This window comes from Jaculus jaculus, chromosome 6 (genome assembly GCF_020740685.1).
Source record: "Jaculus jaculus isolate mJacJac1 chromosome 6, mJacJac1.mat.Y.cur, whole genome shotgun sequence".
NCBI classification, from domain to species: domain Eukaryota; kingdom Metazoa; phylum Chordata; class Mammalia; order Rodentia; family Dipodidae; genus Jaculus; species Jaculus jaculus.
In genome coordinates this window covers 18,155,062-18,299,240 of record NC_059107.1, presented here as the reverse complement: position 1 = coordinate 18,299,240, position 144,179 = coordinate 18,155,062, and the positions used below count along the sequence as shown (strand labels likewise).

Here is a 144,179-nt window from a genome sequence, read left to right as displayed (position 1 = left end):
TCATCACTACTGAGGAGAAACTCTCCTTTGTCCTGTTATCCCAAAGTACAATTCTTAGCCTCTTTTAAGAGTTTTCCAAACGTATGGTAGAGATATAGTTGACCAAACAGGAGGAAATCTAAGACACACCATTGAACATTTTGGTACAAAATTCAAGCATTTTTTTTAATCTCTCAGTAACCTTTTTTAATCTTTTAAAATTTTTTATTAAGAACGTGACTTGTATGGACACATCATGTGTTGATACCGTATTTTCCCTCCTTCTTGTCCCCTTTCTGCTGAGGGGTCTTCTCAGTGGAGTTGATGGCACTCCCCATGGGATTGTGGGTTATGCATTGTCAGAGCAGCAATCAATTATTGGGGGGTTGGCAGTGCCTCTGGGCTTAAAGACTTAGCTTTTATCTATTACAATCTTTCTACCTCCTCTTCCACAAATTCCCTGAACCTTTGTGTGTATTAAGTCAGCATCAGTGATGAGCTCTTAGGAACCACTGGATCTCTGCTTTCTTATATGATGAGTATCCTCAGCATCTGTCTCCTTCACCCTGGCACTGATTTTTAGGTTCACCATGGAAGCTGTGCTCTTCCTCATCTCCACAATCCCTCTGAGGTTTTCCCTGTGTGTGCCTTGGATGAAGTGTAAAGGATGATTTATCTCCTTGGGTCTCACTACCTTATGAAAGAGAAGAACAGACTCTTCAATGTAGAATGATGACAGCATAGGTTAAATGGGATAAGCATTGTTAATTTAGAGAGACTTTGATGGATGTCATCCCTCTTTTAGCCAAAGACTAGTTGGAGCTTATCAGTGGAGAGCATAATCTTTGTATCCATAGGATTCTGACTTGGTTCCCAATACCAGATATGGGTTCCTTTCCACTGAACTGATCTCTCAGCCAATCAGAATGCTATTGGTTACACACCATGGCTGTGTGCCAACATTTCACTAATGTGCATTCACTTCTTGTCAGGCTGATTGCTTCTGAGGAGCTTAGACCTCTGCTAGCTCACATCATTTTTGGCCACTTTCCCCCATAGCTCATGGAGCACTTTCCAGTACTAGATGGGCTGTCTGGGGACTGGCTCTCTTCCAGATTCCAGCCTTTTCTACCCATGTTCTGTGTCAGCAGCATATGTTGTCTTCAGCAATAGGTCTTACCTTTTACCTCATGCAGGTAATCAAGTGCTTTAACAGAAACCTGTCTGGTTTAGGGGTTGTCATAGGTCTCTAAGATCATCATCTCAGTGTAGGTAGCAACTGATTTCTGGTATTGGGAATTACAGGTCAGAGCCATATCTTTTACAGTTAGATTTCATCCCACCCTTTTCAGGGACCTTTCCAGATGATTCCCCTATATTCATGTTGAGGGTTAAATCATATACACTACCATTATGGACAAAGGTTTCTATGGTGCCAGTTCAATTTGGGTTTAGTTTTGTGTTTATTGTCCCAACACAAGACCCCTTTTCTCTCCTTCAACTATATTTTCCCTATTGTCTGGGTCTTGAGTTACCTGTCAGGTATGCCAACAACTGATGAGTAAGAACATGCATCATTTGGCTTTCTGTGATTAGATGTGTTCACTGAGTGTGATATGTACAGGTCATTTTCCTATATTTTCACTGTATCCTCTTTTTGTTTTTTTCTTACTGTTGAGTAGAATTTCATTGCATAAATGTACCATAATATCATTATCCACTCATCCACTGATGGGCACCTGGGTTGATTCCAGTTCTTAGCTATTATGAATTGAGTACTTATAAACATGATTGAGCAAATGTCTCTGTAGTAAAGCATGGGATATTTAGAGTAAATGCCCAGTAGTGGAATAACCGGGTCAGTTGGCAGTTCTATTTTCTTCTTTTCAGGACTTTTCATATTGATTTGCATACTGGTTTAACAAGTTTTCCTTCTGACCAATAGTGAATGAGGATGCCTCTTTCTCCACATCCTCACCAACACTTATTTTCATTTGATTTTTTAAAAATATTTTTTGTTCATTTTTTAAATTTATTTACTTGAGATTGACAGAGAGAGGGGGAGAGAGGCAGATAGAGAGAGAACAGGCATGCCAGGGCCTCCAGTCACTGCAAAAAAACTCCAGACATGTGTGTCCCCTTGTGCATCTGGCTAACGTGGGTCCTGGAGAATCGAGCATTGAACCGGGGTCCTTAGGCTTCACAGGCAAGCGCTTAACCACTAAGCCATTTCTCCAGCCCTTCATTTGATTATTTAATGATTGTCATCCTGACTGGAGTAAGGTAGAATCTCATAGTTCTTTTAATTTGCATTTCCCTGATGGTTAAGGATGTTGAACATTTCCTTAAAGTGTGTTTTAGCCATTGTATACCTTCCTCAAAGAATTCCATATTTAGTTCTCTGCCCTATTTTTTTTTTTTGAGCCGGTTGTTTGTGTTTTTATTATTTAGGTCATTCACAGAACACAGGCTTTCTTCTCTATATTCTCTTCAACATTTATTAACTTTTTTTTTTTTGGCAATAACCATACTGAACCTTGAAAGCATTTCTCATGATTATTTTCAATTGCAGTTTCAGAATTCTGTTCTTGCTAATTAATTCATTCATTTAGCATGCGCTACTTCTAAAGTAATGGACATTCACATCCTTAATGTGTCACCAGATACATCAAATTTGCCTCTATAAAGCACACTTAAGACCAATTTAAAAATGGTGAAGGAAAGTTTCCTGTTGTTTTTGTCTTTTTAAAATATTTTTACTTATTTATTTGACAGAGAAAGAGTAGAGAGAGAGAGAAAATGGATGTGCCAGGGCCTTCAGTGACTGCAAATGAACTCCAGACACCTTTGCCCCCTTGTGCATTTGGATAACGTGGGTCCTACGGAATCAAACCTGGGCCTTTGGTTTGGAGGCAAATGCCTTAACTGCTAAGCCATCCCTCTAGCCCTTTTGTGTTATTTTTCAATTTCCAAAGAAGGTGTCCTCCTTTTCTTCTCCCTTCCCATTTTCAGTAATGAAGCAGTATTTCCATGGTTTTCACTCTAGAAATTTTATACTGCAAAACCTTCAATAAAATATTGTTCAGAGGGGAATGAGGAATGTGGGGTTTGTAAAGGTACATTCAATATCAAAAGTGCTTTCATTTGCTTTTGGATATAATATTATATAATATTAAAAGTGTGAGGTTTCAGGCTGGAGAGATGGCTTAGCAATTAAGTGCTTGCCTGTGAAGCCTAAGGACCACAGTTTGAAGCTCGGTTCCCCAGGACCCACGTTAGCCAGATGCACAAGAGGGCGCACACGTCTGGAGTTCATTTGCAGTGGCTGGAGGCCCTGTTGCACCCATTCTCTGTCTCTGTCTATCTGCCTCTTTCTCTCTTTGTCTGTCACTCTCAAGTAAATAAATAAAAATAAACAAAAAAAATTTTTAAGTATGAGGTTTCCATAATTCCAAAGAATCCAAGGTAGGCAGGCAGTGTATAATTTTTTAAAAGAAATCAGTTAAGTAGAGCATGTTGACATATGGCTGAAACACACAGGAATGATACAGATTAGGGGAAAGAGAGCTTTTTTTGTTTGTTTGTTTGTTTGTTTTCCCTGGGAAGTAGTTAGCTAGGGACTGGCCCATGAAAATGTTCATGTAACCTTGCCTACTCTGGCAAGACTAGAACCTACCTCTGATCTAGTCTCTTCCAAGATGGCTGCAAGCACCAATTCTATCAGCAGCTTCTTATTTCTTTCCCAATTTTTCCTGGACTTGGCACACGTGTGACCTGGCCCTGCTAGCCTCTTGAACACATTAACTAATCACTCTTTGCTTTCCCTCCTAACTTTCCCTGATATAAGTCTCCTAATTCATAATTTATCTTTCTCTGAGTCCACATTTTAAATTCTTTAATAACTTTGACAAAGTTGGGATTCCTGAGCCTGGATACCTCCTTCATCTTTGTGTAGATCTAATACTTCTCAGGACTCCAATCCTGTATCAAGTGGGTCATGGGGTGAAGCCAGCTTTGAGTACATGTCAAGACTCTATCTTAAAGAAAAAAAAAAAAAACATGAAAAAAAGAACAACTTAAAAGCAAAAGAAAACAACACAAAAAACAAGACTAACCAGTGGAATCATGACAAGAAATACAAATGCTCAACCATTCTCCACTGCACTGGTCAAGAGTAAATTTGTACAAGGAGTCATTTAATTTCACTAAGTCATTCTTTTTTCTCACCCTCCAGCAACAAACACCTCTGAGAAGTGACTAAAGATACAGGTGGGGAAACTGCTATTCAGACATTGATTTCAATATTATCCCTCAGGAAATCCTTCTATGGATGCAATTCTAGAACAGACCTCTCTACTGTTCTTTCTTTTTTGAAATTTGTTTCTCTCTTTTTTTTTTTTCTGAGAAGGTACCTTTTATTATAGGAAATAGCTATGAACTGAGTGTGACATCAATTACAAGAACAATACAAACTTAGATGCTAAAGATGTGTGAAAAATGTCAGAAACAATGCATACTGACCTATTGGCTCCTGTCTCACACTAGTTATCACTGCTCTGCAACGGGATTTCTCTCCTGGGCAGGTAATGTTAGGGAGTTATGACTTTCCATGTGAGGAAAGTGTGTTCCCTTCCTGTCTCTGCTTATGATTATGAAAATCCCTGCCTCATGTTAGTACACTTCCTTCCATCTATTAAGACTTAATTTAAGACTTTATATTCTGTAGAAGAAATGCACTTTCTGTCAAGTTCTTATTTGTCTTTGAATGTACTTTGTTTCGTAAACACACATATTTTGCCAGCACCAAAAGACTACCAGCCCCTCGTAGAGAACAAGGGATGAGCTGGGTGAAGAGAGATGCTTGCAGAAGAGTGGGGACATGTGCCATGCAATGAAATCAGAAACAGTAGTTTAAACTCGCATATTTCATAGGTAGACACATGCAAATGTGTGTCTGTGTTTGGACAGGGAAGTAAGCAGGTGGATACATCCTCTCATTATAGAATCAATGCTTTTCTGGTTACCAGAGCCACAAATACATTACAAATACAATTGTTCATTAAAAGCAACCATTCATCTATAGAGAAATATCAATTTGTGAACTTAGAGTTAGGAAAACTAAAATGATCCCTGACTTTCCTACAACTAAAATTATTAATGTTTTTTACTATATTAACAATGTATTTTACTGTGTTAGCATATTGGGCATGGCAATCATATTTATACTGGGTTATACTCTTTTGTTGTTTTGTTCTCAGTGTATACAGTTAAGTTGGTAGATCATTAGCCTCCTCCTGTCCTCCCCCCTCCACAGGGACCCTCCTCATTGAGGAATATGGGTCATGCACTGTGGGGTTAGCCATAAGTTATGGGTAGGAGGTGATGTCTCTGTGTATCATGACCCAACGTGTGGCTCTGACATTCTTTCCATGCTCTCTTCAGCAAATTTCCCTGAGCCATGTAGTGTTCATTTTAGGTATGCTTCAGTGATGAGGTCTTGGGAGCCTCTTTGTCTCTAGATATCTGGTTTGATAGCAGTTGAGTGTTCAGAGTGTCTATCTCCTTCACCCTTGTGCTGGTACCAAGAAAGCAGCAGTCTTACTCATTTCTCCAATTATTTTTAGTTTCAGCTGGGGCCCTTTGGAAGTGTGATGGGCTTGTTCTCTCCTCAGAATCTGCATCCACCTGAAAAAGAGAAGCAAATTCTACAACAGATAGTGAAGTTAGATTCAGGTTAGGAGCTATAGATGAGTGAGATCATATGGTGATTCTCTTCCTGTGACTGTTTTGTTTTTAGCATTTTCATTTATTTATTTATTTGAGAGACAGAAATAGAGGCAGATAGAGAATGGGCACACTAGGGCCTGCAGCTGCTGCAAACGAACTTCAGATGCATGTGACACCTTGTGTTTCTGGCTTATGTGGGTCTTTTGGCTTTGCAGGTGTGTGCCTTAACCACTAAGCTATCTCTCCAGTCCTCTCCTAGTCTTCAATATTATTCTCTGTCTTCCTACACAAGAGTGCCTTTGTTTACCTTTTTTTTTTGCAGCTACTTCTTCCATCAACCCATTGTGTGTTGGAAACATGTCAAACATGAATATCATATGTTTACATGTACTACATGTGTATACTTTGTATTAAAATATTTCTAATGTCATCAAAATCAAAATAAAAGTTACATATGAGAAAAATAAAGTATGTGTGATAAAACTAAGCTAACTGAGCAACATAGCTGAGACATTACACTCAGTTTCGTATGTCACTCTGCAACATAGCTGAGACATTACACTCAGTTTCGTATGTCACTCTGCAGCATTGGGCTCACAGCAGAACACCACACTCTCGTACCATGTATTTCTTTCCCCGAAAAAGATGAAACTTCATAATTTGAAGTGTGGTTTCCTCTAAATGTGTATCATTTTTAAACACCCTCAAAAGGTCAAAATACACTTATATCAATCCATCTTACTTCACAAGTCAATGGCTATATTTATTTTCTGGTTGTTCATGTAATGTGCACCTTCCTTACCTAACTGTGGACTCCTTTAAAGCCTAACACACTGCAGGAAACAAAGTATGCATTTAAAAGCTGATGCTAAATGATGAGGTGGGACCATGGCACCAGGCTTACCAGTAGTGCTATTTAGAAGAGAGATTATCATTAGAATATTGATGCATTCCTACATCGTTTTTCCTTAACACCTATACAATTGTTTCCAACTTGGATGCAATTTTGCCTGTCTTCAGAATGCAGTTTCAAATCTCTTAGAATTTTTTTTTTTTTTTTTTTTTTTTTTTTTTTTTGCTGTCATAACTCAGATAGTGGGAGAAGAATGCTGCTAAATCCATGTAGTGGACAGCATGTCCCCTTAAAACACAAACTCTCAGTGCAAAGGTTCAAAATCCTGATCTGTGGGTGCCACTTCTGTTTGATATGATTTTCCTTTTCCTTCCTCCCCTAGTGCCCTTCATTGTACTCCCAGTCAGCTCTCTTCTGTGAGTTTTAATTAAGTTATTGAATATTTTTTGCATTCATACAAGAGTAAAATTTGGGTAGTGATTTTCTTTTTCTCATTTTTATTTGTATTTTTTATTATTAACAATACATTTTATATGGATACATCATATGTTGGTACCCTCTTTTCCCTCATCTCTACCCCATTCTGATGGGGACCTTTCCTTGTGGGGTTGCAGGTATTCCCCGTGGCATTGTGGGTCATACGTTGTGGGTGCAGCAGATGATTTTTGTTGGGAGGTAATGCCTCTGTGCTCATGTCTCAGCCTTTGCTTACTACATTCTTTCTGGCCCCTCTTCTGCAAGATTCCCTGAGCCATGGTGTGTTTTAAGCCTGCTTCAGTGATGAGCTCACAGGAGCCTCTGGATCTCTGCTTTGGTAAGTGTTAAGTGTCCTCTGTGTTCTTCACCATGGCACTGATTGTCAAGTTCACCATAGAAGCAGTACATCACCCAAGTTGCTCTATGGTTTCAGCTGAGATTTGTCTGAAGTGATTTTCTTAACCCCAATTGGAGTTCATTGTTTTCTTCTTCTTTTTTTTTTTCCTCTCAAAATCTGTTAGAAAGCATGTAATAGGAGCAGGTAGCTATGGGGCAAAACCTTTACCCATAGTTCCAAGGTATTTGGAGTCCATGGAGGTGGTTAAAATAAGAGAGCTGGAAACTGCATGCAAAAGAAAGCTTACTATGCCAATGATTAAGTAATTCTTTTCAGCTTGATCTTAAGTCAGTTCCAAGCAATATAAAGGATTCTCACAGAGTGAGGCTCCTGTTAACATTCTATTGACAGCACACTTTGTGTCCTCTGTGGCTAACTCAGATCACCTTCAACCCATCATTATGACTCTTCCACACTGAAAGTTGTTTGATAGAGAAAGCTCAAAGTACATGTGTTTGCTTCATTAAACACTGAAAGTCGCTCAACATCAGACTCCCTCAGCATATGCCTGCATGCATCTATGCCCTCACACCCACACTGAAATCCATGATGAATACCCAAACTCCCACTGGGGGTGATAACAATATATATCTCTAGGCATTCTAGTGTTAATCAAATGTGCTCTACGTACAGCAACATTATTTACCAGCCATGCCCTTGCAGTGATTGCTACCACACAGACCTAGCCTCCTGATGAGAACAAGCTTTGATTACCTTCCAAGGCAAAGCACTCATCACGATTTACCAAGAATAAAGTTACTATACACTCTGCCAAGGCTGGTAATTTAGCTGGAGGATTTTCAGTGTAATTTCAAGCACTTCCATAGGCCAGGTAGAAGATTCCAGGTAACTATGAGCAAGGGAGCTGCTGGCATGGGAAGTTAATGAGAGAAAATAGCACTTGTATTCATCACAATAATTGTAGCAGCAACTCGCCTCACTGAATCTTAACATATATGCCACAGGTTGGGGTCCAGGATCAGCAGCTATGAGGTGGACATTGGTGTGGAGGGCATCTTTTGGGATTGTGTTTTCTTCCCCTTCCATAAACATTAATCCTGACAGATGTCCTTCAGAAAGAAAGAGAGAGAGAGAGAGAGAGATACAGCTGGGATGGGCTCTGTGTATGCCTCCATCAAACCCAGGACCTACTGGAGCTGGGATGGCTGTCCAGGGTTACACAGGTTAGGGCCCAGGAATTAGGATTTATATCACTTGCTATCAGTCACTGGTGAAGGTAGCATTTGGAGAGAATTTGACTTTGGAGAGGTTGCCTTGCTTCAGTCTCCTAAGAGGGCTGAAATCACTGTCATCTGACTTCAGTTAGACTGGGACAGAAATCCATCCTGTCATCTTCAAGAGACTCCTCAGAGAAGTCGTCATGATGTGGCAGAAACTGGATTTAATGGCAAATGAGCATTTTTTATATTAACATTTTTTTCCAGTATACTATTATGTAGGTGTTTTTATTTATGTGAGAGACACAGATAGGGATAGGAAAGTAGGAAGAATGAATGGTCATGCAGGTTCCTCTGCAAACAAACTATAGATGCATGTGCTACCATGTTTATCTGGACTACATGGGTTCTGGAGAGTTGAGCCTCAGTCCTTGGCCTTCAATGGCAAGTGCCTTAACCACTAAGCTACCTCTCCAGACCACTGTAGATATTGTCATTTCAATTTTATTGTTGAAATAATCAGGATCGAAGAGGTTCAACAATTTTTTGTGTGTTTTGTTGTTGTTGTTTTGTTTTGTTTTTTTGAAGTAGGGTTTCACTCTAGTCCAGGCTGACCTGGAATTCACTATGTACTCTGAGGGTGTCCTCAAACTCATGTTAATCCTCTTACCTCTGCCTCCTGAGTGCTGAGATTAAATGCATGTGCCACCATGGCCAGCTAACTTCAATAATTTTTTACAGAAAAAAATATTAAACTATACTATATGTATGTCACTTATAAAACCAACACACTTATTTGCATAATCATTAGTTATGGAAATGGAGAGAAATTTGTGATGCCACAGATTAGATATTTACTCCTTATTTCTTGTTCAATCCCAATGTCCTTGTTACTAGTTCTTCCTTACCCCCACCTTTCAGCTTCAAAACCAAAAATAAACCCAACATGGCTCAGGGAAATTTTACGAAAGAGGAGGTGGAAAGAACATCAGAGCTACATGTTCAGTCATGATATGCAGAGACATTTATCCCACCCATAACTGTGGCTAACTCCAGAATGCATGAATGACCCATTTACCTCAACAAGGAGGGGCCAAGGGGTGGGGGTAGGACATGGATGAGCCTAACAATGGTACCAAATTGACTGTATTTGCTGAGTACAAAACTAATTAATAAAAAAAAGTAAATAAAAAAGTCCCCCAGCATAGAAGATAAAAGGCCATTATTGAGGCCCCTGGGGTACTACGCACAGCTACATATGGAGACAGTGTGGGGGACCAAGGCCAGAAGGATTCCTTGGAGAAGCAACATCTGCATCGTCTTAGAACTTGTCAGATATAAGACTATACAGTAAGAAGCTACCACTAGCTGGGCATGGTGGTGCACATCTTTAATCCCAGCACTAAGGAGGCAGAGGTAGGAGGATCACTGTGAGTTAGAGGCCACCCTGAGACTACAGAGTGAATTCCATGTCAGCCTGGGTTAGAGTGAGACCCTACCTTTAAAAACCAAAAAAAAAAAAAAAAAAAAAAGAAAAGAAAAGGAAGGAAGAAGCTACCACTAGTTTTTGGTCAAAATAGAGGCTATACACATCAAAGGCTACACACATCAAAATCTCTTAATTAACTATGTCCATGCTGCTGTCACTCTTCCTTGGAGAAACTCACTTTTACAGAACTCAGTGAAGACCAGGGAGAGTCAAATCTATCAGCATGACAAGATAGCTGACTCCCTATTGCTCCCTATTGTGAGATAAGCTTCCTCTTGCACATTAGTCAGGTCCCAGGCAAACTCACAGAGGAATTGTTGAGTTAACTCTAAGTGCTGCTCCCACAGAGACCCTGACAACCTGAACCAAGGTGATGGCAATAGACATTAAGGACACTCAAAATATATCAAAGCAGAAATACAGAAGTTGCTGATAACACACTGGCCACGGTTCAGGGAACATTGCAGAAGAAAGAATGGAAACATTGTAAAATCCACAGGAGGATACAAAGTTATCCCCCTACCACAATGACTGACTGTTGCTCTCATACCTCATAATCTATAATCCCATGTTGGATACCATTAACCCCACTGAGGAAGGCCTTAATTGTAATGAAGATGGTGAAGAAGGGTATGAGACCAACATATGATTTCTCCAAACAACAAAGTTCCTAATAAAAATATAAAAGAACTTGTCAGAAACACAGTTTATTGAACATTGTTTTAGATATAGTTATTTTAAATCACACAACCTGAAAAGGGTCGGGATTATGCTTCATGGTTTAGGGAAGATTCCGTTCATGTGATGTTTTCTCAACTTTTGTTTATTGCCTTGATCTTGCTTTGTTTTGCAATGCTTTTCACTATAGTTAAGAAGGACTGTCTTTATAGTACATGAAGTGGGAATTCAAGATAAAATGAAAGTTTTAGTTTTCCACAGTGCTGTGACTCACCTAATAAAACGTCTTCATGATTCCTTCCTACTTGTTTTGATTAGCTTCTAAGTCAGCTCTGTGGTATGGAAAGCCAGGTTTCTGGTGTAAGCTCCATCAGGGACCTGCTGTGTGACATAATATCATACACTTTTAATCCCAGTTCCCTATTTTGTATCTGTCTCTGTCTTCCTTCCAACATCTCTCCCCTACACCACATTTTAAATCTTATTTTATATGCTTAGATATTAGATTTTAATTGAAATACAATATCTTTGCCTGTTCTTTTTCAGATATACAATGGGAAGATTAATAATTTCCCTATCTTACAGTTTCTTTATCAAATCAAATAAAATCATATATTCAAAGTTATTTATAAGCTGTGAAGTACTGTGAAATCATAAAGTAGGAATAATAATAGCATATTTCTAATATAAGCTGCTTTAGCTCCCAGGAAGCAAAAAATTATATTTGGTTAATTCACAGGTAGTTTTGATAATTCGATCTTATTAAAATAATACTTTTCCTATGACTATTTTCACATACTGAGAGAAGAGGAAAGTAAGAGAATAACATATTTACAAAAACCAATCATATCTTATCTAAAAAATCTAATTTTCCTCTAGCTGTGAAGAGAGGAGCTAAAAGTTTAAACATATAACCTGGAAAGATATGTGCTGGTCCCTGCTTCTTCTTGAATTCAGTATAGGTTTCCTCAGGGGAATTCACAGCACATTAATGTGAGGAGGCAATGATGGACAAATTTAGGGTAGAAAACAACCTGATCATGTTTATGAATCCCATGAAGGTTTGAGAAGGCATCCACTGAAATAGAAACTTCTCTGTGGACCCTTAAGCCCATATTGGTACTCAACAGGGCCAAGGCAACTCTTAATAGACTGACAGTGAGATGTTCCATTGAAACACTGGGGATACTTTTGGGTCTCTCTCTCTCTCTCTCTTCCTTTCTCATAAGCTGTCATGTGGTAAGCATTTTTACAAGACTCATCTGTCAATGAACTGTGACTTATACGTCACAGCCACATTTGAGCCTCAGAGGTCCTAATAACATTGCTTCAGCAAAGGTGTGCTGGGAACCTGCTGTAAGGTGTGCATGCCTCCAAGCACCTGGGCTCAGGCTTCACTGATGGTGAATGGTGTCAGCCATTGGGGCTGACTGTTCCTACTTGCTCACTGAATTCCCACATTTCAAAACTGATAAAAGCATAACCTCATAGGAATATTGCCAACTTTCAATATGTGGATCCTAGCTACAAGTACATAGACTTGTATGTGAACTGGAAGCAAAAACTGCTAGCAAAGGCCAGTAGTCTAGGAAAAGGCTATAAGGGAGGGAAGGACTTTAGGGGATAATATGACATACATCCAAGCAGAAGAACAGATTACAGAGAGTGGAATGGCCTAAGTGAGGCCAGGAGAAGATATTGAATAAGAGAAGTGTTGGGGGAGGGTCAATCAAAATTCAAGGTATCTTCAATATGACATATGGCAGCCTACTTTTTTGGATAATGGAACATTCAGAAGCCATAAATTGCTACTAGAAAACTTTCAGTGCCAGGGATGGGATACCTTCCAGTGAATTGTTGGCCAGGGTGATACCTGTTACCTCCAAAACATTACAGGCTATTGCCAAGTCCCTTGGTTTCCCACAAGTAACAGATGGTAAAACCCTGTTTCTCAAGACTTCACATGCCTGGGCAGCAAGGTCACTGAGAAATCAAGCTGGTACTGAGCTGAAAAACTTCTCCTTGTAGACCAGCCAACTGAAAGCTTGACAAAGCTGCACTGCATTTAGCCCTATGGGAAACAGAAGACATCAGTGGTGAAAACAGTGAGCACTGGAAGCCTCAAGTGTGGATAGGGCAAATGACTGAATGGGTGCAATAATGGCTGTCTGCTCTGGGGGAAACCAACTGCTCTCGAACTGGACCAGAGGCCTACTCTTTGGGAGGGAATACATTCCTAGAACCCTAATCAAAAGCATGTTTATTGCAGGGAGGTCATGAGCCTTAGGGGTTTAAACCTGCTCTTATATGAAAAATGCATACATTATTCTCATAACACTACCTTAATGTAGATATTCATATTTTAATGCTATTCCCACTTTTGTTTAAAGAAGCTTCTCTTTTCAGATGGTGATGGCCACTGGATGACACAAAAGGCAACATGTGCTGAGAAGAAGTGGCACAAGATTGTCCAATACTGAAACATCTCTATCACACCCTCCAAAGCTCAGTGTCCATTGGGGAATAGGTGGCAGAAAGCATGTAACAGCCAAAGGAAGGATACCACGCCTTACAATGCAACTGTCCAGACAGAAATTGCCCTTGATATCCATGACTGTTGCAGTCAGGTTTTGATTGCTGGTAGAAATCACCCAACCAAGAGTAGCTTGTAGGAGAAAGAGGTTGATTTTGGCTTACATGCTCAAGGAGAAGCTCCACGATGGCAAGGGAAAATGATGGCATGAGCAGAAGGTGAATATCACCCCCTGGCCCACATAGGTAGATAACAGGAACAAGAGAGTGTGCCAAACAATGGAAAGGGGAAGCTGGTTATAACACCCATAAGCCTGCCCCAAACAATACACTCCCTTAGGAGACATTGATTCCCAAATCTCTATCAGCTGGGAACCTATCTTCAGTTTATGAGGTACACCTGAATCAAATCACCACAGTGACCTCACAGTGCCTAGCAATACCTTCACAAGACCCTCATAATAGGATAAAAAGATGATGACATCAAAGTAAAAGAGACTAATGCAGAGAAGGAGGGGATATGGTGGAGAGTAAAGTAGTGAAATATAAAGCAGGGAAGAGGAGGTAATTATCATGATTTATTAAAAGTATAGAAGTTGTCAATAAAAAAGTATAATATTCTTCTCAGAAGCCCATGTAACCTCTCCAAAATAATTATATTAGGCAATAAAGTGTGTCTATATAAAGTCAGAAAAATTGAAGTACCTTACTGCACCATGTCTAATCACAATGCTTTAAAGCTAGAAATAAAGAGAGAGAGGGGGGTGGGCGTATCAAGAATTCTACCGGCCCCTGGAGACTAGACAACATACTTTTAAACGATGAATGAGCTGTGGCGGAAATCAAAAAAGCAATTTCTAGAACTGAATGATAATGAAAATACAACCTACCAAAACTCAATCAAAGCAGTCATAAGTAGAAAATTAATAGCCATAAATGCCTTCATTATAATGACAGAGAGATCCCAAGTTAATAACCTGACTGTCTACCTAAAAGCATTGGAAAAAAAAAAAAAGAAGAAGAAGAATCCAACCCAACAAGCTCCCGTTGGAAAGAAATAATCAAGATTAGAACAGACATTAATGAATTAGAAACTAAGAAAACAATTTTAAAAATTGATGAAATAAAGAGCTGGTTCTTTCAAACAACTAAAACAAGACTGGCAAGCCACGGCCAATTTCATCAAGCAAAAAAAAAAAAAAAAAAAAAAAAGCAAAGTCTCAAGTTAACAAACTCAGAAATGAAAAAGGACAGATCACACACAGAACAGTGAAATTGAAATTGGAAGAATCATAAAATGCATACTTCCAAAACCTCTACTCCACAAAATTGAATGATCTGGAAGAAATGGATGAATTCCTGGACACATATGACTTACTAAAACTAAACTCAGAGTAGATTAGTCTCCTAACAAACCTATCAGAAAACTGAAAAGGTACTCAGAAATCTCTCCCAAAAGAAAAGTCCAGGACTGGATGGCTTCTCAGCTGAATTCTATCAAACCTTCATTGGAGAACTGAAACCAATTTTATCAAACTATTTTGCAACAACAGAGACTAGGGAATCCCCTGAATCCTTTTATGAAGCAAGAATCACTCTAATACCAAAACCAGACAGAGATGCAGCAAGGAAAGAAAACTAGGCCTATATCCCTAATGAATTTAGATTCAAAGATCCTTAAAAAAAAAACCTTGCAAACCGAATTCAACAATACATCAAAACATTATCTACCTTGATAAGTAGGCTTCATCCCAGGAATTCAGGGATGGTTTAACACAATCATAGAATCTATATCCTGTAAGTTAGCCTAAAAATTGGAACCTTCAAGAGGACCTTAGGGGGAACACCTTTATAGAAGGGCCCTCAAGAGGGTGAGATGAAGCCTACCTTAAATTTGTTCTGTTTTTCTTCTTTTTCTATCTTTTTTTTTTCCTTTTCCCTTGGTGCTAGCCTATAATTCACTGTACCAGCATGCATTTTACATCAACAATGAAGTGTTGATCAGAGAGACCTACTAGATCTCCCAAAAGAAACAAGACAGACTTCTGTCAGAGCACTTCTTTACCCCCCAGAGGTTAATTGTAAGACCGTGCTCTGAAGACACCATATGTTATTGGCACCGACCATGGAGTTAAATGGTTGGAATATGTAAGAGAGCCAGTCCCCAAACAATTAGTCCATCTAGTTCTGGAAGGCACTACATGAGCTACCATGGGAAAATGGCTAACATCTGCCTAAGCAATGCAAAGTTTAAGTGACTTAGAAGCAAACAACCTGAAAAAAAATGCTCACACAAGTGCAATAGTGGCACACAGCCATGGCTCATAACCACACCTGCTCTTGGATTGGCTAACAGATCTGCTCAGTGGAAAGTTAACCATATCTAGAACTGGGAAATAAGTCATTATCATATCCAGATAATGATTCTGGTTTCCATTGCCAAGCTCTCACTAATCTTGGGCTATTAGAGGGTCTATACCTTTTATTCTCTCTAAATTAATAATTGTTATCCTATTTGACTGCTGTTGACTTTAATATCTGTTGGATAATCTGTCTTTCTTTTTTAGATAGGAGCTGGTCTTGAGGAGATAAATGACCCTGTGCACTCCATCCCAGCTCCAGCACCAGCTGAAACCACAGAGGAATTGGGTAAAAGAACAAGTGTGCTGCTTTCTTAGGGAATTTGATATTAGCACAATGGTGATGGAGATAGACACTGAAGACACTCAACACCTATCAAACCAGAGGGCCAGAGGCTCCTAAGGGCCCATCACTGAAGTAGACTTAAAATGCTCCCAGCATGGCTCAGGGAATTTTGCAGAAGAGGGAGTAGAAAGATTGTTAGAGCCACAAGTTGGGACATTTTGCACAGGGGCCTTGCCTCTCCCCCATAAATGACTGCTGTCCCCATAATGCATGACCCACATACTCCATGGTATTGGTCTGTATCCCCAACAAGGAAAGCCTCTTCAGAAAAGGGGCAAGGAGATGGTACCCATATGTGGTGTTTACATAATAAATATGCCCATAGCTAATAAAAATAAATTTTAAAAAGAAAGGGTCTTTTATTGAATAAAAATGAAATAATTGACATTTCCTTATTTTATTACAAAACAAGTCATATTTTCTTAAAAAATGTCTAAAATAAAATATCATGTGTTGTAAGAAAAAGGGTAATGTTTATAATTTTGTTTCATTCAGTTCTTCTATCCCTTGTCACCATGCATCTGTATATAGACATGGAAAAGAAGAAAGGAGTGAGAGAAAGAGAAAGTGGAAGAAAAAGAGAGAATCTCGCTATTTAGACATAATCACTCTTGTTAAAATATTCTGATGAGTTCTAGTATTGGTACAATGCTCCAAGTTTTAACATTTTAATCAATCTTCACAAGTAACTCAGTGAATAGAAGGGCCAAGAAGATTTTAGAGCCTGAAAGATCATTCTGTATATCTCCATGTCTATGAGAGTCCCCAACATCCAGCATTTAGAATATATTTCTTGGGGCTGGAGAGATGGCTTAGCGGTTAAGCGCTTGCCTGTGAAGCCTAAGGACCCCGGTTCGAGGCTCGGTTCCCCAGGTCCCACGCTAGCCAGATGCACAAGGGGGCGCACGCGTCTGGAGTTCGTTTGCAGAGGCTGGAGGCCCTGGCGCGCCCATTCTCTCTCTCTCCCTCTATCTGTCTTTCTCTCTGTGTCTGTCGCTCTCAAATAAATAAATAAAAATTAAAAAAAAAGAATATATTTCTAGTTTATAGGGAATAACATAATTTGACACAAAAGAAAATGGTTCTCAATAGCCATGAGGTCAAGAATCACTGTAGTCCTATGACAGCTTCCTCTTTCATTAGAAGGCACATAACACCTTTGAAAATTCACACTGCCCTCCAGAGAAGTGGACAGGTGGAGAGAGCATTTGTTCTGTGGAGACCAGAGTGAGATTTCACCCTGAGTCTGGCTTTCCCTTATGTATTGGTTTGAATAAGGTGTTCCCTATAAACTCATGTTTTGAATGCTTGATTCCCCAGCTGGTGATAGTTTGAGAAGTGGGGCCTAGCTGGAGACAATGGCTGTATTATTGGTGCTTTAGCCTACTCCCCCTTGCCAGAAATAGGCTAACTTTCCCATTGCTATTTTCCACCTCTCCTTTTCCTGCTGCTTTGCTTTTTTCTATCTGCTGCAGCAAAGGGGTTATGCCCAGCCTTTGCTTGTCCCACACTATCCCTTGTCATCTTGAAGCTTCCCTGTGAGTCTCTGTAAGCCAATGAAAGTCCTTGCTTACATCATCTGCTTCTTGTCCCATGTTTTTCTCATCAATGAGAAAGTAACCGTAACACCTTGAAATAACGAGTATGAAATAGTCATTATACTTAGGTCCATCCTAGTGGAAAACAGTGAGAGACATGCTGCATCTTGAGAACCTGCAGATGTTTGGTTTCTGGAATCTCACTGAGATATTTTTCTTCCCAGGCTACTGACGGGAGATGGTGCAGAAGGTACTGTCTGCAGATGGCATACAAGGTACTATATACAGATGGTGTACAACAGAAAAATTTGACTCTTCAGTGTTTATTTGACAAAATGGCTATTTTGGAAAACATCTCAAAGCTGCTTGCATACTCACTCAACCACAACACAGCTTCTGTCAGAACTTGTCATGTTTATTTAAGCAAGACTTTGACAAAGAACAACTTTACTCTAATCATGCTCACATATTATTTAACAGTTAAAAATACCTCATGTGCCCATCATACATTCTCAGATAGATAATTTATCACCATAGATTACTCTTTTGGCAACTCTGATTTCTCTTTTGGCAACTCACTTTTTCCTAGGCCAATTTCTAGAGATCTGAAAAGCCTATATTAAGATTAGCACAACTTTCAATTTCTCTGGGCATTGTGGGTGAAATATATTAACAAAACAAATACAATTGTTTTTGTTAGAGAAGAAAGTCACTGGAAAGTAGTGCAAAAAGATGTAGAACCCACAGAGAAGTGAATCCTGGACTTTTAATTTATTTTCTTTAAATTCTATATTCATTGAGTTATTTAAAAGTTTGGAAATCACCCTAAAAAAGTAATTTAAAGGTTATTTGAGTTTAAGCATTAAAAAATCTTATCATATCTATTATACTAACCTTGCTTAATTAAAGTGCATGTAATATTTTTAACTAATTTGTTTCTTAGTTGTGATAGTTGATTTTGGCATGTGATTAGATATTGAATTACCTGTGAGACAAATCTCTGGAGATGCCTATTTCAGGAGTTTCTACATGAGGTTAATTGAGGTAGAAAGACCCACCCTCACTCTGGCTGGCACCATTCCATGGGTCAGGGTCTCAGACTGATTAAAAAGGAGAAAGCTGAGCATCAGTACTTCTCTCTCTCTCTCTCTCTCTCTCTCTCTCTCTCTCTCTTTGCTTCCTGGCTATTGATGTAGTTGAGTAGCTATTTCAAGCTTCTGACACCATGACTTTCCCATCATAATGTACTGTGCTGGAACTTTGAATCAAAATAAACCCTTCCTTCCTTCTTTAATCTGATTTTCTTAGCCATTGGTTGCAGCAACAAGAACAGTAACCAACATATTATTGATGCTGGAAAACATGGTCCTAATCATACTATTTCTCATGTGTTAAATAGCTCAAACATCCTACTCATTTTATTTGCATTATTTCATATAAGGCTCACATGTGCTATGTGTTATGTTAGCTCTATTCTGCAGAAGTGAAGATGAAAATCAGAGCAGCCATCAGCTACAGAACACATTCACAGATATTTTAAGGAAAATTAAACTCAGGTAAACTATACCCATAATTAGGTAACTTGAGATCCACTTGTACATTTGTAGCAACATAAATATGTGCCTCATTATAGTGCAGACTAATGTCCAAAGTAAACAACACAAATGGACTTTGGTTTGCCATCATTTTACAAAGTCTCTAGGAGCCATACATTCAAAGGACAGGGAGAAGTCATGTGGCTGATTCCCGGGGGTGCAGCAGCACATGCTTTGCACAGACTCTTCAAATAGGGCTCTTGGACTCTGGAGAAGTGAATTTTATTTAGTCATTAGACTGTCTTAAAATTATTGGCAGTTGTTCACAGCAAACATTCATGGTCTTACCTAATTTCCTGTTCTCCCTTGAAGTTGTTCAAGATTATGTTATGAGTTCTGGTCAATGGTTTTGATTCATGTCCCTTTGAGGTAAAAGAAATTATAGAAAAGGGCATTGGTGAACAAATTGGTGAGGTTCAAAGAACCCTGTAATTTAGTTGATAATATTGTACTAATGTAATTTCTTGATGTTGGTAATTATACAAAGCTGTCAGATAAAAAGACCTCTGTGTAATTTTTCTAACTTTTTAAAATATTTTTTTAAAAGTTGGTTGAATACCAAAAGTTCAAAAGCAAATAGAGTGTTGACCTTCTTCTATTTTCAGACTGGCAAAACTATAAGACATGTAAAGGTCACATTGCCCACAGAAGACTTCGGGTGAAAGGAAAATAGCACTTTCATGGTGTTAAGCCCTTGATTTCAGGGTTTGTCTACTGTGGGGGCAAATGTCAACTCCTCTAATATACATGGTAGGTGGAAGATTATTAGTTTCTTATTACAAGGTTCTTCCTAAAAGACTGCAGTCATGTTCTTTTCCATCCCCAATACTCACATGACTATAGGACATCCTAGTTTGTCTCATCCATATGTGATCCAATTCTTCCCTTAGAGCATGAGCAAATGATTCATATAGAATCTCTGGGTAAAGAAGTGTTTCTTTTCTCTTCCTTGACATCAATGGTGCTCAGTTGGGGGTATATTTTTATAATTGCCCAGCCCGAGGCCATTCATCAATGCCTGGAGACCTTTCAAGTTTAATAACTAAAGGAATAACTGGGGGAGTGTGGGGTGAATGGTACTGAAAAGTACACTGCAGTGCACAGAATGGCCTCACAACACAGACCATCCAGCCTAAAATATTGGTAGCACAGAGGCTGAGAACCCTTGCATGAGATGGTTATATTCAGATATGAAATCTTCATTTTCCATATCCTAGGGTGAAGAGTCCAGAAAATGCATCAAGCCTCACTATGGCAGATAAACAAGACAGAAAATGGGATCGTGAAGACAAAACCAACCAGGAATCTATTTATTGCTCAAAGTTTAGGGCAGAGACTTTCATATATATAGCCAGAAAGAAACAATCTTTTATCAGTATTTATGTAACTAAACCTCAACATCTCATGATAAGTGTCAGAGATCACACTTTATCCCTTATATAACTTGTGACAATTATAAAGTTAGTAAGTCAAGAAGCTAAAAGCCTTTCCACATAGCACCATGCCACCATTTTATTTTACATTTGAATAGACAATACTTAATAGTACCAGAATAATTGTGATTAGTGGTAGTTGAGTTGGTAAAATGCTTGTGGTGCAACTGTAAGGACCTCAGTTTGATCCACTGAACCAACACTAAAAAATGGAAAATGTATTTCTTGCTTATATTTCCAGCACAGGACAGAAAGAGATGAGTGGATCCCTGGGTCAGTCTGGCTAGACAGTCTAGCCTACTTCGCAACTTTGAGACCAATGAAAAGACCTTATCTCACAAGTTATCTGACATGTTAAGGTATTGGTATATAATAGCTTCACATTGTAATCTATATATTTGTACAACTAGTATCTGTCTATTAACAAAATAAAATAACAACAAAAAAAGATGAATTGTGCCTGAGGAATGACATCTGAAGGTGTCCTCTGTTCTTCACACGCAACTGTATCTTGAGAAAATTATTGTATACAGGTAAATTATACAATGTTCTTAAACAGTTATTATTTTGAAGTCATTTGCTAACACTGAAAGACAAGCACACTTGAATTAGTAAGAAAATCCACAGTAGTCTATTTTGAAAGTGGGCAGCATGCATTATGATTTTACAAGGAAAATTTTAATGTTCTTTAAATTTTTCCAGTTGATCAACCAATTATTGCATAATTCATGATGTCACATAAAATATTATAGGAATATAGGGATAAACATGAGAAAACCGGTAAGTAAGCCAACATATCCTCATAGTTACTTGTGCAGTACTGTTAATATACTTGAGTTCATTTATAAGAAATAAAAAATTGTACATACTGTTAAGTTAACATCCAATAATTTTAACTGTGATATAACCAGTCAAAATATAATTTTCTTTCCTGAACTCGGTTCTTAAATTGTTTTTCTCAATGGAATTACATATAATCAACAGTCTGGAGACTTGGGCCAGCTGGTGTTGCACTATTAGTATTGAAATGAATGCAATCATCTTCCAGCCAGTTCATCTTTGGTCCTGCATTTTTAGAACTAAGGCATTCCTTCCCTTAAGAAGGTCATTCACACACCTACACAAAATTCCCATTTACTCACCCTATATCTTCCCAGAAGTTTCAATGTCATTTAAGCAGTTGAAAAAAGATATTAAACCAAGTACAATGAAACTCATATACCTAAATTATGGAGGGCTACAGAAATGGGAGCAAGTGTTTCATAGATGTGGAACAACTAGAATAATTATACTTTGCTGGTGTGGCTCCAAAGTATTTGGCAAATGTTGTGGTGCTTCTTATAAAGTCATAAATATATTTATAATGTGATCTACTAATCTTTTAAAGTAATTTATTATTTATTAATTAATTTATTTATTTGAGAGAAAGAATAAGATAGATATATATATAGAGAGAGAGCAAATGGGTGTGCCAGGGCCTCTAGTCACTGTAAACAAGCTTCAGATGCATGTGCCACCTTGTACATCTAGCTTTATGTGGGTACTGGGGAATCGAACCTAGGTCCTTAGGCTTTGCAGACAAGAACTTTAACTGCTAAGCTACTTCTGCAACCCATGATCTATTAATTCTATTGCTAGATATTCATCTAATATACATAGAAATATTATGCTCAAAGGAGCTTTGAAAGTCATCCTATAGCTTCATTGGCAATAGCCTTGAGATAGAATAGAATAAAGTAGTTAAATGACTAACATAGGTGCATAGAAAAGAAATTTTATTTTATTTACATAGGAATAATTTATTCTGAATATAAAAAGAAAACTACTCATATATACAATAAGATGGATAAGTCTTAAAAAACCATAGTCCTTGTAAAAGAAGCCTTGTAATGATGAGTTCACATGGTGTGTTTCCATTTATGTGGTATTCTAAAATAGGTAAAACTTGCCTGTACTTAAAAAAAAAAAAAACAGAACAGTGATTTTCTTTTGTGAGGTAATGGCAAGATGTTTCTAGGAAACGAGAGGATGGGACTCTGTGAAGGTAGTTATATTTTATATTCGATACTGGTTTGTATTACTCATAGATGTCCACATAATGGTAGAAGTGTGACATTAAGATTTGCATGTTTCACTTCATTGGCACTTTGCCCCTTAAAGTACAAAAATCTGGATGTTCCAGAATTACAGAAGAAATGAGAGAGAGAGAGAGAGGGAGAGAGAGAGAGGGAGAGAAGAGAAAGAATTGAACAAGTATAATGAAATATAAATTGTGCTAATATATTGCACATTCGTGGAAAAAACAGCAAATATACTGCAACATGGAGTTAATTAAAATGTTACTACTAATAATGTTCTCTATGTTGCATTTTATGACTAAGCATCATTTTTCAAATTAAAAATTAAAGTGTGGACTGGAGGGATGGCTTAGCAGTTAAGCGCTTGCCTGTGAAGCCTAAGGGTCCCGGTTGGAGGCTCAATTCTCTAGGACCCACATTAGTCAGATGCACGGGGAGTGCGGGTGGCGCATGCGTCTGAAGTTTGTTTGCAGTGGCTGGAAGCCCTGGTGTGCCCATTCTCTCTCTCTCTCTCTACCCCTATCTGCCTGTTTCTCTCCCTGTCACTTTCAAAAAAATAAATAAAAATGAACAACAAAAAAAAATAAAAACAATTAAAGTATGCTAGAAGCCAGGCATGGTGGTGCACACCTTTAATCCAAGCATTTGGGAGGCAGAGGTAGGAGGATTGTCATGAGTTCAAAGTCACCCTGAAACTACATTGTGAATTCCAGGTCAGCCTGAGCTAGAGTGATACCCTACCTTCAAAAACAAAGCAAAAAAAAAAAAAAAAAATTAAATGTGCTTTTTGATTTGAAAGTAAACAAATAAACAAGCAAAAATTGTTTTCAAATAACAATTTAGAAACAGTGGCTTTAAACCAGGCCTTCTCCTGCCTCCCCAAATTAAAAATCAGTAAATAAACATGGTAGGCAAAACAAATAATTTTAGGAATTTTGATGAGAATCAACACTCATTAGGAAAAGTTGCAAATGCAGGACACCATAGAAATATTGTACCAATCACAGGATAATTTTTATTTTCATTACCAGGATAGTTTAAGTCAGTAAAGTGCTTATTTACAATTTCATCTTAATGTTATACAACTCCAAATGAGCTCACATTTTTACATCACTTGTGTGTAAAAACACGGCATTCTTCAACAATTGAAACTCATTACCCTTTTGTTTTGGCATAATTCTAGTTGAAAATATCTTGGAATATTGGGTAGTTAAATCAAATGTGAGCTCAAATTAACATAAATTCAGAGAACTTATAGAATCCTTGAGATCAGTCTGCAAATACTGTAGGCTGCCCATGGATTTCTGAACCAGTGATTCTTGGTACACAACTTAGGGTTAGTAAACTAAAAGCATTATGTAATTCATATCTAGTAACTAGCAGAGCTCTCATGATGAATTGTACAATTCAAGGATGTCTGGAGTGCCATAAATGCACTGTTATTATTGCCTTGGTATACTTTATTGTCTTGACAAAATATCTGAGGGAAGCTACTTAAGAAAGAAGAGTTCGTTTTAGCTCATGGTTGGCTATTCTAGCCCATGGGATCCCACTTATATTTAAGGTAGGTAATTTTTTCACAGTTAAACTTGTCACATGTGTCTCCGAGCTGATTCTAAATCCAGGTATGTTGACAATGTAGGTTAACCATCACAGTCAAGATGGTTGATCTTGGTGGGATTCTGAGGAACACATCATTAACATTAGAGTCTCTAGTCCTTTTGTTGATCTGACTTTATGAATGTATTGATTGAATGCTCTACTGGAAAGTTGATTCCGACCTTCTTCAAGAAAATTCTAGAGTGTCATTTGGAAGAATTCAAGTGTTCAGTGAATTGGGATGGTGTTGAAAAGCATGTGCTATATCAGGTATAATATAAAATTTCAATTTTAATTTCCTTTCTTCTTTCTTCTGCATTTGGTGACAGTTATCTAGGTTATTGGTTCATGGACATGAATACTTACTAAACAACACTTCAAAAGTTATTTTTAGCCTTCTGAAATTGGCTTAAAAGGCATTTAATAGATTGATTGCTGCCCCTGACAATATATCTACTCCTAATACCCATGGATTTCAAGGCATTAAAAGAGTGGTATTTTTAGGTGTAATTATATTAAAGATATGATGACAAGGTTATCTTTGATTGCCCAGAATGAACCTTAATCCAATGACAAGTATTCATTTATGAGGCACTTAGAGGAGAGCACTGTATGAGTAGGAAGAGATGAGGTCATGTAAAGACAGAAGCAGCAAGCATCCTCTGCAAACACAAAGGCAAGAAAGTCTATCCTGGGCTAGTAAGATTGCTTAGTGGCTAAGACACTTGCCTGAAAAACCAAAAGAGCCAGGTAAGCCAGATGCCCAAGGTGATGTATGCATCTGGAGTTTGTCTAGAGTTCATTTGCAGCTCCTGGAGGCCCTGGTGTACCCATTCTCTCTCTCCCTGTCTCTCTCTCCCTCCCTCTTTCTCTCAAATAAATAAATAAAAATATTTTTTAAACTTAAAAAAAGAAAGTGTACCCCAGAGCCACCAAAACCTGGGAAAGAAAATGAATAATCAAGTTCTACTGCTTTAGATGAGAGCAGTGTTTTACAGACATATTACATTTGGACTTCTGGCTGTTTGAACTGTGAGAAAATAAGTTTTCATCTACCACATTTTATATAGTTTCTTATAGTTTCCTGGGTGTATTAGATTATTGTAGAAACATTGTACCTTGCCTAGGAATAGGATCTACCAGGCAATGATATTTATAGGCCATCTATTTCCTAGATATTGATCAATTGCCTCAATCGACATTAACTGATCCCAAGAAACTCTAGTCAATTTCTCAGACAAATTTAATTACCATATATGAACTCAGTCATCATCAGAGAAAATGGCATTTGAGAAATTATGTATAAATAAGTTAGGTATTTTGCCAAAATCATTTGATGCTTATGTTTTAAATCATAATTTGCAAATGAGAATATTTGTAATGTCAATGTTGCTCATTAGTATTTACAAGAGAATTCAGCCTGCTTTTCCCCAAAATCTTATAATGAATATCAGTATATCCAACATTTTTTAAATCTCAAAACATAGTCTGCATGGTCTCACTATTTCAACTCCAATGAAATCCAATAGGTCACTCACAGAAATTGTCCTCTGACTTTCTGTTTGCAGTGATTATGCAATTCCTCACAAATTTACACACTTCCAACCAGAACGCTCTCCTTTCCAAAGCCTCTGTGATAAATCACAAGTGATGAGGTTTCTACCTTCTTAGTACCTGAAGAATACAGTACTTGTTTCCCACCCCTGACTTTCAATGGATTTCAGCTCTCCTCACAGTGCCTGCAGCTGTTCACTAACCGGTGCCCTGTTTCAGGTCGTGCCCTCTCCAATCCATTTTTCACAATTTAGTCTGAGTGATTTTCTGAAGTCAAATCTGATCACGTCACTTTCTGACTTCCTTAAAACTTGTCAATGTCATTGCTTTGCCTTCAGGATAAAGTCCTACTCTCTAGCAGGGCACACAAGGTCTTCTGTGAGCTGGCATCTGCTTACATCCACAGCTTTTATCAGAACTATTGCACTTCATTCTAAGCTCCAACCAAAGGACACTATTTACAGGTCCTTGAGCATGCTGAATTTAATTTCATTTCTAAGAATTTTTAAAAGGTTATTTTCTCCTACCTAGCAATTTTACCTTCTTCCCTTAGCAGGCTGTCTGCATCTGATCATTCACAATTTGTCTCAGATGTAGCTTCTTCCTGTCATCTTCTCTCTCCCACTGTGTCCCTCCTCCTTTCTCCTAAAGAATATGGGTGGTACCTGGATCACATAATTCATTACACTACAGTGGCATTAGCTTCTTCCTTGCCTGATCATGTCCCTGTAGATTATATGTTGCTAAACATAGGCATCCTGACTTTCTCTTAATATAGTATTCTCAGAAAATGAAGTTCAAGAGAAATAGTCAAATGCTAATGATTGTGAAGGTGGTCATAGGAAACACTAAGAAAAAGAGAAGGGAGGGGGGGAGGCCAATGAGGAATTATTTTGATATTTTACCATCATAGATAAGTGAAATATGGAGTTTTCATGTAAAATTTGTACCCCCACCATAGAAGAGAACATATTCACACACTATCTTCTTTGGCCATCTGTCCTGGAAGCACCTAAACATGAACTTCCATCAGTTACTGATTGAAGGGAGCCATGAGCCGGGCAGGTGACTGTAGAAATAGATGATGGTTATTAACTCCTTGATACTATTATTTTGCTGTGCAGATAACACACTGAATTTCAAAACAGATCAGACTAAGAATATAGGTGCCAGCAACTAAAGTCTAGGGCATATTGCAGCAGATGTGTTTGGTAGATATTGGATTCAACAGCAACGGCCACAGGCTTTGTTCATTATCTTAGCCTACCACTTTACAGATGCTCAAAACCACTTACTAAATAACTGAATTTTCAACAAAAAGAAGTAGTAAGATTTGATGACTTATTCATTTTATGCTATTCTCACCATCAAGGCTCATTCTAAGTACGTGGTGCTTACTAGATGTGTTTGAATGAATGAATAATTGATTAAAGGCCTCACTGAGCAAACCAGATGATCTTAAAGGTTCAGATGAGCTATGAGATTCTAATGTATGTATACTTTTAAAAAATCACTGTGTACCTTCCAGAGAGTTCTCGTGAAACACGTCTCTTTATGATTGCTGCGTGGGCACTGTGGAGAGCAAAACACACTACTTAATCATCCTTAACCAGTCCACATGCAGGAAGAGAAGGTTGGAAGCCTTCTCCCATCAGGCTCAGAGCACAGCAGTTGTGACTAATTGCAGGAAGGCCACTGTGACCCAGTTTTAGGTTCCTGTCACTTCAGAAACATTTAAAATCACACTGGGGGGGGGGGGCGTGATGGAACATAGATTAACTATTGCCACCTGAGCTCTGCTAATGACAGAAATGAAAGAAAGAAAAAAAAAAAAAAACTCCACACTCCCCAGCCAGTGCTCTCTCTCTTTTTATGAGCACTTTATGTATATATATATTTTTTTTTATGAAGAAAAGGAACTAAAAGTAGAGGTGTGGGTGTGAGAGGGGCTGAGTCTTCAAATAGCTCCCTGAAATGTCATATGCACAGGAAGGGCTCCAGGGACAGGACAATGGGAATGCGTTTTAAACCTCTGTGGAAAGTGAATGCACTCAATATTGGGCTTTTAGAACATTTGGCGTAAAAAGAAATTGATGATTCCATAGAAAGTATTCTACTCTACATGGCTGAATAAGGTTTTTGAGTGTAGAATTTTTTAATATCTGTAACAAATTCTTTCCTAAATTGGCGTGTGTGTGTGTGTGTGTGTGTGTGTGTGTGTAATTATATGTATATACATCAATATTTTATAATAAAATTTTCTGATTTAGTAGCATATGCCTTTGCTGATTATGAAGTTAATTTGTGACCAGGTATAGTGATGCACTCTTATAAATCCCAGTTGTAAGGCTGAGGCAGCATGGGTTACAAGGTGAGATCTACTATCAAATAAAAATAAGCATACCATTAATACTACTAATGTTTCTATGTACATGAAAACATTTAAGAAAGACAGAGTTTTTTTTAAGCAGTGTAAGGCACCAAACAACGGAAACATTATTAGCATATTTTTGTTCTATTACCTCACACATTTGGAAGTTACCTTATGCTTTTCTGAATTAAAATATACCCAGTGGTCTACTCAAAATGTACTTTGGGAGGTAAATGGTGAGGATCATACTTTGAAAACTGTGTGGACATTTTGTAGTGCACATTCAGATGAATGATTGGCAGAAGGTTACTAGAATTTTCTTTGGGAGCTGCGCTAAGCATCTAAAACGTAGGCACAGCTAGAAGGTTATGATGCCTGAAGAGTGGGCTCCATTTTACAGATCCTGAGGATACAGATAGAATAGCAGATTCTTATTTGCTGTGCTAAGGTCAGTCAGCTATATGTGCCTAATTTTTAATTGGCCAAGAGAATAAATAGCACTAAGTTTTTCCTCATTTTGTGAGGTTATGTTATTTTCTCAAAGAAACACATGAAGGTTACTATATGGATAGGAATATACATAGAGAGTTTTTCATCAATATTTAGGTTATTCTGTTAATGCTTTTTTCTGATTACTAAGGTTAGTTTTAGACTTATATATAATTCTAAATGAAAATTGTGGACAACCACTGTACACATTTTGTAAAGTGAATCAGCACAGTCAAAATGAATATACATAGTTCTATTGATGCTCTAAAACCAAAGTTAACAAGTGATATGAAAGTAGAGGACAGATCCTGGGGAAAGTCATGTAAATGATCATGGGAAAACTCAAATCCAAATATGAAGGATTTTGAACCTTGGTTAAATTAGTCCTTGCCTTAGTGAAGTTAAGACCAGAGAGTGAACATACCTACATCTTTCCTCATTATGAATTTATTTATAGCTCTCAGTCTTGATTGCAACCTTCATATTTACATTTATTTTTATTCACTCTGAGAGCATGGAGATGACCCTTTACTTGCTTCTTATAAAAAGTGCATAAAAGTGCTGGAGGGATTGCTTAGTGGTAAACGTGAAGGTGTTTGTTTGCAAAGCCAAAGGACTCTGGTTCATTTCCCCAGGACCCATGTAAGCCAGATGCACACAGTGACACACGCATCTGGAGTTTGTTTGCAGTGGCTGGAAGCTATGATGTGCCCATTTTCTCTCTCTCCCTCCCTCTTTTTCTGTCAAATAAATACATAAATAAAATATTTTATAAAAATAAAATAAATATAAAAAGTGCATAAAATAATCATTTGAAGGATATTTGCACTATACAGAACATCCAAAGCTGTCTAGTTGCTTGATTATGATTAGTATGTTTATCAAATGCACAATAAGAAGCTCTCCAAATTGGTTTTGGTGAGACTTATAGAAGTTGGTACAGTGTTTGCCTCACATGCAGTTATCCCCTGGTTCAAACCCAGATCCATATAAAAACCAGATGTGGTGACACACATCTGTCATCCCAGCAGTTATAAGGCAGACACAGGGGATGAGAAATTGAAGGTCACCCTTTAGTACATATCTAGGTTGAAACTAGCCTGGGTAACATGAAAGCTTGTCTCAAAAAAAAAAAAAACAAAAAAAACAAAAAAACACAATCATAAATACTTGTCAACTTATCAAAAAAGGATTTTTCTGTAGCTGTACTCATTTTTGGACTGATTCTACCTTGATTTGTAAAATCTCACTTAAGAAAATGCTTGTTTCTCCCCAAAGCTAATTCTGTCTATTGACTGCCATTCATGGATAACTGTTAAATAACAAACTTCATTAATTCTCCTGCAATTTCATTATATTTTTCAGAGATAATGTCTTTGATAATGATGGTCTTATATTAACATTGTAATACTACTTTTGCCTTTATTAACTCATTGTACTCCTCTAAGGAAGACATTTTAAGTGTAGGCCTTGAAAACTGTGTGTGTGTGTGTGTGTGTGTGTGTGTGTGTGTGTGTGTGTGTGTGTATACAGATAGATATACCAATACAGGTAAAATATATACACATATATATCTATAAAATCTATATCTCACTATATAAAGAGAGAGCATAGAGAATTGATAGATATACCGATTATATTTTAAAAAAATCGAAGACATCCCAGGTGGGCTGGGGAGAAAGTTCAGTGGATGAAGTGGCTGCTGCTCAAGCAGGAGTAGTTATTTTGGGTTCCAGAACCCATGTCAAGCCAGATGCAATAGCACTGGCATTGAAATGGTAGCATGGCTGTAGCAAAAATGGAAGTAAAGAAGGAGAAAGGCCCAGAAGGACATGGCCTAGCTTGAATGTATAACACAGTACTGCGATTGAGAGACCCTGACTGAAAACAAGGCAGAAGGTGAGCACTGAAAACGAAGGCTGTCGTCTGATCTCCACACATGATATTTGGCATGCATCTCCACACTCACATATATAAAAATATTCCCCCCACACACATACTACACAAACATATACATGCACACATACACAAAATAAAACCACAGATATTTTAAATGCAAGTTTCCTAAACAATAGCACAGTGACACCAGATTTTCAGATTTTGTTTTGAGACTTCGTTCACTGATTTATTATGGGCCAGGTGATGTTCTAGAAAATAAAGATTGACCAGTGGCCTTACTTTTAAGCTTCATAGGAATGGCTGAACTTGGCACACACTTTGCAAAAGCATGGACACGTACGTTGCAAGAGTCCTGGGCCAGATTCTCATAGTCAACTTCACCCTGACAGTATTGATGGAAGACACAAGCCAAGCTGTTCACTGTTTCAAATCCTTCAGCTGCTGTCACTTTAGGTTAAGTTGGGCCAATTAAATTTTAATTGTCCTTACAGTCATTGAATTTATAGAAAGGGGACGGATTTTGCTATTTTTAGCCATGGACCATTATAGAATTGCTCCCTTAGGCTTTCTGTGACTGGAAAGCTCTGTCTTTTCTTTAGTTTTGCAATAACAGATGAGAAATGTTCACTCAGAATGTCCACTCTTGAGTAAAAGAGCTTAAGTTTACCTTGGCATGGAAACTGGCATGTAACCCTTACCATGGAACGCACCTGAGGGACATCACTATTAACCCACATTAACTCCTGGAAGGTAGCTTGATAAAGACTTGTAGTTGGATCTTATGAATCCAATTGGCAGTATTTTCATGTGGAAGAGATTTCCCAAAATAAGACATATGGGATTCTGACCTTCTAATTTAAAACTTTTTAAGGGAAATTTATATATACTTCAGAAGAAAAAAAAAATAGAAAACCTAAATTTCTCTTTTCTGTTAACAAATTCATGATGACCAGAGTGCGAATAAAGAAGGTTTTGGTTGGAGAGAAGGCTCAATGGATAAGACCCTTGCCTGCACATCCTAAGAGCCTGAGTTCAATTCCCAAATACCTTCCTAAAACCAGTTGCACAAAGTGGTGCATGAATCTGGAGTTCATTTTTAGTGGCTAGAGGCCCTGACATGCACATTCTCTCTCGGCCTCTCTCACTTTCTCCTTCCAAATGAATAAAACAGACTTTAAAAACAAGTTTTATTTTGTTCTACATATTCTAAATTTTGGAGAATCATAAAGACTTCCATTTATTTCCCTGAATCAATTTCCACCATCCTTCTCCACTTAGTGGTGAGAATACTGATGTCTCTGATCCACAGTATTTGAGTTTCTTTTCCTTCCAGTTGTACTTTATGTAGAAATAAGGTTTGGTGTAGGAAAAAGAGAGAATTATGGACACTTATTCCTTACTGGTCACATTTTGGCAGTCACTGAAGCTCCTGTTTACTACTTTTGTTCTACTGACCTTTCCAGGTCCCATAAGCAAGTCATGCACTTAGCTTCCCTGGTTAGGTGTTAGAGAAGGCAGAAAAATAGTCCCTTCCAAATGCCTACATTATGATCCCTAAAAATGGTATCTATGATGTTTTATATGCTAAAACCAACTTTTCAGGCACAAATAAGGACGTGGAGAAATTATATTGGATCATGTAGCTGGGCACAATGCAATTTCAAGGTGCGTGTAAGTAGGAAGTAGGAGAGGAGTAATGCACCTGCTAGTTTTGAAACTGGAAAGTGACTGATGAAGCAGAGGCACAGGAGGCCTCCTGAGACATGAAAAAAGCAATACAGAGCCTCCATAAGACACGCACCTATGCTCATACCTTGACTGTAGCCAATGCCAACCCTCATATGTAATGACTTGTGTTGGTCTAAGTCACTAAATTTATGGTAATTTGAGAGTATAGTGGTTTTCCAATATTGGACTCATGGTATTATGCCATTTCTTTATTGATGGACCTTAATTCAGGAAATAACCTTGGGCATTAAAGATCTGCTTTTACTCAGGATTCTAATTTATACATACTTATACATTTTATCAGCAAAGCTAGGTCTTATGATACATTTTATAAAATATACCCCATGGAAGGTAACACAATATCTGACAATTTTTTTTTTCTGTAGTATTATTTATAAGAGGAAAATAATAAATAATTTAAGTTTCCAAAATTATTGACTGAGCAGATAAATTATGGCACAACTGTATAATAGAATATTAGGATGCTAGATAAAGTTTATGTTATATGTACTCATTTGTAAATTGTGTAAAATTATGAGTCTACCATACAGGTATGAATCCATATTAATATAATTTTATCTATCTCTTTATATGTGCATATAACTATAGCATTAAGAGTAAGAATAAGGTGAAGGGCTGGAGAGATGGCTTAGCAGTTAAGCGCTTGCCTGTGAAGCCTAAGGACCGTAGTTCAAGGCTTGATTCCCCAGGACCCATGTTAGCCAGATGCACAAGGGGGCATATGCATCTGGAGTTCGTTTGCAGTGGCTGGAGGCCCTGGCATGCCCATTCTCTCCCTCTCTCTCTCTCTCTCTGCCTCTTTCTTCTGTCTGTCACCTTCAAATAAATAAATAAACATAAAACAAAAAAATTTTAAAAAAAGAATAAGGTGAAAAGCCATGATTGTTTAGTAGCCATCCCTTGCAAATCAAATAATAAGTTTTTGTTCTTTTCCAGCTTTTGTCAACTTTCTCTAGCAACCCCATCATTCATCATAAAGGAAACTTTAAAACAGTGATAAGATCTCACATGTTATAGAATGCTTTGTAGAACATAACAAACCCTATCATGGTTTGCATGTAAAATGGCCCTCCATACACCCAAGTGTTAGAGATCAAGTTTCCTACTTAGCTGCCAGCTCATCAGGCTTGGGGGAGTGGAATTTTGCTAGAGGAATTGTGTAACTAGGGACAGACCTATGGGTTGATTAGTCCAGCCTACTGGATGTTGAGTACTAGCTCTCTCTTGTCTCTCCAGCTCCTGAAGATGGAATCTGGTTGCCATGTTTTCTCCAATGTAACACTTCTCCTCAAATCTGTAAGCTTCACATAAACCCTTCCCTTCCATAAGATGATTCTGGTTGGGTGTTTGGTCCCAAAAACAAGAGCAGAATGCTATAAACCCTTTCCTGTTTCTAATCACAGGTGGAACAATGTTTTCTACTAAAACTATTGTGTGCAGCTCCATTACAGTGATTTGCATTCTTTTTTGTCTGTTCTGCTATATTTAGACATTTCCAGGGTAGGGAATGCCTGGAACTTTTTTCTTCCTGGTCTCGTGGTTATTTATACAGAGCCTGTGATTATGTGTTTACTGAATGCTCTCTTCTGAATTAACTTTATAGGTGCTTAATCAAAAATGCCTTGAAAAAAACTTCATTATAGACCCATAAGACATACAAGTAACAGAAAGAAAAGAGGCAAGTTAATATAGCAAGTAGATAGACATGAAGATAAACAGCCTGATTTAAGATGCAAATGAAGAGTGACTTGTTAATTTAAAATTTGTTTGCTAGGAGAATTGGACGAATATGTACTTAGATGAAATAAATAAGAGTTCACCCTGAACTCATCAAAAACTGGAAAAGATAAAAGAAAATAGCCCATTGTATTTAAATAAAAACAAAATTTAACAGATAAGGTAGAACACAAGCTGTTGTCTGCTTAAAAGAGAGTAAAATTGTAAGAATTGGGCACTTTTAGTCACCATAGTAATATGGAAATAATGAAATGAATTAATAGAATCTGCGTGCTCAATGGTAATCAATAAAATTGGTTGCTCAACATCAGGAAATACATAAAATAAAACCTGTTGAAAGAAGAAAGATTCTAATTCCCTGTTTTATCTATGAGAAATGAGTTCCTTCATGATAGTGTTATTTAGGAAAATTTCCTTGTTATCTATTGCCTGGTCATCTTCCTCTCTCTTTTTAATAAGAGAAGAGAATTCTCATAAATGATAATCATTAATACTAAAAAAGATAGGAATGTTTTTATTCCCATTATCTTGTGAAATTTCTATGCTAAGTAAAATAATTAACATTCAATCACTTTTATATTGACTTGGTTACTCCTACTAATGAAAGCATATATGTGCCAGTATTATCTCCATTTTTTTCAGAAGAGGGAAACTGAGCTATATAATAATTATATAATAATAAACAGGATGTGGTGGCATATGTCTATCTTCTCAGCATTTGGGAAGCTGAGGCTGAGATTTTGAGGCCAGCCTGCTTGGTGTAGTGAATTCTAAGCCAGTCTATACTACATAGGAAGACCCTGTCCCAAACCATAATTATAAAACACATACTGACCTTGCAAGGCTTTGAACTTTGAATTCATGAAGCAAGAGCCTTTGATTCTCCATTTTGTTATTAAAACAGTAGTAGGGGAACTTTTTATTATCCAGTACAAATCAAAAGAAACATAATGGATTCTCTAATCACATTATAATCTCTATTTCTGGGGAAAAAAAAAAAAAGTATAGTTAGACACTCCACACTGTGCCACTGGGCTAAAAATGTAGAAACCCTGATTCTGCAGAGAATAGTGACAAGGAAAACTTTAGTCATCCCAGTACTGTAACAACAAAGCCCACTCTGTCTTGTTCTGATACATTTCACATAGTTGATGTTGCATTCCCACCCATTTGAAAGAGAATTCTGGAAGCAGTAGAGAAAATATAGCATAGTGTCTTGTCATGATACATGACAGAGAACAAAGAATTATCAAATCCATTGACATAACTCTATTACTAGGTATTTTAATGTCTATAACATTGCATTTAAAAGAATTGAAATGAGGCCAAGGGAAATAAATCGCAAATTTGACAAATTGTATAGAATTAACATAAAAGAAATCTGTAAACTAGGATTTTACATCCGAATACTGAAACAAAGTGAGGAAAAAAAAAAAAAAAGGAAAGTACAATGATTAGATAATTCTGTATCTGCCCCTAACCAGCAGTGGACTTTTGGCAGTTCACTGAGTTATAGTAGTGCCATTGGTCTAGGTCAGGAACCCTCTTCATACCTTTGACAAAAATCTACAGTGACAAAGCATAAAGATAGCAATTTTTGACTGAATCCCTGAAGACCACATCATCTGGTTAATTTAATTTGACCTTCATCACAGAAAAACATTGCTATTACTAGTCAGAATGGCATCAAGACAAAATCTATCTATATCTATCTATCTATCTATCTATCTATCTGTCTGTCTGTCTGTCTGTCTGTCTGTCTGTCGGTCTGTCTCTCTTTCTGTCTGTCTGTCTGTCTGTCTGTCTGTCTGTCTGTCTGTCTATCTATCTATCTATCATCTATCTATCTATCTACCTACCTATGAAGGATATACAAAGAACATACATTCAGCTAACGATAAGACACAGGGACAAACAGCAGATCGTGCTTAAGTGCAAACTATCATCCTCTGTGTAGAAGGTGGGGAAAAGACGCTAAAACTAGATGAGGAAAACATGAAGGAGCAGGAGAATGGTGAGCCTAGGAGGGCTGACACAGCTAGGTCAGTGAAGGGTTATACGATTTGATTCCTTGGAGAATTTGAAGACCTTGCAAGAAAACTGAAATGGGATGAATCAGCTCCCTGTGTTTTTGTGTTGGGTAGTACAATTTTGGTCATGGAGAATTACTAAAGATTACAGAAAGTAGGGCTAGAGAGATGGCTTAGCAGTTAAGGTGCTTGCTTACAAAACCCGATGACCCAGGTTTGATTTCCCAGTACCCACATAAGCCAAATTCACCAAGTGGTGCATGAATCTGGAGTTTGTGTGCAGTGGTTGGAGGCCCGGTTGCAGCCATTTTCTCTCTCCTTTTTTTTTTTCTCTCCAATAAAGAAATAAAATAAAAATTTTTAAAAGATTTTAAAAGTAGTTTGATCTGCAAGACTTTTTTTTTCAACAAGAGAACTGAACTTTTAACTTAAAAGAAAGTTTGCAATGTAAATACTTTTTGAAAATATCCATAGCTATGCTAGAAAGATGGCTTGGTGAATTAAAATATTTGCCACACAAACATAAGAACCCATACTTCACATCCACAACAACTGTGTAAATGCCTTGTGGACATGGCAGTGACCTGTAATCTCAGTGGTAGTGTCAGAGAATCTCCCAGTTAGGCTGGCTAGCTAGACTAGCTGAATTGGTGAGTTCCAGGCCCACATGAGAGACCCTGTATCAAGAAAACAAAAAGTAGGGAGATTGAGGAATATGCCAACAGTAACCTTCTAGTCTCCATATGCAGCACATGTGAATACATATACCAAATCACATGCACCTGCAAATGCAAACACACACACACACACACACACCATAAACACCTGTGCAAAAACAAGCCAAGAAAAAAGTGTCATAGATATGTATTATCACCTTAAGGAAGACGTGCCAACTACTGTCTTCTTTTAGGAGGGCTGATTTAATTGGCATGAGGATCAGTTGTACATGGGAATAAGGTAGAGAAGCTTTGGCTGCATGTCAGATGTCATTAAGTGGGCTATAATTGTTAGATCTCATTAGTAGCTGCAAAAAATGGAGGCTCCCAAAAGCAACATTGTCAACTGGATAAATCTAGGATCCCAACTCTGGCCCCTGAGTCCATATTTTCAATATTAAAGGTTCCGAGGTGGAGAAAACTTGATTTTCAGTAACTTAATTACTACTCTGCCTTCCTTGATTCTAACCCCAAATGTTTATCCTGTTCTTTTGAGGTGAAAGGTATCAGCAGGCAACTCGTAGAGAGTTAACAAATAAATCTCATGGAAGTAGAATCCGGGAGAATTGAAAGGGAGGAAGGATTATAACTCTTAAGGCAAATACAGTTCAACCAGACCATTGACATGCCACCAGGCATTAGAATGCAGCATTTTTATTGTGAAAGTCCACATGTTAGGCAAGTCCCTTTGTGAAAAGGCTTTCAAATACACAAACAGGGAGCAGCTGATAATTAAGAATTAGATAATATATAATATAGATTCATATTGGCAATACTATGCACACATTGGAAAGCTAACTTTTTTTAGTGTCCCCATTACAGAACACATTTTGGGTTGACAATAATAACATTTCTCATCATTAAAATTTGCCAACAACTCTCCTATTAAGTCAACAAATGAATATTTGGACCATTTAAAACAAGTAAATAATTCATTCTATTTACATTTGAGTTTAAATGCTAGAGCTCAGAGAGATTAAAGACTGGTAAAATTAGCAGCTAAATGTTTTCAAGATTCATCCAGATGAATTGATGAAGACTACATGGCTGACCATTAAAAAATGCCATTCTGTTTTACTTATTGTTGATCATCTATAAAGTTATGCTAGATATGAATAGATTCTGCCTCACAGCAGTGATTGTCTTAAGAAGAGCTGACAGTGAGGGTCTTAGTTTAGAAAAAATAAGGATTCAGGATGAGCACACAAATATAAGATTCAACCCATCAAGTTCAAAGTCAGGCCATCGCTTCATTTGATTAGTATGAATTCTAATGGGGTCATAGTCTATAGGTTCCATCACCTTCATGTAAAACATTCATATGCTCATTAAAGTTTTAATTTAATTTTAATTAATTTTTTATTTCTGAACTTAGAATACTACCTACTGAAGGCTTATTGTCATACGTTCACAAGCACAGTTTTTGATAGGGCAAACTGACACATAACCAAGTCTGCAAGAAGAATAAACTATATGTCCAAGTCATCAATTATATATACAAACACAGGACACAGATTCTATTCTTAAAGAAAAACAGACTTGGCCTAAAACACCCTCTTGAAGATGGACAGAATAGCAAAAGTTCTGCAGATCCTCTGTTTGCTTTTTCCCTCTGCAGGACCAAACATCACTTTACAATGTAGATGTAAAATTATGAGCCACTCTTTTTTTTTTTTTTTTCTTTCAGTGAAATTCACCATAACACAAGAGGGCAATTGACTTCAATCCATATGGACTGAGCAATGACTAGGTGCCTGGAACCATGTAAGGGGATGAAGACCCAAAGAAGAAATAACAAGGACTCTGCCCACAAGGCACTCACAGTTGCTAGAAGCAGATCTTGAGATGGGGAGTAAGTTCTGCTAAGAACTATCATCATAAAAGGAAGGGAAGTAGCAGCAAGCATATGTAATTACTGTGCACTCTACTTATGAAATTGGGCACGTTTTGAGTTGACAAATATCAGTTAATTCAGTCTATACTCAAAGTGCTTTAATATGTCATACAAGATAAAAGACTGAATCTTCATGCATGAGGGAGAAGGGACTGAAACCTTATCCCTCAAATTCCAAACCCCAAATCCTTTAAAGACATTCATGTATTATTTTATAGCCCAAAGACACAAAATAAAGACAGTATTTTTATAAGGATAACTTCAATCCATTTATTTTGGCTCTAAAGAGATGCATGCATTAAACTTGAAGCATTCTACATTACTGAAACATTTACATCATTGTACATGTGATGTGCAGGAAATTTTCTTCCTACCTTAGGATAAAGGTATGGTAGATTTCTAATCTAAGTTTTTATATTCAAGGTGAGTTGTGACTCTTCACAAATGAGGGAGGTATTCTATTGTCTTCAAATTTACCACAACTTGAACCCAAGTGAATAGAGAATAGAGCTTCACAACTTTTGTACCAAACTGTATCATGAATCAAGTAAGATCTCACTGATATAAACACTCAAGGCTTTTACTAGTCTAGTTTCTGCAGCTGGGAGATGTTATTCTTGATATCACAGTTCCTGCTCTAATTTTACTTTGCCTTGCAGGTTCGAAAGACAGAACACATAAAAGTGCAAATTACATTTTCCAAAGGAGAGTTGGGCACAAACAATATGACATTATAGAAACAAAGTCAGATTACTACTGACCACATTGGGGATGATTTCAGTGGACTTAGGATATATTCTTTCCATGAGATTCAGTGAGTAAGACCCCAGCCAGTTAAACCCACACTTCTCTTCACAGGTAAAGATAGGAGACCCAGTAAACCAGATTGAACAAGCAGAAAGCCGTGGGAAAGAAGATCCGAGCATAGGAGTCCATCTTTGCAATGCGGATGTGTATCCGCCCATGTCTCCAGGCTCCTGTCCGGCAGTCCTCAAAGCAGCAGAAGAAACTGGCACAGTCTTTGCCATCCAGACACTCATATCCATATTCCTCATCTCTCTCTTGCAGGTGTGTGGCATTGTTCATTTGGATGGTTGCTGATCTTGGGCGAATATCAATGGTAGGAGCCTAGAATGAGGTAAGGAAGGAGAGGGATCCAAGTTAGTTACACTGGAACAATCCTACACTGTCTCCACAATGTCACTCATGTGATGATGAATCTGAAAATGAGGACTCAGGAAATTGCTATGACATCGTGATCTACGATGGTAAAATTGAACTCAGAAAGAGAGCAGAGTTGCAAGTTTCAAATTTTGAGCTTAAGCAGTGCAGCTGAAAATAATATGAAGCTCATAGCTATAGCAGGGAAATTGAACGCCAAAAGAACTCAAAGTTTATAAAGAGTTAAATCAAACCACATGGAATCTTAGTCTACTATTATTCAATGTGAAGTTGGTTACATGAGGCTATTTAATGGTACTAGATGTGAGTAAGACAGAGAAATAAAGATGCACTGATTTTGAATTCAGGTATGTCATGCTTATTTATAGGCAAATAGAAAACTCCAGGACATTGATCAAATGTTAAATGATTTTAATAGAAACTGCAAATAAAATAGATTTGTAAAAGAAAGTTCCTGGTTTTATGCCACAGAGTTACAGTTTATGCTTAAAGAGTATATGATGCTAGCATTCACTGATGTGAAGCTTAAACATGTCAGCATTGTTCACATACATGTGAAAGAGAATTCAAAAAGCATATACACACTTGCCAAATTCCTTTAAGCTTTGACGAGAAGTTCCAATTGACCACATGCTGGTCCAATCATTGCTGCTCAACCAATAATTAAATTACTGGAAAACTAAAGGATTTATGTTCAGTTGGCTGAATTAGCTTTAAGATAATATAAACACTAACCCTAGTAATCTAATCAGCTCTGAGAGATGAATAGAAATCTCATTTCAATATTTCATGAAGCCAACAGTATTAATAATAAGCATGGTAGGAAAGGATGTTTTAAGTTAAAGTCTTTTATGCAGCATTATTCTTATGAAGTTCACAAGTATAGTTCAAGATATATAGAGGTTATATTTATAGAACAATAGGGATTGGAACTGGGATTTACAGAATTAAATAGTAGGTTTTTTTTTTTTTTTTTTTTTTTTTTCAAGGTAGGGTCTTGCTCTAGCCCAGGTTTACCTGGAATTCACTCTGTATTCTCAAGGTGGCCTCAAACTCACAGCAGTCCTGCTTCCTCTGCCCCCCAAGGGCTGGTATTAAAAGTGTGAACCACCATGCCCAGCTTTAAATAGTATTTTTAAGCAGCATAGGTTTATGGCAGTTACAGGCAGTGAAACTGGTTCTTGTTTGCATATGAGGAGAGCAGGTCAGTTTTGGATTGGAGCATAATAAGGGCTTGCTACTTGTGGAGTCTTATTGGCCTAATAGATGGAGGTTGGTATAGGATCAAAGTCTGTGCAAATAGTATGTAGTTGCTGAGTCAATGCTAGAGATCTATAGGATTTTCTCCAACTTGACTGAGTTACCTCTGGTAAAATGGTTAACTATCTACTCATAAAAATAAAATAAAAGACCATGTAAAGCATTACTAGTTAAGTTCAGCAATTGCATGCAGTGAATTTCCATTCCAAAAACATTATACCTTGAAGGAAAACATCCGGAGAAGCTTTGGATTTGTGGACAGAAAAGAGAATTGCATTTTTTTAATTAAAAGAAGGAAAAAGAAAACAAGAGAGAAACAAAATAAGATAAATTAAAAATATATCTTTGAAAACACAGTAAGCAAAATGAACTGAAATTATAAACACAGAAGGTGAGATTTAAGCTTGGAATCAATTACAATGCCTAAATCTGTAAAATGAGATCTTGTGGTTACTAGTGAAATCAGCGATGAATTTACCAAGTTTTCTGACTGCAAAGGCAGTGCTGTTCAATAGTGAAGACCTTTGCTATTTCACATTTTCCCTGTAGAGAAAAAGTTGAACTTTTTTTTCAGTCTCATTAAGGAGTGTGTAATATGTGAGTCTAACAAAGGAGTCAAGAACATATTACACAGCCAAAGGAAAAATTTCTCATCTCCCACTTAAGCGGCTACATTTTTTCATAAATAAATTTGCTTAAAATGGAAATGTATTAAATTCTCCAGTAATTCCATTTTGTTTTCTTTAATCCTAATTCCTTTCTGGTTGCTCCCTCTCCCTCCCTACCCCCACTGCTATTTCCATAGCCTTGTATCATGCAAGAAATTTCATGCTGGAGTAACATGGCTGATAGGGAAGGTCGAAAGCTGTTTGCTTGCTTGCTTGTCTTTGTCTTCTAACGTGCTCTAGAAGTTGCCTGCAAACCTTCCCTCTCATCCTTGTCACTGCAGGCAGGTAATAATGTTGAGTGTCAAAACAGTCATCTTCCTGAAGGAGAATGAAGCACAGCGAAGGATAAGGTGCGAGCAAACTAACAAAATAAAATAGCACAGCAAGAGAAATGAAATAAGAGTAGAAAAAAAAATGGACAAGAAAAGAGAGAGGCTGGAAACAGACAGGGAAAGGCAGGGCTGCACAAAGCACAGTTAAGTATTTGGGAAATTAAAATATAAGGATTTTATCAACTAATAAGAATAATGTTGCTTCTTTCTTTATCTGCTGCAAAGTCTTACATTCAAAGAAATCTGTGTCATGGTAGAATTTCTCCAGGGTTTCTAGAGCTGCATCAGCAACAGCTAAGAGAGCCTACCATCAGCCACACCATCCACAAACATATAGGTAGCCATTGTTGTGCCCTTGTGCCTCTGAGAGCAAAAAATCAGGGGAGGATGTGGATCCAGGAGGGAGGGACCTTTTGTTTGCCTCTCCTTTGGGAGACATGGGACTTTAACTTTCATGAGGGCTCCTACCAGCCAGATACTTTGCCAAATTAAGGGTATCACTGCATGATCTCCTCAATACCCCCAATAAGATACAATAACTACAGCCATTTATATTTATGTTTCAACTTCTAATTCTGAGGTTTAGTGCAAGAAGAAGTCATCCTACCTGTTTCTACATCATGTAGACACTGAAAAGAAATTGAGCCTGGCAACTATAAATGGACAACCTCTATCCATGCTCATTGCATTCTACTCAGGGTAAGGTCTGTTGTGTGACCTTTGTGTAATATTTTATATTTTGTTTGTTTACCTCTATGAGCACATTTACTTCCATGGGTGCTCCATTAACATTGATTTTTAATAATAATCATTTGTATCCAAGAAAACAAAGAGACAGGAAGGCTAAGTAACCTGCACAAACAACAATAAGTTATTTTTTTAAAAAAAGAAAAAAATACACATTATATATACAATCAGTAGAAGTATTCTGGGGGTTAATATACATAGGCCTAAACACACACACACACATACACACACACACACACACACACACACACACACACACAGTTATTTGCAAAAGTGTTATTATTCTAAAAATTTCAAGAACCTGTGGCTTCTTAGTGAGATGTTTTGGGTAAAAGTTTTACTAAATATTTAGTAATGCAAAAATATTATAAGCTGGAGAGAAAAACCAAAGACAATAACATGCAGCACAACAGCAGTAACATGGAAGAAATTCTTCAGCCCTACTTGAATTCCCAGAAAATGAAGACAGCAGGGAGTTCCATTTCCATAAAGAACCTGACTTAGGAATCAGGATTCTCTCAAATATCTGTTGGGCATAAGGGTACATTTTTGTCTTTGTCACAAAATTATATATCCTGTTTCCATCTTGGAGCTCAAAATCCTGAGACTCAGGATGGGGACAGGCTAACAGAAACCACCCAAGCCAGGGTCAAATCACCCTTCAGGATAGAAATTTCAATGGTCTTGGTGGGAAATAATACATACAGGGTTTTTCTTCTTTTTGTCTTTATCCTTGCTTGGTTTCCGATTGCTGACAAAGTAGTGCAGCGTGCCATACTCCACCAATGCAGAGAAGACAAAGATGAAGCAGACTGATACAAAGAGATCCATCGCTGTGACGTAAGAGACCTTGGGGAGAGACTTCCGGGCAATGGTGCTGAGGGTGGTCATTGTCAGGACAGTGGTGATACCTAAAGAAAGGCACACTAATATAGAACATGTGGGCTGGAAAGATAGCTCTACAGTTAAAGGGGGCTAAAAATGCATGCTTGATAAGCCTGCTGGCCCAGGATCCAGTACCCAGGAAAAGCCACTGGTATAAACTTGCACAATCATCTTGAGGAGTTTGTTTGCAGCACCAGAAGACCGGGAAAGTTTGAGCTCTATGTGTGTGCTCACAAGTAAAATAATAATAATAATAATAATAATAATAATAATAACTAGAACATATATATGTATAAAATGTCATATGATAGCATAAGCAAGTAGAACAATTGAGTCACTACTGAGATCATGTGTTTTGAGTCATCTGATAATTATGGGAAAGCTAGAATTAGTTTGTGCTATTCAAAATATTATCTGTGTACTGTTTATCAATCATTGTGATAAAAAACTGACTATATACCTGGAAATGTAATGAACACAGATTTCAATAATATGTTAGAGTTAATATTTTATTGATGGAGAATAATATGAATCAGGTAAGCAAAATAAGCATGATTTATGTTTGTGGCATATACTATGGAAAATATCAGCAATGAAGGAAACCTCATTAGGTGGAGTACTTGGGAAGGCTCACTTGAGGAATAAACATAATTTAAAGTCAAGTGAAGCTTCAAAAGTAAGAAACTAGTTTTTTGGCTTAATAAACTAAGGGAAGGCTCTGGGGACAGGAAATTTTGTCTATTATTGATTGAATACATTGATGTCTACTATTGGTGGAGGAGCATGAGATCAAGATGATGTTGCTCAAACAGAATTATTTATTATTATTATTATTATTATTTGGTAAAAGCATAGGACATTGTTTTACTTAAATAGCATAAAGTAATCATTTACTGTTGTTGAACACTGGAAGTGAGATACATCTGACAATCTGAGAAGACCTATGCAATGAATATAAGGGACATAATCACTAATATTTATGGGAAATTTCCTTGTGTGACAATATCATAAGCAGATGAAATACATTGTTTCATTGAATTTCTATGAAATGTTTTCATTCTGATTTGGAGGCAAAGAAAATGGGGCTAAATGATCATATCCCACAGCCTGTAAAGTAGCAGAAGAAAAAGAAATGACCACAGGATTGAAATAGTGAATTTCAAAGAACCCAAACAACTTATCCCTCCCTGTAGTTATTTTATAACATGAAAGGAATTTAAAACATGCAAACAATTAAAACCTTGCAGACCACCAAGGAAAGGTCTTAAGTTCTCCCACAAAAGCTGTGTTATGTATCAAGGGGTCAACCTGCATTTAGAATCACACTAGGTTCTAGTCCTTGAGATAGGCTTTTAGTTATCTTAATCATCTGAGACATGGCATCTCCATGTTTAGAACCAAGTTTCAAGGAGTTAGGCTTTTATGATTCTCATTCTTCATTTCCTATGATGACTGGACATGTCTTTCAGTACTATAAAAACCGTTGATCCAGGCCATAATCATCTGTAGTTTGGAAACACCATCTTTCATGGAGAATAAATAAACCCAGGAATAGTTCATGATGTAATGTTTGTCAACTTAAAAAGAATCTGACATAGTGATTTGGGAACTTGGGACTCACGGGGGTAGAGGGATGGACAAGGAAATATGAGAATGATATGGAAAATAGAAAGAAGCATTTTTCATATCAGGCATGTGCTATTTTAAGATGAATGAGCAGTGATAACACTTGAAGGGTTAAGAAAGATGAATTCTGACATATTTATTTCTGACCCCTCAAGTTTGTATTCATCAGAGGAAATCTAAAGTGCTAAGTGATGTTTCTAAGAATATGCGACTTCCTTGGGTCACTTCATTTTAACATAACATTAATGTTCCCCAAGTACATATGGTGCTAGGAAATCCACAGCAGGTAAAATCAGTAGTGATGTAAACAACTCCAAAGGCAATAGAAGACTTCAGTGTAGGGGAAGATTAGTTAAGGAACTGGAGCATATACCTTCTACTGTGCTGTACTAACCTTCTCCCTTTCTAGTCTCTGTTTTCTGGAACAAGTCATCTGCCTTATTCACAGTTGAGCATAATTCTGGGAGTCAGTAAATATTTGTTAATTGATGATGTGAACTAATGAATGAATAAATGCATCATGAATATGGAAATATCAAAGGGGCTCAATATACATTTGAGTATACTAGCAAATATGTATGATTTGTAGCAGCTAGTTTAATTATGTTGGCCAGATTGTATATTATCCAATAAAATCCTAACAATGAATCTGTTGCATCTTGAATGATTGTGGAACCATGCCCACTAAATACTTTTTTTTTTTTTTTAAATTACAAGTTGGAAAAGCACTGGCAACAGGAGGAACAAAACCTGGCCAGTCTAGTAAGTGGTATAATGAAATGAAAATATAGGCATCAATTACTTTACTGTGAGCCACAATGTCTTATTTCCAGGATTACATGAAAATTAATAAATATAAAGCAGAAAACACCAAACAAGTGGGAAAAATATAGGTTCCTGTTTGGGGAAGTGATCTGGATTCAAGGACTCACCTTCATTGTTCTGGAGAATCTTAAGAAGGCTTAAGATCCTAATCTACTCAACTGCAGCATAAATCAGTCATGGGAAACACTATAAAGGATGTGTAGATAACACCATGTATAAGGTACTCAAGGGGTCTGGAATATCCCTGACTGCTCCATGTGATAGCATTTAAGTATTAAGCTTGAAACTGTTTGGAGATGGTAGAGTATTTCTTCACAAGGCAAGGGAGCTGGGACATTGGTGATCTACTCTGAAGAGGATATAGGTAACCCAGACCCTTCCTGTATCTTGCTCTTCATTTCGTAGCTTCTGTGAAGTATACAGGTCTCCTCCCTACACCCTCACCACGATGCCCATCACACAGACCGAACACACAGGATCAACTGAACAATAACTGAAAACTTTAAAACTTTGAGCCAAAATAAGTCGTTTTTTTCATTTTCAGTTGGTTTGTTTTAGGTATTTGTTAGAGTGACAGAAACTAACACAGAATACTAATAAGTATTAAAATCTCAATAAATGTTAGAGGTTGACATCATTTATTTTAGAGAAGAAAAGATCTGCTTTCTAAACTAAAACCAAAAATAAAAAAGAAATTAAGTAGGTTGTGTACACATTAATTCACAGTGAACTTCTTGATTATTTCTAATTATAGCTCATAGTTTTTGCAGAGAACTTAAATAAACTGAATTGCAAACTTGACCTTCATTTTCACAATCAGGTTTCAAGTTATACTTGACCTATGAAAATGTCAGTATTTTTGTACATACCACAGATGAGCTCCTTTTAGAACACCTGGCATGTGACAGTTTAAGCAAAACAAATCTGACACGAAACAAAAATACTAAACTTGCAAGTAGGGATGATGTTATTTAGACCACATGAGAGTTTATTTCAAACCCACCTATATCGGGGATAACTGCTTTATATTTCTGGATGCTTCATATTGTCATGGAGGAAATAAATGTGATGGTGAGAAAAGAAGCAGGGAAGTGGCAATTTTACTTGATTCACTAGCCAAGACACCTTTGAGCCCAGTTTTGTTAAAGAATGAAATTAGATATCACCTGCCTTAATGAAATGAAAACTATGTATAGCTTTTACCTGTTCTTCCAGTTTTGACATGGGGTAAGCTTTTCAAGGATGCTATCTTACCTCAGATTACTTGGGTGAAATATACATATTGTTATTTTTGTCTTTCCACACACCCCAACTGCAGCATGATTAAGTCTCACAATGACCGGCTGTGCTTCAAGCTACATTGAGTGCTATAAGATCTGGAAATACCCATAAAATCGATAGTATCTCTGAGTGGGGTTGGTATCCCTGTCTTCATCCAGCTCAACTCTAGCTAAGCTCTGTGGGAAGAAGCTTACAGAATAAGGTCAAAAGTATTCAAGGACATCTCATTTCAATCTTGATTGTAGACACTGGCAATGATAGTGGATCTCAATGAAATACTTAGTGCTGTTCTAAGACGTGACTGAACTAATGCAGTCTACCTGGGATATATGTTTCTATTAAGTCCTAATATCAAAGCTAGAATCTTGGAAAATTAAATAAGTATCTTTTATGGTCACAATACGTCATATGTACTTTCAAAAGTGTTGGTCACAATATAAATATGCAGTTCAAATTAAGGCCCCCTGATTTGAGAAAAAAAACTTAAGATAGAAACACTTGTTCAGGTTGGATTCTCACCTTTACTCACACTTGGGCTTCAGCAAGGTCTCACATTCAGAACAAACCTATGTCTCATTAGCCAAGGTGTGAGTCCATTCCTACTGGCTGTGAGACTTTGTGTATGTTATTTAACTTTGCAGCATATTTACCTATTTAGCTCATCTCTAAAGCATGTGGTGGGTATTTGTGTGATTGCAACTTCTACTTGTACTTGCTGCAAAGAGTTAGAACTGTCACAGGGAACACACTGAGAATTTCTGGTGTATAAGTATTCATCATGGGAGGACATTTCTACTACGTGGAGGGAGCCTCTCCCTCAACTGGCTCACATGATTCCTTCTATCCCAGTGGTCTGTTGCTAGAACACACATTCAAAGAGTGGTTGACATGAGTTACTCAAGTGGTTATCAAAGGGTTTCAATCACCAGGACTCCAGAATTCAACAAGAGATACTGATTGAAATATTCTCTTTATAATAATTTTTGGGAAGAGGGTAGATTAGATCATATCTGTACATTTGTTCCATACAGTCATAATATATGCATTTATTGACAAATTGTTGAGGGAGTAGTTGTGTAACAGGTGCTATACTGGAAATGAATGATGGCATTTACTTTTTTTTTTTTTTTCCTTTTGACGGACATACAAGCTTGCAAAGAAGCACATTGACTAGAAACAGGCTAAATATATTTCTGGTTTGTTTTAGTATGTAGCATTAGACAAGATATTTGGATTGCTGAATTGGATTTGTAACACAAAGTACTGCATGTAACAGGAAAAATCAAAATAACTCCATTTTGAAACAGATGGGAAACCAAATTAGGTTTGGAAGAGGACAGATATGCAAATGATGTGGGTTTTTATCTCCCCTCAGTAATCCCTTGTGCCCTCAGTTTAATAACCTGGTGCAGAGCATTTCGTTAGAAAATGATGATAATCACTACCATTTCTCAGGCTCCTCTCTGTTCGGTGGGCTTTGATTAAGGTGCCTTACTTTACCCTAACAGAATCCTATGAGTGAGGTACAGGAAATGGTATGTGATTGACATTTGAGAAAAGACTGATTTGGAAACAACAAAGCGCATTGCACAGTCCTATTGTATGTGTAGCTGCAAATAAAGACGACCTGCACATCACAACTGAACTTCTGAGCTGTCACTGACACTGCCTGACGAGCCAGGGCATTTGTAATGCCTGTGATTCTATGTGTCGCAAAGCTAGTGAAAGCAAACTGAGATTTTTTTTTATCATTTATTTTGCTTTGTTTCATACTTGCTTAAACATTCAAATACCTTCATGTAGTAGGAATGTTTCATTTGTCCCTGTGTGCCCTTGGTATTACTTTGTCTAAGTAGGTCTATGTAGTCTTCTACCTCAGATGTAGAAAACATGTGAAAATCTAAACTATTGAACACATTCTGAAAATCCTAAAAGTAATTTTGCTTTTGAGATCTAACAGATACATTTTTTTCAAAATATAATCTCTTGATGGCTCTTCTGTAAAAGTCAATTACTCTAAATATAATCACTCTAACTATGCATGTTGGAATTAAGTGTCAGTGGTATGTGGGAACTGGGTAACAAGTCCAAGTGTTATAATACTTGCATTTGCCACGTTCTTATTCTTAATACTTTTACCTGGGCTGATTTCAAACTACCCATGTGACATCACTATCCACCACTTTGGGAAAGGATAAATTAAGTCAGTTTGTATGAGCTGGTATGGGTATGCTTCAGGGCACAGCAGTTCCTTGAGTGGGATAAAATTCTGACAAAATTAAGTTTTGTGGGTGTTTGTGTTTTTAGTAAATTTATTTTTAAAAAAGAAAATCTATGGAGGTAATTAAGGAAAATTAAACTATAGAACTAGGACACACATACACAACCCATGTTGGTTATCTTTAATATATATATATATATATATATATATATATATATATATATATATATATATATGCATTTGGGTAAAATCATCTCAGGTATGTCATTGCTTGTATGAGGTATTTATCTTGAAACAGCACAACATAAAGTAACAGTTCTCACCTAAAGATGTTCTGGCTGGAACAGCGTCCTTATTGATCCAGAAAGACACCCATGAGAGGACCACGATGAGTGTACAGGGGATGTAAGTCTGGATGGTGAAGTATCCCATTCTCCTGCTCAGGTCAAAGTAGACAGACATGACAACATAGTCCCCTGGAAGAGGAAGACAATTACCTATAAGTGCTTGATATTGTGAACAGAGGACCACATAGTGCCCCGTAACACAAAGATAACACCCCAGAAGCTCTCATGAAAAACACCCTGAAGCATTCAAAAGTAATGATTTATTCAACTCTTGTGCACATATTAAATGATAGTTAAATATAAGAAAACTCTTCTCTACCCTTTTAGGTTAAAAACAAAAGCACAAAACATAACCCAGTATGAAATGAATATCTAAATTTTAAAAGCAACTGAAGCACCACCCTAACCTTACTGGGAATTTTTTTTGTTTTTCATCAGGAGTTTGGATAACTCCTGGCAATACCTTTTGGCAGATCCACCAATTTCTTCTTACCAAAGTTAACCATGGCTGAGGCAGCAATCATGCCCTGAAAGCAAGTGGTCTATTAGGCTTCCAATGTGACATTAATAACCACATGGAGATGTGTGTGAAAATTATGTAGCAATTGCACTCAAAGACTCATGGGTAGAAATTTTAAACTAATAATGACCTTTTAGTGTATTTATTTTCATAGTATACAATTCTGAATATACATCTATGGAAAGTAGTTGGTTTTCTTCTTTTGTCGTAACTTCAAATATAACACATACAGCCAATGAGGGAGGAGATAAATTTTACTTGATAGTATCTTTATCAATTCCATATTTTGCTTTTTATTTCTTTTATTGTAATACCAAAGAAACATATAAGCTACTTTATTGGATATAGAAGAAAGCTTCAAGAAAGAGAGAAAGAGCAGAAAAGGTCTTCAACAGAATACAGTATCACTTCATGATCGAAAAGTTGGAGAGAATAGTCATGAACAGTTTATATCTCAACATAGTAAAGGCTATATATAAAGCACCAAAAGCCTACATAACACTTAATGGGGAAAGACATACAGGATTTCCATTGAGATCAGGAAGAAGACAGGGGTGCCCACTCTCACCTCTGCTCGTCAACATAGTAATAGAAGTCCTAGCCCCAGCAATAACATAGGAGAAATAAATAAAAAGGATACAAATTAGAAAGGAAGAAATTAACTTAGCCCTGTTTGCAGATGAAATGATTCCATAAGAAGTGACTGAAAGCCTCCATCTCAAAACTCCTAAAGGTGATTAATTCCCCCAACAAAGTGTCAGGATAAAAAAATCAATGCAGGGCCAAGATGGCGACTGCCTAGCTGTGCTGCAAATCCCAGGGAAAGAAAGATAGATGTAGATCCTAAGGAGAGAGCCACCCCATCATACCTCAAAATGGCCCTGGGTGAAACTAAGAAAAATTGGCGAAACAAGCAAGGGTGCTGTTTTCCTGATGAACCGGATACCAGCACAAGGGGAAAGTAGACCAACACAGAGAAAAATCAACGCCTACCAAATCAGAGAACCAGAGCCGCAGATGCCCCAACACCTCAGCACTGAAGCAGACCAAAAATGAACCCAACATGGCTCAGGGAAATTTTGCGGAAAGAATGTCAGAGCTACATGTTGGGTCATGACATGCAGACACATTTATCGTACCAATAACTGTGGGCTAACTTCACAATGCATGACCCATATACCTCAACAAGGAGGGGCCAATGAGGAGGGGTTAGGTCACGGATGACCCTAATAATGGTACCAAACTGCCTGTATTTGCTGAATACAAAACTAATAAAAAAAATCAATGCACAAAAATCAATACCCTTTCTGTATGCAAAGGACAAAGAGAAAGAGAAAGAAATTAGCTACATTGTCCAATTTTCAATAGTAACAAAAAACTACCTTGGAATAACACTAACCAAGGACATGAAAGACTTATATAATGAAAACATAATATAAAAAACTCATAAAAGAAATTGAGGAAGCCTGGAGAAGGTGGAAAGACCTCCCATGATACTATATATATAGAACTAACATTGTGAAAATGCCAATCTTATCAAAAGCAATATACAGATTTAATACAATGCCAATAAAAATCCCAGCATTATTATTCACAGAGATAGAAAAAGATAATTTCAAAATTCATATGGAAAGGCAGCAGGCCTTAGATATCCAAGCTTATCCTCAGCAAAAGAAACAACTCTGGAGGCATTACCATATCTTATCTAAAACTATATTACAAATGAATAGTAATAAAAACAGCATGGTACTGTCATAAAAACAGGACTATAGAACAATGGAACAGAACCCAGGACCTGGACTTTGGCTCAATTAACTACAGCTACTTGATATGTGGCAAAGGCCCTAACAATATATGCTGGAAAAAAAGACAGCATCTTCAACAAATGGTGCTAGACAAACTGGATAACCATGTGCAGGAAAATGAAACTAGACCCACACATCTCAGCTTGCACAAAAATAAGTCCAGGGATGGAGAAATAGCTTAGCAGTAAGGCTTTTGACTGCAAAGCCAAAAGACCTCAGTTCAATTTCCCATGACCCATGTAAGCCAGATGCACAAGGGAATGGATGCATCTGGAGTTCGTTTACAGTGTCTGGAAGCCCTGGCAGGCCCATTCACACACACAGTCTCCCCCCATAAACTTAAGTATTCTGAATGCTAGGTTCCTAGCTGATGGATATTTGGGAATTAATGCCTCCTGGAGGGACTGTGTTGGGGGAAGGCTTATGGGAGTTAAAGCCAGTTTCCCCATGCCAGTGTTTGGTATACTCCCTGTTGCTATTGTCCACCTAATGTTGGCCAGGGCGTGATGTCCACCCTCTGCTCTTGCCATCATTTCCCCCTGACATTGTGGAGCTTCCCCTCGAGCGTATAAGCCAAAATAAATCTCCCTCCCCCCCCCCCAGAATTTGCTCTTGGTTGGGTGATTTCTACCAGCAGTGTGAACCGGACTGCAGCACACACTCTCTCTGCCTCTTTCTTGCTCTCTCAAATAAATAAATTAAATTTAAAATATCAAGTCTAAATGTATAAAGACCTCAAAATAAGACCAGAAACTTTGCTACTACTGGAAGAAAAATACATATTAGGTACTTTCCTTGATATAGGAGTGGGAAAAGCCTTCCTTAACAAAACCCCAGTAGCACAGGAACTTAAATAATCACTCTACCATTGTGCTCTCATGAAGCTGAAAAGTTTTTTTCACAGACAAACATGCAATAAGTAGAGCCAACAGATGACCCACAGAATGAGAGAAAATTTTTGCAGGTTATACAAATAATGGAGGGGTAATTTCTAGAGTCTACAAAGAACTCAAAAACCTAAAGAATAAAAAAATAAAAAAAGCAACCTAGCTATTACAAATTGAACAGCTATAAACATGGTTGAGCAAATCTCTTTGAACTGAGACACGGAGTTTTTAGGATAAATGCCCAGTAAGGGAATAACTGGGTCTGTTGGTAACGCTATAGTCAACCTTTAAGGAAGGAAAGAAGGAAGGAATGAAGGAAGGAAGTAGAAAGGAGCACACTTGGGAAGATGAATCACTTTGTAAAGTGTTCTATACAAGCACAAGGACCTGAGTTCAGATCCATGTACCAATATGAAAACAGGGAATGTGGTGACGCTTACTTGGAATCCCAGAACTAGGGAACAGAGACAGGGAAGTACTAGGTACTGATGACAGATCTACCAATAAGTGCAGCCAAATCAGTGAGCTCTAAGTTCAATATAAGACCCTGTCTCAAAAAAGGAAGTGGAAATCTATCAATTAAGGCACTTGAAGTTGACCTCTGGCCTCCACACACAAGTGCACACATGTGTACCCTAACTTACATACACATATAATCCCACACATAATACAGAGAGAGGGAAAGAGAGAACGAGATACATTCCAACAATGAAAGAAATAACACAAAAGGAAGAGAAGTATACTTTTTAAACAACAACATTCAAGGGTATTTTTTTTTTCTCCCATTTCCATGTTATTGTGTTATTGAGCTTTCTTTACCTTTTAAATGTGTTTCAATTAAAACTTCGAAATATGGGCTGGAGAGATGGCTTAGCAGTTAAGTGCTTGCCTGTGAAGCCTGAGGACCCCGGTTCAAGCTCAATTCCCCAGGACCCACATTAGACAGATGCACAAGGTGGGCGCACCTGTCTGGAGTTCATTTTAGTGGCTGGAGGCCCCGGCATGCCTATTCTCACACTCTCTCCCCCACCCACACACACATCTGTCTCATTCTCTTTCTCTGTCTGTTGCTTTCAAATTAATAAATAAAAATAAACAAAAAATTTTAAAACTTAGATATAGTGTTTTAAAGATGGACTTAGTTATCATATAAGTGAATGAGAATCTGTATTTCACACTAATGATCTGACTCCATTTTCCTCTAGGTAAGTGTCTACCTGTTATAAGGTAATAGCTTCTGAGCATTCTTCATCCTTGCCTGAAAATCTGAAGCTTTTCTACCAGTAAATTATGGATCCAATCTTGGTAACAGGCCATTTATAAGCCAAGCAGTTTTACAATTACTGGCCAATGCTTGCCTTAGCTCCAAGGCCACATCACTTTTTATGCTTAAAAACTGTTGTTCTGAGGAGCCTATGGATTCAAATCCCTTTAAAGTGAAGCATTAGTTATTTCCTAAATCCTGATTTTAAATGCCAAACAAGTCAAAGATGGCTATTTCAGCCACTTCAAATGTGTCCCTCTTAATGATTTACCTCAACATATGATATTTAAGTCAAAAGATTTAAGAAACTGGACCTCCTTATTCTTAGGATGTAGTAACATAGAGTCTATTTTTTTATATTTTTGTTCATTTCTATTTATTTATTTGAGTGTGACAGACATAGAAAGAGGCAGAGAGAGAGATAGAGAGAGAGAGAAAGACAGAATGGGTGTTCCATGGCCTCCAGCCACTGCAACCGGATTCCAGAAGTGTGCGCCCCCTAATGCATCTGGCTAACGTGGGTCCTGGGGAGTCGAGCCTCGAACTGGGGTCCTTAGGTTTCACAGGCAAGCGCTTAACCACTAAGCCATCTCCAGCCCATATGGAGTCTATTTACATCAAGCTTCTAAATGTTTAACTAAGATGAATAAACAGGTGGATAATTTATGGACATTAACTACATGGAAAGACTCTCAAATTCAGTAATGATTTGTGCAATATAGAAAAATTCACAATTTTTAATTTTTATCCCACCAGACTGAGGAAAATAATAACCAGTTTATAATGCCTAACACTGAGAATATTAGAAAAGCTGGGAGAGTTACACACTGTTGTGAGGAATATAAGGCTTGATTAAACTTTGTGTAAGTTATTTTGCATCTAGTGGTCTAGGGCAAACACTGTGAGAAAAATGTTTTTAAATATTGCCTTTCATTGAGCATTAAGATTTTTTTAATGTCTACTGCATGACCAGAGTGTGAGAAGAATACCCAGTCCTTGTGCTAAAGCCCAGACTGGAGTTTAAAGGAGCTAGAGCAGAGCTGTGGAGAAAAGCCTAAATCAATCAGTTGCTGACCTCTGCATGTTACCTCCAAGGATTTCTGCCTTCATCCCCTGCTTACCAATCCAGTGAAAGCTTAGTCTCTAACTAACTATTTTGGGACACATTCAACATCCTTCCAATAGCCAGGTCTTCTTATGTCAAGAGAGAGGAAAAACAGAAACTGCTGTGGCCTTTGTCAACAAGCTGCCATCAAGCCAATATAGCATGTTAATATAGCATCCACACACAATAATAGTGCAGTCTGAGTGTAATGATGCTCACACACCAAGATAAGAGTTTATGAGCAGGTGCATTTCTAAAAGTTTGGAAACATACCAGTCTTTTATTCACAACGCTTAAATTTGTCTGTGTTCCTTTACAAAGAAGGTCTAAATTCCTTGGGCTGGCATCACATCTATTTGTAATTTGAAAGCCAGCTAGGCTTTCTTTTTTTCTTTGTAATCCTTTTCCTTGTCTCTAAACCCTAGGTAAATTAAGCAAAATATTTCCATTTCATGCTCTTCTGATTTCTTTGTCTTTACTCTTTCCTTTATCTCCCTCCCTGATGCTTGAATAATTTATACTATGTTTTATGTTTTACTCATCAAAACATTCTAACCATACATATACTATCATCATTGTGTAAGCACACACACACACACACACACACACACCATAGGATGATTCTATCATGGTGGCTATAATAAATGACAAGATAACAAACTGCACTGTGCAGATCATAGCATGTAACTTCTCATCATAGAAAGTTTAATTGGGCAGTGCTTGATTAAAGTCTTTCTAGAATTCCTTTCCTTATTCTCAGTATTAAAATTATATACCATATATATATATATATATATATATATATATATATATGAACATATATATATATATATATGATATGCTATATAACATGCATATGCATATAATTGTATATGTGTGCATATATATATATATATATATGCACATGTGCATAAAATCTCCTCCTGTTTATTCAATAATTAGCCATTGATAGCAGAACACACTAAAAATCTTACCTTGGCCTCTAAGGTTTAATACACATTTTTCACTAATTGGAGATTTTGTTGTTCCTTAAAGTATGCCCCATTCTGTGACTTCATGAAATGGGAACTTCATACATTAATATCTTTCATTCCATCTGTCATGTCTTATCTATACAGAACTAACTGATTTTAATTTTATGCTGCCATCCACCAAGTTCCTTGCTGGATCAAGTTTCCACAAGAAGAATTGAGAGTAATATATCATTATGGTTATAATTGAGGGGATTTGATTTTTGAGAATATTCTATTAAAGTCTGGATAAGAATTTATCTGTGAGTTCCATGAGAGAATTAGCTGTGCCTATTTTGTTTCTTATTTTATTCCCAGCATAATAATTACTTGTTACATAGGAGATAGTCAGTAATTATATGTTTATTGAAAGTATTCTTTTATATATATATATATTTTTTAAATTTGTTTGCAATCAAAGAGAGAGAGAGAGAGAGAAAGAGAGAGAAGAAAGACAGTGAGAATTAGTGCACCAAGGCCTACAGCCACAGCAAATGAATTACAGATATAAGTGCCACTTTGTGTATCTGGCTTTACCTGGATACTGGGGAATAAAACCCAGGTCATTACACATTGCAGGCAAGTGTCTTATTTGTTGAGCTATCTATAATGCTCTGTATGTATTCTTGTGTATCTGGCTTATGTGGATCCTGGTGAACTGAACCTAGGTCCTTTGGCTTTGCTGGTAAGGACCTTTACCACTAAGCCATCTCTCCAGCCCCTGAATATATTATTTTGTTTAGAATGTCATGAAGAAAATACTGGGCAATTTATAAACCAAAAGTCATTAAAACCAAGTAGATGTATGTATGTATGTATGTATGTATGTATGTATGTATGTATCTATCTATGTATCTATCTATCTATCTATCTATCTATCTATGTATGTATGTATCTATCTATCTCTATGCATCTATGTATCTATGTATCTATGTATCTATGTATCTATGTATCTATGTATCTATCTATCTATCTATCTATCTATCTATCTATCTATCATGTGTATATTTGTTACAAATGACTGTATAAGAAGTATTATCTGAGTATGTTGAAGACTTAATGACCCAAGATACAGGTATGTAGTCTAGTGAGCTTTGGCAATATTAACTGTTTGCCAAGAAAAAAAGATGGAACGGACCCAACTTGACAACTGTACTTAGCTATACTAAAACTCCTTTGGTGATTTGGTTTGTTGACTAGATCCAATTCGTGAAAAAAGGGAAAAACCAGGATTGGATACTAAAACCTATAAGCCTTTCATGCCAAGTCCAATAGGAAAGTTTTCACTTCATTTATTTTATAAAGTAGTGTTTGGTTTAGTCTCTTAGCTTCAAATACTGAAGAAAATGAACAAAGAAACTTCTATAAAAATATACTTGAAAATCAAATGTGAAAAAAAAATTAATTTCTAGAGTGAAAGTCTGTATTTTACAGATTCCATCTGAATGTCTGCAGGGGTAGGAGTATGGAGCTACAAAGTGTTGCAGGGATCCTATGTCAGGTTTCTCAGCAGCTGATCAGACTCCAAAAGTCTTTGGGTTTGGCTCTAAGCAAAAGTGGAGTTTGGAAAATAGCAGAGAGAAAACAGATGAATGTAGGTTGTCTTCCACTTATGTAGGAGAGCTCCCTGTAGGCTCTGGAACAAATTGTATCACAGAGTTAGCCCCCTTCCCCCGAAGGCCAGGTGGAAGGGGTATCATTTGTTTATTACAGGATGAGGTAGGGTGGCCTTAATATCCTGGTTGAGATGGCTGTATTTGGCCAAAGGCAATTCTGAGGAAAAGGGAACAGTCCTGAACTGTTAGTTGATAAACCTTAAAAATCTAGGGGACAGATGTCAGAGCATAAAGAAAGTGGGAGTTTGACAGTGACATCAATGGTGTTGTTCACTCTAAGAATTTTCATGTTAGGATAGTTGAAGTAGAAAATTCTTACTTTTGCCATTAACTGGAATTCACTAACTTCTTTAAATTATCTGAATCTAAAATTCCTTACTATAAAGTAAGGATAATAACAGGTCTAAATAAAAATATAGTGTACTTTACTGTGTTAGCAAAGAGTGAAATATTCATCTAGGTCAGTTCCTTGGAAGTAGTATGATATTTACAATCTTATCAAACTGTATTCTAGCCCATGCATAGGCTTAGAGGACAAATGTTATTAAGCATTCTATAGAGTATTAGAGTTTGAAAAGATCTTAGGATCCTTCAAGATCCATTATCTTGACGATTAAGCAATTAAGATGCATTTAAAAAAACAAAGAGTAAAAATAATACAACAAAAAATTTAAAAAAATCTATGAATATTCAACCTATGATTAGAAACACAGAGATAAAGAGGAGGAAATGAGTGAAAACCTAGAGTAAATGTTGGTTATAGTTCACAAGTAAAGCTGAGCTATATAACTGCAATGAAAACCTCCAATAAAAATGTTTTCATTTCTTATTACTATTGAACCTTATATAATGCACATATTACCCTCAGGAGGTGGAATCTCTGTCGGAATAGCAGCTAAACTGAGTCACCAACAGCTTTCTCTGGGGCAGTAACTTTAGCTGAAATGAAGCTCAGTATTCCCAACTCCTCCAGAATGCACAAGTATCTGCAGATTCTCACCTGAGATATTTGCCAATATCAGACTGCTGCACTTCTTTTCATCCAGTTCTCCATTATTAATTAATACAACAGCTTCTCTTATTCACTTTCCAAAGAATCTACCACAGATGTATACCCTGATATACACGTTTGTAGTATAATTCATTATTCTGAGCCTGCTATTAAATTCCAGAAATGCAACCAATAAATTCACCTTGAGATCTATTTGAATAAAACAACTCTGGCTCAGACCATAGAATTACAGATCCAAATGTGTGTTTGTCACTGTGATCCATCAAAAGAGAAGGCAATTTCCAACATAATTAAGTCTAACTCCTGCAGACATCAGACTAGATATTAAAATATGCTTCACACAATTACAGAATAGTTCCCAGTAGCAAATCTAGTCCTAGGATACAAGTACAAGCAATAATGTTAGCAAGGGATAAGGATAACATACTGCATACACTTGGCTATCTCATTTAAATTCTCTCAGGAAAATGAGGAGACATTTATTGTACCTAACACCATTGTGGAAACCATTCTTTAATCATAGGGGAAGTATTTATAATCCTTACAACAGTTAGATTTTTTAGCCACTTTTAAAAGACTACCTAGGATTTTCAACGATAAGAGAGATGCAACTTATCATGATCTCATTTATATTTATATCAATGCACCTATGAATGTCACTAATATATCCCTACCTTAATATAGCTGGCTGATTTGTGCCAGTAAAGTGAATCCCATTTGTTCAGTTCAGATGGTGTCCTGTAGACCAATTTCATGTGAACATTGTTTAGCAGTCAAAGGTAATGACTCTTTATTTAGACAAGTATGTAGTGCTCATAAATCTCCCAATTTGCCCTTGCCAGAAAGTCTCATTTGCAGAGAATTTTTAAACTATATATTTATATTCTTTCAGCTCTTACACTGCCCTGGAATTATTTTAACAATTTAACACAATACCAAGAAGGAACAATTGAAACATCATAATTAAATTTGATTTTTAAAAATTTTAATGAAGGAAATGAGATCTAAGATGGTATCAGTGAAGATCTGTGAAGATCTGAGAAAGCTGCTATTATGAATTCCTTATCAACTGACAGATAAATAAGTAGTAGCAGAGCATGGACTGACTGTGTTCTGGTGATTTGCCACAGAGGCAATCCCAGGACCATAGCCAAAGAGTGAATGTATGGCATTTGACTATGATAGCACAGCATTATTGCAGCTTCCATTGAAGGAGAAAATGAGTAAGAAAGCCAATCCAATTCTCATCCTCTGGAAAGAGCATGAGGTCCTAGTGGAAAGTGTCATGGCCAATAGTTCTCTTCTGGAAAGGGTAGACAGCTATGGGCAACCATTTCTTCCATTACTCTGAGCAGAGAAGCTCATTCTAGAATGTGGTGTGCTATCCAACCCTTTGTAAAAGCATGAAAGTCTCAATGGTAACAATAGAATTGTTGCCTTTAGATGTTAAGAAAGTAATTTCTGATATTAAGAAGTTATTTTCACTAAGCCTTGGTATCTTCTACTTTTATCCATTTTGTGTTATCTGATTAGTAAAATTGTACTTCTTCACAACATAACTGTTTCCTTACTGGATAGATCTGGTAATGTGTGGCTTTTAACTCCATTTGGAAAGCTGTCATATATGAGAAATCATGAACTAATGTTAAGAGGATAATCTAAAGGTGTTGATCTATTTTGGATAGTGAACAGGTAACATGAGGCTGCTCTAAGAAGGGATATGGATCCTGCAAGCACACTTTCTCCTTGGGATTGCTTAGGACCAAAGATCAGTCTCAGAGGAGAAATGTAAAGCAGACTACCTGTAATTAAAAACAAAGATTCTACAGAACAATACAACAACCAGTAATAACATTCAGATACTACTACACAATTGTGTACAATTTATTTCAACTCTGTAAACAGAGAAATGTTATTTATGATTGCAACCTGAATCAGAACTGTTTGCTAGAGAAATAAGCATGTTAATGTTAGTAACAATTCTTTTTCATTTTTTCTAGTTTTATCCTTTCAATGAGCCTCCTTTAACTTTGCATTTGAAACCCAACTAATTAAGCTATCCCAGGAATTTTTTTTTTTTTTTAAGAAAAGGCTCCACTGAGTTGAGGGGGGCTAATGTTATCAGAATATTAAACTTTCTAAAGTGGAATTGAAAGCAGCTTGGGGGGGGGTGAGGAAATGAGTGTTCAAATTCAGCAAATGGAGGCAATGGTTGCAAAAGGTCAAATAACACAATGTTCCTCCAAGATGTCAAATCATTCCTTGGGAACTCTTCAAAATTACAGGCTGAAAAACTTGGCCTTACTTGGTCTTTACTCCAAAGCACTCAATTTAAGGTCTTTACCTATGTGGAGTTTTTTAATCTAAGAAGTTTTGTGTCTTCACAATCACATTTTTAAGAGAGCTATTAAAATAATTGCTGATTATGTATATGCATACATACATACACACACACACATACATATGTATATATATGTATATATGCATATATGTATATATGTATATGTATATATAATGATGTAAATTATACCACACTGCACCAATTTGGTTCTAAAAATTTAACTTTCTCAATAAGGAAATCAAAGTCAGAAGAACTGGCTTGCCTAAGGGCAAGTGGCAAGGCCCCTGCTAGTTATTTGCTCCCCTGTAGGTGCACTCATCCCTGTCTACTCACCACAATGTCTTCACTGTGACTTGGCTACATTATTTTAATTTTCTTTCATATTAAGTAAACTAACATGAAGTTTGAGAAACAGACCATATTTGGAATTCAGAACTCAAAGTTGTTTTGGCTTTCAATTTATTCATATGTCAAAATTGAATTCTTTTGTCAACTTTTTGTCACATGGGTTGTAATATACTTGTCATTTTCTGAAGTACAAGTCATAAGAGGGCTATGATCTAGCATCTTCTATCCACAGAGGGGACCTGGATTGTGTTTTTGATCAGGCTAGGCTTTTGTGTGTAAGAGGCCTGAGAGAAGGATCACATTAATCAAGGTAGGCAGCCATCTGCCCTATGTCTGGATTCTGCCATCACAAGCTTCATATAGGGGATCATTGAAGGCCATGCAGCAGTTTCTTTTGAGATAGCACCTATTTTTTTTTTCAAAGATGGTGTTCTGTGTCTCATTAACATTGAGAATAGAGGTATAATTCTTTGTTCTTCAAAATGAAACTCTGTCTGGCCTCATAATAGCGGATATTTTTAAGTGCTGTCATTGATGAATTAGAATTTATATTTGATGTCATATATATATATATATATATATATATATATATATATATATATAAATCAGAACTTAAAGAAAATGCAGAGACCAGTATATTCCCTTTATTTTACAACTTATAGATTCCTAAGAAATACAAAGATCACTGTCACAATAGACCTTGTACCTCAAACCAGGTTTATTAATTTCATCCCAAAGGCTGTTTTCTTCATTAATACTGTCACTAAAATAAATAAGCTATGAATTACAAAATTGAACAAAGGTTCATGCATTAAAGATTTAATAGGTTTTCTCCTTTCTTTCCCAAGCCTAGTCTCCTGAATTAACTTCAGAGTCAATGAACCCCTGATGTAGAACAACTATGTATGTGATTTTTTTCAAAGAAAAGCAAGGAAATGGATGACATTCTTAGTTTTACAAAGCTACATTAGTTACTAAAGTATTCCCATCTCAGCACTGAGATAGCAACTTCTCTGTCTCAGCTGATCAGGCGGCACACCTCACGGAGTATGAAATGCCAGTATTAAGGAATACTTAGAATTTGGGTTCTTTTTGTTTATTTCAGAGATGGACAGAGAGAGAAATGAAAACAGTGAACCTGGGCCCTCCAGGTCCTCTTGGTACTCTAAATGAACTTCAGATATATGCATCACTTCATGCATCTGGCTTTATGTGGGTACTGGAGGCTCAAACCCAAGTCATTAGGCTTTGTAGGCAAGCTCCTTAAGCCATCTCTCCAGCCCTTGGGATTTGGATTTTTAGTCATGTGCTTCATTTCACTAATTCATTAACAATGTGTAGGATTCAGTTGCAAGGGGGTGATACGTAGAACAATGTGTGAATGCAAGACATTAGAGGAAGGAAAAGAACTGTTTAAAGCTAAATGTCACTGTGTAATTTTGTTTGATCCCAGGTATGGATGATACATTCTGTGTTGCTTAAGACTTACATCCTGGTCTTGGGGAAGTCTCCTTCTTTCCTTGTTGCCTGTTTATCAGCTTCTGAGGATGATTTGAACTCTGCCCCAATGCCCAACTCTCACATTTAGGGGACTCATTTCTTGCAAAAAGGCAAACAACTTGTGGCTACAGGGGCCTGATCTATAGCTCAGTGGAAGTGTGTTTGCCTAACAAGCTCAAGGTCCTGTGTTTAAGAGGTAGCGGGGAAATGAGGGAAACAAAATTCTGGTGATATAACTTTTCTTGTGCTTGGATGATGTTCTAATGTAATTAAGAGAAAGAATAATACTGATCAACAAGCACCTATTTTGTGAATTCTAAAATAACTTATTTATACCACTATCACTTTTAAAATATTTTTTTTAAAAAACCAAATTGAAAGAGAGAAACTATAAAATCTAGGGTATTTGCAATCAGTAAGTATATCAAAGATAGCTAGTGGTACAATTCAAAAAATAATAAACCAGGCATGATGATACATATCTGAAAACCCAGCAATCAGTAGGCTGAAACAGGAGTATTATGAGGCTAAGGCCACAAGATATTTGGCTACACAGCAAGAAACTGTTTTAAACAAATAATGAAAGAGTAAATTTCAAATTGTAGACCAGTAAACTCCCTTAGTCAGGGACCACATCTACAACCATCTACAATGCAAAATTCTAATTGTGCAATTCTAAATTTGAAATTTCCTCATGATTACATTGCAACAAACACACTGCACATATTTTTGTATGTGCAAAGCATTTTTCAGGACAATTCAAATAACAATACAGCAGCTATGACTGCAGACAATCAAAATATCAGTAGCAACATGTTCACTTCTTTCATCTTGTAAGTGAGAAAACTGAAGCCTTTTGCTCTCCACCCAGATGCCCAGAGAATTAGATGTGCTGCTGTATTCTAGTTTCTACTGATGGAGAAAGAGAGAGAGAGAGAGAAAATATGGAAGATCCAGTTGAAAGCTTGCATGTTTTATTTCCTAGTATTAGGCAAGGAGGCAAGTGGGGACAGTTTCCAGAATTATTCCTTGAAGAGCTGTGGTGTATGATTATGTAAAACAAACCCAGAAATGGGAAGGGATACTAGGAAACAATTTTACCATGTTTAGTCAACTGTTCTCAAGGGAGAGACTGACAGTGTCTCTCAGTATTTAGGAGTACAAGAACTGCGCTTGCTGAGTGTGGTTGAATAACCCCACTGAGAATCTGAGATGAAATCAGTACACCCTCTGCCAGGGAAGAGAACGTGTGGCAGCTAATCAGAGGAAATGCTTGGCTTGGCATATTGCCATGCTCTGTGCTCTCCAGTCAAGGAATAGGGTATTCACGACCTAAGTAAAATCATATTTATATATCATTTTCAATATATATTTTTTTATTTCCCCTCTTAATGTCTTCCGTCCATGGAACAATAACGACCTTTCCTGTTCATTTACAGTTTTTCACAGGGCCACTATGAAATCTGTAACAGAGCAACATTCTGACCTCTAACCAAGTCAATTCCATGGAAACAACCTGGGAATTGGGGTCAAAACTGGGTATGACCTAAATCTGCTTCCTGCCAAAAAGACAACTTTAAATTACAAACTCTTTGGAATGGTGTCTTTACAACTTTAGTAGCCTCCCTCTGTGGCTAATCTGCTGAGAGAGAAAAAAATAAAATGAGAAGATAGATACATAATGACTCTTTTTCTTAGATATTTGCATTTTATAGTGGGTTCTAACATACAGAGCTTTTGCTCCACAGACAAGAGCTTTCTGGAGGGATTTTTGGTACTATTAGTACCCAGGTGATAGAAACCCATTCCTGGGTTGGGTCATAGGTTCATTGGTAGAGTGAAGACCTAGTTTGCATGAAGGCTAAGGTTTAATTTCCAGAACATATTTAAAAACAAACAAAAAATCTGGACATGGGGCACATACCTAAAATCGCAGCATATAGATAATAGTACCAAGATGATAAGAACTTCTAAGTCATTCTCTACTATAAAGTGAGTTTGATGCAAGCCAGGGCTCTGTTTCCCAAAAAGGAAAGAAAGAAAAGGAAAGGAAAGAAATTAAAGGAAGGGAAAAAAAGGAAAGGAAAAGAAAAGAAAGGAAAAGAAGAGAAAAAAAGGAGATAGAAGGAAGGAAAGAAGGAAGACAGACATTTAGAGCCCAGGAAATCACACAATGAAAAGATTAATTTTAATTCGCACTTCATGTCAGTGAGAGCTGGACACTAATATTGTCCCCAATTCTATTAATTTATAAGATTAGTCACAGTTGGAAGTGGTGACACATGTCTTTAATCCCAGCACTCAGGAGGCAGACGTAGATCGATCGCTGTGAGTTCAAGGCCACCCTGAGACTACATGAATTCTAGGTCAGCCTGAGATAGAGCACAACCTTACCTTGTAAAACAACAAGCAAACAAAATCATTAGTCATTAGTTTAGATATCTCCTACAGCACATTGTACATAGAGATTAAGAAAAAAAAAAAAAAAAAAACCTAAGACAGTCTAGTACGATTCTAGAAGGATCTTACTTATTTACTTTTTGGAATAATTTTACTAGGGATAGAAATCCATTTACTTCAAGACTTACAATGAACGCAATAACAGTGATGACTTTCATGCCAAACAAAATGCATTAATATTCAAACATGTAAGTTTACCAGTGTGTACAGGGTTTATAACTTTATAAAAGAAAAATATTCTATTAAAAAATAAAAACCCTTCACAAAAACCAAAGACTTTAGACAACCTTGCTTTCTTTATCTGCATAATTTATTTGTCTTTTTCTTTAAAAAAATGAAAAAGGCATTTCCTTTAAAAAAATCCAATTAAATAATAGTGAATTCTAATGATTGCAGGTTTACATATGTTATGGCAACTGGAAATGATATCTGGATGTTTGTAACTATGGAAGTTAAAAAAGTTCTGGCAGCTTGCTGGGCATGGTGGTGCATGTCTATAATCCCAGCACTCAGTAGGCAGAGGTAGGAATATTGCCATAGTTCAAGGCCACCCTGAGACTCTGTAGTGAATTCCAGGTCAGCCTGGGCCAGAGCAAGACCCTACCTTGAAAATCCAACAACAACAACAAAAAGTTCTGGCAGCTCAATACTACTGGAAATCAAATGGATTTACAGCCATCAATATTTGTTTATCATAATGCCCAGCAGTGGGAACCACAGGAACCAGAGTAAACAAGAAACTCTCTGCTTGGGCAAATGTACAATGAAGGTCTTCAGGTAAGCAGGCAGTTCAGAGTCTTGTCAGAAGTGCACAGAGGAAAGAGAACTGCAGAGAAATAAATGGTCTCAGAAGCTACTGGATCTCAAGTGAATGGCACCTTTTATTTTATTTATTTATTTATTTATTTTTTTGATGAAGAACACACAAGAAGTATGAAGTGAAGAATGAAGGACAAATATCCTATAAAGAGACTCTCTAACCCTAACATACTGATGAGCACACAACTTACTCTCTTGGCTATAATACCGATTACTAGGATTGAGTTAAGGGGAAATAAGAAAATGATGAGCTTTGGAGAGTGGTCTCACATATCTTAGTGTTGAACAATGACTCAGGACAATAAGTCCTGAGAAAAATATGAAGAATTTCTAAGGCTTTCTAGCATTTTCCTTCGAGGTTATCAGGGAAAAAAAAAAAATCATCCTGGAGTAAAGAGAGTGACACTGACAACCCTGTTCAGATATGTCCTCAACTGTTGCATTAAGTTGCTGTCTGGAATCTACCATGTCAAAGACTTTACCCCATGACTCACTATCCCAAGGCCTGCTTAGTACTAATCCTTAAATTCTTTGAGATCTCTATGTAATCTAGAAACTTTTTTTAAAATTTTTTAAAATTTATTTATTTGAGAGCGACAGACACAGAGAGAAAGACAGATAGAGGAAGAGAGAGAGAATGGGCGCGCCAGGGCTTCCATCCAGCCTCTGCAAACGAACTCCAGACGCATGCACCCCCTTGTGCATCTGGCTAACGTGGGACCTGGGGAACCGAGCCTCGAACCGGGGTCCTTAGGCTTCACAGGCAAGCGCTTAACCGCTAAGCCATCTCTCCAGCCCAATCTAGAAATTTTTACCTCTAAATTACATCAATATATTAAGTGTGATGGTAAAGGCTATTTATTTCCTTCAATATTATTTTATTTATTTACTTGACTAGCATTTCCAATACTTTATTTTATTAATAACTTCAAGTCTTCCATAATCTATATTTTATGAGTCTTATTATCTGATCCACATGTCTTATTTGTTCTTAATTAACTCCATAAGAATTTTGGCTATTAGATGGATTTCACCTGATAGAGGCTCTAAGTTCATTGATTCCATAACTGTTTAACCATTTTACCCTCCATCAGTGTCTCAGTGATTTCACTCTCCTTATTCTAAAACTTTTATATGAGCATTACAACAACTCTTTCACACTCTCCCAATATTAAAACCATGCAACTTATTCAGTATGATGACCACCCCCTTAATTAATCCCAATCCTCATCTGATTCAAGGCTACTTCCAGCCAAAGTAACCTTCTTACCTTCTTTGGACAGCCCAAGCATATTTTTAAAATTAATCTTGGATTAATACATAGTATGTAGAATGCTGCACTACTAGTTCTCTAGAATGGTCCACAAGGTACCAGAAAACCTTATGCAGTTATGAATAGAACACAATGTGAAGTGATTTTCATTTTGTGAAATATACCCCATAATATAATGCATTTTTTTTCTCAATTTCATTAGCAGAATTGGTGATGCCACTAATGGTAATGAGGCTTAGAGGGTATGTTCATAAAATGAGAAGACTGAAATCATTATGTAATTTTAAATATTTATAGTTAGGAGGAAAATGTTACTGAATATTACAATCACAACTGTGAAAAGAACATTGAATATAAGAGCAGAAAATAAGGCTGTGCTAAATGCTGGTTCTGCTGTTAGTGGTCCAGGGTTTTGTTAAGTGTTTGCTGTGTTGATTTGATTCCATACTTTCCATCTCTATTGCAATGGAAGACTTTACCTCAGAACCAAAATATTTATCATATTTTAACATGCTGCACAATGCTGTTAAGACAAAGAAATAAATGAACAATGCTCAGAACTGGGCGGTTTTGTAATGCTTCTTACGAAGGTATGTTTCATACTTTCATAGTCAATTGTACTGTTACAGTCAGTTGGATAGATGCATGAATGCAATTTATGTTGTCATTGACATTCACAAAGGTTATTCAAACATAACTCAACAATTTAGTTTTCTTTTGGCTAGAAACTTCCTGTTAGGCTGTCTATGATGATATTCACAATTACATTTTAGTTTTTTCCTATTTTTAAATGTTTACCCAGGAAAACAATTCAATTCAAGAAAGGATCATGAATGCAAATATACCTCCACACAAAATACTCCACAGTGTATTTTTCTTTTCATGTTATATATTTAATTCTCATAAACATTTTATATACATGCTACTCTTTGCACAAGTGAAGGAATGCTTACTTAAGATAGGTATGATGAGTCACTCACTAAACTAATAAACTGTGGTTTTAGCATTTCTCCTCCTTTCCCAAGTGTTGATCCCATATGCTATTGTAATCTTGCTTTAAAAATCACATCTCTTATAATTTGTGATGGGCAATATTTTTACCTTGACAGAATCTAAGAAAATAATCTCTGGGCATGTCAGTGAGGAAGTTTCTAGATTAGGTTAATTGAGGAGGGAAGATCTATCCTAACCATGAGTAGCAGCATCTCTTGAGCTGGAGTCCTAGATTGAATAAAAAGGAGAAAGCCAGATGTTCACCAGCATTCCTATTTTCTGCATCATGAATATACATCATATATATGCAGCTATAACATGTCCAGGTGTTTCATAACCCTGCTGCCATGCCTTTTACACCATGATAGACTGGCTGAATGCCCTCAAACCATCATCTGAAATGAACCTCTCCTCCCATAAGTTATTCCTGTCAATATGAAAAGTTACTAATCCAGAAGTTAATTTATCTAAAATAGCATATCAGATGAGGCTGGGTGTGTTCATGGTAGTATGGCTGTAGTCTAAAATAGTGTCTCTTTGAAAATTTTAAAGTATCAAATCATGGGGATCACCACATCTGCACACAATTCTTGTCAATTTTCATCAATTGCTATAATATGAACACATATTCATAGCACTTTAGTCATTTCTGACAAGAGAACAGGAATTTCTTTTGCATTCCTTGCTGTCTTTGTTTAGTGTTTTTCTTTTTCCTTTTTTTTTTTTTTTTGTTTTTTCAGAACAGTTATGGACTCTTTTTCCAGTAACTATTCCGAGTCTTCTTAGGAATCAGAGGTGGCCCCATCTACTTATGTCACGGAGAGCTCAGTGTTCCAGAAGATTAATGAACGCATGCAATAAAGTAGAAGAGACTTCAAATGACACCTCTGGAAATAGGGATGCAGAAAACATTAGCCAATGGTATGTGGATGGAAGTGTGAAGAAATGAGAGAGAGGCTATGTTTCTGAGTTTGTAATTCCTCAGCTGCCATGATTCCTAAAAAAAAAAAAAAAAATCCAGGGCCCTTTCTAAGATGCTGATTCAAAAACTACAGCTCTGGATTCTCTAATCCTTAAAGATGAGGTAGACCCTGAAGGTCTGAATTTTTAGTAAATTGCAAGGGGAAGTGATGAAGGAAATATTGAGAAGTCATGCTCCAAGGAAAGGCACACCCGAGATCTTGGTGCAGGGCAGGTGGAGACACAAGGATTTCTGGGGCTTCTGGACCACTCAGTCTACCACTGTGGCCTCGCTGGCTACCTCTAGGCTCCTGACGGACTCCATCTAAATAAAAGGAATATGGCACTAGAGAGTGACACCTGAGGTTATCTCCCAGTGTCCACATGGACACAAAAGCACACACACACTCTGAAGCGCACAGCAATGCAGACACACACATGCATGAGCACAACAGCAGCAGAAGCAACAACAATAATAATAAAGAGGAAAGGGCCAATGGGCACAGGATTGGAATGAAACAACAGTTAAGTGATTCTGAGCCTTCCCCCTCCCATTTCCCTCACTTTTAAAACTCCCATTGCTTTCAAGAGGAAAAGAGTTAATAATGACTAATATAACTGGACAACATGATCATTTGGATCAATTTCAGAGTTTTAACAAAGAAACAAGTTCTTTAATCCCCTCTCTGCACATGAAGATCAATGTGTTTTTGAAACCATTAAAAATATTTTAGAAAGGCAAAACTATGATATGACATGGTCTGAAATACTCCCAAGGTTGTAAGGCAATGACATTTCAAATGTCAGTGATTCTGTAGGAAAATGTATGAACTGATGAAGGCTCTCTGACAAATGACCTAAGATCTTACTATGTTACTTTTATGACAATAAAAATGATAACTTTAGTTTTTAAATTAATATTGTAACTTCAGTTCAAACATTGTAGATGTGTAGATTGCATTATGATAAACTTCTCATAATGTGTTGAGTTCTCTATGTTTTCCTGCCATTATATTTGACATTTATGTGTGACTTGTTTTGTTGTTACAGTATTAATTAAAAAAATGCATTATCCTTCTGATTTTAGTAGGAGAGGAGCTAAAGCTCATATAATTGAAGATTTTTATTCAAAGGCAGACTAACAGATGACTGAGACAGGACAGGATTTAACTAACCTGCTCCAACCCTGACAATTCTTACACAGCACTATGTTACCTCCTCTAAACATCTCACTCACAGAGAAAAAAAAAGAAAAACCTGTGTTCCCATAGCAATATAAAATTTGAAATCCCTTTGCATTAATTCCTGAGTTAACTTATTGACTTTTTATCATTGGTATAGGTTACATGTATTCTCATTCTCCTTGCTTTCTGAACTGTGGTAGGAAAACTCTCAATCAGCTACACTTTGACCCCTTTTAGTTAGACATTGTTAAATGATTATTACTTAGCCTATGCCATTGGATGTAGTGTTCATAACCTCTGGTTCTCTAGCAATATTATTTTGTATTTTTATTGCTGCCTTTTTTTTTATTTATAATCTATATATTGACTAAAATAAACGTTGATTATTTGTGCTAGGAAACAAAACCACTGTTTCTCACACTGGACCTTTCTGAATTAAATACATAAAACTGCCTTATTATCACTCTTAATCAATGAACTCAACATTAAAGAGAAGTATAAACCTTGATATTAATAGGTTGTTAAGCTGCCTTAGCTTTTCTTTTACTTTTGTTTCTCTTATTCCTATGATTGTAATGTTCTTGACTTTTAAGAAAAATGTGTTTTCCTCCAACTTTCTCCTTTGATCAACATGCCCTAATTCACCTTTGGGAATTCGTCATCTTTTTTCTCAGTTATAAAGTAAGAGAGGTGTTCATGTCACTTCAGAACTTAGGCGAGGATTTATGAGCACTGTGTTCCCTGGGCCTTGTTGGGCAAGGAATAGTTATGTGACTGGATTTTAGAGCAATAAAGGAGAAATAGTGGAACTCTAGAGAGACAACCTCTCACTGAGAATTGATGTGTGCTTAGAAAATATGAGATCTGGTTTCACCATAGGCACTATATTAATAGGAAGTGAGAGATGGAATCTCCATTGGGCATGTTGAGTCTGGAGAGGAAGCCAGCATTAGAAATGGGACATGCCCCGCCCCATCCATCTGCCAGGTTTTCTGACAGTCTGGCTGGGACTTTCCCCACAAAGAATTGGCCGGGGAGTGCCAAGGCACTCAGGTCTCCTGGCTTCGGCTGAGACTAGGTTAATGAGACAGGATGGCTGGAAAACCCTTGCAGTTCTGTGCGGGAAGGGAGGCCATGGCATACAGTACTAACCGGCTGTCCCCGTGAATATCACGCTGGCGATGGCCTAACCAGGTGGGAGCCTGGTTTTTGTACTGGCTGTTTACATTTGAGAAGAGGCAAATCATACGCTTTGCAATGGCATGTAGAAGGGGTATTCGCGACCTGGTGGGGCACAATGACCCAAAGACTTAGAGGAGATTGATATTCGACTGTCCAGGGTTCCGGCTATCAAGTGGGAAGCCCAAATCCTTGAAGAAGGCAATAATGCAGGAACACTACAGCTGAAACCTTGGGGAAATCAAAGTTGCTACAATCTTCACAGAATGTGAGCTCTTGAGGCCATCTGTGCCTCTCAGATTCCATTTTAGGTCAAAGGCATCATCCCTGTTCATTAATGGGCAAGAGCTTCCGCTTCTACTTACTAGATCCAGGCAATACTAGCACTCTTTCCTTGCTGCCCTCCTGGATTGTTATACACAGCCGGCTGTTGAACAGAGGTCTTGGGCCAGAGGGAATACCTGTGGTACCAGGAGGCCCTGAGTGAATTGGCCACTATGGTCAATGCACGAACTGGAGGCTGTCAGAGGCAACACCTGTTCTCAGCCAAAGACCTAACTCAGTTCAGTGAAGTCTCCCCAACAACCATTCAGATCACCTATCTCCCCTCTAGTCAGTAAAGTAAATTGGGAAGCACTCCCTGGGATTGAAGAGCTTTGAGGACTCCTATAACACACTGGAGAGTACTCTCTGATGGAACTGGTGGAGTCTGTAGATGGATCCAAGAGGTCATAGCGGCAACCTTCAGGACATCAGGCTCAGCAGATCCAGACTGTGTCAGACAAAGCCGCCGTGTCCAGAGTTCTTAATTTGAGTCTGTCATTCCCCAATCCTTTTTTAAAGGCATTTTCAAATAATAAACCAAGCCTTTATTATCCCCTAGTAGTACTTTTTTTGTTTTCTGGGGAGGGGGACTGAACTTAAATGTCACTTTTAAAAAATATTTTATTTTTCTTATTTAGTTGAGAGAGTGAGAAATAGGCAGGGATATTCACTTACACATGTACACTGATATGCATATGTTTCATACCCATACACCCATACATACACATACAAATGGAAAAAAAAAATGGGGCTGGAGAGATGGCTTAGTGGTTAAGCACTTGCCTGTGAAGCCTAAGAACCTGGTTCGAGGCTCAACTCCCCAGGACCCACGTTAGCCAGATGCACAAGGGGGGGTACACATCTGGAGTTCATTTGCAGTGGCTGGAGGCCCTGGTGTACCCATTCTCTCCCTCCCTGTCTCTCTCTGTCTCTCTCTCTCTCTCTCGTTTCTGTCTCTCTATCTGCCTCTCTCTCTCTGTCTGTCACTCTCAGATAAATAAATAAGTAAATTTTTAAAAAGGAAAAAAAAAATATATATATATATACATAGGATCTTTAATTTAAGAGCTATGTGTGACCTCTTGAGCTGAGCATTTCAAGGAGGACACTACTCTTGTGGCATAATGGCAAAGTAACCCTATTCATTATACACTCTGTCAACCCCCAGGCCAAACTCATTCTCCACAGTGCATACATTTACAACTTATAATAATCCTATAATGTAGATATTGTTAACTTCTTTTCATAACAGAATTATTCCTTTTTCTGAAAGTATAAAAAATTCCCCAAAGCCACATTTTTTCCTTGTACTGTTCAACTCTAATATTTAAAAGAGTTTCTCATAATTTCCTTACAATATATTTTCAAATATTTTCTTTACTTATAAGGAGACAGAGAGATAAAGAGAAAGAGGGTGAGAGAATGAACACAGGCACACCATGGCCGCTAGCCACATAAATGAAGTCCCGATATATGTTACTCTTTCTCCTGGCTTTATGAGGGCACTGGAAAATCAAATCCAGGTCATTAAGATTTGCAGACGAGTGTCTTAACTGCTGAGCTATCTCTCCAGTCCCTGCAATGTATTTTATCCCCCATATTCACAGGTTGGATTTGAAGATTCCTACTCTGCAATAAGTAACATACATAAAGAATTTATTGAGGGAGAAGAGGAATGAGGTCACAACCTATCTTTTTTATTGTCAATATTTTATTTTATGTATATAATTGTGTGCTATACAGTGCACAGGACCTCTGTGTGCAACTGCAATTATATGTGTGTGTACATATGTGAAAGCAAGAGTTCAACTTTGACTGTTTTACTCAGTCATTTTTATGTCTTAGTTTCTTCAGACAAGCTCTTTCACCAAACCCGGTGCTCACTAAGTTGACTAGTCTCACTGTCTAGCGACCCCCATGGATCCTCCTCTCTCCACCTCTTCTGTGCATGTATTGTGGCACTGGGTATTTATGTGATTGCTGGCATCCACACTCTGAAACTTATGCCTGGGGACAAGCCCTTGACCATCATCACCTCAGTTCTTCAATATATGTCTTCTACTAACAGAAACAATGATCCTTTGATCATAGGGGAGAAATAGCAGTGGTATTAGTTATTATAGCCATTTAAAAATTATAAACCCAGGCCAGCCCAACTACAAAAGATTAAGCACTACTGATAGTGAGACTTATACTATCAAAGCATTTTTAAACTTGATAAAATATTAGCGATTAGCAATGGTAATCTATAGTGTTCATTGAATGATTTCCAAACCTTTTGTACACTTTTTGACTAATGAACAAATTACGTATCCATAGACATCTTGCTTTATTATGAAAGCACTAGCTTCAAAGTGTTACACCATTTTTTTTTTCAGGGTAACAATATGAGGAATTGGTTCAGCCATGATTTAAGTTCATATTTTTGTTTCCTTGCAGTTCAAAGTAATACCTACTTCCAGATTTTTCCTAAATGATCATATCTACTTTGAGCATAAGGCCTCACTTTTGGTTGTCTCACCATTCAGTGGGCTGTTTGCTGCAGGAGTCATTAAAGAAACACTCTTCCCCTAATCCCACATGCATTTTGTAGCGAGGACAAAGGCAACAATGGCATCTGCAAAACACTGCAAGCCAAATCTTTTGAGATTCTTAGTGTGAATGGAAAGTAATTGTGTTCCCTTCACTTGCTCTGTCTCTGAAAAGCTAGGGAGTGAACTGTAGGGAGAAGACAAAGGCTTTGGATCACAGAGAAAAACTAACATTTCCTCTGCAGGTTAGTGTTCTTATTTCTAAACAGAGACGATTGTTCAATGCTTGAAACGAAATAGGAGTGCCCTATATGTGTTCACCAGCATTCTTAACAGGGTATAAGTTAAGTCAGCAATCACTGAGCACCAAGGTGAAGGCATGCTTACAATGTTTTAGAAGACAGGAATAATCTAAATGATCATTTTTATTTCTCAACCACTATAGTTGAGATATGTAATTGATGGTATATTTAAAATGTACAATCTGGTTACTTTGACAATTTTGCATTTTTGTCTCTATCACTTTTCAGTCATTCTGTAGGATGTATAATGCTATTATAGACCTTCCCCCCCCCCCCCCAGCTATCATTTAAAATGATTATATTCACTGTTCTTTCTTACTATGTTCCACCATGCTGTGTGAGATATCAAATTCAGGGCCTTGAGCATGCTATGGAGCTCCATCTCTAGCTACCATCAACCTAGATTCTTATTTTTATTTTATTTTATTTATTTATTTTTGTTCATTTATATTTATTTATTTATTTGAGAGTGACAGAGAGAAAGAGAAAGAGGCAAATAGAGAGAGAGAGAGGATGGGCACGCCAGGGACTCCAGTCACTGCAAACGAACTCCAGATGCATGTGCCCCCATGTGCATCTGGCTAACGTGGGTCCTGGAGAATCAAGCCTTGAACCAGAGTCCTTTGTTTCATAGGCAAGCACTTAACCACTAAGCCATCTCTCCAGACCCAACCTAGATTCTTGATGAAGTTACTTTGAATATTTTTCCAGGTTTCCTAAGTAGTGTTTTACTGTTATTGCATTTTGAAAACTTAGATATTTTACATAAAATGCCTCTATCTGGGGCTGGAAAGATGGCTTAGTGGTTAAGCGCTTGCCTGTGAAGCCTAAGGACCCTGGTTCGAGGCTAGATTCTCCAGGACCCACATTAGCCAGATGCACAAGGAGGCACACGCATCTGGAGTTCGTTTGCAGTGGCTGGAGGCTCTGGCACACCCATTCTCTCTCTCTCTGACTCTCTCTCTGTCTGTCGCTCTCAAATAAATAAATAAAAATAAAAAAAATTTTTAAAATGCCTTTATCTTAAAACAATGTTTTGCAAATATTTCTTCCTCTGTATCATTTTTCTTTTGATATATTTTTACTGTTTTTTTTTTTTTTGAGGTAGGGTCTCACTCTAGCCCATGCTAACTTAGAATTCACTATATACTCTCAGGCTGGCCTTGAACTCACAATGATTCTCCTACCGCTGCATCCAGAGTGCTGAAATTAAAGGTTTGTGCCAGTATACCCAGCTAAAAACTATAATTGTTTCTACCTGGTTGCATACTTTTAAATTATCAAGGCACATAATTTATTATTTAAGTATGCAACAATGAAAGAAAGCAAAGATCTCTTTAACTTAAGCTCACCACCATTTTTTAATTTTTTTATTTTTTTAGGTTTCTTTCCCAAAGTTTGTAGCATTAGGTGTTATATCTATGTCTACCATCCAGGTTGAGTATTTGCTAATTTGGTACAAATTATTTATAAATGATAATATATAGTGTACAATTACTTCTAAATTTTAAAAATGTTTCATCATTAATTTTGAGAGGATTGATAATTATGTGACACTATGGTGGTGTTGTCCTGCTTCTTATGACTAGCGTTCAATGAGCATCATGAATTGTTTTCCTCTTCACTTAGAAATTGTCCATCCATTTCCCTTGCTTTTCCTTAAATCTTTGCATCTTGTTCTAGGGACTCACAAAGAGAAGAAGGCTCCATTAATTATATTCGACTAGAACAGCATGAAGCTGGTCAACATTCAATGGCTCTTTGTATATTTCTCTTACATTTTATTTTCTCTGCCTTTCATTTTTTTCATTGTTTCTATTATTATGTCTTCAAATTCACTAATTTCTTCTTCTGTGATGTTTAAACTATACTGTATGTTTTTTTATGTCACTATTATAATTTTAATATTGAGAAGCTTAGTTGGTTCTTTTAAGGTATTTTCCACTTTTCTACTTAATTTATAAATATAGCAGTTAACACACTTGTCTGCAAAGCTTAATGAACTGGACCTTTTTAATGTCCTTTTCAGAATATTTCCATTATCTGTGAAAGCTCTGAATTGTTTCCTGGTGACTTATTATTATTGTTTTCATTATGAGCTGTATTTTCCTGCATCTTTACTCTGGATATTTCATGAAATTAAGTTGCATGGGAGCATATTGTTCATCATGTCTCTTAGTGTTTTTTGTTGTTTTTTTTTTCTTTAGATCCTTACCTCTTCTTTTTGACTTTTAAGTTAGAACAAGATACTTTTAGTGGTGGGTGGTGGGTTATTCTCCATTGATGAGTACAGATTCTTCATACCCTCTCAACACTTTCTGGACTGTGCTGCTCTCCAGCATGGCTGGAGATGACAGGCTCTATAAGCTGCTGTTCCTCCTCATCCCTTCAGGTGGTTCTCTCCAGTTCTCACAAGGTCCCCTGACATGATATGCCCACTAATGATTTGCTCAATGCTCATTAGAACCTTCTGGACACCTCTGGAATTCTTGTTCTTTTTCACATCTTTTTCAATAAAAACTGTCTCATGACCTTTTCCTACACAGTTTTCCCAGGACACTCGGCCTCATCTTCTCAACTTAGTGAGCCTTTTGACTTCTCCTCAGTGCCATGTGGTCTAAAATAGCATTTTGCCAAGGCCACCACAACAGACTGTATCACTCTGTTTTATACTTTTGTGTTGTGACTGTTCATCACTGCTGATAGATCATATTTCAAATGCTTTATTTCAGATATATTACATGGTTGTCAAAGCTGTTCCTTTTGAGAAACACAGGAGATAAATCCTGCTCCTTTTATTGCATTTTGTCTGAAGACAGAAGACAGTTCATTCCTTTTAGTGAAGAATTGGATGATTTATTTTAATTCTCATTTTATAGGTACTGTTATAACTGTTTACAAAGGCTCAGCAATTTAATCAGCTATGCAGTTAGCAAAAAGTCACATGGTATTTGAACCCAAGATATATGCTCAATAAGTGCATATGCTTAAATATGGTGTATATTATCTTAAGTGGTCGTATGAGGGAGGTCTATGTGCTGAAATTTCTGTGTCATGCTTTAATATTTATTCACATACTATAGCACTTATGAAAAATAAGTTTGTAAAACAAATCCATAAAAAAAGTTCACTTTAGTTATTTCACTCTCCTTAAAAGTCTGGCTTTTATTCCCCTCTTCCCCCACTTTCATTTGACATTTTTAGTACATTTAATTTCACAAAATAAAATGTTTAACCCTGACAGTTTCATACTCATATATGACATCCTTTGACCACATTTACTTTCTTATTCACATTGCTTTCTAATTTCTTTTCCCCCATCCTTTCCTTCTTCTCTAATTGTCTTACTTCTTAAAAGTTTAACTGTGGGCTATTAAATAACACATGCTACTCTAATTTGGATTGAAATGTATGTTTGATTCAGTTATATTAGGGAACCTTTATACTCCTGCATCAATTTGACTAAGTTCATCACTTTCTCCTGCTTCTATCCTCCATTTAAATGGCTCTAGTTTAAAATTCTTCCTTTAACCAACAGTGAGAATGATCTAACTGAGTTAATCCTAATTTGGTCACTTGGACTTATTTCCAATGTTATTTTTTTAAAACGACTGCTATAAGTGTGTTTGTTTAGAGAAGATATTTTTTAACTTTAATAGGTTGGTATTGTATATATGTAAGCAGAAGAATAGATAAACGGGGGGTGAAAAGGCCCAAAGTGAGGTCAGGGGAAGAGATTGAGTAAAGGAAAGGTGGAGGGAGGGCTAATCAAAATCTAAGAGGATGCAAATAAGTCATATGGAATCCTCCAGTTTCAGACAATGGAACACTCAGGAGCCATAGATCATTGTTAGAAAATTTTCAATGACAGGGATGGAATACCTTCCAGTGACTTGTTGGCCAGGGAGGTCCCTGATATCCCCAAAACATTATAGGCCATTGCCAAGGTCATTGGTTTCCCACCAGGAATAGGTGGTAAGACCCTATTGCTGAAGACTCCACATACTTGGGCTGCAAGGCCACTGAAAAATCCTGCTGGAACTGAGCTGATAACCTCCTCCATGTAGACCAGCTGACAGAAAGCTGGAAGAAGCAATTCTACATGTAGTTCAATGGGAGAAAGAGAAATCACCAGTGAAGATACTCAACAGTGGACACTGAAAGACTTATAATTGGCCAGCCAGGCCAAATGAGCCAATGAGTGCAATAGTGGCACATCTGTTATGGTGGAAACCAACTGCCCTCCAATTGGACTGGAGGCCTGCACCATGGGATTAATACATCCCTGATACTGAAAACTTAAAACAGGGGTAGTCATGATCCCTAGGGGTGTAACATATGTTGCTGTCTGGATAAGTGTATATATTGTGCTTATCAAACTGCCCAGTAAGCACTTCTCTTAATATTTATACCTTTATATTAATGCTACTCTCACTTTGGGTGGAGAATCTTCTCTTTTCAGATGACAGTGACCTTGGGATGACTGAGAAGGTATCAGTGCTGAAAAGAAGTGGCTGGAGTACTGAGTAACATCTTGATCACAACTTTCAAGGCTCAGGGTCAAATGTGGAAGAGGTGGCAGAAAGAATGTAAGAGCCAAAGGAAGTGTAGGACTCCTTAGAACATGCTCCTCCAGATACCAAATGGCCTGGATATCCATGACCTCATAGTGCCTGACACTACCTACACAAGACCATCATAAGAGGATGAAAAGATCATGACATCCATATAAAAGAGAGACTGATTGAGATGGGGAGGGGATATGATGGAGAATGGAATTTCAAAGGGGAAAGTGGGGGGAGGAAAGGGTATTACCATGGGATATTTTTTTATAATCATGGGAAATGCTAATAAAAATTAAGAAAAAAAGAGAAGATTGTTTTTAGACTAAGCTTTCTCTACTCTTCATCAGTATTTTAGTTGCTACCCATCTCCCCCAAAATAGTTTCAATCCCACAGGCCTTCTAAATTCACAAGGCATAGCAAAGGAATGAAATAAATCATGAAGTTGGAGCTGACATTAATATACCTAAACCTCACCAAGTTATTTTTCATAATAATCACCATAGCTTTAGTTGTGATTTCTGTGTGAACTGAATAAATTCTTAATGACCTCAAATACTAACACTTGAATGTTTTCCTTCTCTATTAAAAATGATACATATTTGAAAAGTATTGTGAAAGAAGAAATTTTTGTATTCAAAAAGGACTGCTATTAATGTTGAGTACTATCATACTGTTTGGTTTAATTAGGTTCAGTTTGATTTGATTTTTGTGTATACAACCTATTAGCAGAGTTCTAAAACTTAGTAGAACACAGAATCTATAAATTTTCATTTACATTTTGAAAGTTTTCCTTATATTTTGTCAATGAAACTTTACAAAACCTGAATAATTCAAAATTACCTCAAATTATATAAATGTATATTTTATCAGATTTAAAGGCTAGAATATGGATCAATTATTGTGTATAGTGTGTGTGTGTGTGTGTGTGTGTGTGTGTGTGTGTGCATCAGTCTGTGTGTACATTGTAGAGTCAGAAAAAAAAAAGACTTTCAAGCTCTAAAGGAAGGGAAAAAGGAACAATGTATTTATTAAATGTATTCAAATTATATTAGACATATTTATGTAATTTAAAAACATTTTAAAGCATGACTTTTGCCTTCATTAACATTCAGCTATTATAGTTTGGAGAATAATAGCTTACCCATGCAGTATAAATTACCCCACAAAGTTTGATCTTACACAGCTATTTTCTTATAGTTTAATTTCATTTAACTATTCTGAAGGTCCTACCTCTGAATAAGCAGAATGTCTCCATTCTTATTAACAAACCTTGAATATGTGAAACCTGCCTAAGTTCACACAGCTTACAAAGATTATGCCAAAATACAGATTATTGAACATTACACTCATGATTCTTCTAAGTCCACGACGTGAGGTTAGAACCATACATTATTCAAGGGAAAGCTACAGTGAAGGAGTACTGACTACAGCTTCTTAACCTCTCCACTGAACATAGAAGCCCAGTAGATGTGACCTTATGTGACCTGCAATGCTAGAGAAATCACCTCAAAGATAGCTCAGTCCTGCCCCTCATCAGAAGAGGTTTCTAGCAGATATGAGCAGAATGGAGTCATCTATAAGCACATGACTGGGTAAACAGGGCCTAGACATGAGGAAATTGAAGCTATATCTTTTTGTTTGCTTGTTTTTCATTTTTTTGTTTGTTTTTGACTTAGGGTTCTACAAGATTTCATGTATCCCAGGCTAGTCTCAAACTTGCTATGTAGCAACTACTGATTCTCCTGTTTCTGCCTTCTAAGTACTGAGATCCCAGGAATGGATTAACATGCTTTGTTTACACAGTGATGAGAATCATAGCTGTATCTAGCAGATGCTCTTTCCCGATGGTTAGAATATCCCTTTGTGGCTTGACATTCTTGAAGCCTCAGTGAGGTTTTCCCATCATATCAGAAATTTAGGTACTAGGATACTGTGGCGGTTTGATTCAGGTGTCCCCTATAAACTTAACGTGTTCTCAATGCTAGGTTCCCAGCTTGTGGCACTTTGGTAATTGGAGCTTCCTGGAGGCAGTGTATTCATGGGACAGGCTTATGGGTGCTACGGCCAGCTTCCTCATGTCAGTGTTTGGCTCACTCTCCTGCTCCTGTTGTCCACCTAATGCCGGCCAAGAGGTGATATTCACCCTCTCTGCTCATGCCACTGGTTTTCCCTGTCATCATGGAATTTTCCTTCGAGTCTATAAACCAAAGTTAATCCTTTCCTCCCAGAAGCTGCTCTTGGTCAGCTTTTTTTTTTTTTTTTTTTTCCTGCCAGCAACATGAAGCTGACTGCAATAGCAACTTCCTAAGTGCCCATACATGCCCCACAATAAATATTTTGCTAGATAAAGAAAAGAACATAATAACAAAAGAATGGAAAGGAAAAAGGAAGGAAAAGAAAAGACCCCAGGGACATCTTGATTCTAGAACATATACAGTCAAATGGAATGAAACAAGGGTGGTAAGGCTTTACAAGATTGAGGAGACTATAAAGAACTTCTTAAAACCCCACAATGCAGAACTCGAAAGAATGCTGCCCCCCACACCTCAAATTTAGGGCCACTTCCCTTCAATCTTTTGCACTGATTATTTACATAAACTTCTATTTTTACTGTTACTGTCTCTTGGTTGAATTCTTCTCTCTGTGAAGACAAGAACGAAGAAGAACCCTTCACTGACTAGCACCTGAACTATGTCTCCAATTGTCTCTCAGGCTTTGGAAAAGATCTTAGAAGACTGAGAGTGAGAGAAGAGTTGAGAAAAATTTCAGTTGACTACCATGTCTATATCATGTCGGTAAGCAGATAAGATTTGTTTAGAGGCAAAGTGCATGCCTAGTCCTTCCATGAAAATAAAAGACAGGAAGGAGAACCAAAGCCTGGTAACAGCTGATCAACATTAAGCTGACACCGTTGTGGTAACTCCCACTTTGCCAATGTCTGATGCTTTAAGCGCAGCCTTATCAATGAAAATCATTATCCTAGCACTGGGCTGCAATTGGTCCCTAAAGACGTTTTTCTTGCTCAAGCCACTGCCTGGGAGGCACTAGGCATCATAGGCATGGATGTGAGAATCCCAACTGCTGGGAAGAAGAGTGGGTGGAGGCAGGCATCCTGCTAAAATAAGCCCTGGTACAGTAACAATTAAGATCTACAATAGCTCTTAAACAGGATAATGACTGTACTGATACCTCCAATTTATATTTCAAATATATACTAAAGTATTTTTAAGATTTAAAGGTATTTTTAGGATAATGAGCTCTTCATTCACAAAAGTAAAAGTGAGGATAAGCTATTTTGGAAGCACACATGAGCTGGTGTGCTCTGGGGTTACAAAATATATCACAGAGAGAGATTCAAGTAAAATTATTTAACATTCAGTGATATCCAGCTCATTGTTATTCTACTGGACCATACCGTCTGCTCAAGGGAAATTTATCTTCATAAATCTATTAGTGATGCTTGGAACATAACAGGCCCTGAATAAATAGCCATTGTACTGACCTGAGCTGATACAAAGAAGGGAGTGAACTGGAGCTTTGGGCAATTTTCATCAGCAACTTACAGTCTCCCACACATGCGTCATGTGAACAGGCAGGCTTTGAACTTTGAAAGGTGTCTGAATTCAAAATCTTCCAATCAGTATGCTAGTATTTCACCCTTTTCCAACCTATTTTTTTCCTTCCATTTATAGAATGTTGTAACCCACTGTATAGAGAAATCATAGAGAACTACAACTGATACCACACCTCCATTATTTACATAGTAAAAGGGAAAACGTTCTTTTTGTATTATTTTATCTTTTTCCAAAATAAATAGGATGAATTCAGAGTTTTGCACATTTCAGTGTAGGCAATGGAAACCTCGGGAGAGTAATATGAGTGAAGATACAACCTTTCTATATGACAGGACTTGAGTGGTTTCACCTCCCAGTTCACATGAACTCTTCATCTATATTGAGCATTTGAGGATTCCTCCAGCTGGGGACATTGTAGTCAATCAGACTCTAGGAAACCAACACACGCAGGTGTCTGTCAGCTGTCCTTTATTTATTTTTTTTTCTTTGTTAACACATGGTGAGGAACAATGGTGTGAGTATGCCATTGAGGTGCCTTTCAAAAACCACGGGTAGTCTGGCAAGAGCCTCCTAGGGATACAGGTCTGAATGTACAGTGCTTCTATTTTTTCCTTCCCTTCTCCCTCCTCATTCCACAGCGCTCTAGATATGTTTTCACAGCAGATGTACTCACTAAGAATCCTGAACAGCAGAAGGTTTACAAACCTGGGCTTTGTGAAAGGTTGTAGCAATTTCCCATTTGTCCTATAATCCAGTTCAGCTTGAACCAATTACCTAATTTCCTGAGTAATAACTTTCTTATCTTTGAAAGGAGAGTAATCATACCTACTTTGAGATTTTTTTTAATGAGGATTAAGAAGGGATACTCTATGGAAATTACCATAGGCAATTGGCTATATAAAACTTGCCTTTAAAATGAAATGCAGTATTAATTATCATAACATTTGAATAACTATAATACATGAAAACAAATAGCAATTATTCTGGGAGAAATGTCAGGTAGGTCAGCAGTTTTCAAGAAGAACCAAGCACTGCCTCACACAAGCCTCTGATGAAATAAGACAGCACTAAGGCTGAGCTCGTACTTTTCCCTTGTATCATACTTACAAGACAGAAGACACAATAATTGTTTGGTGATCAAAGAATAACTCTTGGGCTGGAGAGATGGCTTAGCGGTTAAGCACTTGCCTGTGAAGCCCAAGGACCCCGGTTCGAGGCTCGGTTCCCCAGGTCCCACGTTAGCCAGATGCACAAGGGGGCACATGCGTCTGGAGTTTGTTTGCAGAAGCTGGAAGCCCTGGCACGACCATTCTTTCTCTCTCCCTCTATGTGTCTTTCTCTCTGTGTCTGTAGCTCTCAAATAAATAAATAATGAACAACAACAACAACAACAAAAAAGAATAACTCTTTAAATCTGCCTTTAACTCTCTCCAGGGCATCAGATTTCAATGTTCGTTCCATCCTGCATTCCTTATCTGAAAGTTTGATTTTAATTTCCCCTAGAGTTACTATTAAGCAGCCTGGCTCTTTCTCAAGGCTGCAGTTACTTTAGGATAGCGGAAAGCCACAGGTCCCAGGTCCCTTATTGGCATTTGCTGAAAACATATTAGGACTAAAGTCATCCAAATTCCATCTGTTAGCATCTTCCTCTGAACATAGCTATCTTCACTTTTGCCTATTCTCTCTTAATGCTTATAATTTAATAACAACACCTCCAAACAAGAAGACAAAAATTGGAGTCTTGCCTCATTCACTGCTTTCATAATTTCATTCGTTGTTGCTGCCTGCTTTTACTCTTGAAGTCTTGGTGAGGAAATCTGATCACAGGGATGGCGGGACCAGAAGCTGGCACTGGAGTTACTCTCAGGCTTATACTTATGGACTCTCATCAAATGATTCATTTTTGCAATTGCTTTATTAGCAACAAAATAAATGCATTTTCCCACAGTATGATACAAGAACATCAGAGCTATAGCACTTACAGGTAATTGTTCAAGCAATGAGAGTGAAGGTGCTTTACACAGGCACTGAATCCCAGATATATTACACAACATTTTCACATCCATTACTAGATCTGAGTCTCAGTAACACCTTCCTGAAGAAGGAATAATGCTGCTGCCATGCACATCTTACAGATGTGAGCCTGCAGCACACAGGGGGAGGGATTTGCTCGGAATGCTGTCAAGAGTTAGAGGCACCCTGGGTCTGACACTAGGTGTACCACCTCTTCCCTAGGTCTTTGCCATTCAAGACTTCCGGATATCCCAATGAATAATGAATAATTACACTACCAAAAACCCCAGGCTGTTTGTCATACTTTAAAGCATTCAATGCATAGCAAATGTAGTAATTCTACTTGATCATTTTTTAAAAAATATTATTCCTCATTATTCTGTTATATCAGCATCTGATGAAACAGATATTTTGCAAGATTAAGTTTTGAATTCTAGAACTTATCAGAAAGGATCGTAAAGGGCTTATTGTACTGAAACCTGGGAAGCAATAGTTGTATGCTGCCTTTCCCATGAGGATATCTGCCAAGCCTTTTGCAAACCAATTTACTTCTCAGGTGAATGAAGGAAATCAACTAGGAAAGTGAAAGCACTTGTTGACTGATACATTTTCATCATTATATAACTTAGACATTGAATATTGTTAATCATTAAAAATAGAAAATAAAATATGTGTACATTAGATACCCAAAGTTACTTGAAACTAATCAATTAGTCAACTTAACAACCATTTATCAAGGTCTCAGGCACATTTCTTTCACATCCACATTATGGAACAACTATTTGCCAAATATATGTGTATATATATGTATATATACATACATACATACATATATAAATATATGCCTATATACAGTCTATCTTTCTATAGTCTCAAAGGAAACTTCCATGGAGAGCAGAAATGGATCATTGTATTAACTATTAGCATCTATAAACTTTTTCAGTAAATTACAAGTCACCTGTATTTTCTTGGAACCATTAAATATGCCTGGAATTTTTCAAAAAAAATTATAAAAAAAGCCTTTTATTTTTACTTTAAGGAGTAAATAATGAGAAAATGCAATAATGACCACATGGTCATCTGTTTTCAATGACATTCACAATTTTCTTTCCAATTAAAAGTACTTACTTCAGTTAGGTAAGGCATCAACTCTGACAGGGTTATTATAATTTGTTATCTCTTGACAAGCAAAGTGATATCTGAGAGGTAAAATGATTTGCTCTAATATGTACTGATCTTCATAAGTTCTTACTCTGTGTTTTTACACCTTAACCCAATAGTTTCCTTTCAAATCTTACTAAAATGCTATTGCTAATAAAGTACTTATGTGCTTATATTTTCCTTTGAAGTCATAGATAAAATGTTCCTAGACATGGAAAGCATTTTAGCTATCCCTTCTTCTGGCATTCCAAAGACAAGGCCATGTTGTGAGAATCTGTTATCAGTACTTTAAATACTGTAATCAACTTGAGATAATATACTTGTTGCAATCTTCTCTGAAAACATAATCTTTGTTTTATGTATAAATACATGTATCCATATACATACAGACACAAAGAAACTTCTGTTCACATATACAGACTTTTATATCTAAACAAAATTACTATGCCAAATTATCATTCTCTAACAATAAAATCCCAAAGAAAATTCAATCACCCAGTGAGCTTATGAGTTTAAATGTTGCCTCTGGCAGCTTCTGAAGATGAATTTCTAAAGCATAACCAAAAATTGTATTAGTATAATCCTTAGAGCTACAAATGTCACTGTACCTGGAGGCCCAAGTTCTTCTAACTTTGTTTTTGTACCACTTTTGTAAAGTGCCTAGCATAATGTAATTCATGTGGGAAATGTCCAGGAAAAGTTGAATTTAGTACCAGAGGCATTCTCACTTTTTACCCGTGGGTATATTAACACTGGCTGACTTTTAGGACCCAAATATCCCTTGCTTATCAGTTGTTACTTAGTGCCAGCCAATGAAATGGAAATGTGTGTGTACACTCATCTAGATACCTTAATGGGAGTGCTTCACTGGACACTTGGCTACTTGCTCTCTCAAGACTGTGATCATGGGCCCCATGTAGCTCTGCTATAAATGATTGGCAACACTGTCCTTCCTATCCTTCACCTATGAAACATGGACAGAGTTAACTTTGGGAATGATTTAAAGGAGAGGGAAGATGGGTATTCCAGGGCCTCTTGCCAATGCTAAGGAACTCCAGATGCATGTACCACTTTGTGTTTCTGGACCTTACATGGGTACCAGAGAATCAAACCTGGGCCATCAGTCTGTGTAAGCAAGCACCTTTAACTGCTGAGCTACTTCCTTAACCCAGAAGAAACATTCTTACATGTGCCTCATTGTTAAGATTTAAACAAGAAAGTCTTTGATGTTGCTTAGGACACTTATGCTTTAGTTTTGCACAGGATTTATTAGAGATGGTAAGGAGAAAACAAAGCAAAACAAAGCAAAACATAAATCTACCAACCAAGAGAACCTGGCCTTTTCATTACTCTCTGGCCAGTCTAGCTTAAATGTATTCAATTGTTTCCTCCTACTACTGACAAAAAGTTAATTGTAGTTTATTGTTTCTAAGAAGTTGCCACTATCTATAAAATTAAATTTAGCACAGTATGATATCATGGACTTGTTTTATTGCAATTAATAAAGCTAATTTGACAGTTCCCAGAGAATCTCCTGCCCAAGTTTATCACATGTGACTATGCCCATAACCGTACAACCATAGACCTGTTGATATGATGTATTCTCCCCGGTTCTTTCTGAAATAAATTTTACAAAAAATAAGAAATGTAATAAGCTATATACCAAGTAAAGGACCCAAACCCCCAATACTCCCTTTGAAAGAGAATAATTCTGAGAGAGTCATTTTTAGTTCTAGATCAAGTTTTCCCTGAGAGTAAGTTACTATTTTCTCTTTTCAAGAGAAACTTATTATCACATGTGACCTAGAATTTTGAAAACCCAATGAAACTGACACCAAAAAGTTACCAGCAAATGACAATTAGAGAATGTTTTTTCCCATTCTAAGAAGATGGACTCTTTTCCAGAGTTAGGTCTACTGTCTGCACCATTGCCTAGAAAGAAGACTTGATGAGAGCTGACGATGGAACCCCTGGCTTAGCTGATTCCCACTGACACTGTCAGGTGTTATTGTTCTAAGGATTACAGTAATGTAATTTTTAGTTCCATCATTTCCCCTTTTTCTCATGAAACTCGTGTAACAGAATAATACTGTGGAGGAATGGTAATATGAACAATTTTCAATGTTTGTCTTTTAACTGAAATTTTAATTGCTACTGACTTCTCTGGCCTAGTTTAACTTAGACCAATCAATAAGGATTGATTCTAACATACTTGTTTGCAAAGCTGTAGGAAAGAGATGATAGAAAATAGGTAGAGGTTATGAAGATGGGTGAATGGATCTACAACTACGTGCAGAAAACACATTACACAATGGATAACATGATAGAGTAATGGCATATCCTCCTGCAATTGCAATAACACTGGGGCTTGTGTCTTCACTGGATTGGAACCAGAATGCCCTTAAGGAAACATAAGTGTCTTTTCAGTCAAGTATTCAATGATCTTGGACATGCAACTTAGCATTTCTGAAAACTATTCTGCAGGTTGATTATATATAATAACCCTATCTGGTCCGTGATACTAGATTAAATAATTCCTATATAAAAAGCAACTGAGATATAATTCAAGGACCTACTACTATTATTATTATTAATATTATTGTAAAGGTAATACTTCCATTACTTTTACAATGGACTACTAACTCACTTTTGATGCATAGACATCTAAATGTGTAGGATTAAGTAAACTAGAGTAAAAAACAATGAGGAGTATTCTATGTTCTCTTCAATGCAAATCTTCTTTCTTTTTGAAGGCACCAAGTATCATCTACTTTTAGTCAAAAGAAAGAAAAGGAAAACCTTCCTGTATGTATTGTGTTCCTGTCTGCTTCTAGCAATTTCTCATTCACAGTACAACATCTTTGATCCTCCTACCTACAGTGGGCCTGAATTTCCAATGCAAAATTATCATTGTCATGCATTCATTTTCATTAGCCACCTTTCCAGCAATGGCCTGCCCCCTGCACATGCCGGTTTTCACTTAGAACTTGATACATATTCAGAAAAATATATTTGCTAATTTCTGGAATGATAAGAAAACATAATGAAATGCTGTATTCACACTCTTGAAGACATAGAAAACCCAAGTATACATCATTTTCTCCTGTGTAACAAAGCTACTAAATATCAGAAAATAGAGTTTTTAAGTTTTTTTAAAGGCCTTCAAAATCAGTCTGTTCTGGGTGTTATGTGATGAAGAAATTGGGGGGACACAAAAGAAAATGCAAGGACAGCGTTATTTAGCCATATGGAGGTATGATCAAAATGACAACCTTTAGACAAGAAATGTTTTATTTTTCTGTGCCCAGCTGTCTGATTTCATTATAGAGAGTAAGTCACAGGGTTTTGTCACAGAATAGTAAGTCTATTCAGAGCTACAGAAGGGTGATGTTCATTAGCAATGCAAGGCTGCTGGTCAGAAAATCACAGGACAATGATAGCAGAGTGTTTAGATGCTCAGATGTAAGCTGAAAAAGAAATACAATGACCATGGGCACAGGTCTCTGCAGAGAGAACTTCAGGGTTTCATTTTTATTCAAATTCTATCTTCTATGATGATGCTAGAAAAGGGTCTGGGAGATTGCCCAGTGGTTAAAGATGCTTGTTTGCAGAGACTGCCTTCCTCAGTTCACTTCCCTAGACATCCATGAAAAGCCAAACAGGCATTTGTTTGCAGGGGTAGGAGACCTTGGCACACCCATACACACACACACACACACCCAAATGTGTATATATGCATATATACACACATATATGTAGACATTACATATATACATATATATTTGGAGGATCACCATGCCTTGGAGGCCACCCTGAGAATTCAGAGTGAATTCTAGATCAGCCTAGGCTACAGTGAGACCACACCATGAAAAACCAAAAACAGAAAATAGTTTTAGTGATGATAAACTGAATGAACTTAAAATAAACTTGCAATGCTTGGATAACATATTTTTGATATGTAAGTCCAGGTATAAAAAAGTAAAAATGAAGTAAAAACTAAAACGGGGAAATCTGGGTACTTCTTTGTGATACATTTTCGTATCTGTTATCAAGAAAGCCTTGGTTGAGCATGATTTTCACATTTATTTCTTAGAGCATTGATCTGTGACAGAAATTTTCTTCTTTTTATTTATTTATTTATTTATTTATTTATTTATTTATTTATTTATTTATTTATTTGCAAGGAGAGAAAGAGAGAGGGAGAGAGAGAGAGAGAAGAGAGAGAAAGAGAAGAGAAGCCGAGAGAATAGGTAACCTGGGCCTCTAGCCACAACAAATGTACTCCAGATGCCTGTGTTACTGTACAGCTGGCTTTGCAATAACATTTCTTTAAGCAAAATTACAATTGGCATTGAGTCTTGAAATTTTAGTGCTTTAATTTCACTTTTCTGATATGGGGAAAAGAAAGCACCAACTAAGGAACTGTGTCTGTGAAGGCAGTTACCACTGCTAACAATGAGTTAGGCGCTATTACACAGCTCATGAGTACACATTGCCATTTATATCAGATAGCTGTGTACCACGTATCTGTGAACAATAGTTATAAGTGATGAAAATGAATGTGCAACATCCTGCCAATCACATGAAAATAAGCAGATTAGGAACCATGTTTGGGTGGGCTGGAGAGATTGCTCAGTGGCTAAAGCAGTTACCTGTAAAGCTTAAGGTCCCAGGTTATATTCCCTAGCAGCCACATGAGCCAGATGGAGTTTATTTGCAGTGGCTACAGGCCCTGGGGTGGACATTCTCTCTCTATCTCTGTCTCTTTCTCTTTCTGTTTTACTCTCTCTTTCTCTGCTTCTCTGTCTCTTTTCTTCTCAAATGTATAAATAAGTTTTTATAACTGAAAAAAATATCATGTATAGACACTATTCTAGTAAACCCAATTGTCAAAATTGAAATTTTCATCTTCAAATATTTTCAGCAATATTACTTTGTATCATACTCCAATATTCATAAATAAAAGTCACTTTCTAAAGCTGCCAGTGATATGTTCATGGGAAAAACAGGCACATGTTGAGCATGAGGGAAAAAAATGGCATTTTTATTTATTTGTTGAGAACTTCAACATATTAACATGGCAAATTGTTCATTTTACCATCAGATTATATTCTCAATGTCTCCTCTCCTTACCTCCTACTCTGAGGATCAGGTTATTAGTCTCTGTCAGGAATACAATACTTCCAGGTACACTTTCTTATCCTGGGGCTCTTACATTCTTTCTGTCTCCTCTTTCACAATGTTCCTCGAGCCTTGGAGGATGTGTTTTAAATCTCTTAGCAGCCTCTAGTTTTCTGCTTTGATGAGTTTTGAGTCTACTCAGTGTCTAACCCCATCTCTCTGAAAGAGGTGCTTAGGATAACAATAAGAGAAGCACTCATATTTAATCTACCACCTCTTCTGTAGTATTTCCTGGGCCCTAATGAGTATGATAGAGAATACCAGAGAGACCCAAGGCCCATCAGAATGATAAAAAAAAAAAAAACCTGGTTAACGTGCACAAAAGGACCTGAAATTTTAAGAAAATGCTGCTTTTTAATATCTTTTTGTCATATTGAAAGATACTGTACAGGTGTCTTCAGCAGTAGGGTCTTACCACTAACATTTGGTGGGTCATCAAGTACTATGACAGAAATCTGTCTTCCTTTGGGAAAACTTGTAAGTCTCTCTGATCTGTTTTAAAACCATATTTTCTTAATTTTAAAATATTAAAAATTTAATGAATGGCCATTGACAAGGACAAACAAATTCTTCTTATCCTCTAATGTGTCAGAACATTCTTTACTCAATAGCTTGACAACCAATATATTGTAGCCATCATAATAACCCTCTTTTAAGTAAAGAAGTGAATTAAAATTAAAATTTATTATTTTTCCTTAGCTATTTATTATCATTATCAGTCTATTACATGCTAAAATATTTAGACCAACAATATTGAGTAATGGCTATTATATGCTATAAAATGCAAAAATAAGATGAAAGAACTATTCAGTTACATGAAATAGGACAAAAAGCTTCAATGAACTTATATACAATCTACAAATATCACAAGCCCTATATGCTCAGTCTGTTTTCTCACATTTTTATATATTTTTTTTAAAAAAATATGTTGTTTTCATTTATTTATTTGAGGAGAGAGAGAAAAAGAGAGACTTGACATACCAGGGCTTCTAGCTACTGCAAATGAACTCCAGATGCATGTGTCACCATGTTCATCTGGCTTATTTGGGTACTGGGAAATTGAACCTGGTTCCTTAGGGTTCACAGGCAAATACCTTAACCACCAAGCCATCTCTCCATTCCCTTTACATATGTTTTTAAAAATATTTACTTGAATTTATTATTTGTTTTTATTTTATTTTATTTGTCTGAAAGATAGAGAAAGAATGAAAATTAAAAAAAACAAAAAGAGAGAGAACACAGATGCACAAGGTCCTCCTGCTGCAGAAAACTCCAGATGCAAGAGTGATTTTTGATTAGCACCTTTAAAATTTATTTGTAATAACATGTCACTAATTCCATGGTAGAGGGAATATCATTGACCCTAAATTAAAAAACAAAGTCTTAAGAATTATGTCTTTATATTTTATTTGATTTTGAAAACATGCGGAAGAAGAAATATTATTATATATTTGAATGTAGTCCATGACAACTGCCACAGGGTAACGTAGGTTATATCAGCAGTCATAAAAACTGGTCAGGGTAAGTACTTTAAAGACACAAGTCTTAAAATATATTCTTTTCATAGATAAGGAATTTTCATCCCAGAGAGCTAGAGTTGTTTCCCCAAGCTGCTCCTGGCTTATCTTTATATACATAATTCAATATTTTCCTTTTCTGAAATGAAAGATAGCTTTTCTAAATTGAAACTTCAAAATAAAGTAAACATCAGGACTGGAGAGATGGCTCAGCAGTGAAGGTGCTTGCCTGCTTTCGCAGTCAGCATCACATTGCTGGGCTGAACCCTCAGACCAAACACAGACACAGGAGGAAGGGAATTTATTTAAGCTTACAGACTCAGAGGAAGTTCCATAAAGGCAGACGAGGCTGGCCCCCTTTCACCTGTGTACACAGAGAGAAACCAAACTACCGGCACCATAAGCAAGCACACCTCAGGAAACCCAGGCAGAGCTCAGTGTGTGCTGCATACCTTTTGGCTGGAATTCCAAAACAGGCCTCACACCTTAGGGCTTGACCCTAAGATCTGCCGAGGGTGACACCTCCTTCAGCAAGGTGGCTGGAGGTCTAATTACAAGCTTTAATAAACTTCTGAATCTATTGGGGAACATCCACTCAAACTACCATACCTGCAAAGCCTAATGACCCAAGTTTGATTCCCCAATATCTATGTAAAGCCAGATGCACAAAGTGGCATATGAGTCTTAAGTGTGTTTGCAATGGCTGGAGGCCTTGGTGTGCCCATTTATTTCTCTCTGTGTGTTTTGTTGAAAATAAACAAAATAAAATATTTTAAAAATTAAAAATCTTTTGATTTTTAGTCATCTACTATTTTAAGATAGTATGTTACAATCCTGAATACTTTGAACATTTTAAAATTAACTAAAATGGAATCACAACTTAACCAAACACACGAATTGAACAACGACAGTTCTGATGTTTTCATTGTTTTTTTTTTCTTTATATTTAGTTTTCTCCCCTAACTTCTTCAATGAAAACAGTTCTAGAAACTTTTAGCTTTGAATTTTATTTGCTGCTTTACCTTTGCAACAGAGCTTGCCTCAATAGTAAAGCTCATATGTCACTATAGTAACTAAAGTATCTAAATTTAAACAAATTATAAATAGGAACCTTCTATCTAGAGAATTATATATTGATAGTTATAGATGATTAGATAGCTATAGATGATATAGATATAGACATATGCATGAAAGATTTGACCTGAGGTTGGGATTATGTAATGAAATTGAAATAAAGATATGAGAGTAAGTGCAATGTACCAAGAACTCTTAGGGGAGGGTAGCGTATGGAAGGACTTAATTTGTTGAATATAGAAGATGAAGAATAGATGATAGATAACACTAGACACTTGGACATGGCCATAAGCTTTATCCATGGACCTGGTTCTTTTAAATTGCAGCCTGCATGTGACTAGGAAGGTGGGGTTTAATTCATGGTTTTCATTTCGAAATGCATGTGTGTTATGGAACAGAAACTGGAAAAATTCAGAGTGGAAACATAGAAGAATAAAGCCTTTCTTGCTTGATTGATACAAACCAGTGTGGAGAGAATTTATTGGCCATGGTAACAGGAACTGAAAAAAATCAGCTTAAGTGATGAGCAATGGGGAAAATATACGGTTGAATTCTGCATTTTATTTCACTGATGAAACATAAAATTTCCTCAATACAATTATAACATTTCATGGCATTAAGGGCCAGAGACTGGAGAGAAAAGTGACTATGCAAAAAATGTAGTAATTATGTTTTCATAAGCTGGCGAAATGATCTGAAGTAAGTTAGTAAGAATATCAGTAATAATAACCACAACAGTAATAGTTACGGCACTTCCCACAAACCAGGCATGGTTGTATGCATTTCCAATAGAACATTGTAATATGAAAAGCCAGGCGGCAATAATGGTGATTTGGGGCTCAGATATATTGAATAACTTATTCAAAATCACGTAAGTGCTAAGTGGCAAAGCTGGTGTTGAAACTGAGTGGCGTAGTTCTATCATATTTGATAAAAGTAATAGAGCTTGTTTTGGTATGAATACCAACAAAGGCTTCACCAAGGAGCGCCTATTGATTTATATCTTAGAGTCATAGAGAAAAGATGGTATATATGTGAGTGAATTAATTAATTCCATGATATGAAAACTAAGATTTAATGTGGGTATACATTGATTGCGTTAATTCTGGCAAATATTAACAGGTAGGTTCTGTCACAAGTTGTTACGCAATGGAAAACTAGAGTGAAGGCTGCATGAAACTGGGTTCTTACAAATTGCAGATGTGTTCCAACTTATTTAATTCTTGACGATGATAAAAGTTGTATGATGGCAACTCATTGGGCCAGAATGGGAGAAAAACAGTGAAACAGAAAGAAAAAAAAAAAAAAAAAAAACACATGTCTGCTGGCTGATCAATGGATTTTATGTGTTGTGCCCAAACTTCTTCCTTAAAAATGAAATAACTCCTCTGAGTCTGTTTCTACGTTGACCATGATATCATTATTGTTAGTAATTGTAGTTGTGACTATGATTTTGGGAATTGAAGCCAGTGAATTCTGCAAGGCAATTTATGTCATATGTAGCTAGAGCTCAAGTACAATTTCATGGTTTATGTGCAATGGATAGATAGCAGAAGAAAGACACTGGTAGCAGGGACCAGACTTAATGAGCTGCTGACTTGGTCCAAATAAGAACAGACAAACTCATGAACTAGGACAGTAGCAATGGAAAAGAGGACAGTTACACAAGCGTTTTCAGAGGCAGAAGTGCCTTCATGATTCATTAGGTGTGGGAGGCAGAGACATGATGCTGAGTGTTCGTGCCGCCTGGCTCACGGGGGCCATGGTGGTTCTTCTGCTGGATATAGAACAGTCAAGAAGAGATGATGGTCTGAATGAGAAATCACGGATCAGGGGTTTGCTCTGATATACTGACTCAGAACTGATGATTCTTTTCAAAAGGTTACCAATATTTTTCTAAACTATTTTCCCCCCTCAGGGATGGTGAAATAGAACTGTTAATGAAGCAGAAGATTCAGGTACTGAATGCAAGGACTAGCAGGTAGCACTTAATTAACTGGTGAGAAAAGCCTTTCCTGTGAAGATGTTCCTCCTATTCCATTTATATCAAGAGAATTGTTTTAAGTTGGGCTTACATATACTGTGCTATATCTCTGATATCTTTCAATGCACTCAGTTTTGGGGAACATAAGTGCATTTAAATTTCTAGAGCAGTTGCTTGTTCTTATTATATTTTATATCAACTACTTTTCCAAGTGGTTTTTTTTTTTTTGACTTTTTACTTGTGTCATGAACTTGTTTTACTAAAAAAAAAAAAAAAAAAAAAGTCAGTTTAAAGGAAATAGCAGTAATTATTGTATCACAGCTAGAACTGACCACAGGCACTTGAGTTCTAACATGATCACCACAGAGTCACACTGGTATGCTTTTCCCACATAATATCCCAACGTTATATAAACAAACACCATCATTAGAGAGGTAATTAGACTTTTTCTACCAAACTCCTATGACTGACATCCTTGATATTAGCTCAAGATAAACCAGGGACACATTGCTTGAACAGAAGTAACCTTTGTCCTGACCATTTTGTTAGCCTATTAACACCTTCCTCTAACCAAAGTTGTGAGGATCCACTAGCCTTGTTGCAGTCTTAGACCATGCCTATATTAAAAAGTCCACAACTAACTATACTCTGCAATTCTAGATCTGTTGACCTATTTCTTTCTTGTCATGGTACCTTATGACCACTTCTTTTAGAGTAAATTTTTTTTTTTCTGGAACACTAATCAATCACATATTCTCCACTTAGAAAATTCATACTTTAAATGAATAAACATTAGAAACCCCTAGACCAAGCTATGCCATTTTTTAAGCAATATTATTGACCAATTAGAGCAGAGGTTCCTTAAGGGTTGGTGCTTTTATTACCATACTGAAGAAAATTATGTTAATTGGAAATATTACCAATTTATGGAGCCATGCTTTAAAGATCAGAGTGGTATTAGCAATTGAAAAATATATCAAACAAAATCTCTGAATAATTGGAAAATCAACTGCCACAAGAATCAAGTTGCCCTGTTATGGTTGATGCAAGTTTCAGTTCACACTTTTTTTTTTCTTGATAAAAGCCATTGAAATAGTATGGTACACAACATACAAACCAGCAAGTGTTTGGACTAGAAAGGAAGAGAAAATGGTAAACCTATCTACTTTATTAAAATTTACAAGAAGCTGATGAGTTTCATTAGATAAAATGACTCTAAAATCTAGCAGTGCAGCTTTGCTCTGATTTCCTCAGAGAGATTAATAGTCTTATGGACCTTGGTAGTTTTCCTTGCCATGTTTAAAATAAGTAGGTAATTTTCATCTGAATATATCTCTGAAGAGTCAATCAATGATCTCAATAATTCTCCATGTGAACATAGAAGAGGAGTGAACATAAGGGTTATATGATATAACTGAAATATCCCTCTACTGAGCTTTGGTCTGAATGCCATTCTGGGGGGCTGAAAATGACTAAGCGAAACCTGGCTGTTCATGAATTTGTTTTAAGATACTGCTGTAAATATAGAAATATGAATACACAGCAGAACTTAATCCCAGTTTCTGATTCCGGAAGCATACACAACTGTGAATTATTTTAAAACCATTTTTTTTTCCTTTTGCAGATGGATGCCTTTAGTTCTAAGGCTATTCATGAACAAGTCTTTCCTGAACCAAATTAAATCTATTTTTTTTTTTTTTAGCACTTGGTGGTGAAATTTTCCTGTGATTAATGGAACAGAAGGCCACTTTTTAAAAATATACTAAGGCTAATTTTGACCTTCTTTCTGTTTGCTTTTGTAAAAGAAGGGAAGTTTAAAAGAACGTAATGACAAAAACAATGTTAGTATTAGATAGCTACTTATCTTGATGTACAGTATACTGAAGTAAGAGTACAAATTTTCAACTTTGGGTATAATTTACTTCTCTGTGCAATAGACTAAGTTTTATTTCAAAGTATTCAGCACAGTAATATTTTCTATGAGTCATTCCAGACATCAACAGAAATCTGATATGATCAACTCATATACTTATATTCTAAATTACACATAGTACATATACTATAAAATGAATATTAAAATCCTTTCTGTGGAATAGACATTCATCTTTAGATATGGTGGTTGTATAATTATTGGCACACACAAGACATTTCTGATGGTGAAATATTCTCACCACCACATGGAATTATAAATTATGTAATTAATACCAATAAACAATGAAATTTCAAAAATAAAATATTGACTTTTATCTTTTCTTAACAATCTAATTTCATACCTTATGCCTGGTGTAAACCTGACAGATGTGCTATAAAGAAGAGCTACTCCTTATTGACTACCAAGTATAGTGCCAGTCTAATACTCTTTTTGGCTCATACACCAGATCATAGTGATTCTTCTTTTCAATCCAAATTATGCATTTGGGAAATCACACACTGTCAGTTTCAACTAATTTGCTCATTGTCTATAGCTGTTGAGCAATACAGCTGGGGTTTGAACCCCAGATTATCCAATACTCAAAGATAGCTTGAAATCTCATGCAGTGTTAGAATTGGTTTAAAAGTGCTAAATTACTCAAAAGACAATGAGTCCATAACTACCACAATTATTTTCACAATTTTAAATGCTGTTTCAATGCATTAAGAAACATATTCCCTAAAAGGAACACATAAACGTGCATCAAATAAATGTTTCATTTAAAAAAAAGATTTGCCATTTTTTTGCTTAAGGAAATTAGCAATAAATGACTAATCCAATTTGAATCCAATATACTTTAAATTGGTAAAATACACACATATTTATCTATGCTACTAGAATACCAATTACAATTTTCTCTAGGAAATTGAAACATTTCATTAATTTTCTAAATATCATTTATAGACATGCATCAAATAGCCTTACAAATCACATATACCAGAATTTTAGCTTTAAAAGAATCATTTAAAATTCTTTTCAAGCTCATCTTACCAGAAGTTGTCTTTATTACTTCAGTGGTATTTCTCAGTCCAACAAATGAAAATTGATAAAGCCTCCATGATCGTGTGTCACCCACTTCAACAGAACTGCGCTTCCACTGGTAAATGATTTCTTCACGTGGATAGCCATCTGTTGTAAGACAGAAAGCTCATATTAAAAAATGACAATAAATGAACATGTACATCAACCCTTTTTTTTTGAATAAATACTGAGACAGCATTGATATCTTGCACTAAAAGTACTGAATGATGAAAAATAAATGCAATGAGATCATGTCCTCCTAGAAAAGAAAAAGAAGAAATAATAAAATCAAAATTGCCCTAGAAAGTCAGCTTAAATTGTTTACAAACTAAAGTAGACATGAATTTCTAATGGGTATCTAAAGTAGTATATAAATAATCAGTACAAAATTAAGATTATATAAGTAAGATTTTTTTTTTCATAATTGAGGACACTCAACACAAATATTTCTAGAGGTGTTTGGGCTCTTGTTTTATTTTATTTATTTATTTTATTTTATTTTATTTTATTTTATTTTATTTTATTTTATTTTATTTTATTTTATTTTATTGAGATGTTGTATTGCTAGTAAAATTAGCCCAGTCTGGCCTTGATATCACCATGTTCCAGCACTTCCCTTCTGAGGGCTATAAATAGAGGATATGTGTGTGGTCAGAAACTTTGAAAATAGGAAAATATGAGGATATTAAGGATGGAGCTCGGACTCTATTTTGATATTTATAGAAATGTACAATTAGTATCAGCTAGTATACAATTCAAGGGGAATATACCAAAGACGTTTCTACCCAGGGAATAGAAAGTCTTCGTGAAAATGGTATTGCACTGAGAATCTGAACAAAGCATTGGTTATGAGTACAATTTTCCTAACAATAGTATTCTGGGATTTTTTTTTTTTATTTTTCCTAAACTACTTTTTTAAGTATAAGAATTATAATATACTCATCTCAGGATTGTTGGGCAGTATATATTACTTAAGTGTAAGTCTTGTAAAGATAAGATTGGAAAGAAAATCTTCAATTGAAAGTAAATAAAATTTGAAATCATTACTGAGAAATAACTCAGAAGAAGAGTGTTTTCCATTTTGCTCCCATGCTCAAGGCCCCAGTTTAAAACTTGAACATGACTAAAAATCAATCAGCAAATAAAGATGTTACCTCAGCTGTTTTTTTTTTTTTTTGAGAATGTTATTGAAAGAGAACCATGGTTATGAAGTATGAATCACTACTTTGAATATAATATTGTATGATACCTTCTATTTTATATTATTTTTGTTGAGTTTGTATCTAGTATATTCATGTTAAGGATGGAGGGGAAAGATGATTCCCGGAGAACTATCATTAGGACACACTAAGAACATGAAAGAATGATGACAACAGAAAACATTATGTGAAGAATCACTGGTGACAGAGTGTCTTGGAGCAGTAAACAACACTATGTTGTATTTAGGTTTAGAGGGCTGTTGTCAATTGTCAACGTGGCAGCCCAGGTATTCATACTTCCTTAATTTTATCTGACTCAGGGAAGAAACGGTTCTACTCCATCAATTAAAAGACAAGAAGGCTAATTTCTTGGAAACTCAAAGGCAGTTCACATTTATAATTGAAGACATATGGACCCTATTTTGCCAGTCAGCATATCAAGCATGTCCTATACATTATTCCGCAAAACCTTATTTCTATGGGGTAAGGGTAAGAATTGCCTAGCAAAGTGCCATAAGGATTTCCTGGATACATTGAAGGAAGCAGGTTAGGGGGAAAAATCAGCTACTGGGCCCTTTCTATTGAGTCCAGGCCTGTTCATCAGGTGCATTTCAACAAAGATCCCAGGCAGTCATGGCTTTTGATTAAAATTTGCCATCCAGTGAAACATATTTGTAATTCCTGGTGGAAAAGACCTATTTGTCAGGAATTGCGATAATTGAGAGAGCTTGGTATTCCGATCACAGTCAATTAACATGGTCCAATGCTACTCTGCAAGTCTCTGTAATTCTGGGACTGTAGTGGAGGGGGAAGAAATGCAGAAGGAGCATCACTCACAGCTGGAGAACTCCAGGGGACAGGAGTGTTCATCCATGGGGAAGTTATGCAACTGCAGCTGGCACTCAGCATCAATAGTCAGCCTGATGAGAAAGATATTACAGATAGAAAAGTGGTAAGTACAGTTTCTTACATGTATACCAGCATATTTCCTAGAATGCATGTCCCATTATGATAGATAATAGTACAAGATGATCTGCAATGAAGAAATCTACCAAGAATGTGTGAAGATATTTAAGACCAAATGTGATTTTATTCATTTGCATTCAGAAAAAAAGGCATTTCAATAACCTTAACTCCATTCAAAATTTGAGAATAATTCAGTTTTTAAACTCGTTGCAATTTAATTGTTCACAAAAGATTGTTTAGTCAATATATTCAACTTAACAGAACCAGTGGTTTTAGGATGGTGAGTTCATTTATTGTTCTCATCTAAATGAACTTGACAATTCTCTGATCTTAGCAGCTAAGTAAAGCAAGACCTTCTGTTTATGAGAACATGGCTAGTTTCAGATTGCTAGAGGTAGTTTTAGAAACATCTTTTGTTGCACAATGAGACTGCGTACATCTCTGATGATGGGACACTGCAACAGTGAAATGATTAAATTGGATGTTGCAGAGGAGAGGAATATCTAATGAGAAACAAGAAGTGGTAAATACATATACATGGACACCTTAGGAAAGTTTAATCATGAGTCTCATTTGTACTTGAAATATAAATTAAGAAATACAGATGTTATATCTTAAACCCTGGAGCTGAGACTCCAGGAGGAAGAAAATTTAAAGTAATCTAGAGCTCTTGACCATCTTTGGACAAGTATGAACATAGTTACAATCTAATAGTAATGGAATGGCAATATTTCATAATGTTCATTTCTGTTAGCTAGATTTCTTACAATATGTAGATACCACTGCTCAAGTTATAAAAAATATATTTCCCAATTAGCATATTATTTAAATAGGAACATTTGATTTCCTATTGTATGAATGAGCAATAAATGATCCCAGGATATATCCTTAGTCGTCTATGAACATGGGCATAAATATGGATAAAATGAAATGTGTCTTCATTTAGAAAGTACTGTTATAGTTTTATTGTACTTAAGCTTGTCCAATGTCACATAAATGGTGGCCCACTTGTTACTTGGACCTAGATTAATTGGTCTTCTAATCATTGTCATAACATAACATAACTCTTCAAAGAAAAGATTGGTTATTTTCTAAAATAATTTTTAATGAAATTTAGCTTTTTAGTGTTATCTCTTTAATATAATCCTGAATATAATATAAATAAATTACACATACAAATATAGATATATACATCTATGAACATACACACTCACACTTAAACCCAGATAAACAACCAAAATGAAATATCTCTTACTTGCTCTCTCTACTCAAAATTTAAGCAGATTGTAATAGGTAATTTTGAGATGGCTTCTGTAATTATATTGTAGTTATTTCTCAAATTAATAGGGCTTAAAAATGAGTACACCATGAAAATCATTTGAGACAGGATAAGAGATTTCCTGTTGCAGAAGTAGAAATGAGCTTATTTATCATGCAGAATTTGATGAGTATACTTTAATTCCAGTCATTAGCTTGTTTCTAATTTAATAAACTCATGATGAATAAAAACTTTCTTTTGCAATTGAAATCACTTTTTCCCAGTAACTAACTGCTAAATTCTTTAGAGGCATTTGAAAATGTTCTGTTTTTTATGTTGAATATATTTTTCTTAAGCATAAAATATATGTCACTGGAATATATTCTGTGAATCATTTGGAAGTTAGAAATTCTAGGACACAAATCTAGAAGACTTATATCACAGTTTTACTGAAAATACACAGGAATTTTGTTATCTACCATGTTGTTGTAGAACATTGCCCATAGCTCTTATTTCACCTTTGTAACACCTCTGTAAGTCATGAACCATTATCTGCATTTCACAAACATTCAAGAATGGAAAGCCCAGGGTCCTTCAAGCAGAAGCAAAACCGGGAAAGATATGTGCATCTCAGTGAGTAGGGGTGGCTTCTTTCCCAGTCATTTGCAGCAGTCTCTCCATTTATTTAAATAAAAATATAACCAATTTAAGCTCATGCTTACTATGCAAACAAAACTGTGTAACGTGTTCTAGAACTAAGTACACTTTTACACATTCTTCACATAGAAATCCTAGAGTTTATACAGACATGGTGGAAAGCCAACAGCCACACACAGATCTGAGTCCTACGTATATGAGCGTATAAATTATACTACTTGACAGTGTTTTCTCCTGAAGGGGAAAATGCATAGTGAAAATATAAACTCATACAAGTATAAAATGGGCTAAAATAATGAAATAAAATAATTTAAATGGGAAATATTCCCACTGTTACTTAATGTACAAGTTTAGAACTAGCTGCTTTGACTTGTGTAAAAGAATTTCACTCCACAATTAGAAAATCAAACCACAAAACCTATCTATACCCGGGGTAGTAGGGTTCTTGGAGAATGGGAATGCAGTCTTACAGCAGATCATTGTGTAGCTAAACAGGGAAAATTGAATGGCACCTTCCACACCACAAGTTTTCATCTAACACTGATATATATATATATATATATATATATATATATATATATATATATATTTAAATTCATAACATTTCCAGTTGTAATAACTTGTGGTCCTAAGGATAATTGTTTTAATCTCTCTATTCTGAACAGCAAGGCACACACCCAAAAGCCAGGATTAGAAAAAATATCAGTGTATCTCATAACAGAGAAGGCAATTTTATGTCAACAGTGAGCAAAGACAATAATAAGACTATACAACACAACTTATATGTGTGAGGAACACTGTTTTTTTTTTTTAATCTAATTGGTAATGTGAAGTAAAACTAATTTTATAGTGTCATTTCTATTTTAATCAAATATGTCAAACAGCATGTAAACTTGACTTTTTATTCCCACCTTTCTTACTCCCCTTCTGTTTTTCAATACTTTCTACAAATACTACACACACACACACACACACACACACACACACACACACACACATAATTGCCAACATATTCTCTTGTTTTCTAAAAGAATACCTGAGGGTGTAGAGCACACGACCATCATTCCAAATTCTGAGCATCCTGTTTGGAGTGGTGATCCAGTGAGCATCAGCTTTTTTGGAATTTCTGAAGAAAGTGTCTGGGATCCAGATCTTCCCCACCATGTTGCTGTTTAGTCGGAGGACTTTAATGGTGCTGTTGAACTTCAGACGCCTGTCATACCATGTTTGGGCAAAAAATATATCAATTGTATACTCCTGTTTCAAAAGAACAGAAAATGAAAAAAATATTTAACAGCAGGAATGTATGATCTGAGTATGTCTTTTGTTCAGTCTTAAGCTTTGTGCCTATGTGAAATAAAAATACTTGGGCTTTGAACCATCCAAAAAGAAACAATAAGTGGCTGATGAAGTCTCCATGTTACCTTTCTTTTGCAGATGAATTTGGTGCTTTTATGAAGAAAGAGGTGTGCCTAAAAGAATTCTGGCCAAGTATAGTTCTCGTATTACCCTTCACTTCACATGCTTACAGAACAGTTTGCCTTGATATTGTGAGCCAGCTGAGATTTGTTGTGATGAGCATTTCTGCGTATGATGTGGTATCCAAAAGCAAATTTGGCCTCTGCTTCCCAGATGTCAGACAATAGTTACCCTTTGCCCCACCTCCATCCTGCCAAGATGTGAAAACTGAGATCACCTACGGGCATTACCGAAGGAGTCTTATCAAACAAAGACCTCCGGGTTCACTGTTATAAAGCAGTCCAACATGTTCCAAAAAATACCTGCAGACTTGTAGGTGCAGTTACCTTGTAACAAATGGAGATTCTAAACAAACTACCGGGTCAAGTTACGTGAAAGTTAAAAAAATATATACATAATGTGCAATGCACCACCATGACTGACAGCAAACAAAACAATAAAACTTACAACTACTTATGGCTATTGTTTCCCTTGTCTCTTAAATTTATCATATTAATATTTTATATAATTCTATCACTATAGGACATTTTATACTTCTTTTTTTAAAGACATTTTTTTTTATTTATTTGAGAGTGACAGACAGAGAGAGAGAATGGGCATGCCAGGGCCTCTAGCCACTGTAAATGAACTCCAGATGCTTGTGCCCCCTTATGCATCTGGCTAACATGGGTCCTGGGTAACTGAGCCTCAAACCAGTGTTCTTAGGCTTCATAGGCAAGCACTTAACTACTAAGCCATTTCTCCAGCCCGACACTTTATACTTCTGTTACATTGACTCTATTTTATTTGTTTTTATTCTATTTTATTATACAATATAATATTATATTGTATCACATCATATTACATATATTTTATCATATTTGACTCTATATTATTTTTATTTTGTTCTCATTGTAATTTCACATTTCAGATTTAGACAAAAATGCTATATAAGAACTAAGTTCTATTTGTTATTAACACTGATGCATTAATTCTTCCAAGAAAAAATTTTGATTTGAAGCATAGAACATGCTATTCTACATCATAAGTCTTCTAGAAAATAATGGAGTATAATATGTTGTTATCATTGGCACTTGGGAGTATATAATGATTATTTAGTTTTAATATTAGGGTGCAATTATACTAATTGTATATATGATCATGTTCAATTCTTATAACAATAAGCATCAACATTTAATTTTTTTCAAATTGCAAGGAGCTATATATATATAATTTACCTTTACCTTCAAAAACCTTAAACCCCTTTTAGTTTTCATGCTATATCTACACAATTATAAAACTCACCATATTGATAGCATTCACAGGACCAATGCTGTTAACATACATATCTGTGTGAATAAGTGTTGGTTTCACTGCAAAGAAAATCATAGAGAGATGTATATTGGTACAGGCCCCAAATTTTATTCTATTAGTTTATTTTCTAGAAGAAACCTGCTTATCTGCATTAGAATTGAGTTACTCATATCTGGTTTAGTACTATTTAGTTATTCACATTTTTGTGAAAATTTTGCTTTCAAAGAGATATATCTTTTTAAGCATACAGTTTTAATAAGCAAGCATACTAGAGTTCTATAGCTGACTATCACTTTTAATATATAAAAGTGAACAAAGCAGATGGCATTTCTCTTCACCCTCCTTAAGCCTTCTCTGCAATATCCTGGATCTTACCATATTTTCTTCAAGTTCTGGGATCTATTTCTATATGGTAACTTGGCCATATAGAAGTAAAATTACTTAGTGATGTTTAGACGAACAGTGTATTAAAAATCAAAGTAGATATAAAGAACAATAAGAAATATGAATTATCTTGCATACTTAATCTTAAGGATTCCTTTTATAATCACTTTCTTGGCACAAACCTCTACCCAATAGCAAGTCAATATTTCTCAATGACTTACTGGATGTTACAACTCTGTAGATAGTATGAGGAAACCATATGGGAGCCCATTATGCTTTTATTTCTTAGACAGGACTAATATTAAAAATCTGTGGTGTACCATCCCTGTTAAAATGATTGTACTCTATTTTAATTTAACACTTAATGAACAGAAGATTCATAGTATCATTCTGGGCTTCAATTCAATATCCATACTTGTCTCATCTTTATTCATTTTTCTTGAAAGTACTATGCCCACACTTTCAGTGGAAGTTAGAATTCCTCCCAAATACTGACTTCACACCCTTATCTTCCTTTTTATAAGGTTAGTAGCTTGTCTTTTGACTTAATGCTTGACAAAACTTAACTGACCAAAGGAAAATATATAGACACAAGGGAATGCTTCAATCCTAAACATAATAATTAAGTCTTAAGAGCATCTTACTTTCTCTCACCTTCTTTTCTAGTGCTATGTGAACACTCCTAAGTAAGGATGCTGGTTCCAGGAGCAGAATGAAATACTAAACTGTCTTAGCAGCTTGTCTTAGCCTAGATTTGCCCATCCCCCAGTGAGGTGCTACCTCAGTTCAAATCATGTATATGCTCTGAGATTTTGGATATTCTCTACTGTCCTTTTATTACAATTCCTTTTGGTGATGTTATTTCATAGAAAACTGTCATTTTTTATTAGTTATATACACTTTAACATATGAAGTGTATGAAGACACTGCACATTTGTCATATTCACCTTGGTTGGGGAAGGGCAGTGCTTCAGGATACTCCTTCCTACCCTGTGACTTTTATAATCTTTCTGCCTTCACTTCAATAATGTAACCTGAGCCTTGGTGGGCACATTACAAGTCTTCCTTAGTGTTGGGTAATGGTAAACACTAGGGAGACTCAAAATTCGTCAAACAAGAAAATCAGAGGCGGCAGAGAGCCCAACATTAAAGTAGACTTATAACACAGTTTTATATGGTGTTTGTACGGACTATATAATAAACAAAAGTATTTTTAAATTTATTTATTTATTTGAGAGAGAAAGAAAGAAATAGGCAGGAAGAGAGAGAGAATGGGCACATCTGGTCCTCCAATCACTGCTAACAAACTCCAGATGCATGTGTTCCCTCTTGTTCATCTGGCTTACGGGGGTCCTGGGGAATCTAAACTGGGTCCTTTGGCTTTGCAGGCAAGTGTCTTAATGGCTAAGCCATCTCTCCAGCCCAATATTTGAAGTTCTAAAGCTTCACTTTTCAACCCTTTGATTTGATGCTGTTTATGTTGTCATCCTTCATGCCATAAAATACAATGCAATTACAATTTAAATATTCATGGCTTTTGAAATATGTTTATAAACCTTTGTAATAAGGCAAACATATTTCTATGCCCTCTTTCTGCACCCAATAAAAGGCTCTTACACACCTCCTATGTCAGGTCGAAGTTTATTGTCATATCCTTCCAGCAGGTTGTTTAAAATGACAGTGACATCCCCCTCTGGAACTTTAGGAGTCAAGACCCATGTTTTATTAGAAGCATAATCTTCATAGTCATCATCAGACTTCTGGCTAGTGAAGCTAGAAAAGAAGAAATGCAGAGTCACACTGGTCTGACTTCTACCACAGGCCACTTGTAGAAAAAGCTGAATGAAGCAGAATTACAGAAATGTGGAAAAACAGAAAAAAAAAAAATCACCCAATAGTTAACGTAGCTCATTCTTCAGATGGAGATTAAATATATATTAACATGTTCTTTCCCATCTTCCAGAAGGCTCTGCTCTCTCATCTATTAACACACCATGTGTAATCATTTATTTTTGGCTTTCTCATATTTGATTTTCTCACCCACCTGCCAAGCAGTATAAAGGACACTGAACCATTTTTGTAAGCCTTATTCTTAAATTATTGTGATATGGCCTACAAATAAATTTAGGCATGTTTTCTTCAGCCTCCTTTGAGTAGTTACTTGCTTGGGGCTAGCCTAAGTTACTTGCTTGCACCTATTAATGCAAATACAAGACTGATAATATGATTCACTCCCAAACCCTCTGCCTCCTAGACATGCCTTTTTCCCTCATTTGATCCACTAAGGGGGTTCATACTTGCTGATTTTTCTTTCCCCAGGCTATGTGCATTTGTGCTTTTAAGCTTTCTTGCACTGAAAGTAAGGGGGGGGGTTCATTTATCTTTAGTTGTTGAGAGCCTTATACTATGAAGAAAAGTGTTGCAGGCTTTCCTTCACCTTTTCTTTCATCCAGATTTCCTAAACTCAAAGCTAACATACATACTGGGTATATTAGGTTCATATGAACAAGTTCTTCTATTTGGCTCATCATACAGCCACATAATATTCTTTAATTCAGTGTTGTACCCAAATCGGTCAGGAAACCCTTCACAGATAAGATGGGAGCAAATTAAGGATTAATTGGAAAAGGAATCGAACTCCTTCTCTTACTTCTACCTTTTTCCCAAGTCCTCCATGCAACTTGTTTGTATTTGTCTAATCTAGGAATATCCCTTGCAAATAAACCCTTGAAAATGCTGCCACTTTCATTTATATTGGCACCCAAGGAACCTTTGCTTTAGAATAAGATTTTAAAAGTATATAAACTTAAAATTGATTTCACCCAAACTCTAACTTCTGATTCCTTCCTTAAGAATATGATTTAAGGTAGATCTTATAAGATATCAAATTGCCATTCTACCCAGAATATATGGATTCTTTAAATTTCTTTAATCCTACAGAGTCATTGAAACATTTATGCACAATATAGCATAAATATGCATATTAAATGGATAAGTATAGTACACTCACATGTGCTCACGTGCACACACATACACACACACATATACAGGTTTGTGCACATTCATTTATCACTATTTATATGTGGTGCATATATGTGATATATGTTTGATATATGATAGATAGATGACAGATAGTTACATGATAGACAGCTAATATTTGATTTGCATGCCTAAAACTGTAGAAGAATGATGATGGAATTATTTGTCTGGTTTGAGAATAAGTATGGAAGGTGAAGTTTTAAGAATAGTGTATGGCCAATGGCCATGGTGGCTCATACTTTTAATTCCAGCACTCGAGAGGCAGAAGCAGAAGAAAGTAGGAGGATCACTGTGAGTTAGGGGCTAGCCTAAGACTGCATAGTGTATTCTAGGTCAGCCTGGGCTAGAGTGAAACCCTACCTTAGAAAACCAAAACCAAAACCAAAACCAAAAACACAATAATATATATGGTGTGCATCAGCTCAGGAAGCAAGGACAGTAACCTCATCTGTTTCATGTTTTAAAGCTTTAGAAAGCAGTGTGAAAACACCTCACATAGACACCATATTGCAACTTGTGCTTCAGTGGGCATAGGAGCTTTAGACATACATTAATTTCAGAATCTCCTCAGTGGAAGAATGAGCTAGGCAGTATTTCAACCTGATCTCTAAAAGATAGGACTCACAGGGGCACAGAGACCAAATCTCTGCTAAGAAAATCCTTCTCAGGGCTAAGTCCCAAATTTTACCAAAGCACTGCTAAACACTGCCTAAAAGAGCTTTAATCCTATGACCCAGATCTTTCTAGTTTAAAAGGAAAAGGTTTTCTAGCAAATAAATTTTCAAGCTCTTTAACTCATGAAGAAAAGAATATGGTTGGTCCATCAGATGTCATGAGAATAGACCTTTACTACCATGTAAGTACTACCATTAATACCAAACCTTTTTAAAATCTCCCTCTCTCTTTCTCTTTCTCTCTCTGTACTTTCCCAAACTCTCTCTCATCTGTAAGACACATGGATATTATTTTTATTTATCAAAGGATATACATATTGCATTTTTAGTTGGCTAGTTTATGAAACCTCCTCATACTGTTAAATATTTCAAATGTGATAGCATTATATTATACCTATCCTTGAAAGTTGGGAAACTGTGAGAAAAAAAAAATGCTTTAAGTAAAAAGATATGGAGCTGGGCATGGTGGTACATGCATTTAATCCCAGCACTCAGGAGGCAGAGATAGGAGGATCATTGTGAGTTTGAGACTACATAGTGAATTCCAGGTCAGCCTGAGCCACAGTGAGATCCTACCTCGAAAAACAAAACAAAATAAAACAAAACAACAACAACAACAAAACAACAACATAAAGGAAAGATATGGAATACATGCTTAGTGTGAAAGCTACTTTTCAGTTTCACCAGTAATTCTTTCAGAGTCATCACTTATCTGATGCCAAAATAAAAGTATAATTCATGTTTCAAATAAAAGTATCAGTAGTAGTTTTCCTTCTACATGCCAAAATGTTTATCGAGATACTAGGAGGTAAAACAGAGGAGAGAAATTACAAACATATACTTTGGAGTCTGGAAATGCCTGGACTTACTTTCTTGATTCATATTTGTGTTGGGCACTTACTGTTGCATCTCTTTATATAATTAACTCCTCCTTGCTAAACCTCAATGCTCTCATGTTTTCACATGATCAGAATACCAGTAGTCAAATCATATTTTTGAATAAGATTAGTATAATGCATACTAAGGGTTATAAGGTGACCGCTGCTGACTTCATGATAAGAACTATAGATGCTATTTCAAGACATTTATCCACCATGAGTTAAACAAACTAAAAACAGATGTTTTCCAGGAAGAAAAATAATGAGCCCCTATATTATAAATAAATCTTCACTACAGCTCTCCCAGCTGAGGTCTAAATTAAAGGGGATGATGAATTATCTAGGATTGTTTCCAAATCTTTCTAAAAAAGCTGCTTCTTTCATTCACGACTGGTTGTTTCTTTCTATAGATTTATTTGCAAGCAGAAACTTGAGCCAGTAGGGAGAATGAAGTCTGACCAATTGATCAGACACTGTGTGAAGCCCAAGGTGCATGAGCTGGCACACAGACTAACACTGACACACGAAAATCCTTTAACCTATTGTGGATGCAGAGTGGAGACACAGGCTAAACCATCAGACTCAGGGTGCCTGTTAATATTACATTTAGGAGTGGTAAAGGATTTGCCGGGCATATGCCTACCCCTGAATTAAAAGTTACCTTTAAAATTGTTACTACCCACTGCTTGTATTTTTCTTTAGCCATATGCCCAGAGATATCTACTCCCCCAAATTTTCATCAAGCTTGAGAGCCTCATGGAGCCTCCTTATTCCAAGAGCCTCATTTACTCAGGAAGTCCTTGTTCCTGAGATGAGCATGTGACCTGACAGCTGAGTTCTAGAACTGCAGAAGCTATGCCTAGACTACTCTTTACCCACAGCCATTTCATGTTCACCACCGGCACCATGTTCTTGATATATTATTTTTCTAACCTTTCAAAGTTTCAACACAAATATCATTTCACTTAGGCCATACTTGATTCATCTATATTAGTTCCCTCTACATTTTATGTGTTTGGACCAGCAAAGTGATAGTTTCATGGCATTTAACAATACACATTTCTTTTTAAATATTTTATTTTACTTGTGTATTTGAGAGAGAGAGAGAGAGAGAGAGAGAGAGAGAGAGAGAGAGAGAGAGAATGGGTGCACCAGGGTCTCCACTTACTGCAAACAAATTCCAGATACATGCACCACCTTGTGCTTCTAATTTATGTGGATGTTGAGAAATCAAACCTGGGTTCTTAGACTTCACAGGCGCCTTAACAGAAAAGCCATCTCCCTAGCCCCCATAATTTACATATCTTGAAGTACCTAATTTTCCACATCACTAAATTCTACCTCCATTGAGCATGTGTCTCATGAAGAATTTTGTAAAACATAATTTTTACATATTTTATTTATTTATTTATTTATGAGACAGAAAGAGAGAATGGGCATGCCAGGGCCTCCAGCCACTGCATATGAACTCCAGACACATGTGCCCCCTTGTGCATCTGGCTAACATGGGTACTGGGAATTGAACCTGGGTCCTTTAACTTTGCAGGCAAACAGTTTAACTGCAAAGCCATCCCCTCAGCCCCAAAGATACACTTGTGTAATTATCAGCCTACACTTTCATTTGCCAAAACCAGAACATGTGAACATTTTGCCACAAGGCTTTGAGAAGGAGTTGGGACCAAAAAATGTGCTACAGTTCATTGATCAAACAAGATCATGTACAATACAAGATTGTTCCAGCTCCTATTCCCTTAGGCGGATAAATTAGTTTATGTCTGAGACCAGTGAAAGATATGGCACCTTCAGCACACTGTTAATAGCATTCAAATTTTTTACACTCGCTGTCTCAGACACCAGTGGTTTGCTTTACCGGGGCCGAGGAATAATAGAGCTTGCAATTTAACATAATGGATATGATCAGCTGCCCCATTTCAACTCCTGATCTGTTTGAAAAGCACTAGGAGAGCAGAGCAGTTAAACAAGCCAAGTTCCTTCCTGAGGATGTTCCCTCAGCCTCTGCAAACAGAGGGCTTGCTGGAGAAATTCTAAGAGCATCTACAGTATGGGGTTTACTTCCTCTGAGGGCAGGGGCAACTCAGCTTCTGACCTTGGGATCTGAAATTCCACTCTCTCTCCCAGGAGAGCGGGCTACTCTTGAGAGACAGCTAAGAGTCTGATGAGGAGAAGACCTGAGGCACTGCTTGTTCTATTGTGTGAGCACTTAAGTAGCTTGTGAGCCTTTATACGTCCCTGTAAAAATGTATATTTGTCCTGCAGAGTACCTGTTGAGGAAGGTGGTCTGTGTGTGAGTGTGAGTGTGTGAAAAGAGGATAGAAAGTAAGACATTTTGACATTAGATTGTCTTATTTCTAATGACTTCCTTAGCTCACAGCCAGTTCTGATTTTTTTTTTTTTTTTTTTGGTTTTCGAGGTAGGGTCTCACTCTGGTTCAGGCTGACCTGGAATGCACTATGTAGTCTCAGGGTGGCCTGGAATTCTCGGAGATCCTCCTACCTCTGCCTCTCAAGTGCTGGGATTAAAGGCGTGCGCCACCATGCCCGGCCTATGTATCTGTTTTATTGAAGCAATTATCAGACATCTATATTTCAACACATGAAATGCAAAAGGTTTATTCATAGCCACCAATGTCCCATATCAAATAAAAAACTTATTTCATCGGGTAAAATGGATTTCATTGCCAGAACTGGAACACAGAAGCTAATCTAAGAAGCAACAGTACCTACAGTTACGAAGATATGAAGTCAGTGATGAGAAGTGACACTGGAGTGTTTATCACTACAGGATACACCTCTATCACACTCTCCAAGGCTAAGGGACCATGAAATTGGTGACAGAAAGAAAAATAATACCCAAAGATAGCAAGCAGTGCTTTGGAATTCTGTTTTCCAAAGTGGCAGTACCAATTATGACATCATAGTGGTTGATGGTATCTGCATAAGACTTACATAATATGAGGAAAAAAATCATGGCATCAAAATAAAAGATAGCCAAGCTGAAAAGAAGCTCTGTGTCTGTCTAGATGGGGTATAGGGAAAGGGAAGAAAAGGAAGGTACTGGGGAGATGATTATGATGAAGGCACACCATGTATGCATGGAGGTGGTCAATGAAACATTTAAAACAATAAAAATGAAGACAGGGCTAATAGAAATAAAGGTGTTTTTCAGCTTCTTAATTATTAATTTAATAATGACAATAATAAATAAAAACCAGATAAAAGTCAATCATGATGGCTCATGCCCATAATCTCTCTCTTGGAAGGCTGAGGTCTGATACTTGCCATAAATTGGTTCCAGTCTGCCCTACATAGAGAGTTCAATGTCATCATGGGTTACCGAGTGAGTACGTGTCTCAGAAACAGATACAAAAAACAAAATAAACAAATAAAACAAAACAACCACATAAAACAACAGCAACAACATGAATCATATCCACCTCATCCTTCTGCCCTCTATGGCACCAACTTCAACAGGACCTTGACTTGATTTCAAGTAGCTGGCAACAAGTCTTCCCCATATACAAATATATATGGGGAAGTTCATATATATCTATATCTATATCTATCTATATATATATATCTATCTATATATATATATATATATATATATATATGTTCATATATATATATATATGTTCATATATATATATATATGTTCATATATATATATATATGTTCATATATATATATATATATATATATATATATATATATGAACTTCCCCAACATATTTGATATACATATATATGTATTTATGTGTATATATATATATATATATATATATATATATATATATATATGAACTTCATACATATATGACTGATATTGGAGAAGACTATGAGGGTCTACATGGAAAAAGCAAATCTAACATTCATGGAAGGCAAGGGAAAATCACAGTAAAAAGAGCTTCCAATATCAGGCCGTGTTCTAAGATTACAACTAAAATCATTGGTTTGTTGTTGTTTGTCTGTTTTATTCCTTCTCACATCAAAAAAGGAGGATGTGTACTTATGTACTTTTTAAGGAAATGTCATTATTTCAAATAATGTGTGTCTGTTTATTCGATAATCCAGAAATTCTATCTCTAGTCATAATCCATAAAGACTTGCATATGCATGTCTTCTACAAGACATGTATTGGAAACTGTAGAGGTTATTCAGTGGTTAAAGGTGCCTACCTGATTACACAATTTGAATTCCCTAATACCCACATAAAGCATATGTCTGAAGTAGTGTCTTATGTTCATTTAATTTAATTTATTTATTTTCATTTACAACTTCCATGATTGTAAACAATATCCCATGATAATTCTCTCCTTTCCCCCACTTTCCCCTTCTCAATCAGTCTTTCTTTTATTTTGATGTCATCATCTTTTACTCCCATTATGATTGTCTTGTATAAGTATTATCAGGCACTGTGAGGCCATAGATATTCAGGTCATTTTCTGTCTGGAAAAGCACATTGTAAGAAGCCCTACCCTTCCTTTGGCTCTTACATTCTTTCCGCCACCTAGAAGCCCTGGTGTGCCCAAACACACACATTTTCTGCCTCTCTCTCTCTCTCTCTCTCTCTCTCTCTCTCTCTCTCATAAATAGAAATATATAAAAACATTTATGGGAGTATTTTTATTTGGTAACAGTCCAAAATGAAAAGGAATATAACCCAAGTCATCAGTACAATCAGCAAATGAATATGGAGTACACATGCAATGAACTATTGTGAACCAATATAGTTAACATGCTATGTACAGCTAAAAGAACTTGAGAAAAAATGTGCAAAACCTATTGTAAACACCCATATACATACAAACATAATTAAAAAAATTGGATGACAGAGAAAGAAAGATATAATACTCAAAAATAGTGTAGTTATTAATGTGCAAATGCTCTATACTTGAGGTATGCCCTCAATGCAGCTGCTAATGTGAGGTAAGGGAAAAAGGATAAAAACTAGAAAAGGAATGAGGATATTTGTTGAGGCTGGGATAATATTTTTCTTACAGACACAGACATGGTTGAAAATTATATATGTTCTTATTTCATTTTATAATAACTTATCAACATATATGCATAATTTATTTTTTATTTTATTTTACAAAAACAAAGCTTAAAATAACATAATTAAATGTGAATTTTAGAAGCAGACTATTAGTCCCCTGAGGGCAGGAACTATATGTCCCAACAGTGTTTTCTAGGTTCTTTCCAGTGCCTGACTTGCTAAGATGTCCAATGAATCTTTTTCAAACTATTGAATGAGAGTGAGAGTTATTTTTAAAGACTCAATGTTCGTGAAACTATGTAAACTGATTCTATTACCTTATAAATGCGTTTGTGAAACAATAGTATCTAATATTAAGAGGCACTGCCTTTATAATACGATATTACCCATCTCCCATCTCATTCTTCATTAAGTGGCAAAAATCCCTACATTGGATGCAAATGACCCGTACAGAAAATAAATTTTTAGATTCAAATAAAAACAAGATCTATGCTAGGACAAGAAACGATGTTAAAAGTCATCTTAAATGTATAAAATTATTTTATAGAATAGACAGAAAGTATAGATGCTAAACGTTTGAGGAACAAATGCCCATGTATGGTTATTGGTCTGCCAAGTTTCTAATTTATATACTTATAAAAAATAACTTAATGTGATTTATAAAAATGAATAAAACTAGGGGCTGGAGAGATGGCTTAGTGGTTGAGTGCTTGCTGGTGAAGCCTAAGGATCACGGTTAGAGGCTCAATTTCCCAGGATCCACTTAAGCCAGATGCACAAGGGGGCACACACATCTGGAGTTTATTTGCAGTGGCTGGAGGCCCTGGCACGCCCATTTTCTATCTATCTGCCTCCTTCTCTCTCTGTCTGTCACTCTCAAATAAATTAAAAAATAAGAATAATGAATAAAATTGCATTCTCTAATTCTCATTTGTATACACTTTGAAATAGAAGCTATGGGGATATTTTTCCACCTAAATTTGTAGAATTATGGCCTTAATGATTTGAAGTAAATGAGACAGCTCATCATGCACACTACAAATGAACATGTAATTTTAAAGAAAGGGATGTCATGTGACAGTTCCATAAGTATGTGTAGCTCAAGTATATATATTTTTCCTCTGATGAGGTGGATCTTACAAACTGCCCTTGTATCTACAGTGTACTGGAGACAGGAAGATGACAATGTAATTTGTGGGATCTTCCATTCTGAAAACATGTTTAAACACTGTGTTTCTTGCTATAATCTAACTGTAAATCAGGTTGATTTTTAACAATTGAGGATAGGTAAATCATAAAATCTTATATCAGAGAAGGATATAATTATTTTCCACTATGATTTAAAGGAGAAAGAGATTTGTACTTATTATATGGTAAATATAATAAAGACTAATTTCAGACTGGAGAGAATGCTCAGTTATTAAAGGTGCTTGCTTACAAAACCTGACAGCTTTGTTTATGTTCCTCAGTATCCATGTAAATCTATATGCATAAAGTGTCACATGTGTATGGAGTTTGTTTGCAGTGTCATGAGGCCCTAGCATGACAATTCACTCTCCCTCTCTCATTCTCTCACTCTATATACATGTATATATATAAATATATTCTTCCTTCCTCTCCTTATAAATAAAATGTAAAATGTAAAAATAAAGAATGCTTAACATCTAGCAAATAATAACTGTTTGAATGTGATCTAAACCATTCATTTGCAATCCTGGCTGCATGTTAAAGTTACCTACAAGACTTCAGGAAAATATTCATGCAGAAAGACTGTCTGTTACAATATTGACTTAACTGATCAAGGGTGGGACAAAAATACTGCTATTTAGTAATTCTGAATTGTAGTAAAATTAATAGCTACTGCAAAAAATATACTAGTGTCCTGTACTTTTATTTTATTAGAATATATATTCTTTTGGGTAACTGTTCTTCCGCAAGTCAGATGTCACTGTAGTATTTCAAGGAACACTGGAAATTCACTACAACAATATCAATTTTTATGCTGTATTAATATAACCTCTATTTGTCCTAGTGAGAAAATGTGGCCACTTGCTTTTGAACATAGACATTTGAACAATTATGTATGTGTGAACTTAACTGATATTAAATAGCACAATTTTCTTTAAGAATATCTAATTTCTTCTAATAAAATGTGTCAGGTATTTGTACTTTTTAGAAACTCTCTTCAATTATTTAATCTACATCATACAGAGAGCAATAATACTTTTAACTTGTCTGATAGACAAAAATATGTAAAAAAGCTTAAGAACATTGTTCTTGTTTTAATGCCATTACATTGTAGTGTTACTCTGATAGTAAAAGTTATACTAACTTTTAAGTATTTATCCATTTTGTTATATTAATAAAATTATATTAAACTAACAGTACTTGACTTATTGAAGAAAAAATATTCAGGAAATGAATGAATAAAAAATGTGACAAAATCTATAAAGTGTCTGAATTTTGGAAGCAATGTTTTGGAGACTTAGATATTCTATTTCTTCATTTAACAATCTCATATTAGAGACTTGTGCCAGAGACAATTGCATATGGAAAGCAAGGCAAGGAACAATGGTGATATCAAAATACCTCTCATCTATTCGAGGTAGTGAAGACCTGGACAGCTAGGAAGATACAGCATTTAAATGACAAAGATGAGAGAAGAACTTCTCACAGGACAGAACTTGACTAATCTGTCTGTCAGCGCCTCCACGTTGACATTAAGTTTACATCTATCAACATGCCTCTCTATGCACTTCCAAATCTCAATTACCTTGGGGGAAATTAAACAGATTATTTTCTTCCACAACACAAAATATTTTGAGAAACTGTGAAGAAAAGAACAACCTTTTTGTTCTCTTTCTTTCAAAAATAAGGTTGTATATATAAACATGTGCATATTTCCACATATTTATAAGCATATCACAGATGGATAGGAGAACCTCTGAGTGTTTCCAAATGGCAAATGAGGGAGAGACTAATTGTCCCAGATTCTGGGTGGCTGGAGGGACACTGAGAGGTAATGTATGAAAATGAATGTCAATCTTTTATTTCCTGCAATATATGAACAGGCTCTGATGCATAGTAAAGTGTATCAAATTCAAATATATTCATAATGTTTTAAACTCCTATTGCTCACTTGCCTTGTACTCTGTAATAACAGAATTTTTTTTCAATCTGATCTAATATTCAGATATTTGGAACTATAGAACAAATCTGTTCATATAGCTGATTAAATTTTTACTTGCATCGAGGATTTTATTAACATTTTTCCCTATATCTCAGAGAAATATAATTCTAGAATTTTTTTTTTCTTTGTGTCATTTTAATTTGTTTTTCTCTCTCTCTTTCCTAAAGTTCTCACTTTGCAATTGAAGTTTGAGCCAAATATAAGTGAATGAAGCTTGAGAACATGGAGGCAGGTTGCCTCAAAGCATATGTTTAAAGTGGAGATGATTTCATAAAGCTCTTATTACAAAACAAAACAAGTTCATAAATCAAGGCATTTTTTTTTTCAAATACATCTGTGGAATCTTCAAGTAGCAAATTATAGCAAAGCAAGGAAATGTCTGTGATACATTTCAGTTTCTATCTATGACATTCATTAGCTTTTAGGTTGATGGAATCTTGATGGTCTTCCTAATTAATACATTTAAATGGTCTTGTCAGAAGGTGATCGATATGCAGTCAACCATCCTGACAATATGTGCACACCTGTGCAATAGTGGCACCCACCTTAGGTAGGTAACCGGTAGCTTTCTGATTGGCCTGGAGATCTGCTATGGGAAAGGAAATCAAAGCTAGAACTGTGGGCCACGTCAGAATCCTATGGAAACCACCATAATAGACTCTAGTAAGAAGCTTGAACTAGTCTTTGGCCAAAAGTGAGGCTACACCCATGAAAATCTCTCTTAATTAAAATGCTTATAAACTTAACTTATCCTAATCTCACTTCCCATTGGAAAATTTGTTTTTCTTTTTCAGACAGCAGAAAGAACCAAGGTCAACTGTAATCTATCAACAGGACAAGGCTCACTGACTACATGTCAGAAGGTGAACCAACCCTAACACAGCAGCAAGAGCCCAGGTGCTAACACAGAGGAAGTGGAGACATGAGCAAGAATGCTGCTTCCATGGCGATCCTAACAACCTGAGCCGGGGTGATGAAGACAGGCACTGAGGACACTCAAACTGCACCAAAGGAAAAATCTAGAAGCCGCTGATAGCTCAACATAAACAAGACTTAAAGCACACCCACCAGAGCTCAGGGAATTTTGTAAAAGTATGGGGCGGAAAGAATGCAAGAGCCGCAGGTGGGAGGGAATATCCAGAGGCATTATTCCTCCCACAATGACTGACAGCTCTCACAATTCATAACTGAAAACTCCATGGAAAATACCAGCAATCCCACTAAGGAGGGCCCTCTGTGGAGTGGGAGCATGGAGGAGAGAAATGATGGTACTAACACATGATATAGCCATAGAAAGTTCCAACTTAATAAAAAAAAAAAAGTAGAGTGACTACCACGTAAACCTAGGCCACAGTGAGTCTCTACCTAGAAATCACCCCCCAAAAGGCTATCAATTAGTGACTATTAAGATTATCAAAGACAGTGTAATCTAACTTTGGCTCCAGATTTGCAACATTTCAATTTTCTACAACCACATAGACCTGTTTTAGTCAATCTTTACCAGAAATTAGGTGTATTTCCAGAAACTTTATGTCAGATTAATAATTTTATAGATAGAAAGTAGGAATAAGTTTGATAGTTATCTCTATGATGTTCCCTTAACATTTTTAAATCAATCAATGCAAACATTTTATTTATGTTTGTTTTAAGAAGTATTGGCAATTTTTAAAGACAATATGTTTGGATCCATAAGTCTATATATACACATTAGATAAATATTATGCAATAATTTCATAGCTGGCATAAAGTAATTATTATTTTTTAAATTACTATCATATTAGCGAAATGAGTAGGTCATTCTCAGTTTTGTTTATAAATAGAAAATGAGATTTCAAAGAATTCTAAGCATTAACAATTCAGTTAACTGGCAAGCAACTGCAATTTGGTGGGCAGACTATGAATCCTCATTAGAATTCTTCAAGCAATAGCTGAACATTTCTTATTTACGAACTAACAGGACGTGGTGGCACACACCTTTAATCCCAGCACTCGTGAGGCAGAAGTAGGTGGATTGTTGTGAGTTCAAAGCCACCCTGAGACTACATACTGAATTCCAAGTCAGCCTGGGCTAGAGATCAAGACCATGCCTCAATAAAACAAAATAAATAAATAATTTTTTTTCTCTAATCAAAATCTCTTACCTGAAATAAAATCCAAATTGTTGTGATGAATGTAAGATCACACATTAGAAAGCAGGAACAAATCCTATCTTTGGGCTTTTCTACTCTTGGTCACTGTTGTTCAAAAATCTGTATTACTTTAAATTTCTGAATTATATGAAACTCATATTTTAGGGATTTTAGGGTACTTACACTTGTTTTTGCCTACAAGCACTTTTCATTATAACTTTGATGGCAAGTTTATTTTCAACCCATAATAGTTTCAACTTCTTTTAATTAAAAAATTATTTCAACTTCCTATTCATTAAGCCTATATAAAGTAAATTTCCTTTTATTAGTTTTTCATTACCACATCACACATTAAATTAACTAAAACTATTTCTACTATAAGTTATAATAAAATGGGTATATCTATTTTTTAAACTTGCCATAACTTGAAGGTCTTTCTTAATTTTGTTATTTATATTTATTTGTTTCCTGTCTGCCTTCTCCCACTCTGCAAGGTGTATGAGAATAATTAATCTGGTTTGCTTTTTCACTGCACTATGCCAAGAATAAGAGGAGCAAGCATTATTAGTGTGATGAACATTCATTAAAGTTAGAGAAGACAAGATAAGGAGTGCTGGAAAGAATTTCTCCTCTTCATTTGTTTTCATCTCACATTTAACATAATGCATCAGAGCTTAACAAGAGTAAAACAGTGTCTTGTACTAGTAGTCCAAGGGAAAATATACAGCCATGTGGGCTTATTTAAAAATAAATAGTGTCTTGAGCTAGACAGAGGGTATAGTGACTAAGGTGCTTCCCTGTGAAGCTTAAGGATCCTGGTTCAACTCCCACATAAGCCAGAAGCACAAAGTGGCACATGCATCTGGAGTTCATTTTCAGTGTTTAGAGGCTCTGGTTTGACTATTTTCTCTTTTCCTGTCTATCTCTCCCTTCCTATCTCTCAAATCAATAAATTAAAAAAAAAAAAACTTCAAAGATAGTCTATTTCCACCTGAATCTCTTGTTATACAATGTTCTTAAGCCAGAGGAATAAATGGAACACATCAATATTTGTACATTATTTCCTATATGTGATTTTAGGAAAGTGGGCTTGTACTCTATTATTATATCTAGTATTTTACTATGCTTAAATCATCATGTCTTGAGGCCGGGAAGAATGTTCAATGCAAGTATGTGGACACAAGTTTGGATCCCCAACACCCACATAAATGCTGGGTATGCATGTGAGCCACCTGCAATCCCTACACTCAGGAGGCAGAGACAAGCTAGGAAACTGGACCAGCTAGGCCAGTTAGCTCTAGATTCAAGTGTGAGACTTTGTTTCAGTAAAACATGTGGACAGTAGTAGAAGACACCCAAGGACCACCTCTGGCTTCCACTTAAATGCATATGTGTGTGTGTGTGTGTGTGTGTGTGTGTGTGTGTGTGTGTACCTATATATACACCACATGCATGCCTACAAACATGTCTTTGCTCTGGAATATCAATCCTGTAAGAATATATGCAATGTTTACCTTTTGGAATGCACTTACCTTCAACACTTGGTATAGTACAAGAGACAGAGCAGCCAAGTGAACCAGATATAATGGATAAAACAATTAAGTAGGAAACCAGGTATGTATATGTTGAGCTGCCTTTATCTGCAAACTTCTACTTTTAATACACTTTCATTTTTCTGGGTTTTTTTTAGGAAAAAAAAAAAGAAATCTGGACATTTATTAAGCACTCACTTGTTTGGAAAATTACTTTAAACCAAAAGTTAAAGTGAACAAATTGAACGGAATATTTGCTCCTTGTGTGAATGAGCTCTTTGATGCCAGATCATCAGAGAAACTGAGCTACAAATGGAAAATGAAGCATATCTATTTAAAAAGCTTCTACTGTGGACCTGGGATACTTAATGACCTACTCAACACAGAAGTGCCTTGAAAACCTGACTGAAGTATAATCAATGTTTCGAGGAATGTTTGACTCTTAACATATTCTCGATTTTGGGGCACTGAATTAATTTTCCTGGTTGTTTATTTTTTTTTATTCTAGAAAACCTTTCGAGTGAGGAAATATGCAGTGTCACTGAGAAGTTTTGATCTCCTGTCCCAACATAGACAGAGCCATTTTTATCTTATGTTTTTAAAAATACCAATTAGCTTAGATAAGTATTATTCCACATAAGACTTCTCATTTTATGCTATGAAATTAAAACAAAAAAATGACAAGACTCATTCTCAAATCCTAAATGAGTTCTTTTATGAAATTTCATACAGAAGATGTCATGTTGCAAAGAAATGGATGATCGTTAAGGAACTCTGGAAGTAATCACCTACATAGAAGACACAAAATGAGCTTGGGACTGAAGGGATCTGGTCGATTATGTACAAAATACCTGTAGCTGTAATATGCACATAGGGTTCTGACTTTAAACTAACCATGTTGACATCCTGATCTCAGCTGGATAGCATCTGGGCTGTGAGAAATGTTTCAGACATTCAGCAGCCACTATTTATGACATTTTATTACAGTAGTCCAAATTAGCTATGAAAACACCTTTACTTAGACCCCTCCCAAGATATATCACAGTTACTCTGCGTTGCCACATAGTACAAGAGATAATACATGAATTTCAAAACTTTTTATTGAAACTATCTATCTTCCCCTTTTAGTTCGCTCTTTCCTACTCTTCCTCTTTTCCTTCATCCTTCCTTCAATCCCTCATGTCCAACCTTGCAAAGCTCCACAAAGAAGAACTCGAAGATTCCTTTCATGGCCACTTTGGAGTGATCCTGGAAGGAGATTCTTAAGCAAACTCAGATGTCTTTAGAACTTTGTTTCACAAACTGACTGTGACCTACTGATTGATAAAGAACCACAATTAACTAGCTAAGCTGGCCATAGTCTTGCTCCTCAGAAAACTCTGAAAAAATAAATATCTCTTATTTTAACTTGGTAACTTTAGAAAAATTAGTAATTTAGACAGACAACTACTGCAGAGATAGAGATAGAGTGAGAGAGAAAGAGAGGAAGAGAGAGAAAAACACATGAAGCTGCAAAATTTGAAGCAACTTACTGATAGAGGGTAGAAAACTCTTGTGTAATTTATTATGGCAACCTGTTTTATATCCAAGCAATTTTAGTGAAAGAAATCAAAACATGATCTCAAAAACTCCTATCCAGTAGTGCTCCTGGCAGGATTTTCTCATTAACCATAGAAATTAAGAATAAGAGGAGTAATTATTTGACACTCAAAATAAAAAATACATAGCAATAAAAAGATCTTGTCAAGCATGTAACATCATGGTATCACATAACCATGACGTTCAACAAGAGAAATCAAGAATACAAAGGAAAGCCAAAGTTCAGAAACAGGAAAAATGATCTATTTCCAGAGAAGACTGCAAGAGAAAGCACAAAGGAATTCCTCTAACATTTTACTGACTGAATTATGTTGTTATTAAAAAAAAAATGGGATAAATCTCTCGGATGTGATGCAAATGAATTGGAAGGGAGCAAAAGTTACGTCAGAAAGGTATTTTTGGTGCTGAGGCTGTAACCTAGGTGATGGATGATATTTTCCTCCATGATAAAATCTATGAGGCACAAAAACATTAAACTTAGTCATGACCATGTATAGTTGTAACCTTGTCTTATACTCTCTAACAACTTAATAGCCATTGCTTTCAAGTAGGCAGGCCAAATTAGACTTGACCATCAAGATGAGAAACCCATGTTGACTCAGCATAGTGAATTGAGTATGTTTGCTTAGCAACAGAATGTCAGTTGTTTCACACTATCTTTAGGGAAATAAATTTTTAAGGAATATATATGTACATGTGTATATGTATATGTGTGTATAAATATATGTACATATTTGTGTGTGTGTGTGTGTGTGTGTCTATGGTATGTGTATGTGCATGTACTTGGGAAATTTGGAAAATGTCTTTGGGACTTACTATCATGACATGGCATAAATCCCCTCTTTGGGTCCTGATCCAGATTGTTATATATATATTCTCCAGTTTACAGAAATTATATGCTTAAAATGAATAATATAAGTACCTAGAAACTTAGAGACTTTTGCCAAATAAGCTTTATCTTATGCAAGATAGGAGAAAGAACTTCAAACTTAGAAAAAAATGAATTACCCTTCTCTATGCTCAGACAATTTAAAATTTAATGAGTATAGGCACAGCTTGTTTGGATCAGATGGTGGCCTTTAAGCAACAACATAGTCACAAGGCATGAACAGTGACCCAGTAGTAGTAACCAACACTCAGGACACAAAACACACCTAAGGTGTTCCACATTCTCATCTTACCACAAATGAAAAATGAATTCTAAAAGTATATTATTGTTACTGACCATGAGTAAAGACAACTCATTTCTGTAGTCTTCACCAAACAGACAATGTTGTAAATTATTCTTTAAACTCTCTGAACAGAAGGCCAAAAGAGAACTAAAGAGAAATTTGGCCTGTATTTTTATTAGACAAATATTCCAAATACTAATTACTACTCAAAGTAAACACACAAAGCATTACAATCTTCCTTTTTGTATAACAATACCAAGGGCAGGAGAAATTATATAAATTCACTGAGTCATTAGTAAATAGACAATAAGACTAAAAATATGAGTTATAATTAAACATACCTCCATAGATTACATTCTTAAAAGCTATACTGCACACAAGGACTTGTCTCATTGTTATTTTATTTTTGATGGAAACCATGTATTCTGAATTTACAGCTTATAAGGGAGATACTGTGCCAAACAACCAAAAAGATTTTCCTCTATTCTTTCTCAAGAAGATAATTATTAGATGAAAATGAAATGGAATTTTCATTATCTAATTAAATAAATAGCTATTGAGCATCTATTAGGAGTTAATAACTTCTTTAAATGTCTGAGACTTATCGGTACAAAAATAGTATCTTTGCTCACATGGACTCTAGTTTTGAACTAGGACAACAAAATAAAAATCATCAACCAGTAAGTAACCACACAATGAGTAAAATTACTTACTGATCATTATAAATAAATACTAAAAAACCTACATCATCTCATGAACAATCTTCTCCATAAATTTTATTTTACTTCAATGAAAGTAAAATAAAAATAAAATACTTCTTAATTTTTGTTAAATTTGTATACATTTGGAATTTGTTATGCCTAACTCAATTTCATAACAAATTGTATAAATAGTAACTCAGATATTTTCAGTTTATTTGACACTTAGATATTTTCTATGAACTAAATTTTCTTGAAGACATTTCTTAAACCTATGTTTAAGATTTATTTTATAAGCCATGTAAATGATATTGGCCAATTTAAATATGTGGTATCTTCCTGGATAATATAAAAATGTACAGTAACAGAATTATAGTCATGTTGATATATGACTATTAATTCAAATATTTTCTGTTATTTATTTTTTGGTTGATAAAATCATTTATCAATAAAAGACAACAGGAAAATAATCATCTACTTCTATGCATATAATGTCGATACCCCATCCTACTTTAACATAAATTACTGTGAAGGAATTTGGGAAAAACATCCCCAAAATAGGCTATTGATTAACAAATTTAGTCTGTGTAAGGATAATGTCACATGGTAGCACTTATTTGTTTATCCATGTATTTTTTGTCTATTAAACAGATATCTTAAAATATTCAGAAATGGTCTTTAAGATATTTCAAACAATATATACTTCTTTTTCTGTTTTTTATTTATTTTATTTTTTTTTTAAGGTAGGGTCTCTTTCTAGCTCAGGCTGACCTGGAATTAACTCTGTATTCTCAGAGTGGCCTCAAACTCACAGCAATCCCCCTACCTCTGCCTCCTGAGTGCTGGGATTAAAGACCTGTATCACCACGCCTGGCTACAAACAATATATACTTCTTGAGAAAACATGCCATTCATTTTCAAGTCAAATTTTTGCCATTGATGGCAACATATTTCCTAAACCTAGGAAATAAAACCAAGGAAAGAATAGCATACAACTCAAACATAGATGAGTTTCGGCCAATTTCAAGTTTTCTGACCTATATTTTCGCTATACTAGTAATTCAAGTTTGTGCTCTCATGACACCATAGACATTTATTTATGTAAAAATTCAATACTTACATATGCACCATTTTGTTCACTGCTTGTCATCACCTGTGTTCAGTTTCAGAGCAAAGATATACACCATGGCTTCTGCTACCTCTAAATCTCATGTGCAATATTTAAACAAAGAGTAACTCAAACAATATCACTTTAAATACACAAATAAATTCGTCAACTTTTACTTTTATGTACAGAGTTTTAGAGAGAGAGAGAGAGAGAGAGAGAATGGGTGCATCAGAGCCTCCAGCAACTACAAACAAACTCCAGATTCCAGCTGCAGGTGCCACCTTGTGCATCTGGCTTTTGTGGGTACTAGGGAATCAAGCCTCTAACTGAGGTCCTTAGGCTTCACAAGCAAGTGCTTAACCACTAAGCCATGTCTCCAGCCCTCCATTGCATTTTTGAAAGCAATTTGAAACAGGACTAGTAACCATAGAACAACAAAGAAATCATTTATCTTTTATTCATTTTATTTCTACCAGAAAAACATATTGAATATATTGATATGATATAGTCAGGTTGTTTGGGATGTGTTATATAAAATATGCCAAAATAAATTATGGAACACACTGTATATGTAGCTTACTATGTAGACTTTGGTTGTTAAATAAAACTTGTGCTTGTGGCATGGTTTCAAGTATTTCAAACAATCTTTTCTTTAGAAACACCTCTTACTTTTCCCACTGTTTTGTTTTGTGTTGTTTTATGGTTTTTGTTATGAATGAATGGAGAGTGTCACAGCATTCAACTCATTTGCCTTTACATACTCTTTATATTTGCAAAGTGTTACTTATAATGATATAAAGCTAGTATTAATTTTTGGTTCTTATATTGTGATACTATAAGAATTGATATGTTTGGAGTTAATTTTATTTTATAATCAGAAACTCAGTTTATTTTGAATAAATAATGAATAAACCACTCAATTTTGAGAAGATGACATTGCCTCAAAAAACTTTTCTCTGAAGAAAAACAAAGATCTGGTAAATTCATGAAAACACTGTTTTTCCTCTATCCTTTGCAGGGAAAAGTCAATTTTATTTTTACTCTAAGCCACTAATATGGAGTCTTAAAGGAGATTTTTTTTTTGTTTCCTTTGAAAGGATATTCATTCCCTAGCATATAGAAAAAAAAAAATTAAAAGCAGAAATAATCCTCCCAATAAGGCAAAGGCATATCTCCTTATATATCTCTATATATATCAAACAAAAAATCTCTTGCATCTCAAAAAGCTTAACTATTTTCCTATATGTATATGTTTTTGTTTTGTTTGATTATTTGTTTGTCTGCTTTTTGAGGTAGGGTCTCACTCTAGCCCAGGATAACCTGGAATTCACTATGTAGTGTTAGGATGGTCTCAAACTTGCAGCCATCCTCCTACCTCTGCCTCTCGTGTGCTGGGATTAAAGGCGTATGCCACCATGCCCAGCTGTATTTTCTTATGTTTATGAAGAGAAAGGATGCCTGCACTAATGCAGTGTGATATATTCATCAGAAATGAAAATATAGCCATCTTAATCCTTCCCTACAGCTAATATTTAAGGAGTCTTAGACAAGTTTCTTCCTTCTTTGCATCTTATGTTTGACAGTTCTTAGGGGAAAGAACGATCATCATCAGCTAATCCACAAGTCTATGAGGAAAATAAGAACTGGATTATGAACACTGTTGTAAAAAGTAATAAAAGGCTTAACCAATTTCTAGGACCCATAGCTTCTATTTCTGTAGATTCAAAAACTTCACTGCTTTGATAATAAGATATCCCAGATCAAAACTAATTCATCAAGTGGCCAATGATGTTAATCTTTAATATCTACATGGTTCCAATATAAATTTGTAGATATTGAAGTAGTGATTTAATCTATACTAATATTTGTTATTTTTTTTACTTTATTTACTATTTTAATATTTGTTGGTTTATTTTTGTCAGTAACTTTTCTAAGAAGTTTTGGAAAGACAACACTAAACAAGATAAATCTAGATGACTTCTGCTCAATGAAGGGTAAAATCTTTTTTAAATCTGGGCTGGGAATCAACAGTTAGTTCCTGTGTAGTCAATGAATTACAAATTAAACTCTTCTTCACTCACATTGTTATGGGCATGGAGAGATGTATTTGCCAAATATGTAGCAAGTAATCACAAGTAGTAATATAATAAGTGTGTATATTGATTGATATAGATGGATAAGCCTGCATAATGATAAGTAAACATACATATGTGTATATAAAGGTGTACATGTATGATATATATATATATATACTTATATATATTATATTATATATATACATATATATGTATATACTTTTATTTTAGATCATTTACTAATAAATTCACTTTTGTAGAAGTTTGACCAGACTTTCTATAAAATATTTACACCGTACTTGAATTCTTATAAGTCTATGTTCAATAGGCTGGAATATTGTAACAGAGACAGAACCATGGCTCTAATCGAACAATGTGAAAAAAGAATGATGAGGTTCAAAAGTCTTTATTGACTTCTTTCCAACTTGATTGGATAACCTGATTATGAAAAAAAAAAAAGAAATGGTTTATGGACTGGAGAGATGACTTAGCAGTTAAGGTGCTTGCATATGAAGCCTAGGGACCCAGACTGAATTCTCCAGTAGCCATGTAAAGCCAGATGCACAAAGTGGTGCCTGCATCTGTAGTTCCTTTGCAGTGACTGGAGGCCTAGTGTGCCTATTCTCTCCCCCAACTCTGTCTCTATCATCTATCTATCTATCTATCTATCTATCTATCTATCTATCTATCTATCTATCTATCTATCTATCTAATCTGTCAAGCTAGCTAATCTATCTATCCTCGATCTACCTGTTTCTTTCTCAGATAAACAAATAAAAATAAAATGTTAAGAAAGATTTTGTAACACACACATCAGACTTTTCATATAATTGTTTTGTCAACATTTTAAGTATTTTATCTCAGTGTACAATGAATCTAAGAGACACTTATGCTGATGACTATTTAAATTAAATGCCAAATTTTAGTTGGGGGTAGTATACATACTTTAATTGTAGTTTAAGTTGTTTATAATAAGTATGCAAAAATTTAAGCTTAATCCTCATTTTAAAAACCTCTTCTTGGGCTGGAGAGATGGCTTAGTGGTTAAGCGCTTGCCTGTGAAGCCTAAGGACCCCGGTTCGAGGCTCAGTTCCCCAGGTCCCAGGTTAGCCAGATGCACAAGGGGGCGCACGCGTCTGGAATTCGTTTGCAGTGGCTGGAAGCCCTGGCATGCCCATTCTCTCTCTCTCCCTCTATCTGTCTTTCTGTCTGTGTCTGTCGCTCTCAAATAAATAAATAAAAATATACAAAAAAAATTAAAAAAAAAAACCTCTTCTTGATAGCCAGGTAATTTGATCATTTGGTGATGAGGAAAAGACTTCTGGAAAATTCCAAGTGATAAATCGACCTTTTGTTTGTTTGTTTGTTTGTTTGTTTATTTTAGGAAGAAACATATTGGGTAGAGTAACTGGATTTTTATGCTTACATGTAAAACAAATGTATATGTTGGGGAAAAAAGTTTTTTAGATAGTCATTTGAAGAGTGAGTGACAGGGTTACCTGCAAAGATTTACTTTATAAAGAAGTTGGGTTAACCACAAAGACAATTCCTCTGTGTTACAAGTATCATCATTATCAACAATAGCAGTATCTTTTTTTATTTATTCATTTTTTTCTCAATTTTTATTAACATTTTCCATGATTATAAAAAATATCCCATGGCAATCCCCTTCCTCTCCCCCCCCTCTCTCCTTTGAAATTCCATTCTCCATCATATCCCCTCCCCATCTGAATCATTCTATTTACATATATACAATACCAACCTATTAAGTACCCTCCTCCCTTCCTTTCTCTTCCCTTTATATCTCCTTTTTTTTATTTTTTTAAAATTTTTTATTTATTTATTTGAGAGCGACAGACACAGACAGAAAGACAGATAGAGGGAGAGAGAGAGAATGGGCGCGCCAGGGCTTCCAGCCTCTGCAAACGAACTCCAGACGCGTACGCCCCCTTGTGCATCTGGCTAACGTGGGACCTGGGGAACCGAGCCTCGAACCGGGGTCCTTAGGCTTCACTGGCAAGCGCTTAACCTCTAAGCCATCTCTCCAGCCCTATATCTCCTTTTTAACTTACTGTCCTCTGCTACTGAGTTTTTTCCTTCTCACACAGAAGCCCAATCATCTGTAGCTAGGATCCACATATGAGGCAGAACATGTGGCGCTTGGCTTTCTGGGCCTGGGTTACCTCACTTAGTATAATCCTTTCCAGATCCATCCATTTTTCTACAAATTTCATGTCTTTAAAAGTTAAAATCTGTATGAAATATAACTAGGATTAAAGAAAGTAACTTTAGAAGCTCTTAAAATGTGACTCAACACATTTTTTTCCAAAATAGTGAAGGACAGAAAACACTTACAATTCTTTAATTAAACTTTTATGTATACAATGTATTTGAGACACAGAGGGATGAGGCAGAAAAGAGAGAGGAGAGAGAGAAAGAGAGAGAGAGAGAGAGAGAGAGAGAGAGAGAGAGAGAGTGTGTATGGGCATGCCAGGGCCTTCTGGTGAGTGCAAATTTACTACAGATAATTGTGCATCTGGCTTTACATGTGTATTTGGGAATTGAACCTAGGCCATCAGGCTTTGCAAGCAAGTGCCTTTAACCTCTGTGCTACTTCTCTAGCCACTAGACTTTCCTTTAAATTTCACGTTTGTATTTCAAAGTAAGATTTAGACTGGTTATCAATAATTAAATACAGTTAATCCTTGCTCAATCTATGTTTAGAAAAAAAATTCTCTATTATTCTAGATAGAGTATAAAATAGGTTAACAGAAAAAAAACTTTTTTCTTTGTATCATTAATTCCTCCTTCAATCAATAACTTTTGTTGTGTCTTACAATTTTCCCTCCTTGCATTCTGAATTTGAATGAAGTTACATTGAAACACTTTGTAAAAGTTTGGAATTTGGGTTTTGCGTGGAGGATCCCACTTTAATCCTGGCACTGATGAAGCTGAGGTAGGAGAATGGCCTGGAGTTGGAGGCTGACTGGTTGGTTACAGATTGATTGTCAGGTCACACTAAGCTACAGTGAGACCTTGATTCAAAACAGGGATATTTTCCTTAAAACATATCCATCAATAAATACATGTGGGATAGGTAGAGATTGTGAATATGCTTATATACACATTACATATGTATAAACTTATTTTTCAATCAATATCTTTTCATATATGGTAGAGATTTATTAATATTATTATTATTCATAGTTTTCCTATCTATAAGGCATAATTCAAAAGTTTAAAAAAGGTTTGGGGTATGAAATTGGTTCATTTTGTCCAGTTGAACACCTGGAGAAATGAAAATATATTAAACACTAAAATGATTTTTTTTTGCAAACTGGCAGAGACTTTTTTGTCAAAGTGAAGTCTTAAGGGCTTGCTACAAATGAATATTCATATATATATATATATATATATATATTTTAATTTTCCAGGCTTGACTATTCAAAAATCACACAGTATATGCTTAAGAAATCTCAATTTCAGCAAGTTCTGAGAAGAGCACTATAAACAGGATACAGGACAGTTGAGCAAATTTGGATTTTATGAAATTAGTTACTTCAATCTAAAGAGGGAGATCTTAGCATTAAAGACACTCAGACTAATTCTTTTACTTCCTGTTTATTTACCCTTTATATAGACATACTTTCCTGAGTTTAGTCACTTCATAAGGAGAGCAAGTATAACACTTAAAATACTGTAAAGAAAATATCAACTAAATGTTTTTTGTATTATTCTTCAATACTCTGTTGGGTTCTACTGCTACTACTACTACTAGTGTTGATGACAAAAGACTCTTAAGATCCCAGTTTCTTTTTGCCAGTGACTTACTGTCTTCCCTGCCTCCACACTGAGCCAGCTGTGGAGATCAAATCTTCTGTTTCCCTTCATCCTTATCAGCCATTCAAATATCTTTTTGATGGAATTGCAGCAGTCTGATACTCTGATTATAATTTGTGCACCAAACTGTTGTGGCTCCATTCTCTGTCATTATTGAGAGAATGGGGGGAAAATTCCTATTGAAGAGTTTTCATGACATATAACTACCACTTTTTAGAACTATTTTAAATCACATCTAGGTTATTCGTATAAAAGCTGAAAAATAATAACATATGTTATCAAGTTTCACTTCATATAATTTTTGGAAGAAAGAGAGGGTGCTATTACAAGTAGGAGGCATCTTAAATACTATGTCATTGTAAGATTATTAAAAACATTTTTGGGTTAAATAAAACCTTTAGAGAAGAAATTTTCCCACGTACTTCATTATTACTATTTATTCAAATAAATGTGAATACAAAGGAATCTTATCTTATCATATCTTATCTAGATTTCAATCCACAGGTTTCATTGTTCCTAGAGAAACAGGAGATATTATTTCTCTTTATTAGTGCTTTAAGATCTGAAACAAAATTTAAGAACTTTCATAAAAACATTACTAGAATATGTGCATGCATTTTGAATAGAAAGATTATTTTTCATGAGTCTTCAGACTGTAGTACAGGTAGTACTATTTCAAGTACATAAAAATCTCTTCTTGGGAGAAAACTCCACCTTACACTTCTAATGATGGTCCATTCAATTTTCACAGTAAAGAAAGGAGGCGTGAAAAGTGGAAGAAGAGCTAAGCACGCAGTTTTAGCTAAGTACCAAGTGGGCCCTTTCATCCTTGCTTTACCTGTTTCAGAAATATAATATCCCATCCTAAAGGAAAATCAGATTAACTAACTGGACATCTTCAACACAACAGTAAAGTCCTTAGTCCATCCCTCCCAGCTTATTGTGTTTCATTAGTTATTGTGTTGCATTTCTCTCACCGTGTTTTGTTTTGTTTGAGACTGGGGGTGGTGGTGGAGGGTAAATGACAAGACAGGAAAACAGGAGATGGAAACGGTGGGCCCTCATCTGCCTTTGGTTTGGGAGCTGTGACATGGTGAGAACCATCCTCACGGTGTGCTCTACTGTGTGGGGCATTTCCCCCTCATGCTTCTGGTTCAAGAAAGTTCCAAAAGGTCTAGATTCAAAGCACTTCAGAGAACACACATGCTCAGGAGTTCTAGGACTCCACCTCCCCCTCCCTCCAGTTTTAACTCAGCGCAGCATGAAAGCATACTTCAGAAATTGGGCATTGCATTCACTTTGCTCAGAATGCCTCTCAACAGTGCAGCAAGGCCAGCTTTTTCCAGGCGTATATTCTCTTAAACATTGAATTATTATTTCCCACAATGGGCCAATAGTCTGGGTTCATTTCAAAGAGGGCGTAGAAATAGTGAATGCAGGGTGTCCGGTATCCAGCCCTGCGCCTTGGCCCATTGGCCTTCTTGACTACGTGTCAGATCCTTTGTAGACTCAGAGTTATTAGTGTAGGAGATTTGACAAGCATCTCGCTACGTGTCCCTAGCAGGATCGCTGTCCTTGGTGCTGAACCGCGACTGCTAGGTCAATGGGGCTGGAGAGAAAACCTGGCGGACTGCTCAGGTGCAGGACCAAGGGAGACTATGGCTTGCAGAAACAGAGCTGCCCCCGCGCCCCCCACCCCAAGTCTTCCCTCTCACAGATATCTCTCGGGTGCTCCAGGACCTCGTTTGCCATCTTCTACCTTAGCCCCCCACCAAATGCCTTCAACATGGCCTCAGATTACGGCGGCGTGTGTCTGCATAGCCCACCTCCATATCGGATTGCAGCAGATCCAATTGCAATGTCCCACAACACACAATCTATGTGGGCTTTGCCGCTTCCAAACAAAAACATACGAACAAATACAGCACAGATAAGTGAATAAATAAACGGAGCTGTCCTTCCTCTTTCATCTCTCTCGTCCCTGTCCCATATATTCCCTCTCCCCCTAAATTATAAAACCCAGATCCTGAAAGATTATTTTAAATCCGGTGGTCTCTCCACTTCCACATTTCTATCCCTCCCCCACCTCCCCGGATCAAAAGGATGCTAAAACGGCCCATCTTACCCGGGGTAGAGCGCCAGCAGAAGCAGAATCCACACCGTCATTTTCTGTGAAAACACAGGAGACAAGTCGGCTGAGCTTCCAGTGCTCCATATATTTGGCGAACTCATCGCTTTTTTTTTTTTTTCCCTCTCGCCTCTTGCCTCTGGGTTGCAGAAGAATCCCTCCCCTTTGTATTATTATTATACTTATGATTTGAAGGTGGCTCCCTCCCCCCTCAACCACACACACACACCTGCCTCTTGTAGGTCCCCTCACAGACAGGGGGACTGTAATGTTACCAGCTTGGGGAATTAATATTCAGGAATAAGATCAGTATAAACGCTTGCAGATACCATCAAAGCGTCAGCTCAAGCAGCAGCTTGCAAGTCTTGGGGAATAATATAATTGAGGCAGGGGGAGGGTACCGGGAGAGATGCCCATGGAGACAAATAAGAGAAAGGGAAAGGCGGGCACACTCGTGCCCCTTACTCTCACGCTAGCTAGCCAAGGTCCATTCTCTTAGGTTTGTTTATTTATTTGCGCGCTTGCTTTCCTTTCCTTTCTTTCTTTTTTTTTTTTTTCTTTCAGGGGAGACTGGGCTCTCAGTATGTGTGGGTTTGGTGTGTGTGTGTGTGTGTGTTCGAGTGTGCGTGTGCCCGTGCGTGTGTGTGTTTGAAGGAAGCAGAAAAATCACTGGAGGTGCTGCGTGATTAACTATCACGCAGATTAACGATGAGGTCAAAGTGGAAATGATGCGTGCCCGCAGCAGGATTTTACACATGCGCGGTGTCCTGCCAGCGCTCTTTAGATCTTTTCAGTACACACAAACATATCAGGACTGGCGTTCACGGTGACAAGAGATACTCTAGCATGGGCAGAAACAGTATCACCCATAACAGAAGGTTTGTTTTGTCATATCTGCCAAGAATCTCTGTCTTTAAAATCCTGTAGTCTCAGAAATCATAATTGCACTGTGGGGGGAGGGGCAGCAGACAGGGTAGGAGGAGTGGCCGAGTCCCTTGCCTGTAAGCCATCCTGTAGGGAAGACAACTTTGGGGAATTTAATTTGAAGGGAGAAATTATTGGTAAGACTAAGGCATGGAAAACACGTGCACTTCCCAAGATTCTATTCCTCCTCCCTTGCCCCCACCCTTCTCCATCCTGTTGTACATCTGCAGTGAAAATAAAGATAGAGGCCACTGGGTTGTTGATGAACATAACCTCATTGATGTAACTGTTTGAGAAAGGAATATAGATTGCAACATAGTTGTTTGCTTTTTTTTTAAATGGAGAGTGGGCTAAGGAAGATGGAGACCTCACAGTGCAGAGGTATTTCTGTTTCTTCTGGTGAGTGTTTTTGTTATTCCATCATTATCATTAATATTCTGATAACACTCCTGTAAACTCCTGGGGTGGGTGAGTTACAATATCAACATACTACCATTTAGCCAACAGTGTTACTAGAAGCACTACAACAAAGAACCCTCCTGTAGTTCATTTACTACACAGGATGCCCCATACACAACCTGGGGAACAAAAAGACAGGATTGCAGTTGTTGTACAACCAGAGAAGCACATGTAAGATGCTCAAGAAGTGGTACGAGTGATGAGGGCCAATCCCAACCTGCACCTGGAAAGTGCCGGTGTGTTATCTCTAAAACTGAATCTTTACTGCAAGAAAAATGTTGCCAACAAATAGGATTTGACTGTGGATTTCAGAAGATGAGACCTGAACCCAAACTTATCAGGCCGCAGATCCATCACTCACTCCCAAATACACCAACGAAAGGCATCAGCACTTACAGATAGCTGCTGCCAATGACCTATGTCCCGGAGACTCCTTCTAACCATAACACAAAAGGGGCCTTACAGATATCCCAGGAAACTTGCTTGGCTCCATAGATTTACCTTACCAAATAAATCCTATGCCATTTGGGTTAAATCCGATTAAAACAACATAACTGGGCATGGTGGTGCATACCTATAGTCACAGCATTCTGGAGGTGAAGGTAGTAAGTTAAGAAGTTTGAAGTCATCCTCCACTAATGAAATTACTCTATCTCAAAACAAATAGATAAACAAGCAAAAAAAAAAAAAAACTAAATGAAATAAACACAAAGCAACATTCAGGTATAGACAATATACATATTTCATAGTGACTAAAAAGGAGGCAGAACTAATTGACATCCCTTTTCTTGGAAATGCTCCTGCTCATTGTTGCATACAAAGGTATTCTGCTGCTCCTTATAGCCACACATTTATTTTATTTTTTTGTGTCTTGAGTTTTGTAGCTATATTTTTAGCAAATATATCTGACCATAGTTTTGTAGCTATATTTTTAGCAAATATACCTGACCATAGTTTTGTAGCCTAAAGTCTACATGCATATCCTTTAATGCCTGAGAAATATCAGTAATAAATGGAATGGGCTGGTTATGGATCAAGGTATTTAGAATGCTGCACTCTGAAGTGGCCTCTTGAATGGTCGGTCTTGCCAGTCACAGTAACCAGAAGAAGTAAAAACAATAATTAGGAAATATCCAAAGTGGCCATGCCATACAGGTATGCAGTCTGCTGTGTTGAAAATTCTGTTATAGACTAGAATTCAGACATGTATGTGAAGAACCTGTCTTCTCTTGTATGGGAAATTTCCAGTTTTCCAAATGAAGTTTTTCAGTTGAATTCATTAGTGGCACCCATAGTAAAGTCAGGAGGATGAATGCTATATTCACAATATTTCATATGATAATCCTTTAGTTGTCATAACCGTCACTACAAATTATACTCTATTTCAATATCAATGCTTTAAGATGTATAAAGACAATCCATAGAGGTTACTGACTACTTCTAGAGTACGAGTGAACTTTAATTGTGCTTTTCATGAGTAATAGGTCTCACTCAGTATACCTCAGTGAATCTACTTTTTTGTTGTTGTTGACTAATCTTTGAATTGACTTTTTATATATGTACGAAATTGTCAAAAACCTGTGAAAATCCTGCTATAAAATAGGTATAAACAGAATAGAAAGGAAAGGAGCAGAGTTAATATGATGGTATTGTATATATGTAAGTAGAGGAAAAGATTTTGGGGGGTGAAAAGGACTATTTGAAGTCAGGGGAAGAGACTGAGTAAAGGAAAGGTTTAGGGAGGGCTAATCAAAATCTAAGAAGATATAAATAAGTCATATGGAAACCTCACTTTTAGGACAATGGGCCACACAGTAGTCATAGCTTGTTAGTAGAGATTTTTCAGTACCAGGGCTGGGATACCCTCCAGTCAGTTGGTGGCGAGGGAGTTCCCTAATGCCCCCCAAAACTTTACAGGACTTTGCTGAGGTCCTGGGTTTCCCACTGGGAATAGACTCCACATGCTTGGGCTGCAAGGCCACTGAGAAATACTGCTGGAGCTGAGCTGAAAACCTTCTCCATGTAGACCAGCTGATAGAAAGCTGGAAAAAGTCATTCTGCATGCAGTTCAATGGGAGAGAGAGAAATAACCAGAGAATATACTCAACAGTGACACTGCAAGCCTTAAATTTGGCCAGGCAGGCCAAATGAGCCAATGTGTACAATAGTGGCATGTCTGTTATGGGGGAAATTTGACTGGAGCCTGGCTCCATGGAATGGAGAACATCCCTTATACTGAAACCCTATGACAGGGGTAGTCATGATCCCTAGGGGTGTAACATCTGCTGGTGTCTGGCTAAAATATATACTATGCTCATCAAAATTCCCAGTAAGTGGGCTGGAGAGATGGCTTAGTGGTTAAGCGCTTGCCTGTGAAGCCTAAAGACCCCGGTTCAAGGCTCGGTTCCCCAGGTCCCACGTTAGCCAGATGCACAAGGGGGCGCACGCGTCTGGAGTTCATTTGCAGAGGCTGGAAGCCCTGGCGCGCCCATTCTCTCTCTCTCTCCCTCTATCTGTCTTTCTCTCTGTGTCTGTTGCTCTCAAATAAATAAATAAAAAATTTAAAAAAATTCCCAGTAAGCAGTTCTTTTAATGTTCATATCCATATATTAATGCTACTTTCACTTTGGGTTAAAGAAGCCTCTCTTGCCAGATGACAGTGACCTGGGGATGACTCAGAAGGCACCATGGTGCTGGGAAATGTGATAAAGGAGTGTTCAGCACTGAAATATCTTCATCACAACTTTCAAGGCTCAGGGTCCATTGTGGAAGATATGACAGAAAGAATGTGATAGCCAATGGAAGGGTGGAACTCCTTACAATGTGTGCTCCTCCAGACGCCAAATGGCCTGGATATCCATGACCTCAAAAATGCCTGATACTAGCTACACAAGACCATCATAATAGGAGGCAAAGATGATGATATCAAAATAAAAGAGAGACTAATTGAGAGGGGGAAGGGATATGATGGACAGTGGAGTTTCAAAGGGAAAGTGAGGGGAGGGAGGAAATTACCATGGGATATTTTCTACAATTATGGAAGTTGTCAATAAAAAAATATTTTTAAATGAAAGGCCTGAAGGCAAAACCTCAAAATTGTTGTTTAATAATGTTTCTGAGATTTTCACACTGTGTATGTCTGATATTAGTAAGAGACCTCAGTTAGTGATTTCTTTTGTAAATGCTTTCCAGATATTTATTCTTCCTCTTTGTGATTACATACATTTATATAAAATAACTACACACACACACACACACATCTGGCAAACATGAAGTTAATTTTCATTATAAATAATATTAAGATATATGTGTATATGTAGATAATATATATTAAGATTGAAAAGTATTGCAAAATTGAATGAAGTATGACTCCCATTATCATATAAACAACATAATATCATTGTATTATTTTATACTTGATATTATTGCTAAAATGATGCTAAGGACTGCATGCTGAAAGCTATACTAGATGGAGGCACAAATATATAAGGTGGTACACTGAAAACACCTGATATGTAAGACAAACTAAAGCATCACAGATTTTATGTTGATTTATCCTAAGAGACTTGTTTCATTTTTTTTCATTTTTCACTTTTATTTGACTCTAATGAAACAACCATAGCAGTGTATTTTTGAGTTTATAACATATACATGAAAAATACAAGAGAGACATAATTGTATAACACATCACATGGTTGGAGTTAAATAAAACTATTTTATTAAATATTCCCTGCATGTCTTAGTATCAAAGAATTCAGTAAAAGAAATACGCAAATTGTAATTATTAAGAAAACACTAGAATGATATTAAAAAGACATAAGTAGGGGCTGGAGAGTTGGCTTAGATTCCAAAATATTTGAAAATAGAGGAGTATATTTCTGAATAAAACACAGGTCAAAGAGTAACCACAAATAAAGCTATATATCTTTTGATTCAAATGAAAATGAAAAGGTATAAAAACATTTAGGATTATGAAAATAATGCAGCATTTACATGAAATTTTGTAACATTGAATACTTCGAAAAAAATAAAAATTTAAGGTAATGGTTTATGAATACAATGTTAACAGAAAAAAAAAGTGCAAAAGCAAAAAGAAGGCCATGTATGTGTTCACATGTACACAGGCTGTATGCACACATTATAGGGTATACTTGTGCTAGTATGAGACAGAACTGAGAACTATTAACATAAGCATGTCCTGTGGGATAAAATTCTACTCACATGCCTACTTTCAACTCAGGGCATTTTCAAAACAGCTTCCTGTCTCTAGCCACACTGACACTTCATAATTCAGAGAACACATTTCAACACATTCAATTTCCCTTGCCCTGTACCTTCAAACATGCTGTTCTCTCCCATCATAGTGTTCTGCTTTTATTCTCCTAGTCACTCTGCAGATCAGATCTCAACTCATACATTTAATCAATGACCTAACCCATATATTTAATTATGTTTTTCTGTTACAGTGCAAATATGGTTTCCTACTATTTGTTTCTTTGTATATATATATATATATATATATATATATATATATATATATATATGTATATATATTACATGTAGAGAGACTTAGCACACAATTATGAGAAACTGAGTTCAAATTTTCTGAACACACACACACACACAAAAAAAAAAAAAAAAAAAACTAGTTGTGGTGGCTTATGCCTGTAATCTTAAATCCTAGCAACAGAGAGACAGGGACAGAGACTCCCTGGAAATTATTAGCTGGCTAGTCTCCTTGAACTGACAAATTCTAGGTTCAGTAAGAGACCAACATTAACTGAGAAGACACTTGATGTCAACCTCTTGCACACACACACACACACACACACACACACACACACACGTGCTTATATGCCTGTATGCACACATTCAAGCATGTCACATACGCAATAACAAAGAACTTTATGACTAGATATCTTATATCCAAATCCTGTTCTTCATATTCCTTTGTTTTCTGGTATTATTTTCACACAAAGAATTTCTCCATGAGTCAAATTTTATAATTAAGACAAAAATATTACATGGATGTACATAAATTGTAACAAATATAAAATTAAATTATTAGAAAATTTCACAAGATTCCTGACAAAAACCAATTTAAATAAATAAGGTGTACAGTTGCTCACAGTTAGAGGACTACAGTCTATCATGACAGAGAACACAGTGTGGTCAGAGTGTAAGGTGCTTGGCCACATTGATGTCAGGAAAGAAGAAAGACATGAATGTCGGTACTCAGCTTTTCTCTTTCCTTTCCCCTTTTGTATTCAGTCAAGGACCCTGACCCATGCAGGTGCCACTCACATTTAGGGTGGTTTTCCTCTCTTCCTTTAAATCTCTTTGGAAACCCTCTCACACAATCTCCTAGATGAACCTAGATCCAGTCAAGTTGATGATGAAGATGAATCACTATAATTATCCAGTCCACCCTTTGTCAACTTGAAATACAACACACCACTTCTGAATGATAACTTTCCATTTCTGTTCCTCAAAAGTGTTGTGGCTTTCTCATAATGCAAAAATAACTTAGATCACCTGTTACGAGTCCTCAAATTCTTAATACTCTAACCTTGTTTTATAGTCCAAGTCTTCTAAGACTAAAGCAATTTCTTAGCTGTAATCTCCTAGAAAATAAAATGAATCTTAAGTATTTCAAATGCACAACAGCACAGTGTAAGCATTCCAAGAAGAGGAAGAACCAGAGGATAGCATGGAAAGATCTGACCACTGTAAGATCAAGTCCTGCAGGGGAAATCATGAAATTCTATAACTTCAAGTCTGGCATATGGGAACTTTGGTGGCATCCTGTGGGCTTCAATTTGTTTTTAGTTTGATATGGACATATTTTGTATGTAAACATCACATGTTGGTACCATCCTTTCCTTCATCCCTGCCCCTTTTCTGAGGAGGTCTTCCTCATTGGGAATACAGGTCAACCCCATGGGAGTGTTGAAAATCATTCATTATTGGGGCAACGGTCAATTATGGGGGAAAGGCAATGTCTCTGTACAAAATGTCTCAACTTGTGGCTCTAACAATCTTTCCGCTCCCTCTTCCACATAATTCCCTGAGCCATGCTGGGAGCACCAGACCAGAGTTCCAGATGCTCCTAAGTGCCCATCACTGAAGGGCTTCAAGTTTTGAGTAGCCTCTTCCCTAAAGTTCTGTTGGATGTAGCATAATGAAGTCTGTCTTTGTGCTGGCTCCACTCTGTGGTTAAAGTAGTAGATAGCCCATGGTCCTTTCATGTACAGCATCCTGGCATTTTCCATGCGATATATTATTCATCATCACATCTCCCATAATGGCTTCTGACCTCCTTGTGCATTCTGAGAAAGTGCTGCAAGCCTCCACGACCCTGTAACTCACACCTATAGAACCAGCCTATTTGCATTGCCACATTCTGGTGTCAGTGTGAGGTGTGGCTTGGTTTTTGTCTACCACTGCTGTACTGTTTCATGTATACCCTGGCAGCTGAAAGTGGGAGAACACAGGGTGGTTGATTTGAGCAAGAGACTCCTTCTGCAGCATTTTTATGGAAGTCTCTGTCTTAGCAAATTAATTTTCATATTTTTAAGACCCAGAAACTTCAGTGGGTAGGGTTTGACTCTCAAGGTTCCTTTTCTGTTATTATATTATATTTCTGTTATAACTTTCCAGTTAATAGCACCTTATATGGATTTGTCTTCTTTCCACAAATTTAAATGCAGTCATACTCCTCACCAAGCTGCACATTTTCCATTTTTATGTGTGGCACATGCTACTCATTTGTACTATACACCTACATGGTAGTTGTGAACAGCACTCAAGCCATAGCCTGAATACCACAGTCTTATGAACTTCCCTCCAACAAATATTTTGGAAATCAGCCAAACCCAGCATCAGAATGCAATAGACACCTTAGCATATTCCAGC

The 144,179-nt window shown here is 36.4% G+C and overlaps 1 protein-coding gene and 1 pseudogene across 3 annotated transcripts; one reads left to right on the top strand and one right to left on the bottom strand.

The window, feature by feature from the left end:
- Positions 1 to 38,435: 38,435 nt before the first annotated feature.
- On the bottom strand, positions 38,436 to 136,602 carry Gabrg2 (gamma-aminobutyric acid type A receptor subunit gamma2). 3 transcript variants are annotated; one of them, XM_045153496.1, is made up of 11 exons: positions 136,111 to 136,602; positions 135,879 to 135,922; positions 108,426 to 108,577; positions 106,412 to 106,479; positions 104,685 to 104,905; positions 101,605 to 101,687; positions 99,539 to 99,676; positions 50,049 to 50,201; positions 43,593 to 43,798; positions 41,361 to 41,384; positions 38,436 to 39,826 (listed from the first exon to the last, which is right to left on the bottom strand). In XM_045153496.1, the coding sequence occupies exons 2-11, from the start codon at positions 135,917 to 135,919 to the stop codon at positions 39,551 to 39,553; spliced, it is 1,362 nt and encodes a 453-aa protein (XP_045009431.1). In that variant the 5' UTR covers positions 135,920 to 135,922; positions 136,111 to 136,602; the 3' UTR covers positions 38,436 to 39,550. The 3 variants fall into 3 exon arrangements, with proteins under 3 accessions (XP_045009431.1, XP_004661100.1, XP_004661101.1); XM_004661043.2 differs by lacking the exon at positions 136,111 to 136,602 and having other exon boundaries at positions 135,879 to 136,068; XM_004661044.2 differs by lacking the exons at positions 41,361 to 41,384; positions 136,111 to 136,602 and having other exon boundaries at positions 135,879 to 136,055.
- Positions 72,304 to 73,042, top strand: LOC101598489 (annotated as a pseudogene).
- Positions 136,603 to 144,179: the final 7,577 nt, after the last annotated feature.

Excerpts from the sequence above, each read along its gene's own strand:
- Gabrg2 (XM_004661043.2), bottom strand. The coding sequence starts at position 135,985 with ATGAGTTCGCCAAATATATGGAGCACTGGAAGCTCAGCCGACTTGTCT. Across the intron at positions 104,906-106,411 it reads CTGTGAATGCTATCAATATG|GAGTATACAATTGATATATT; the intron begins GTGAGTTTTATA and ends CTTTTGAAACAG. Across the intron at positions 50,202-99,538 it reads AGTAATAAAGACAACTTCTG|GGGACTATGTTGTCATGTCT; the intron begins GTAAGATGAGCT and ends TTCCTCTTCCAG.